This window comes from Chrysoperla carnea, chromosome 3, assembly GCF_905475395.1.
Source record: "Chrysoperla carnea chromosome 3, inChrCarn1.1, whole genome shotgun sequence".
NCBI lineage: Eukaryota > Metazoa > Arthropoda > Insecta > Neuroptera > Chrysopidae > Chrysoperla > Chrysoperla carnea.
Genome location: NC_058339.1, coordinates 2,868,702 through 3,011,619, shown reverse-complemented (window position 1 = coordinate 3,011,619; position 142,918 = coordinate 2,868,702). Strand labels below are relative to the sequence as shown.

Genomic DNA, 142,918 nt, shown 5'->3' with positions numbered 1-142,918 from the left:
TATCTTTTCTAATATTTTGTTTAAACAATAAAATGCTAAAGGAGTTATTTTTTCTAAAAATAGGGTTATTATCACGTACTGAATGTAATACACAAAGTTCTTACTTTGGAAAGTGAAGTGCCGCCATTTTGAGGTAAAACGTTATAGCCTATAACCCCGTAACCGTGCACTTTAAGCTAAAAATGATAATCATCTTTTTTGTAGACAATTAAATTTCCTATCATTTTAGTCAATTTTTTTTATCTTAAAAAAATTTCAAGAGGTGGGGGCTGCTTTTGCACGTAAGAAGGCAAATTATTTATTGCTAATTATGTCACTATCATTCACACTTTTCATATATTTATTGAATTTTTATCATTAAACTATGTATACTTCTTTTATATTAGTCTTGCACCCGGTAGTTGCAAGATTAAACGCGTTATAACTTCATAAATATTAATTTGAGAAAAAAAAGTTAAAGTAAAATTTTTAGGAAATTTGTAGCTTTAAAAGTTAAGTTATTATCATTTTCTTGTTTAAACAAATATTAGGGGAAATATCGGATAATCAATAAGTAAATCGTCATAGTCGTATAAGTCATAAACGGTTAGTGATACAAAAAGGTAGGTTAATTGTCTACAAAAAAAGGTTATCATTTTTGTTCTAAAGTGCATGGTTATGGAGATATAGCTTAAAATGGGGACACTTCCCCGTCTATTTTTGTAAGTATTTTGTACATTTACATTCAGTACGTGATACTGAACTTATTTTAATACAAAAATTAATCCTAGCTTCTATAAAACCTGTATTAATATACGTAGATTTTTTTTGCACTCGTAAAATCGATTATGAATTTGGATGGATCTTTTCGTTTTAAGGTGCCGGCCTTCATTTCCAAAATACTTAGCTAACATTAAATGGCTCTCAAACGAAAAAAGCTAGACCATATAAATTTTACACTTAAGTCAAACTTAATAGGCTGTAGGATGTCCCATTTAACTTGTGAAAAGGTTGTAGTTCGTAAAAAAGGCTTTGTAAAAGTAAGTGTTAAACAAAAATAAAATTTAAAAAAATAAAAAAAGAATAAAAACAAGAATAAAAACAAGCTCTTTTAAAAATTTATCGCCCATTAATGATAAGAGTTAGCGCCATAGTTTAAATTGAAACAATTTTCGTTTTAACACGTTCGAATACGTTAATCCTTATTAAAATTACTAACTCTAAACGATCTTAAAAATTGGCTTTTAATAAAAAAAAGCTAGTATCATGATAGTGAATATTTTCTGATTATCATTGGCTACTGGTTATCGAATGATAGTCTGTGAATAATCAAATTTATCAATTTTTGTCATAACTGTAGCTCCTAAATTAGGGCTCAGATCCAAATGTGGAGTTTTTTTGTTGCTCTTGATTAGCTTATTTTGGGAAGTTAGGTTTTGCAGTTAATAACAGAACACGTTGTATATTATTATATATATTATTATATTAGTATATATGATAAATAATAAATGCGATTTGTTCACATTCTATGTAAAGTGAATCACTTTATGTAATTTGAAATCGTTATATTATGTGTGATTTACAATATATACGCTTACACATCATAAAAGTCTTACCTATTGCATATATTGTAAGATGAGTATAATTTTTGCATATTAATTTATACTGAATTTTATGTAAATTATAACTTTTTAAGGAGTTAATTTTTCTGTTTAAGTGACGGGTACGCATATTTTTAAACGTTTCTCACTAATAACTCAAAAAGTGTTCATTTTATCATAAAAATCATTGAAACAAAAATTTAACTAATAAAAAACCAAAGAGATTCGATTTTAAATTACCTCTGTATACCCAATAATGAGTTATTTCTCCTTGATGGATATGTGTCTTAAATAACTTGAAAATGTTAAAATGAGTACTGATTGATTGAATTGTGTACAAAATACTTTTTTTTGAAGTGTATGGCTTCAAAAATGTGAGGGAGTTATCGTCAACAAAAAAAAAAAAAATATCACTAAAAAGAAAAGCTGTTAAATTTTCATCTTTTGTGCCAACAGTTGGTGCTTTAAATGAGCACATAAAGAGAGTCTATTTGCAAACCCAAATATTAATACTCTTGGTTGGGGGCTGGATTAAAATTGAAGAAATTATGCATCCAAACAAAAAACCAAAGGCGTTTTTTGCAATGCAACGTGCAGAACCTGCGGTGAAGTAACTAGTCTAAATAGGGCACCAATTGTGGACCAATAATTTATATTGAGTGTAAATAAACTTGTATCATTTTCTCTCATTATTACTGTTAGTAAAAATTATAACCGCTATTTTTCTATTTTTGGTCCTAAGGCTGACTTTCATAACGGTTGAAGTATTTAACAAACAAAACTTTATATTGTATTGACATGTATGTATATGTATATGTGTAATGTTATAGAATAATCAACACTGTCTATACGTTGTATTTCAACAATTAACTCAGACAATTGTTTGTTTTCACTTGTTTTTCCATAATTTATATTCTCAGGGGATGTTTTATGATAGTTGAAACGTCTCGGTAAATAATAATTTCATTGAAATAAAGTATAATATTAAAATTTTTCGAACTTGCGTTCATTCTCAAGAGATTCAATCTAATTTATACAAAATTATATTGTTTATGTAAAATTTTGTATTTTTAATTGAAAATATTTAATTAAATATTAATTATATAACTGGAGCAACTTGGGAATCTGAAAGAGTATTTACGGAGCAATTTTTTGATATTTTCCGCTAATACATATGATTGTTTATTTTCTTTTAATATTTAATTAAATAAAACAAATACCATAACCATAGATAATAACTACAATCTATTGTTATATATTTTCATGCCCCCCCCCCCAACCCCTTTGTGTATGTAAAATTTTGTATTTTTAATTGAAAATATTTAATTAATTGTTAATTTAATAATTGGAGCAATTGTGGAATCTGATGGAGCATTTAGAGAGCAATTTTTTTATATGTGATTTAATAAATTTTACTAATATTCCACGCTAACTATATTGTGGTGACATATATATACATTGTAATAAATAAAAAATACTGTTGTTTTTTATTATTTATTATTTATAAAATTTTTTCTAAAAATAATGATTGATAACATATCTAGACATATATATGGAACTAAAACATTTCATTTCATTTCGAAATCTTTTGTATTTTTTTTGTAAAGTTTACCACCAACAAATAACAAATGTAAAAACGACTATTTTCGCTCAAGTTTTCTCAGCGCCTACGCATCCAAATCGGACTTACCATTACGTCACATGATAGGTTTTTTTGAGATCTAGAACTTTCCAAAATAATTTTTTTGCATTGAACGTCACCTTTTTTTAACCCCAGAAAACCGTTTTTTTCACTTTTGCGAATTTTTCCGCTTAACTTAGCGATAGATGAGCCGTAAACAAAAAACATTATGCTTCTTGGTTTGTTTCCTTCTATAACAACGTATTTTTTGTTTTCTGATACCAATTTTGTCATCCGTTTCATAGATTATTTGGATTAATTATGAAATATTACAGGGTGTTCGCTTATTACTTAAAATATGTTACTTCCTTACTTTTTGCAGGGTGCAATTTCCCATACTGTGTATGAAACAAACATATTAAGATGATTTGAAAACAGTAAATATAAAATCTACGCAGACACATGCACCTAATAATAGTTTGTAATGGAAAATTCTATTTTTAAACATTCATCGAAATGTAGCCAAGAATTATAATAACGATAAACGATAATGAATTTAAAAAAGATAGAAGCGTTTTAAGTTCAAAATTAAGTAGGTAGATATAGACCAAGAGCCAGTGACCAATTTAAGGTTGTCATTTCAAAAGTCACGAAACTTTTCATAAAAAAACCTCAATACCTACAGATACTGAAAATCCACTTCTGGCAGCTCAGTGTGGCCGGGTTGAAATACCCTAATTTTTTAAACAGGGTAAGAAATAAGGCTCATTTTTGTTAAAGTATAAGTCATAAAATTTTAGGAAATTACTTTCGACAATATTTTTACTTCATACAGTTTTTGCCAGAACATTTACATCCCTCCTAATTGTTCCCAGAACGCTATAAATATTTATTTAAAATAAAATCCAATGTTGTCATTTCATCAGTCTTGAAATTTTAACAGAATAAAGAAAATATATTAATAATTTAAAATATTTAATGCCAAAACGAAATTCCATCACTAACAGTCTGCCAGAGCGAAAAACGTATCCGTGCGAGTGAGAGCAATGTATATGGAAACCTATGAGTTAGAGTGAGAGCGCATATTTATTCATTGTTGTATACGATTCAACATTTCAGTAGTTGTTTACGTTGTTTTTCAGTATATTTGGAACATTTTTGGAGTGCAGTTCAGTTTTACTCGTGCATTGTTTTTTGATATCAGAATAAATATTTTATACGGAAGTATTGCAAATAAATTTTTTTTTTGTTAAAGATATTCGTGTAATGATAATTTTTAAGTATCGTGAGGTATATTTCTATGTGTATAGATTTGCCTGCTCCATTATAAAATACAGACTAAGTTTGCTACAGACTTTTTTTTACTCTATTTTACAGTTGCAATTTTAAAAAATGATTTGTGCAATAAGCAAAAAAACTCGTGATAAAATTTTACTGTTTGACTCAATAGAAAAATTGAATAAATGTAGGAGAATCTTAATCGCTCGTAAGAAACATCGAATGAGATTTTGTGATGTATTGTAAACAACTACTGAAATGTTGAATCATATACAACAATGAATAAATATACGCTCTCACTCTAACTCATAGGTTTCCATATACATTGCTCTCACTCGCACGGATACGTTTTTCGCTCTGACAGACTGTTGGTGATGGAATTTCGTTCTGGCATTAAATATTATGAATTATTAATATATTTTCTTTATTCTGTTAAAATTTCAAGACTGATGAAATGACAACATTGGATTTTATTTTAAATAAATATTTATAGCGTTCTGGCAACAATTAGGAGGGATGTAAATGTTCTGGCAAAAACTGTATGAAGTAAAAATATTGTCGAAAGTAATTTCCTAAAATTTTATGACTTATACTTTAACAAAAATGAGCCTTATTTCTTACTCGGTTTAAAAAATTAGGGTATTTCAACCCGGCCACACTGAGCTGCCAGAAGTGGCTTTTCAGTATCTGTAGGTATTGAGGTTTTTTTATGAAAAGTTTTTTTCATAAACTTTCGTGACTTTCGTGACTGAAATAAATGACAACCTTAAATTGGTCACTGGCTCTCCGTATAATAGATACATAAATAAATAGTTTAATGCAAAAAAATTTAATCAGCGGAAACATCATAAGTCACTAGTAGGTAATTTAACTTTTTTTTCGGTTCTAGTAAGTAGATTGGTAGTATATATTACAGTAATTTTATACATTACAGTCTGCATCAAATCCGCTAGCTCTGATTTTTCGAAGACTTGTTTATGATGTTGGTCAAATGCATAATCCAAGTTTGTGACCCCGAGCGCCGAACGCAACTTTAGACTAAATTTGCTACAATATGAGACTAAAATGGTCTAAGTAGACATAATATTTTCCGAGATTAAGCCTTTCAAATCTTATCCTTTTTTCTACCTTCGAATTTTGAACCTGAGATCTGAAATATTGAAAAAATTGCCTTCGAAAAAAATGATAAACTTTGAAAAGCTTTATCTCGAAAACTATTAGGTCGATAGAAATCGTTCTAGTCTCCTATTGTAGCAAATTTACTCTACTTTTAAAACGTTTTTAATAAGTACTCAAAAAACTACCCCTTTAGGGTTATTATTGCCAAAATGTAAATTCTCACGAGTCTTTTTGATTTTTGACAAAGTTGCGTTCGGCGCTCGAGGTCACAAACTTGGATTGTTCATTGGGCCAACATCATAGACAAGTCTAATTTAACGCTAGCTCTAATGTATAAAGTTATGCCGAAAAAATTTGAAAGGCTTTATCTCGTAAAGCATTGTGTCTACACAGTCCATTCTTGTCTCAAATATTGTAGCAAATTTATTCTAATTGAAAAACGTTCTGAAAAGGTTCTATCAAAAAACTAGTCCTTTAGGGTTATAATCTAAAATTTTTACGGATTTTTCGATTTTTGACAAAGTTCGTTCGGCGCTATAAACTAATATTTGTCATTGATACAGGTATTTAATTCTTGTGAAATATGATCATTGGCACTTATTAAGAAGCTAAAAAAAATGTTCGAAAGCGATAGAAGATTGATGAAAATTTATATAAAAACGTCATTCTTTATAAAAAAACATACAACTTTTGTTCCAAACATTTTTTCGAATGGTTAAAGTAGATATTTAAGTACATTTGATTTACGCCGAATTTAATAAATAAATGTTTTACAAGGAAAAACATTGTAATATAAATTTTTTCTGCATATTTTACAAATTATAGGAATTGAAAATTAATACCAATCATCACCTTAATTTGTACTAATTAAGTGCCTGGCAGACAGAGATTAGTATGTAAGGCAATTCAAAATCTGTAAAAAAAATTATTTTATTTTACCGTATATATTCCGCTTGTGGTGAATTGCCTAATTTGCTTGCGATTTCTTCTTGTTGTGTCTCCAGGTGACTTTGCAAATATCCAGGGGCAAATATATTTATCAAAATGTTAAATTAGTCTGTTTAATAACAAAAAATTTTCTGATAATTTCCACACGTTAAATTCATTTTGTGGCGGAAAATAGTTTGTTTTATACTCATAAGATTTGTTGAGGGAAAACAACACCATTTTTTCAATATAACTAGAACTATGGCTCCGCGTAGAACCAGTTACTTTATTCTTAACTTCCGATGAAAAAAGGCGCGCTATAAGTTTAACGTACCTTTCTGTGGCACCCTAGCTCCTACATGGTTGAACTCATTTTTTATTTTATTCCTTTTCTTTTAACTCGTAGTGTCTGATTGCCGAAAAAATTTTGGATCCATTTTAACCCTTTTCCTGTGATCCAATCGAGCTTAAACTTTGCAGGTAGACTCGTGACGACGATCAAGAAAAGAACAAAAAATTCGTTTAAATAAATTTAATTCTAGTATAATTTTGGATTTTTAGAAATTTTACCGAAAGATAGTATATTAAAATCTATGGGTTAGTTTTTAGAGAGTTGATGGAGAGTGCTTTTAACAATTTTTTAAGAATATCGGAGAAGAGGAAGGGGAATCGAAATTTTTTTTAATTTTTTAAATTTTACTTGTTATAACATTTCGTTTAATCCTTTATACACAAATTTAAATTTTTCAAGAACACATTACCTATATTTTTTATCAAGCATATTTTTAAATGTATCCTGAAATATGTTTATGGGAGTTAAATCCCTTTCCGCTAAAATTTTTTGTTTTTTCAAAATGGTTAAAAAATGTACTCCAGACCTCCGAATGAGTCTTGAAAATATCGACCAAGCCCTTCAACTGAATAACCATAATCGACTAACACGTCAGTCCAGTTTAAAAGAAGTTAAATATTTTAATACTTACACTTTCAATGTCATTCTGTTTCATATTTTATGTTTCTGAGTGTGCATTCACACAGACACAGCAACGAAATGAGAAACTTCATACGAAATACATATAAATCAAAAGAAATGGGGACATTCTCATGACCTTCCGTAATAGACCCGGTAAAATCCGTCATGGAGCATGAATAATTCTCGGATAGAAAATTTTTGCGGGATTCCGTTTAAAAAAATGCTTCTGAACGTAAAAGTGCAGGTTGTGGGTGGATAACCCGGTAGGATATTGTTTAAACTAGTTTTTTTAACAATATATAATATTGGCCGAATCGGTTCGGAAAAATTTCTATCATATAATTGACTATACTGATGCAGATTTTGGTTGAGATGAAACCACTAGGAGGTCTACTAGTGGAGTGTTAGTTATGCACAATGGTGCAGCTTGGACTAGCACAATTGCTTGGACTAGCAATTGTGCTAGTCCAAGGTAGTGAACAATCATACAAAAGTCGGTATGATTGTCCACTACCGAAGCTGAGTTTGTGGCTGCTAGTGAGGGTGCTAAACAGTTAATCTGGAATTGTAAATTGATAGAAGAGCTTGGTGTCAATCTGGACAAGCCTACTCTGTATGTTGATAACGCTAGTGCAGTTCAATTAACTAAGAATCCACAATTTCAGTTAACATATTTTTTTTCAATCAGAAATTTTATAATTTTAAAATAAAACAAAATTGTTTAGCAAAATCCACTTATCAATTTATTGTTAAAAATATGTTAACAGCTGTTTCGGCTTATTCAACCATTATCAAAACAGTAAACAATATTACGTTGTACACCTTTATTTATACTAAACTTATTGTGACGCAATATCAGGTGATATTAATTTAAAAACAAAACAATATAAACATAAATATAAATAAATCTAAAATGGGTTAAAAAGAATTTAATTTAAAACTTATAATAATTAAAACTAATGACTAGAAGATTGTAATTGTTAAGTCAGCGCAGAAAACAATGATGAATAATAAGCATCCTTTTGGTCATTAAGTAATGTATTAGGCCTTTTGGAACATTTATAAATTTCCAATCCCTCCAATACATTCATCCTACAACCCTTTTCAGTTATGTGTAGAATGTCCATTTTTGCATTGGGGTGATGTCCTGTCTCCAGCAAATGTGTGGCGAAAGTAGATGCATCTTTGTTGTTTCTGAAACAACGCAGGTGTTCACGTTCTCGAATATGGAAACTTCTTCCCGTTTGCCCGACATAAACCCCTTCACACCCCAAACAGGATAATTGGTATATGCCCGACTGCTTCTCTTTATCAATTTTGGATTTGTTATCTTATATATATAGGAGACTTTCTATAGATATAGATAGATAGTCACTCATCACGATATCTCTGGAACTATAAGACCTAGAGACTTGAAATTTGGCAGGAATATTCCTTTTGCCAAGTAGAGGTCAGCTAAGAACGGATTTTACGAAATTCCACCCACAAGGGGGGTTGCGGGGGTGTTCATGAATAAAAAATTCATATTTTGCAATTATGGCTTTTAATAGTTCAAAACTTGGTCAGAATGTTTTAAATTACATTTAGAAGATTTTTTTAACCTTCGGAGGGTAGAAAGGTGTAGCGAGAAAGTGGGAAGGAATTATCGAATATTTACAAATATACTTAAGTGGGATATCAAATAAAAGAGCATGACGTGTACATTACAAAACTGTTATCCAACGCAAGGAAATGTGGAGGGAGGGGTGCAAGTGGGGATGTTGCCCAGCAAAGCGGGCGGGTAACAGCTAGTTTATTATAATATTGCCCAATTTCACCGGTGGTTTGAAAGCAGGTTTTATGTTGTATGAGCTCAAAATATTACCGATTTTTACCGATATTTTTCCATAATATGTAATGGAATTGTATCTAATGGATTCCTTATCCTTTGTGGAATAAATGGCCCTTTTTGCGATATTATTCGTCCTTCTTTTTAGTATTTGATGAATAAGTTGTCGATCAAACCCGTTGTTAGTAGCTATTTGAGTGATGGTTTCTATCTCCTTTTTTAGGTTGGCTTGAGATAGCGGCAGGCTAAGGGCTCGATGTATCATGGAATTGAAGGCGGCCATTTTTTGAGCAGGATGGTGAACTGAATCTGCCGGGATAGTTGTATCAGTAAAAGTGGGTTTTCTATATACATCAAAAACCAATCTATTACCCATTTTTTTAATTTTTAGGTCAAGAAAGCATAGGGTATCTTCCAACTCGTTCTCAGTTGAGAATTGTATTTTGGGGTTCAATGAATTTATGTGTTCGACGAAATTATCCAACTGTCTGTTTGAGCCATCGAAACAAACAAAGACATCATCTACATACCGGTACCAACATATGATGTGCTGCTTGGCTAATGGAATATTGATTACTCTATTTGCTTCGAAATTCGCCATGAATATCTCTGCCAACAGCGGACTTAACGGAGAACCCATACTTAGACCAAAAGTTTGTTTGAAAAATCTATTGTTGAACTCGAAGTAGTTTTGATTAAGAACAAACTCCAAACATTTTAGTAGCTCATCTTTAATAATTGGGTTAATGGATTTTTGATCTAATAGCTCTGATATAATGTGTGAGCCTTCTGTACCGGAAATATTACCAAACATATTGGTTATGTCAAGTGACGCTAATTTATATCCCGTTTTTATGTCCAAGTGTGATAAGTGGTTTGAAAGCTCCAAGGAATTTTTAATTCTGAATTTGCTTTCAAAACCTGTCAAGTTGACTATAATTTCACAAAGTTTTTTTGCTAACTTATGAGCTGGACAACCAATGTGGGAAACAACTGGGCGTATTGGAGCATTGTCCTTATGGATTTTTAAAAGTCCATAAAGTCTTGGTGGTCTAGGATTCATTTCCGTTAGGTAATACTTCTCGAGATCCGTAAATAAAGCATTGGTGGATTTTAAGAGCTCTTTTATTTTTACTTGAAATTTGTTGGTAGGATCTGTTTTCAACCTTTGAATCTTCTCTTTGTGGATAAAATCAGAAATCTTGTTTGTGTATTCTTGTTTTTTCATAATAATAATGGAATTCCCTTTGTCTGCTTTCGTTAATATAAGATTATTGTCTATGATTTTTTGATTAATGGATTTTATTATTTTTGGAACAGTAGACACACCTGGGTCTATTTGTTTAGTTATTAAAGTATCTCTAATCAATTCTTTGGCCAGGTTGTTTTTGATATTTTTCAATGCAATTTCTGAATCCACAATTAAATTTTCTTTGGCATTATTGAATTTTAATTAGCTATTAGATCAAAAATCCATTAACCCAATTATTAAAGATGAGCTACTAAAATGTTTGGAGTTTGTTCTTAATCAAAACTACTTCGAGTTCAACAATAGATTTTTCAAACAAACTTTTGGTCTAAGTATGGGTTCTCCGTTAAGTCCGCTGTTGGCAGAGATATTCATGGCGAATTTCGAAGCAAATAGAGTAATCAATATTCCATTAGCCAAGCAGCACATCATATGTTGGTACCGGTATGTAGATGATGTCTTTGTTTGTTTCGATGGCTCAAACAGACAGTTGGATAATTTCGTCGAACACATAAATTCATTGAACCCCAAAATACAATTCTCAACTGAGAACGAGTTGTAAGATACCCTATGCTTTCTTGACCTAAAAATTAAAAAAATGGGTAATAGATTGGTTTTTGATGTATATAGAAAACCCACTTTTACTGATACAACTATCCCGGCAGATTCAGTTCACCATCCTGCTCAAAAAATGGCCGCCTTCAATTCCATGATACATCGAGCCCTTAGCCTGCCGCTATCTCAAGCCAACCTAAAAAAGGAGATAGAAACCATCACTCAAATAGCTACTAACAACGGGTTTGATCGACAACTTATTCATCAAATACTAAAAAGAAGGACGAATAATATCGCAAAAAGGGCCATTTATTCCACAAAGGATAAGGAATCCATTAGATACAATTCCATTACATATTATGGAAAAATATCGGTAAAAATCGGTAATATTTTGAGCTCATACAACATAAAACCTGCTTTCAAACCACCGGTGAAATTGGGCAATATTATAATAAATAACAAATCCAAAATTGATAAAGAGAAGCAGTCGGGCATATACCAATTATCCTGTTTGGGGTGTGAAGGGGTTTATGTCGGGCAAACGGGAAGAAGTTTCCATATTCGAGAACGTGAACACCTGCGTTGTTTCAGAAACAACAAAGATGCATCTACTTTCGCCACACATTTGCTGGAGACAGGACATCACCCCAATGCAAAAATGGACATTCTACACATAACTGAAAAGGGTTGTAGGATGAATGTATTGGAGGGATTGGAAATTTATAAATGTTCCAAAAGGCCTAATACATTACTTAATGACCAAAAGGATGCTTATTATTCATCATTGTTTTCTGCGCTGACTTAACAATTACAATCTTCTAGTCATTAGTTTTAATTATTATAAGTTTTAAATTAAATTCTTTTTAACCCATTTTAGATTTATTTATATTTATGTTTATATTGTTTTGTTTTTAAATTAATATCACCTGATATTGCGTCACAATAAGTTTAGTATAAATAAAGGTGTACAACGTAATATTGTTTACTGTTTTGATAATGGTTGAATAAGCCGAAACAGCTGTTAACATATTTTTAACAATAAATTGATAAGTGGATTTTGCTAAACAATTTTGTTTTATTTTAAAATTAAAAATGTACTTCCACAAATTAACGCTCTCAACAATTAAAGAAATTTTATATTTTATATTTTATATTTTATATTTTAGATTTTGTAAAATAAATCTTAGTAAAAGAGAGATTGATATAAGATAAGATGAGAAAAGAGAGATGAGAATTAAAATTATGATGATAACATAATAAAAATGTATTATTATTATGTATCATCATAATAATAATGTATTATTATTATGATGATACATAATAATAATACATTTTTATTATGTTATCATCATAATAAAAATGTATTATTATTATGATGATACATAATAATAAATCAGTTAATTTTATTTGAATTAGATTAAAAAAAATGATTGAATTAAAATTATGTACATAATGGAAATAGATAATTAAAATTATGTACATAATAAAAATGATTGAATTAAAATTATGTACATAATGGAAATAGAGAATTAAAATTATGTACATAATAAAAATGATTGAATTAAAATTATGTTCATAATGGAAATATATGGCACGCCGTTTTACTATTTAATATGAATTAAAATTATGTACATAATAAAAATGATTGAATTAAAATTATGTACATAATAAAAATGATTGAATTAAAATTATGTACATAATGAAAATGATTATTATTATGATGATAACATAATAATAATGTATTATTATTACGATCATTTTTTTTCGGACATTAAATAGTAAAATGGCGTGCCATACATTTTTGTGTTTTAATTGCATAAAGAATTACAAGAATATCCATATCTTTCATTTTAAACAACAAAACTACAAAACAAAGTTTCGAAGGTAGAATATTTTGCTGAAAAAAGTTAAATTTTATTATTTTTCGAGTTATTTCACGATAGAGACATTTTTTTTTTTGTATTTAAAAAAAAAAAAATTTTACATTTAAATTGCAATATTTCAAAAAATAAGAATACGAAACTGCAAGAAATTTTAAGCACGTTGCTAGTGCCTCAATAAAGTTAATTGTAAAGCAGCAAACATTTATTTTAGTTCCCGCGGTAAGTTCATGAATTTTTATGCTGGATAAAACATAAAAAGAACGGTCCGAGAAGCTTTGTTTTCATTATAACTCTGTCAATTTTTATGCAAATTATTTGAAACTTTTTTAGTTCAGTGTACGATATACTTGTTTAAAAAAGCACAAATTTTTTCAGTTATTTGACGTTAAATACTGAGTTATTTGAATTTCAATCGCCAATTGGCGATTTCGAGCTATTAATAGCTCGGAAAGTATTGACTTTTCGAAATATGTTGCAATCACACTTTTTGCTTATCATTTTTCCTTTTGTCATTTTTGCATACATTTTTCCACCCCCGAGAAGGGGTGGCTCAAACCCCCTGGGCAAGATCGCTCAAATTATAGTTTTTAACTTCTTTAAGTAAGCTTTAAACAATGCAGTCGAACTGTTTTTATAAAGATTCATTGACTGTTCCTGGATTCCGAGATATAAATCTAACGGATCTTCAATATTTCTACAAGATTATCTATTTATGTGTTTAAATTTATTATTTGGTAAAATGTTATTTAATTCTAAGTTGTAATAATCACTGTATGAATTTTGAATATTTAGCTTGCCTTTAAATATAAAACATTTAGGTTAAAATATAAAATATTGTGACGTAAATTTTAAACATTAATTTTTGCTGACCAGCTAAATAAATCAAACCATGTCATTATTACAATTTAGGCTATAACATTATAATATATATATTTCTTGTGTGTGTCTGTATGTGACTGAACTCCTCCTAGACGGCTGGACCGATTTCGATGAAATTTTTTGTGTGAGTTCAAGGGGATTGGAGAATGGTTTAGATTTACCATTCGGTCCACTACAACTGTTTTTGAGGGCTCCGTACCAAAAAAATGAAATTTCATTAAATGGTGGGAGCGCATATAAATCATATCACATTATATTACAACTTACTATGTGTACTATGTATTTTTTATTGTCAATAGGCATTTATTAGAGCCATATTGTTACGACGTAAATGCGTCTATCGTGTGTAACTGCTTTTAGATCGATCGCTCCTACAGTATTAACCTACATTTATATATATATTACTGTATTCGTTAGTTACTAAACTGTCAAAGTTTCAACACTAGTGACTTTCACGCTATCAGTTTGTTTGGAACCAGACATGCTTTCATGTTCAGAAATGGTAGACAGTGAAATGGATATTCGGAGGGTATCACTCATGTGTTGAAGGGGAGATCAACTTGGTCTTTTTACCGAACGTACGTTACCCAAGATGGAGCAAGCGTAATTAGTTTTTTTTTTAAAATGTGGAAACATCATCTTTAAACATCTGATTCAAGGTCTGATTATATTTTTTAATTTCGTTATGGTTGTGACCGCCTGGTTCGCGTCTTGTTAAAACGCGAAGCATTTCTTCTTTTTTTAACCTAAAATAATTTAGCCACGTTTTGTAAAACAGAACATGCTGTATCCAGGGAAATCTCACATTTCCTTGAACAAAATGCGATAATCATGCTCGAGGTTCATATTAAAAATTATCGCGTTTAAATATATGAATATAGGAATTTGATAGGCTACATGAATAAATTTAATGTATTAATATTTTGTTCGATGTTTTGTAGTTGCGTAGGGTAAACTTATTCATAATGTACGAGCGCTATCGTATTTAAATAAATTTTATTAGTTGTTCATATTTTAATGTGAAAAGTTCTTTGGCTTTTCGGTTATTTTTTTTAGTTAATATAAATATCGTAACATTTAAAAATTTCAATTGTTTAATTTTAGTGCTAAGTTTAGTATTTCGTTAAAAAAAATTTCTTTGACTAGTTTTAGTTCATACAAATATTGTAGCAGTAAAAATTCCAATTCTTATTTTTAGTGCTGATTTAATAGCTCTTTGATAGTTTGTTTTAGCTTAATGTTTTTGTTAATATAAATATCGTAACATTTAAGATTTTCAATTGTTTAATTTTAGTGCTAAGTTTAGTAGTTCGTTAAAAAATTGCTTTGACTAGTTTTTAGTTCATATAAATATTGTAGCAGTAAAAATTCCAATTCTTATTTTTAATGCTAATTTAATAGCTCGTTGATAGTTTGTTTTAGCCTAATGTTTTTGTTAATATAAATATCGTAACGTTGAAAAGGTTACAATTGTTAACCGTTAGCTCCGATTGTAAAAGTTAGTGGTTAAATTTTAGATTAATTAACTGCCAAGGTAAATATCGTGACAGTTAGGTCAAGTTTTGATAACAAAAAAAAAAATGTTTCACTAAAAAAGCAAAAATATAATATTTGGATGTATGTATTGATACTGTTAAAAATTGCTATCAGTTGTTAAATTTGTTATTCTTGTACGTGGTAACTAACTTATATTGATTGTATAATAAATGTCAAATTTGTTACATTTAGTTATTTCTTTGGACTGACCTTCGTTTACGTTGCAGGTATTTTGAAATACTAAAACCATAGTAATGCCCAGGGATTCCTGAACGGGAATTAGGTTGGCGGGTAATTCCTCTGGAAAAGGGTTGTTATCAACCCCTACTAGGGCCCATTTAAAGACCTATGCCCGTACGCTAAAGCTGCGCTAACTCTGCGAACCGTTTAACATGGTAATACCCGGTCTTAGAGTTCAAACGCTCTTCGTAATTTCGAATCAATAAATATCAATCAGATAACCCAATTTCTGTCTAAAATTCTTTTTGTTACATTTGATACCAGAGCCAAATGGGCATTACTCTATTAATGTTATTAATTTTAGCAACGTTGTCTTAGAGTAGGCATAATACTTATTTTTTTCAAAGAATTTTTCTAAACATCCTTTCATTTATTTTCCGAGGTACATGGTTGATTATATTTTGCGGTCCAATAGTTAGATTTTTTAATGAAATACGGTTAAGGAGTTCCAAGCCAAGATGCCTGAAACAGCGAACGACAGCATATCCAGCGATTCCCGAAGATCTGCAACAGCATCTACTCTTTTAGTACTAACACAGAAGATGGACACCCTAGTGGATTGCGTCAATCAACTTACAGCTAACGTTTTACAACAAACCAACAATGTCTCAAAGATGAGTATTAAAAATAATTCTGACTCTCTTATCTTAATACGAGAATTGTCGACGCGTATACCTACGTTGAACATACTTATTTCTAGTTCGGTTGTAGATTTTTGTATCGAGGTCGAGGATGTAGTTAATTTGAATATACTTAAGCAAGATGTACTCCTTAAATTTTTAATGTCAAAAATGTCGCCTGACTCTAGGCAGTTATGGTCCTCATTTATTGTTCAGGATTTGTCGTGGGGTGTCATTAGACAGAGACTCTTGTCATTATTATCCTCGTCTGAACTTCATCAGGTAGTCGACAAAAATATCCGTAGAAAACAAAATCCTAACGAAAAATTTTTTACATTTGCATCGGATATTCGTAGATACGCAAGAATACTCTGCCCTAAATTTAGTCCTGTAGAAGTCATTGAAATTATATTTTCACATCTTAATCATTCTACATTTGATCTATTAAAATTACATTCTCAACCAAATAGCTATGATGAATTGGATAAGCTCTGCGTCAAGGTTGAAGAAATTCAATCTCGCGTTAGAGATTTTTATCAAGGTTCTGAGCTTGCAACTTCATGTCCGTCTGTCAGTAATTCGTCAGGTCATACGCTGTCTGTAGCTAATAGTATGCCTAAGGTCGACACACCTTCACCGTCGACTACAGATTCGTCTGCTTTACCAGCCCATTCGGCTATATGCAACGCTAATGCGTGCACTACTTCGGATCAAAGTCCATGTTCCTCCATGACCAATAATGTTGTTTCTCATGAAAATGCCCCTCAGGCTACGTGTAGCTCTTTATGTTACACTTTAACGGGACATAATTGCCCAAATAGGGTTTCGAATATAATTTCGGCCCAAACGTCGAACGCAAATTCGGTCTGTGGATCCGGCAATAGTTATTCTTGTACTCGAGATAACTCTCAATGTTTAGTTTCGAACATCAAGAATTGTAATTGTGCTAATGCTACGAGTAACTCTCATCCTAATAATTATCGTTCTGTTACCTGTGCCTACTGTAAAGTTAGAGGTCACCATATTTCGGAATGTCGTAGAAGACGATATAACAATTCCCGTTACTCGTATTCCAATAATAATCATAGCTCCTCAAATGCAAACGTAAACGCTCAATCTTCGAATAACAAGCCCTCTATTGCCAGATCCAATACACCGAACCCAAAAAACTAGTTACTGAACCTCGATATCCTCGCGAAAACAATACATCCATAGCAAAACTTCCGTTAGTATATGTAGATTTTTATAATGCTCCATTTTTAACCCTACTCGATTCAGGGAGTACCTTAAATTTAATCTCTTCAAGATGTTTTTATAAAATTTTCGATCCGCGTTATACTAAAGTTAATGTATCTAAGATCGAAGCATATTTACCTGGAGCTCTGTCTTTAAAACTGAACAAATATTCGCTCTTACATTTTAAATTAAATTCGTATTCCTGGACTGCTAAATTTTTCATTACTGAGTTTTTACCATACGATGTTATCATTGGGTCCAATACTATGTCTAAATGCGGTATGTTATTAGATTTCTCAATTTCACGCGTAAAGTTTTCATTTAATCTTGCTGCATCCATTCCTTTTGAAAAACAAGGATTTATTCAAAACTCTATTGCGCTTATTACGGAATTTCAGGCGGATTTAAACGATTGTCAAACTAAACGTCTCAACAATATCATTAATAGTTATCCTATGGTTCTCACCAAAACACCGGGTCGCGCTAGGAATTATGAGTACAAAATCATTTTAAAAGATTTCGAACCAGTACGAAAGGGTCCTTATTATTTGCCTCCAGACAAGTTACCTTTACTTGAAGAACATATTAATGAGTTAGTTGATTCTGGGATACTATTCCCATGTCAAAGTCCATACGCCTCACCAGTATTCTTCGTAGCTAAAAGTTCGGGTGGTGTTAGGCTATGTGCCGATTATCGGTTCTTAAATCCAAAAATTCAGTTCGATCCCTTTAGTTCTTGTAAAATGAATACTATTTTTAACAGTTTAGGCTCCGCAAAATACTTCACTATATTGGATCTTAATCAGTCATTTTATCAGATTCCGTTGACCCAGGACTCGCAGCACATTACCGCAATCATTACTCAAATTGGACAATACGCGTTTTCCGTTTTACCCTTCGGTTTGGTAAATTCAGCACAAGGTTTAAATAGATATCTAGTCAGAGAGTTCGCTCAATTTAGACGAGAGCAATTTTTCTTACAATATTACGATGACTTAATCATCTATAGTTCGTCCCTGGATCAGCATATATCTCAAATTGAAAGAGTTTTATCAAAATTTAAAGAATTAAACCTAACAGTGAATCCGGATAAGGTTAAATTTTGCATGACACGTTTAAAACTTCTAGGTCATATCGTTTCGAATCTAGGTCGAATTCCTGATCCGGATAAATGTTCAGCTATTATAAATTTAGCATTTCCTAGAAAACTTAAAGACCTACAAAAATTCATTGGTATGTGTGCCTTCTACTCAAAATTTATTCCAAATTTTAGCTCAATAGTCGCTCCTTTGAACGCTTTAAAAAAGAAAAACGCAAAATTTGTTATAGAGTCAGCTCATTACGAATCTTTTGAAACGTTAAAAAAAGCGTTAATTTCACCACCGCTATTAAGGTTTCCTGATTTCAATAAAAAATTTATATTAACCACGGATGCTAGTTCCAAAGGTATAGCCGGCACCTTGAGTCAGGATTTTGATGATGGCAGGCATCCAATAGAATTTTTTTCAAGAAGACTCCAAGGCGCAGAAGTTCGATATTGCGCTCATGAACTTGAACTATTGGCAGTCGTAAAATCATTAGCACATTTTAAAGATTATCTGTTGGAGAGGGAATTCGTCCTTGAAACGGACGCTAGATCATTAATTTGGATATTCAAACAACCACAAGCCTTCAATAAACTTTCGCGCTGGATACTCCAGATGTCACGGTTTAACTTTACCCCGATTCATGTTCGTGGTCAAGACAATTTTGTAAGTGACGCTCTGTCACGCTTATTTGATGATTGTTATAAAAATGTAAAAGATGAAGATGCTTCAGAATCCGACCCAGTCGCTTTATTAAATACGTTAGTTCATTCGAACCCTCAAGGGTATTTGTCTGTTCGCGAAGCACAAAAGCTTTCGGAATATTGTAAGTCCGTTTATGCTGACATTAAGTCAGGCAAAAATGTCAAAAACTTCTTTATTCGTGACGGTTTACTTTGTCGCTTCGTCGGAAAAAATCGTAACAAAAGAATCGTATTACCAAATACTATGTTGGGTTTTATTCTGGAGTATTTTCATTCTACCATACACCACGGTACTTTAAAAACTTACAGGGACATTGCCAAGCGATTTTGGGCTCCCGAATTATTTAAAACTGTTAAGAACTTTGTGAGTGAGTGTAAAATATGTGCTTCTTCAAAACCATCGAACTTACCTGGTGCTCCAAATCTGGCCTTAATTCCCCCAGATGAAGTGTGGTCCCACCTCTATATAGACTATATTGGTCCCCTTATAACATCTACTGATTCTTCACGTTTTATTCTAGTTGTTGTGGACGCTTTTTCGAAGTATGTAATCGCAAGAGCTACTCGCAGATGTACAGCTGAAGTTACTACGAAAGTTTTAAGAGACATTTTTCTGCAATATGGATTTCCCAAATTGTTAACGTCAGATAACGGATCGGCTTTCAAGTCACAAAAGCTTGCAGATTTTTTAATGCAACATGGTATTAAATCTGTTTTTACATCAAATTATAACCCGAAGAGTAACATGTGTGAAAGGTACAATAAAAACCTTAAAACAAATTTAACCGCTATCATGAAGCAATGTAAACTTCAACATAAAATGTGGAGCGATATGCTTCCATATGTGATCTACAACTGTAACAGATCGTATCATCAAACTACAAAATGTACTCCAGCGGTTGTGTTTTTTGGAAGAGAACTATATACCTCTCTGGATCTGTCTCTTAACATCGATTTGGGCGAAGAAAAGCCAGATTTATCCGTAGTTTTCAACAATTTAAAAAAATACTTCGTTAAAGCATCAAAACCCACGTTAAACTATGCTTCAAAGTTTCACGTTAACCAATCAGTCATGGTCAAGAATCACTCTTTAGTTTCTACAACAGAACTTGACAAAAAGTTTATGGACAAATATAGTGGCCCTTATAAAATTTTAAAGTTTACTACGCCAGTGTCTGTGGATCTTCAAGAGATCGGCTCCAGTTCCATCAGAAAGGCACATATCAAAGACATTAAACCGTATGGAAGTGTTACATAATTTAATCTTGTTTAAGCTCCTTCAGAGATCATTTTAATTTAACTTGCCGTGGATGTATTATACTTTCTTGAAAACAAGTTAATTTATGTTGGGTATTTTCTTACGAGTTCGCGAGGCAGGTGATGACAACCAATTTCTTTATTCTTGTGTACGTATGTACATATATATATATATAAAAAAAAAAAAAAAAAAAAAAAAAAAAAAAAAATTTTTTATATAAAAAAAAAAAAATTTTTTTTTTCCCTTAACCCGCTTGGGATGTTACGACGTAAATGCGTCTATCGTGTGTAACTGCTTTTAGATCGATCGCTCCTACAGTATTAACCTACATTTATATATATATTACTGTATTCGTTAGTTACTAAACTGTCAAAGTTTCAACACTAGTGACTTTCACGCTATCAGTTTGTTTGGAACCAGACATGCTTTCATGTTCAGAAATGGTAGACAGTGAAATGGATATTCGGAGGGTATCACTCATGTGTTGAAGGGGAGATCAACTTGGTCTTTTTACCGAACGTACGTTACCCAAGATGGAGCAAGCGTAATTAGTTTTTTTTTTAAAATGTGGAAACATCATCTTTAAACATCTGATTCAAGGTCTGATTATATTTTTTAATTTCGTTATGGTTGTGACCGCCTGGTTCGCGTCTTGTTAAAACGCGAAGCATTTCTTCTTTTTTTAACCTAAAATAATTTAGCCACGTTTTGTAAAACAGAACATGCTGTATCCAGGGAAATCTCACATTTCCTTGAACAAAATGCGATAATCATGCTCGAGGTTCATATTAAAAATTATCGCGTTTAAATATATGAATATAGGAATTTGATAGGCTACATGAATAAATTTAATGTATTAATATTTTGTTCGATGTTTTGTAGTTGCGTAGGGTAAACTTATTCATAATGTACGAGCGCTATCGTATTTAAATAAATTTTATTAGTTGTTCATATTTTAATGTGAAAAGTTCTTTGGCTTTTCGGTTATTTTTTTTAGTTAATATAAATATCGTAACATTTAAAAATTTCAATTGTTTAATTTTAGTGCTAAGTTTAGTATTTCGTTAAAAAAAATTTCTTTGACTAGTTTTAGTTCATACAAATATTGTAGCAGTAAAAATTCCAATTCTTATTTTTAGTGCTGATTTAATAGCTCTTTGATAGTTTGTTTTAGCTTAATGTTTTTGTTAATATAAATATCGTAACATTTAAGATTTTCAATTGTTTAATTTTAGTGCTAAGTTTAGTAGTTCGTTAAAAAATTGCTTTGACTAGTTTTTAGTTCATATAAATATTGTAGCAGTAAAAATTCCAATTCTTATTTTTAATGCTAATTTAATAGCTCGTTGATAGTTTGTTTTAGCCTAATGTTTTTGTTAATATAAATATCGTAACGTTGAAAAGGTTACAATTGTTAACCGTTAGCTCCGATTGTAAAAGTTAGTGGTTAAATTTTAGATTAATTAACTGCCAAGGTAAATATCGTGACAGTTAGGTCAAGTTTTGATAACAAAAAAAAAAAATGTTTCACTAAAAAAGCAAAAATATAATATTTGGATGTATGTATTGATACTGTTAAAAATTGCTATCAGTTGTTAAATTTGTTATTCTTGTACGTGGTAACTAACTTATATTGATTGTATAATAAATGTCAAATTTGTTACATTTAGTTATTTCTTTGGACTGACCTTCGTTTACGTTGCAGGTATTTTGAAATACTAAAACCATAGTAATGCCCAGGGATTCCTGAACGGGAATTAGGTTGGCGGGTAATTCCTCTGGAAAAGGGTTGTTATCAACCCCTACTAGGGCCCATTTAAAGACCTATGCCCGTACGCTAAAGCTGCGCTAACTCTGCGAACCGTTTAACATGGTAATACCCGGTCTTAGAGTTCAAACGCTCTTCGTAATTTCGAATCAATAAATATCAATCAGATAACCCAATTTCTGTCTAAAATTCTTTTTGTTACAATATGCGAGCGCAGCGAGCTCCACTGCCGAAGGCCAGGCCAAAGGTCGAAGCTCAGGCCGGTCCAATAAATGGGAGTTACATTGGGGTTTAGCGGGATGAGTGTAGCAGACAGGCTAAACGTAGTATAGGTATTAATGAATTGTAGTTACGTTTCCACAGGACAACGTCTGTTGGGTCCGCTAGTAACATTATAAAAATATAATTACTTAATAATACTAATTTTTGATTGACTTAATTGTGTTAGAAACCACGTTTTTAAGGATAACGCCGTCCAGGGCCTAACAATATTTACAACTTTTCTTATTAATCTTTTATTTTCAGGCTTAATCCCTAAGTTTGTTTTGATATATTCATAACGATAATCCTATCTTAAGATTTAAACTTAATATTTTATTGTGTTTTAGGTGAAAGCAGGCAGTTATATTGTTTTAGAGGGTGTAACATAAAGACTTATTATTCTAATCTGGTAAATAATTTAATTTAATTTTAAGGGTAATATGTTATTATTATTTGTTTCAGGTTGATGCGGCCTTTTTTCGGAATTTTCTAATTTATTTTTTATTTTTGAATTTTAAGATTTTTGAATTTTAAGAGGTTTAATGCTACAGAAGAGGATTGCCAAAGCAATCGAAACCGGTCCAGCTAATTAATAATAATTTTATAATCTAGCTAAATATTTTTATTGTGGGTCCTTAAGGGGGTATATTTTAACAAAATGCATAATACAGCCCACAGAAATTGTGATGGGGCTTTTATCAGGAACTTGGACAATGAATAAAAACAAATGTTAAATTGTCAAATTTGCAACGTTTCGTTATTTACAACTTCATAAGGCAATCTGTTTACAAAAATTAGTTTAAACAATATCCTACCGGGTTAACCACCGTCAACCTGCACTTTTACGCCCAGGAGAATTTTTTAAACGGGATCCTACAAAAAGTTTTTATGTGAAAATCATTCAAAATGCATAATACAGCCCACAGAAATTGTGATGGGGCTTTTATCAGGAACTTGGACAATGAATAAAAACAAATGTTAAATTGTCAAGTTTGCAACGTTTCGTTATTTACAACTTCATAAGGCAATCTGTTTACAAAAATTAGTTTAAACAATATCCTACCGGGTTAACCACCGTCAACCTGCACTTTTACGCCCAGGAGAATTTTTTAAACGGGATCCTACAAAAAGTTTTTATGTGAAAATCATTCAAGCTCATTGACAGATTTTACCCGATCTATATAACACATCGTTATGAATAGTTTTATTTGTGTCATCCGTAAATGTGTGTTAGCTAGCTTATTTCGTTCATATTATTATTATTATTATTTTAAAATTTTATAAATAAATAAACTAAAAATCGATATTGTTTTTGTAATTCTTTATAATTTTATTAAATTAAATTATTTTGTTAATTTTTATGTGTGAAATAAATTCAAAGTAAGTAATAACTCCATTAAATTTTGTTTTGTAATAAAAAAAGATTATTTTGTTTAGATTTTATATTGATAGTTAATTTTAATTTTTAGTCGACTTCCCAAAATCAAAGAAAATAGATTTTTAATTCACTCGTATATTTTCCATTCATTAGATTTGATTTACCATGTAAAGGAAAAGAACGATTAAGACGATTTCTGAAGCGAAAACATATTTTTTTCATCCATTGTTAATTTTTCGTATCAAATTTTATAAAATAATAAAAACTCTCGACTAGTATTGGGAAAACTGGAACTCCAAAAGGGTATTTATGAAGTGCTTATGTTAAAAGGAAAAGGAACTGAAAAAATGTTATCACTTTCCAGTGTAGTATAGTTTTTGATAAAGAAAACCTAACCTTTAACTCCCTAAAAATGTAAATAACTTTACGTTTTTTAAGTTGATTTAGACATTCAAAAAAATAAAAATTAGTTTATTAAACAGAAGAATGATATTTAATTAGACAATTAATACGCCAGTCATACTTTTTTTTAATCATTTTTTTAAGTATGTTATTAATTTAATTTTTGTAAACAAGTTTTTATAACAATGTATTTTATTTTATATTTGTTAATAGTAGAGTGAAATTACGCCTTGTGTATGGATTAAAAGTTCGGGCAGCGAAACTTTGGGGTTTTTATTTTCACATCAAAATCAGTGACAGATTTAGGCCTGCTGCCGCCCTAGTCCCCGTTCGATGCGCCGCCCTTTTTTATAGAATGAATTTCAATTATTTTGATCCAGTTTTTTATTTTAAAGTAACTTAATTTATTGAAATATAATTTATATATATATATAGATATATTATATATATATATATGTATATATATATATATATATATATATATCTATAAATATATAGGAGACTTTCTATAGATATAGATAGTCACTCATCACGATATCTCTGGAACTATAAGACCTAGAGACTTGAAATTTGGCAGGAATATTCCTTTTGCCAAGTAGAGGTCAGCTAAGAACGGATTTTACGAAATTCCACCCACAAGGGGGGTTACGGGGGTGTTCATGAATAAAAAATTCATATTTTTCAATTATGGCTTTTAATAGTTCAAAACTTGGTCAGAATGTTTTAAATTACATTTAGAAATTTTTTTAACCTTCGGAGGGTAGAAAGGTGTAGCGAGAAAGTGGGAAGGAAATATCGAATATTTACAAATATACCTAAGTGGGGTATCAAATAAAAGAGCATGACGTGTACATTACAAAACTGTTATCCAACGCAAGGAAATGTGGAGGGAGGGGTGAAGTGGGGATGTTGCCCAGCAAAGCGGGTAGTTCCCAGCTAGTATATATATATATATTGTATATGTATATGTATATATATATATACATATACATATATACTCTTGGACTAGTAGGGCTTCAATAGACAGTAAGGCAAGTGCATTAAGTCTATCTTGGCCCATGGTTGCGCGTAAATAAGTTTTTACCCTTTTAAGAGTAGAAAAAGATCTCCTGAACAACTTGTAGCCGGAATACTCAAAAAAATACGGAGAGCAATGTCCACATTCGGATAAACATCTCAAAGCGTACATCTTCCATATTTGCCAAGGAATTTTTGAGTTGACAATGTAAATGAATGCATTCATTGCCTAACGTCTCTTCCAAATCATCAGGATACTTATTGATTAGTTTATTGGCAAGATTTTTTAATTTATTCGTGTCTATTTCAGATAAATTATCAAAAAAATTATTGATAAATTTTCTAAAAAATTATTAATAAAAGGAAATATTGAGACAAAGAAAAAAGTATTAGATTGATTAGAAAACCAATACTTTTCTCTTTGTCTCCTTACTTTTTTTGTATTTTTATTTCACACTAAAAACAAATTGAGAAGTCATTTGGATTAAATAATTTCAAAATGATACACGTGAGATTAATCTCACTAAAGGAACAGAAAGTAAAGAACATTACTCGATAAAGAATATCATTGATCGATTAAAAAATTAACATCTTACCCACACAGATTGAGAAGTAGATTAATGAATTGGATTATAATATTTTCTATCGAAAATTTTTTATAAAAACTATTCTGAACCAATTTTTATAATTGATTGTCTTTACTTTTTTGTGACTCTAAAACTTTGGCATTTTATAAATTTTGCCGCCCTTCAAATTCTGCCGCCCTAGGCCCGGGTCTCACGGGCCTAGGCCTAAATCCATCACTGATCAAAATAAGTATTTTTTGAAATTTTCTACTTCCCCGAGTGGTGCAACATGTCTAACCAACAAAATGGCGTCAAAAATGGAATTTTTTTCAGAAATTTTATCATTTTTATTTTATATTCGCAAGAGGAGGAGACATCGGTGCATTTTTAGGTGGGTTTCGTCCCTTCCCCTCCCAGTTATATATATATATGTATACATACATATGGTAAAACAGTTCATTTGACTATAACTTCAAAAATATTTGATTGATTAAAATATTTGAAACTAATATCAATAGTAGGTTTTATTACTTACAACTTTCGGTTAAAATTTTAGCGAAATTCGTTAAATAGTTCGGCCAAAATTTCCAATTTAGTGAATTGTTTAAAATGGCTGCCACTTTATGCCATTTTGTGCTAGGAGGTTAAATTTTTTTTAAATTGTAGCATTTTTTATTATCTTTCGATTTTATAATAAGTGGCTTACTCGAAAAATGACTCCTTGATCGATATTTTTGCGAAAAACGGAAAATTTAACACTTTCTGGAAATAATTGTTTGGGGGGTGTATGGACTGGCTTTGGGGTTTTTTTTTGGCTTTGGCTTCAGAAAACTATTTTTAAAAGAGGTCCATATGGTTTAAAGCAAAATTATTAAGTTTTAACCCCCGCACTATTAGGGGAAAGGGGTGTATGGAATACATGTATTTTAAATGATTTTAAAAAGAGGTCTAAATAGTTTTAAATGCTAAAGTAACCCAAAACTTTAGATGTTTGTATTAATATAGCCCTTGGATGCGCCTCTGTTCAACATTCCGATTAATGTTATTTTTATACCATGCATATATGAAATATACATAGTATATTAAGTTTAGTCCCAAGTTTGTAACGCTTAAAAATAATGATGTAAGGAAAAAAAATTTTGTCATAGCTGTTCATAAAAACACCTAATTAGTCCATTTTCGGTTGTCCGTCCGTCCGTCCGTCTGTGGTCACGATAACTCAAAAACGAAAAAAGATATCGAGCTGAAATTTTTACAGCGTACTCAGGACGTAAAAAGTGAGGTTAAGTTCGTAAATGAGCATCATAGGCCAATTGGGTCTTGGGTCCGTACGACCCATCTTGTAAACCGTTAGAGATAGAACAAAAGTTTAAATATAAAAAATGTTCCTTATAAAAAAATAAAAAACTTTTGTTTAAAACATTTTTTTGTAAACATCACTGTTTACCCACGAGGGCGTTAATTATTTGCAAATTTTATAGTATTTGTATGTTGTATGTGTGTTTATTTAAAAGTGAATATCTTTTGTTATTTACGTGACGTCAAAAAAACAAATGATTGCGCATCAACACTGTCTATACATTTTATACATACTGTCTATACATGTGTTATGTGATAAAGAAATCAACACTGACTGTGCATGGTATTTCAACAATTAACTCAGTCAATTGTTTGTTTTCACTTGTTTTATTTTAATCTTTTTGTTTGTCGCCAAAATTATATAACTAGCCTTTGCGTTTATTAGAAAAATAATTTTTATTTTTTTTGTTAGTTTTCAAATTTAGTCCAAGTTTAGTTTAGATCGAGTATAAATTTTAGTAGATCGATTAAAAATTGAGTTCTAGTTCTATATAGATTTCAACCGCTTTAGTATTAAAATATAGTTTCAACCGCTTAAGGTAGTACCTACACGAAAGTGATATTCCAAGAATTTCTCAAAACTCAGAATATAAAATATTTAATTCATAATACACTTGCTGTTAAAATTAGAAGATGATTTACCATGCCATACATGAGATATTAGCAATTAAAAGTGACGCAATTTGTACGTGTACATGGGAGAAGTGTATAAAAATACACAAATTTACAAATATTATATTTATTTACCAATGAATGACGTCCACCATCTCTATGAAAAACTAATATAATGTAGAATACTATATTTAGAAAATATATAAATAAAAATAAAAATTATTTACCATATAGTTTCGATAAAAAACTTAAATAAATAACTCGTTTTAGCGATGATTTTTGTGGAAAAGATATGAAGACTAATGTTAAAGGCATATGTCATAGTGTGTGTGTTTATATTTATACTAGAAACAGTAGTGAGGAACTACAGTCTTATGAAAATAATATATGGTATATGTATAATAGTCATAGCACAGTTAATGCACTGAATGATAGTATTAGTCCAAAACTTTTTGACTGGACGGTCGCGGAGGAACTACCTTAATAGTGAAATTAAATTAAGATATTGTAATAGATCTCCCTTTTTTATCCCTATATCCATCCTTGAACCTATATATAACCAAAATGCAGTGCAAATACATGCAGTACGCGGAAAACCAAGGTGAGTGGGATTTATTTAAAGTATATTTATTTGATTTCACTATTGGACTAGTAGTAGAAAGATTACAGTCCACATCGAACGCAACATATGGTCAGCTTCGAACCGGATCTATAGGAAAATTCGCATAGATTCATTTAGCATTCATATTTAGATTCATTTAGCAATATATCTCTTTAAATTTCTATTATTCGAAAATAGTTATTATTTAAAAGACAACGTTTAGTAAAATTACATAATACAATTAGAAAAACAAAACACAAACATAAACAACTCGCATTTTTTAATTTGTACTTGTTTATAATTATTATTATCGATAGTTTATGTATTTATAAAATATTTTGATACTTTTTTATTTACAATCATTTTATGCCAAATTTAAGAATTTATTAAATAATAACAATGCCAGAACAACTTAGTAGGAAACTCCGTATTTTTTAAGCGAAAAAACAAACTTTTTTCCAGCGCATACAGAGACTGTACGATATTAGTAAGGATTTATCCGATCCCAATGTTTTGAATAATTTTCAAATTTCATATATGTCTTTGGATGAAACTCGAAGTCAACTCTTGGAGATTGTTGAAAAAAATAATACCATATCCCTGGAGTTAGATAACGAAAGTATTCCGAATTTTCAAATTTTAGATTCAATTGAGGAATTATGTGGTCATATTAAAATGGTGAAGTACTCAATATCAAAAGAAAAATCGGAGATCAAAACTAATAATACAGAAATTATAGAATCAGTAAAAACAGAAAAGGTTTTACCTAAATTACCTAAAATCGATATAATTAAATTTTCGGGTGATCCCCAAAAATGGCCTGTGTTTTATCAAACCTTTAAAACGCTAATTCAAGATAATCCCGATATTGATGAATCTTGTAAAATTCATGATCTTTTAAGCAAATTGGATGGAAAAGCTGCAACAATTTGTTCTGGTATACAACCATTGGCGGAAAACTATTCAATTATTTGGAAGATTTTAGTTGATAAATATCAGGATAAGAGATTTTTAGCAAATAATTATTTTAAAAAAATATTAGATTTTAAATCAATTCAAGTAGAATCTATATCTGCTTTAAACAATTTTATAGAACGATTCGATACATCTGTTAGTGCATTAAAACAATTAAATATTGCTGATTTAATTTTAGTTTCCATAGCGTTATCGAAATTAGATAATTCAACACGAAAATTATATGAAATGTCAATCAAGGAGGTTGAATTACCAACCTACCAACAATTGTCTGAATTTATTCGTATACAAGCGAAAGTATTGTCTCGAGTTTCCAATACCGGGGGCCATAAGACGAAGTTTTCTAACCCTAGTTTTAGTAGCTCCAAAAGCACGCATGCTTTTACAAGTGTAAACGCAACAAATTCTAATTGTCCTGTTTGTCAAAATCAATCGCATTTAGTATATTCATGTCCAAAGTTTATTAGCCTTACCCCATCTAAAAGATATAATTTATCTAAAGAAAAATCATTTTGTCTTAACTGTTTGAGTAATAAACATCATATAGCAAAGTGTAAATCTACAAATTCTTGTTCAAAATGTAAAGTACGTCATCATACTCTTTTACATTTCGAAAAATCACTCACAAGTGGTGAAAACACTGCGCCTTCTTTATCTTGTAGCTCTCAACAGGATGAATCATCTTTTGTTAATAAAGAAACTACTAAAGAATGTTTTACGGTTCAAACTCCAGTTTTGAAACAAAATTATACAACGCTTCTTTCGACTGCCGTAGTAAAAGTTTGTCTACCTAATGGGAAAAGTAATTCCATTCGCATTTTATTGGATTCTGGAAGTCAAGGAGATTTTTTAACTGAAAATTGTTGTAGAAGATTAGGTTTAGTTATTAATAGAATACACGCATCAGTTGTTGGAATAGCAGTTGTTGGAATAGGAGCTAACCTACATTACGTTAGGGGTGAAGTTCAAAATATCGCAATTTCTTCTAGGTTTAATTCGCAAATTCAGTGTGTTATAAATGCGTGGGTTGTAAAATTACGGATAAACTATACCTACCGCTCATGTAAATACTAAACACCTTGATTATTTGAGGGAATTACCTTTAGCAGATAGTGAGTTTGATAAATGTCGTGAGGTTGATGGAATCTTAGGGGCACAATGGTTTCCAAAATTGATTGGAATTGGAAAGGTTTCGGCTGCTCCTGCTACAAACTAGTTTAGGATATGTAATAATGGGTAAAACGCCCATTTTAGATGACTTGAACCTATGTCAAAGTTTCTGTACTTTGATTGATCCGCCAATTGAACAAATAGTAGAAAAATTCTTCGAAATCGAATCCTTCGAATTTAGGGGACTCTTATAGTAGTGCCTTAAAAAGATTTATCTCGTTAGAACGAAAGTTAGATGCATCACCACAACTTCGAAAACAATACAATGATGCATTTAATGATTATTTGATTCAAGGACACATGCGAAAATTGGTCGATATTCGCATATCTGATAGAAGTGGTTATTATCTACCCCATCACCCTGTATTTAAAGTCGATAGTACTACTACTCCATTGAGAATAGTGTTTGACGCAAGTTGCAAAACAAATTCATCTTTATCATTAAATGACGTATTACATACAGGGCCTAAATTACAGACAGATGTTCTTGGAATGTTTCTAAATTTTAGATTAAATCAGATAGCATTCACCGCGGATATACGGCAAATGTATCGACAAATTAATTTATTAACAAAACAAATTAATTTAGGAACACACACGGTTTCAACGTGTGTTATATAGATTTGAATCCTCTGAAAATATCGAAACTTATGAGTTGACAACTTTAGCCTTCGGGGTCAAACCGTCGCCATTTTTAGCCTTACGTGTAGTTCGTCAGTTAGCCATGGACGAGGCTTTCAAATATCCTCAAGCTACTGAAATTGTTTTACGAGATACGTATATTGACGATTTAGTTTCAAGTACAGTTAACCTTGAAATAGCTAAAGATTTGTGTGCACAATTAGTAAAGGTCTTTGAAGCGGGTGGTTTTAGCTTAGTTAAATGGTCCAGTAATTCAAAAGAATTACTTGCTCAACTACCTAAGACCCGAAGCGCAACGAATTTAATAGATTTCGATTCAAATTATTCAAAGATATTAGGTATGAAATGGTCGACTAGTTCAGACCATTTACTATTTTCCGTAACGGTTTTAAATAAAAATTGTACGAAACGCAATATATTGTCTACCATAGCTCGCATATTAGACCCACTAGGTTTGTTAGGTCCAGTTACCTTATATGCAAAATTATTTCTAAGGAAATTGTGGTCCATTAAAATAGGTTGGAATGAAACCCCTCTTGATTATTTATTAAATCAATGGATGACATTTCAAATAGAACTTCCACTTTTAGAACGATTGGCGACTCCGCGACATTTAGGTAGATTTGAAAATTCTATATTAACGCTTATTGGTTTCGCGGACGCTTGTGAAACATCGTACGCGTGTACTGTTTATTTGCGTTCTGTATCGAATCAAAATAAATCAATTAAAACTGTATTAATTTGTGCTAAGTCGAAAGTTTCACCGCTGAAAGTTGAAACTCTAGCGCGATTAGAATTTTGTGCTTGTGTTATGTTAGCAAAATTAATAAGTTTTGTTTTGAATACTTTCTTCGATCGTTGTCGCATAACTAAAATATTCGCATTTACGGATTCGATGGTAGCTTTACATTGGATTAATGCATCTCCTCATAGATGGAAAACTTTTATCGCGAATCGTGTTGTTAAAATCCAAGATTATTTACCTACCAACGTTTGGTATCATGTTGAAGGGTTAAATAACGCAGCTGACAGAATATCACGGGGCATGACTCCAGAAAAATTTCTTGAAGTTCAAACGGACTGGATATTCGGTCCATCGTGGTTGCAATTAGATGAAGAGTATTGGCCAATTAAATCGTTCGTAGATATAGAGAATGTGTCAAACGTTCCTGAAGAAAAAACAGTTTTCTGTCCAGGAACAGTACAAACCCCTGATCATCCTCTATATACCCTAATACAAAAGCATTCTTCATGGTCGAAATTATTATGCTCCACCGTTATAGTTTTTCGGTTTATCAAAAAATTACCAATTACAAAAGATTTTAGTTTAAAAGATTTAGAATTTGCAGAACAAGCTCTAATTCGTGTCGTACAAAATATTCATTTCAAAGACGATATACTAGCTTCAAAAAATAATCGTATTTGTTCGAATAGATTAAAAAATCTATCACCTTTTTTAGAAAATGATATACTACGCGTTGGTGGTAGATTGAAACACGCTTCTATACCTTATGCACATCAGCATCCTGTACTTCTACCGAAAAAGGATCATTTTGTAAATATTTTAATAGATTATTATCATAGGAATAATTTGCATACAGGTCCGCATTTATTATTGTCTCTCATACGACAAAAATATTGGATACTTTGTGGTAGAGGAGTTATACGTCATTGGGTACAAAAATGTAATTTTTGTTTTCGGACAAATCCAAAACCCACTTATCCATATATGGCTAACTTACCCGATTTATAGTACTTCCACAAATTAAACCTTTTATTATGACAGGGACGGATTACGCTGGACCTTTTAATATAACTATTAGTCGAAATCGTGGGGTCAAAAGCCAAAAGGCATATATTTGTCTATTCGTTTGTAGGACGACTAAGGCCTTACACTTGGAATTGGCTTCCGATTTATCCACACCTACTTTTCTTTCCGAGTTTAAAAGATTTTTGGCACGTAGGGGCCCTATCTCAACGATGTTTTTGGATCAAGGAACGAATTATAAAGGTGCCGAATCGAAATTAGACGAAATTTATAGATTTTTAGAATCTCCAGGAATTCTAGGAATTCTAGGAATTCTCCACCATACTAGCGCAAATTGAGAGCTTACTTAATTCACGACCTCTTTTTGGTTGAGTAATGACCCATCTGATCCAGAAATATTAACACCCGCCCATTTTCTAACTTTGACTCCGCTAAAATCGCTGCCTGCGATTGATTTTTCGAATGAATCTCTTAGTCATTTGGATCGTAAACAATTATGGGATGGTATTGTTCAGTCATTCTGGAATCGTTGGAAGGAGGAATGTCTCAGTACACTTCAGGTACCTCAGAAATGGAACACTCCTGCATGCTCAGTTCAAATTGGACAATTAGTGATATTGAAGCAAGATAACTTGCCACCTTTACATTGGCCTATGGGCGTAATAGAGGAAGTGTATCCTGGTACTGATGGTATTATTCGTATAGCATCAGTTTGCACAAAATCGGGATGCTATAAACGTCCTGTAGTTAAATTATGCCCTTTACCCACTCAATAATTAAGTGTTTTCAAAATGTTTGTGTTTTGTTTATTCAAATTGTTTGGGGTAATCAAATATAGTTCTTTACGCTAATTTTTGTTATTAGTATTTAGGATTTTAGAATCATATTTTTTTCATTTACGTGTCAGGGGGTATGGATGCGCCTCTGTTGAACATTCCGCTTAATGTTATTTTTTTATTTTAATCTTTTTGTTTGTCGCCAAAATTATATAAGCCTTTGCGTTTATTAGAAAAATAATTTTTATTTTTTTTGTTAGTTGTCAAATTTAGTCCAAGTTTAGTTTAGATCGAGTTTAAATTTTAGTAGATCGATTAAAAATTGAGTTCTAGTTGAATTAAATTCAAGCGCAAACAGTATATCAACCGCTCTGATAAAATATAGATTTCAACCGCTTTAGTATTAAAATATAGTTTCAACCGCTTAATAGTGAAATTAAATTAAGATATTGTAATAGATCTCCCTTTTTTATCCCTATATCCATCCTTGAACCTATATACATATAACCAAAATGCAGTGCAAATACATGCAGTACGCGGAACACCAAGGTGAGTGGGATTTATTTAAAGTATATTTATTTGATTTCACTATTGGACTAGTAGTAGAAAGATTACATCGAACGCAACAGCCCTTTTTACAATATCTACCCCCTCCCCCTCACGCTTTCATTTGTATGACGTATAAAGGGGTTTTTGGGGTAGCTGATCGCGAATTTTTGGCCCAAATAAGTACACCTCCTAAAAATATTATCATTTTTTTAATAATCCTTTGCAAAATTCGAGATCAGCGACCCTAAAAACCCCTTAATACGTCATAAAAATTTTTAATTTGCAAAAAGTATGAAAGGGAGGGGGTGGATGTTGTAAAAAGGGCTATATTAATACAAACATGTAAATTTTTGGGTTACTTTTGCATTTAAAACTATTTTGACCTCTTTTTAAAATCTTTTAAAATACATTTATTCCATATACCCCTTTCCCCTAATAGCGCGGGGATTAAAATTTAAAAATTTTGCTTTAAACCATATAGACCTCTTTCAAAAATAGTTTTCTGAAGCCAAAGCAAAAAAAAAAAAACCCAAAGCCAGTCCATACACCCCCCAAACAATTATTTCCAGAAAGTGTTAAATTTTCCGTTTTTCGCAAAAATATCGATCAAGGAGTCATTTTTCGAGTAAGCCACTTATTATAAAATCGAAAGATAATAAAAAATGATACAATTTAAAAAAAATTTAACCTCGTAGGACAAAATGGCATAAAATGGCAGCCATTTTAAACAATTCACTAAATTGGAAATTTTGGCCGAACTATTTAACGAATTTCGCTACAATTTAACCGAAAGTTGTAAGTAATAAAACCTACTATTGATATTAGTTTCATTAAAATCAATCAAATATTTTTCAAGTTATAGTCAAATGAACTGTTTTACCATATGTATGTATACATATATATATAACTGGGAGGGGAAGGGACGAAACCCACCCAAAAAATATGAGGAGTAATTCTTAACATTGACTACAAACCTACCAAATTTGGATATGCACCGATGTCTCCTCCTCTTGCGAATATAAAATAAAAATGATAAAATTTCTGAAAAAAATTCCATTTTTGACGCCATTTTGTTGGTTGGACATGTTGCACCACTCCGGGAAAGTAAAAAATTTCAAAAAATACTTATTTTGATGTGAAAAGAAAAACCCCAAAGTTTCGCTGTCCGAACTTTTAATCCATATAACAGTCTTTTTATACCATGTATATGTGAAATATACATATTATACCATGTATATATGAAATATACATAGTATACTAAGTTTAGTCCCAAGTTGTAACGCTTAAAAATAATGATGCTAGGAAAAAAATTTTGTCATAGGTATTCATAAAATCACCTAATTAGTCCATTTCCGGTTGTCCGTCCGTCCGCCCGTCGGTGGACACGATAACTCAAAAACGAAAAAAGATATCGAGCTGAAATTTACAGCGTACTCAGGACGTAAAAAGTGAGATCAAGTTCGTAAGTGAGCATCATAGGTCAATTGGGTCTTGGGTCCGTAGGACCCATCATGTAAACCATTAGAGATAGAACAAAAGTTTAAATGTAAAAAATGTTCCTTATCAAAAATTAAACAACTTTTGTTTGAAACATTTTTTCATAAACATCACTGTTTACCCGTGAGGGGCAAATTAGGGCAAAACTTTGGTGTCGATTTTCTCCAAAAATATAAAAGATGGAGGGATGAAAATTTGTAGGCAGCTATCCTTGTAAAAATTATTGACAAAAATCCAAAAAGTATTCTTGCAAATTCAAAAATTTTTAAACTTTTGACACCTGACACCGATAAAAATGCAGTATCATTTTTGTTTATAATTTAAATCATACCTGCGTAATATTTGTCTTTTCATGTAAAATAAAATATTACATAATTGTTACTAAAATTTTCAATAGTTTAGGAGCTATGGCTGTATAAACAATTAATTTGTTTTAAAAAAATTTCCCCCACTTTGAACGATGAGCAAGTTGAAAATTCGAATTCAGCGGGTCAAAATAGGTCGAAATACACTCCTTGTTCGGTTGGACCTGTAAATGTATACGAAACCTACTCAGTGTCTACACTATAGACGGAAAAATGGTTTTCGATATTCGTTTCGATTTCATCTCGCTCGAATTTTGAATCTTCAACAATAGGCATGTTGACTAATTTTTTTTTTTTCACTTCAGGTGAAGAAAACTGCTCATTGCACGGACAGAAAAGTGAAGTTGGTTTTTGAAAATCAAAAGTACGCAAAATATGAACGTTTAAAATTCCTAATTAAACAAAGAGTAAGATATAGATAAGTGACGTCATTGCTCGATATCACCATAGATATTAAATATAAAATACAAAATACTTGGTTTTGCTAAAAGAATGTATGATGATTTTGCTATATGAATGTATTTGAATGAAGGCAACAATCTTTGAATGCTTATAACTTCCTCGTTTTTTTATCACTCTTAATTTCTCTTTCGAATTTTGTCATGGTATCAAGTCTAGTTTAACATTTTTATGCGTATAACATTTTTATGCGTATTGAACATTTTTATCAGGCAACTATCGTATTGCCTTATAACATCTCGTATTAGTTAATCAGAAAGTGAAAATGCATTATTTAAATAGAAATATGTTTAAAAAAAAGTTTTGGTCTAAAATTTTGTTTTCTTTTCTAGGTCGGAAAAATTTTCTAATGCATTTTTCAACAAATTTTATCGTAAAATGCAGAGTTAATTAATAATGGTTAAAATGAAGAGCTTGTGTATTAAATTTATGTGTTTAGTTTTATGTATATATAATTATCCAATTGCGTATGGATACAAAAAAGATGAAATTCGTATCGGTGCGTATTACAAAATGCGTCACTCTATGAAGCCATTTCCTTTGATTTTTTTAAATTTTAATAAATAAATACTTAAAATTATCTGGTTTGGCTTTTGAGAGAAGCAAATCTTATTTTCAAATCTACATTTTTCCATTATTTCATCTTTTACTAAAATTTTATTCTAATCAAAAGCTGGATTATTTGATCAAATGTCCGAAGATCAGAATAAGATATTTCAATTAGCTGCTGAAGCAATTAATGAGCAACGAGCTGGCACTTTATCGCGAAATGAGGAAGAGCCTTCTGCTGTATTACCATGGCATGAACTAGTTGCAGATTCTTCAGTTATAGCTGATGATAACTTGTTTATGATTTCTCGAACAGGTAGGTTAATACTTATTCTTAATAATATTTTCTGTCAGTTCGCATTTATCGGGGAAGTTTTTGAATGAAATTTTTTGCACATCCACGATGGGTAACTGTCATTGAATAAAGCTTCATGTTTTCAAGATTTAAAAAAAAATGTTGCGAAATTACAGATTATTTCTTAAGTCTTGTTTTTAATATAATGCTTCAAAATAGATAACTTTTGGTGGGCTTAACTTAGACATATTCCGAACGTGAATGAAAGAATTACCAAGGAGTGCGAGCTTATCCGAACGCACCTATTTATAAAAAAATAAGTATACATATAAGTGTAAAACATTTGGAAAAGCACTTAGTTGTAGACATTTTAGTGAAGAATCACTTACAGCATTTGTTGGGTAATTATCAACTTATAAGAATAAGTGAGTGAAGCATCTCTCTCAAAAGGGTTGTTTTTGCAAATATATATATGGTCGTCATTAATTTAGTATTGCTAATTATTTTCAAGATAATAATAAATCAATTCCTTTTGATTCTTGATATTTTTTTAAGCAAATTAATTTTAATCAAAATCCTTTCATGGTCCGATGAAGTGGATTCTCTTGTATGGTGGAGTCTTTTTTCTCTTATATGTTGGCGTATGTTGGTGTTTTTTTAATAAAATAGACAAAATTTAGAAATAAAACTACTAGAATAGCCATAAAATTCATATTTCTTTTGTACAAAAGTTATTTTCCCCCCTATTTCGACCCTGCTCTGTCCGAATATGCCGGTTGCCCAAGCGAAATCTCGACCGGAAATGAGATATTCAAGATGGCTGCCAAGATGGTGCTGAAACTCGAAATCGGCGCTGTTAAGCCCCGTTTTGACTGAGGAATGCGCTCAAAATGTACAATTACACGTTTAAGAGCATGGGAAACTCAAAAATATACTTAAAAAAATTATAGGTTAGAATTTTTCAAGATGGCGATCAAGATTTAAAATTTGCGCTCTAACAACATTTAACTTAACTTTTAGTTCATGTTCAAAATATATGACAACACTTGGTGACACAAAAACGAAAGCTTACAGGAGCTTGCAGAAAAAATTGCTGTTGTGTCTACTCAGAATTGAGACTGGTGCGTTTACAGGGAGTATACACTTTTGCACACAGTTTTGCACACGGCACATTTGCTTTCCTACAGCTGCTGTTCTTCGTGTTACAAAGGCTCTCACAGTGATAAATAAGAGCTTCAAGGCACAACTTAGGCATAGAATCTAACGTCATGAGTTGACACACAAGTTGAACGCCAACAACGACCAGCCGCAGTCTTTAGGGGGGGGGGGGGGGGGTGTCCGCAGAGATGGCGTGGGAAGATGGGAATTCTTCTATATACAAACCTGAAATTATAAATAAATATATTAGATACCGTTGTTACCATTTTTTATGTAAATATCCAGGACGACTCAAAAAATGTTTGAAAAATTGTTTCATAAGACAGAGGAAACAAACTTACAACCACTTTTGACGTATCTAATACAATTTGACGACAAACGTCTCTACGTACTTTGTCGTCAAATTGTATTAGCGTCACTACGTAGGATGCAAAATACTTTCCAGTGCATGACAGTTACAAGCAACTTTCACCTGAAAAAATCAATCATCTAGAATGTTTTTGTGATTCAACGTCCAAACTTGCATCTGTTACAAAGATAAGCGCCTGGAAGTTTTTCTTCGAAAATTATAAACTACTGATCGGATTTGAATGCTCGCCACTGGATGAGAACAATGCCAAAAACGTAGAGACGTTTGTCGTCAAATTGTATCCGGTACGTCAAAAATGGTTTTAATGAACAATTTTATTTTTAGCTGTAAGAAAACCAGATCAGATGTGCTTCAGCTGCACTTCAAAATGTCATTGCCCAGTAAGTTGCCCTGAATATTTTCATGAAAGACGGTAAAAACGGTATTAAATGGTATCTAATATATTTATTTATAATTTCAGGTTTGTATATGGAAGAATTCCCATATTCCCAGGCCTTCTCTGCCCCCCCCCGAAAGACTGCTGTTGGGCGTTAATGATTCCATACCTAGTCCAGCCCAGCAGTTGTTATTTATCACTGTAAGAGCCTTTGTAGAAAAGCAAATGTGCGTAGAAAAGCAAATGTGCCGTATGTAAAAATGTGTACTCCCTAAAAACGCAGCTGTCTCAATTCTGGAGAGATACACCAGCAATTTGTCTGTAAGCTCCTATAAGGTTTCGTTTTTGTTTCACCAAGTATTATCTTATATTTTGTACTTAAATTAAAAGTTAATATGTATTTTCAAAAACGTATAATTACACATTTCGGACGCATTCCTAAGTTAAAGGGGGGCTTTACTGCCCCGATTTCGGCTTTCGGCACCATCTGGACGCCATCTTGAATATATCACTTCTGGTCGAGATTTCGGTTGGGCAACCGGCATATTCTGATTCAACAGGGTCGAAATAGGGGGTAGAGACCTTTTACAAAAAAGTAATGTGAAATGCTTCTAAAAGTTCGATTTTCTGAAATTATTACTAGTCTATAAAACATAGAAACGCATAGTTTACATATGAAGGATGATTTCAATATTGTAAAACTATAAATACACCAAATGACCCCGGTGATCTTCGTTTCATCTACAATTTATTTGATTATAGCTTTTGATCAGCGATTATTAAACTTCATTAGCTGCAGCTCCAATTCATTAATAGCTATACTATGTCTAGCCCGCTCGCTTAGCCTGCCCATTCATCACAAACCTTACTCCTATTTCTAAAACAATTAGACCTACCTCTTTCGACCGGGGAGGTCACTACCCTCGCATGCAGCTACATTTTATAAGTACTTATAATATGCTTGACTTCACTAAACAAAAAATTGGGTTCCTTTTTTTTACTTAAAAATAAAAGTAAGCCCATGTTAAAAAAACAAAGACTACCGCTCTATAGTCTTCACTTCCATTACCCTTACTTGTCCCCACTTTTGTTCAGCAGTTAACTACCCGCAATAGTAGTCAATAGCAGTTAACTACCCGCAATAGTAATTAATAGACGTCCGTTGGTCCGTCTGTCTTCCGAGTCGGGGGTACGTAAGTCTGTCTAATGTCCTGGTCAAGCTGGCTCCGTCCCTGCACCGCAGTGATGTGGAACCTCCTAAAAGAAAGAAAAAAAATAGGAAAAGAAAAAGAAACTTCAAGGGCTGTTACTTGAAGACAGTCTGATGCGATCTCAATGTACGAAGGGTGCCTATAATGACAGCCTTCTGCATAGAAGAGAGAAGGTGACGAAGATGAGACCTGCAGACCGGAACTTGAGATAGATTCGTCTCGAGAGTGGGACGAATTCCGCCTAGGCAACCGATAATGAGGACAACTATTTTGACTGAGTAGCCAGGGTGTAGTTGTCATAGTTCTTGTAAGAGATCAAGATATTTAGTACGTTTTTGCTCCTCCTTCGTGTCTATGTTCGTTTCTGCAGGCGCAGAAAACTCGATGACGTACATAGTCTTAGATGAGATATCCTGGAGCACTATATCAGGCTTAGTAGCAGAGAGCTGGCTGGTAGTTGGGAACGAGAAATTCCAGAAGATAATAAATTTCTCGTTCTTGACAAGAATGCTCCTTTACCCTGTAACTCATGATCACGCACGAGTACCATAAGAGGGTCAGAACTATTTATGACCTGACAAGCTATTCCTAAAACTACCCTATCATGTAGACATTCAACGGATAGGAGACCTCTACCTCTTTGCTGGCGTGGGAGGTAATTACGAGGTACAGAAGCACGTGGGTGCAAACTACGATTGGCGTTCATGAGTTTGCGAGTGCCTCTATCAAGTTCCTTAAGCTCCTCTATTGTCCATTTGATGGAACCAAAAGAATAGAGAAGGATGGGTATTGCAAGCATATTAGTAGCACGGATCTTATGGATCCCAGACAATTCTGATTGCCAGATTTGTCGAAGACGGTGCCTATACCTGCCACGAAGAGCTTCCTTGACAGTAGACACACCTTTAATGTGGTTTTTACCGACACCCAAATATGTGTAGAGCTCTTCTTCATCGAGATGTTTCACGATGCTTCCATCTGTGAGCTGCACGTCTGCATCGTAATCAGGGACACGACCCCGCTTACAATGAATGACGGCACATTTATCGAGTCCGAATTCCATGCCAATAGCCTTCGTGTACTGATGGGCAGCTTTGAGAGCTTGAGATAGACTGCTCTCAGAAGAAGCATAAAGTTTCAGGTCATCCATATAGAATAGATGAGTTACCTGATGCTTCCTATCTATCGGGATACCACAACGGCAACCAGTTTCTTCTCACAAGCGCAATGAAAGGGGCATAAGGGAGATGCAGAATAGATGCGGGCTAAGGCTGTCGCCTTGATAGACATCACGCTTATACGTTACCAGATCTGTTGAGACAGTACGTTTAACACATCTAATGGTAAACTTGGTCTTCCACAAAGGTAGCAGCTCTCCGATGCATCTGATGATTTCGGGGTGAATTTCCAAACATTTGAGCAGCACCAATAGAGGTTGGTGAGAGGTAGTGTCAAATGTTTTCCTATAATCCACTCAGGCCATACTCAGGTCGCGTTGATTTTGACGGGCGTCTTGACAGATACATCTATCAACAAGAAGATTATCTTTGCAACCTGATATACCTCGTTTTGAGCCGCGTTGCTCGTATATCATCTACCAAACCGGTTCTATGGTTATGAAGTTGGACACAGCATCCATGCCAGGCGCCGAATGATTCTTCTTGCCTTTGAAAGCAAGGGATACTATCAGCGGTAACAGATGTTAGGACCGCTTGTTCTGCTAGGCGCGCGTTTCAGAACCCTTTGAACAGTTTGATTGGTCTTATATTTTATCTACACTAGTCGACTTTTCATATAAATCTCGCCAGTAGCCATCGATTTGCTCTATTGAAGGTGGATTCTCGACGAGAGAAGGGGGTTTCGCAAATAAACGGGAAGAATTCGAAACAAAGATATGATTATTGTTTTGAAAACACGTCGATTTAGATTTCGAGGGGGTAGTTCAAAAATGGTATGTGATACATCATTTGAAAGGTCAAATTCTCTATTCAACCATGATAAAAAAGGAAATACTTCCTTTGATTCTTAATATTGACTACACAGAAGATGAAAGGTATGAAATCAATTATTATTACGGAACTTAAACTGTTGACTTAATTTACAGTCATCTTAAATTATTTTATGGCACATTCGAATTGGCCATCATTATTTGCTAGACCAAAATACATTTTGTTTTGGAACTTTGACGAATGTTGCATTATCGTGTTTTAGGGCAGCCATTGAAAAACAAATGCAACATTTTTTGGCATCACTACGGCTTTCTTCACTTATTTTGGCGAGTTTTTTTTTCTGGTTAAAAATAGTATTTGTTGCGGAAAAGACTTTCGAATAAGGAAGAATAACGTTTCTAAAAATTCTTATAAGAGGAAAAAATCGCTTAACAAATTGAACTAATTTTCGCTTACGGAGCTCAAAATGGTTGTTCTTGGAGACTGTGAAAAATGATATTTTTTGTATTCGACGCTAAATAGCTACAAATTACGCCACCCGCAAAAAAAAAAAATTAGACCCCTAGTCATTTTTAATGTCTATTCATGCTCGAAAGATGAGATTTTTGTAATTGCTGGGGAATTTTTCGAACCTAATAAGGTTATATGATAAACTTTTTTTTTCATCGCCAACTCCTTGAAAATGAAAAAAAAAAACACCCCCAACGACCACCCATTTACTTCTTTACAAGCTAAAAAGATGCGGTTTATTGCGTTCAACGTAGAATAACTGCAAATTCAGAGCTTAATCTGTACTCTACCCTCCGAAAATGATAATGTGGGACTTATCTATGCGAAGTTGAAATATTTAGGATCAATCTTTGCGCAGTACTATTATATGAGATCAAACTATGCGCACAACCAATATAAGATCTTAATGTGCGCAGTTGCAAAATATAAGGTTCTGAACATTATAGCATTTTAATTTTTTTTTTTAAATGAGCACTAGTAAATACAACAAACGCAAGCGCTCTCAGATACTGACGATACTGACGTACTCTCAGTGAAATTTCATAAAAGCATTAAGCATGAAATGTTTCGTTTTCATCCCCAATTATTCACTCAATACCTATACTCAGAAAATGTTAGTCTGTAAACTTATTTGTATTGATGCATTCAAAATTTGTAATTGAAGTTAATAAGCGTACGTGGAAAACATTTGATTCAGGTCAAATTTATTTTACATTTTATGATACATTTCAATCAAAACAAGAATCCGTCTGAACCTCTTTTTTTACAATCGGTTGAGAATCTTTTCTTGCAACTCATCCGTATTAAGACAAACTTTCTATCTATTTAAAAACAAAAGTTGTTATTTCGATTTTATTTTATTTCAGTTTGTGAATTACTGGAGAAAGGTATTGTTGGTTTATTTGGGCCAACTGCTGGTCTGTCATCTGGCTATGTACAATCAATGTGTGATTTAATGGAAATACCACATATAGAAACACGACGTGATCATTTACCGAATCGTGGTACATGTATGATAAATTTACATCCATATCCGCCAACGTTAGCTCGTGTATATTCCGATTTGGTACATGTAATGAAATGGACATCGTTTACAATTTTATATGACACGGATGAGAGTTTACCGCGTATTAATGCATTATTAAAATTATATGATCCAAAAGGTTACAGTGTTGTTGTACGAAAATTAGACATTTATAATGGTGATGGAAATATTAGGTAAAGTTATTCTTTAAAGACAGTCTATTGTCTGCTGTTTATATTAATCAAAAATCATTTATAGCATAATTAGTAGAAGCAAAGGGCAGAATCTTTACAACTATCGAAAGAATTTAACTTTCAACATCTTCGACAGGTGCAAACATGTTGCCCTTGCTTTCTTCGTATTACCCTGGTGAAATATTTTCTACTGATAGTCTAATTTAGTCTTGCAGTGTTCTAAAAAACCATTCCAGAAGAATTCCTTGTGGAAAAACGAAACTGTTAATAAGTCTGAATAGCAGTTCTGAAAGTTTCACTTTCTCATAAAAACTCTGAAAAAGTGTTATAAACTCTGAATAACTTTTAATAATACGTAATAAGTCGGAATAATTCCGAGATTTCGGACTCTGCCAGAAGAGTTATTCAAAGTTAATAAAACTTACTAAAAAGTTTTATAATAAGAGTTAGTAAGACTTGTTAAAAATTTAAAAGTTTTTTTTTTTAATTTTTGTGACTGTATAAAGAGTTAGTAAGACTTCTTAGTACTTTTAAAGAATTTCCTTTAAAAATATTTATTTGCGGTTGTATAAAGAGTTAATTTGAGTTTTTTAACTTTAAAACTTCCTGTTGGAATATTGTGCAGCTGAGAACAGAGATGACTGAAATTCTGATCTTTGGTAATATTTGTATTGCGAATAACATTCCTGTGTGCAAAAATTAATTTAATGCTGGATACTTAATTCTCTAGGGACAATTTTAAAATGTCTACGATGAGTAATGGATAGATCTCTTCCTCTTAGATAATTTAAAAAATTAATAAATTGAATCAGAAGGGCGCATTCAACATTTTGGGTTTGATCTTAGCTGTATATCCTAGAAGTCATGATAATTGATAATACCTAAGAAACAATATAATATACCTTAAATTTCATAAAACTAACTCCGCGAATAATACACAAAGATCTAACATAGTAGAAGGAAATAGTGATATTCTAGTTGAGATAGGCAAATATATACATATACAAGAGTTATGTAGCACATATTCGCTCCGTGCGTGAGTTTCATTTCCATGGTAACGATACACTACTTTAATTATAGAATTGTATGGATGCTCACAAATTTAAATAATTAATTATGATAATTTACATTTGAAAAATAATATTTGTGCAATTTCATTTCTTATTTTCACAATTTTTAATGCATTAAGTTTAATTAATTCGTGTTTTACAATAATTTTAATTTGACATTTCTATAACATTAACATGTAAAGAACTGCAAAATAGTAATAACAGCCCCCTTTAACGCCAAAATTTTTCACTGGAAGCGCTGGCATTGATTTTATTGTCCCTACCATGACTACGCACACTACGAATAAAAAAACGCTTAAATATAACGTGTAAACCATCGTTAGAAAAAAATAGTTTAATATAATAAAAAAAGTTAAAACGAGACACTTTTTGCTCCGAATAAGGTTATCCAATTTCCATAAAATCAAAATATTAATTCTAGTGTAGAAATTATCAGTTTAAAAAATAACTTTTAAAGTTTTAACAAGTCTTACTAACTCTTATTAACTTTTTAGTAAGTTTTATTAACTCTGAATAACTCTTCTGACAGAGTCCGAAATCTTGGAATTATTCCGACTTATTACGTCTTATTAAAAGTTATTAAGAGTTTATAATTTTTTAAAGAGTTTTTAACAGAAAGTAAAACTTTAAGAACTGTTATTCAGACTTATTTACAGTTTTGTTTTTCCACAAGGGATGAGTAAGATAAAAAAAATTTCCGAAAAGTATAAAGTGATGTAAAATATACTAAACAGCTTAAAGACTGCATTCTTACAAGTTTAGAGTCATTTCTATAATAGTTTTTCAGAATTACTGTAGGTTTTGTCATATTTAATATTTCTCGTAAGAAATATAAAAACTTGTTGGTAATTATTAAGAGTTTTTCTGACTTCTTTATTCGCTGTTAAATATTAGTTCTTTAATATAACTAATTAGTAAATATCAAAGTAAAAGGGAAAAAATAAATTCACCTTTGAAATTTTCCACAGTTCTTTATAAAATACCCACTTTTGAGGGGTAGCTGGAGCTTTTAATCAGTTTTTTACAAATTACAAAAAAAGTATGCATTTAATAAAAAAAAAATTGAAATAAAATTTCTAGCTAAAGTTCATTTTCGACTTTCTAGCTTCAAAATTGACCGAGATAAATAATTTTAAAATAGAATTTTTTTGCTCATTCAATCAAATGAAAGAAAGAATAAGAAATTCTGAAAAAGTCTTAGGAACTTTGAATTTCTCAACGTTTTCGGACTAGTCTAATTCAAAATTATTCAGAGTTCTAAATAATTTTTTAAAGTTTCTAAGACTTTTTCAGAGTTTCCTAAGAATTATTAAGACTTATTCTTTTTTCAAATATTTTTTCCGCAAGGGCATCTTGTAAACCGATAGAGATAGAACAAAAATTTAAAAATAAAAGTTATTTCTTATAAAAAAATTAAAAACTTTTATTTGAATCATTCTTTCGTGAACATCAATGTTTACGCGTGAGGGCGCAACTTAGGAAAAAATATTGGTGTCAATTTTCTCCAAAATTATTAAAAAAAGTGTGAAAATTTCAGGTCAACTTCAACTAGCGGTTTTGTGAATCATTCTAAAAAAAAATCCAGAAAATACTTGCGAAAATTTTGGAATTTTCGAAAATATTTTCCAGAATTTTTTGCCTATTCAATGAAATGAAAAAAAATTTATAAACCGTTAGAAATAGAACAAAACTTTAAATGTAAAAGTTATTTCTTATAAAAAGATAAACAATTTATGTTTGGAAAATTTTTTTCTAAACATCCCCTTTTACCCGTAAGGTCGTCTCAAAATTACTTTCAAAATTTTGAAATTTTCTGGAATATTTTTTTTCTAGAATTTTTCACATAGCCACTAAATGAATTTTTTTTATAAGGAATAACTTATATATTTAAACTTTTGTTCTATCTCTAACGGCTTACAAGATGGATACTTTTTCATATGATTGAATGAGCCAAAAAATTCTATTTTAAAATAGGCATATCTCGGTCAAATTTGTAGCTAGAAAGACTAAGAAAAAACAAAAATGTACAGAAATACTTCAGCTATAACTTTATTTGTACTTTCTTTTACTTACTGCATAGTTTCTTTTGTAATTTGTAAAAAACTAATTAAAACCACCTCAACTATCCCTCTATGACGGGGGTTAGGCAAGCCCCTGAAAGGTCGAATTTACGATCGAAGTTTTTATAAAATAATAAATAAACAACTGTGGAAAATTTCAAAGATGCATTAATTTTTTCCTTTTAAATATTTAGTTTAAAGGTACTAAATATTGAATACATTAAGGACCATAATTTCGAAAATGTAATTACGCTAAAATTCGTTCTACGTTAATTGGCAAACTAATCCCTGCCCTGGTGGAAAAAATATTTGAAGAAAGAATAAGAAATTCTGAAAAAGTCTTAGGAACTTTGAATTTCTCAACGTTTTCGGACTAGTCTAATTCAGAATTATTCAGAGTTCTTAATACTTTTTTAAAGTTTCTAAGACTTTTTCAGAGTTTCCTAAGAATTATTAAGACTTATTCTTTTTTAAGTCTAAGGAAGTCTTAGGAAACTCTGAAAAAGTCTTAGAAACTTTAAAAAAGTATTAAGAACTCTGAATTAGACTAGTCCGAAAACGTTGAGAAATTCAAAGTTCCTAAGACTTTTTCAGAATTTCTTAATCTTTCTTCAAATATTTTTTCCACCAGTGATATTTTCAATCATTTCAATCCTAAATGAACTCTAATCGATTTTTAGTGACTTCAAAGTTTACTTACAGTTTACTATAAATTTTCTCTTTGTGTGGATGTGACGAATCCAACATTGAATAGTCTGACTATTTAAAAAAACTTTGTGTTTGATGTATATTGGTGGAATACGAGGTTGAGTGATTAGCGGAATGTTCCCACGCCGAATAATAATAGTCGGATAAAGGAATACATAAAATAGGCATTCTTAGGGACTCCTAAATAACAACTTGCATCTCCTATTTCACCCTTTTAGGGGATGAATTTCGAAAAATTTTCTTATGTAGCATCTACAGTATAAAATCAACATCGTCTCGAAATTTGAAACTTCTATCAATAGCGATTTAGGCTGGGCGTCGATATATATCAGTCGCAACATTGCCTATTCTCTTCCAAATTATTCCCTCCCCCCCTCTGGAATGTTTCTGATTTTAAATACAAAAATAATCATTTTGAAAAAAAAAATCATAAAAATCGGAGCTTATTGAGGACTCCCGAATAAAAACAATCATTGATGCGACTATAACTTTAATTTCCAGATCTATTTTAAAAGAAGTCAAAGAAAATGGTGAGCGTTATTTTATCGTAGAAAGTGCGGGATATGATCTATTCAAAATATTAACACAAGCACAACAAGTGGGAATGATATCAGACCATTATCATTACATTATTACAACTTTGGATATGCATACCATCGATTTAGAACCATTTCAATATGGTGGTGCAAATATTACTGGGGTACGAATGATTGATCCAGAGGATGATGATGTTGAACAAGCTACAATGTTGTGGCGTGAATTTGAACAAAGACGTGGTGAGACACTAATAGAATCATTGGAAAAAGAGAAACTAACATTAGATAGCGCATTAATGTATGATGCGGTATTTATATTTGCCGAGGCTTTGCATCAATTAAATCAATCGAATAGCATAAGAACACGACCACTAGATTGTGATGAATTCGATAATTGGGAGCATGGATATAGTTTAATTAATTATATGAGAATGGTAAGTTCAGGGAATGGCTTAAGGCCGCATATAGCACAATTCAAATAAATACCTAAAAGAAAAAATTAAATGCATCTTTGAAATTTTACACAATTGTTTATTAGGTTGTAAAAACTTCATAAAAACAAGTAAAAACAAACCATTGACTAAGTTAATTGTATAAATACCATGTATGGACAGTGTTGAGGGCGCAATCGTTTAATTTTTGTCGTCACTTACTTAAGTAAAGAAAGATTTACACTCTTAGATAGCTACACATTCATAGTTGATATTCCCATATAATATATACTATAAAATTTGAACGTAATTTGCACTCTCGTGTGGAAACAGTGAAGTTGACCAAAAAATTTTTCAAACAAAAGTTGTTTATTTTTGTATAAGGAACATTTTTTAAATGTTAACTTTTGTTCTATCTCTAACGGTTTAAAAGATGGCTCTTACTTAGAACTCAATTTTTAAGTCTTAAGTTCGCTATAAAAATTTCAGCTTGATATATTTTTTCGTTTTTGAGCTATCGTGTTGACAGGCAGACGGACAGACAACCGGAAATGGACTAATTAGACTAATTAGGTAATTTTATGAACACCTATACCAAAATTTTCTTCAATATTTTTAAGCGTTACAAATTTGGGACTAAACTTAAGATACTATGATATATTTCATATGTATATAGTATAAAATGACGACCTCTCCGGGGCGAACCTAATCCCCTTTTTTGGGGGTAGTTGGGGGGTTTTAATCAGTTTTTTACAAATTACAAAAAAACTATGCATCAATTAAAAAAAAGTTCTGCATATGAAGCATCTGAAACTGAAGTATTTCTGCACATTTTTTTTTCGACTTTCTAGCTTCAAAGTCGACCGAGACGAGAAAATTTTAAAATGGAATATTTTTGCCCATTCAATCAAATTAAAAAGTATCAATCTTGTAAACCGCTAGAGATAGAACAAAAGTTTAAATGTAAAAGTTATTCCTTATAAAAAAATTAACAACTTTTAATTGAATCATTTTTCGTAAAAATCACTGTTTACCCGTGAGGGTGCAACTTAGGAAAAAAGGAAAAAAACTTTGGTGTCCAATTTCACCAAAACTATATAAAAAAAACTTTAAACAAAAAGAAAACCGACTTCAAAAGAAAAACTTTTCCAAAACAAATTAATACCCCTGGTGGAAAAAAATATTTGAAGAAAGAATAAGAAATTCTGAAAAAGTCTTAGGAACTTTGAATTTCTCAACGTTTTCGGACTAATCTAATTCAGAGTTATTCAGAGTTCTTAATACTTTTTTAAAGTTTCTAAGACTTTTTCAGAGTTTCCTGAGACTTGTTATTTTTTCAAATATTTTTTCCACCAGGGACGCACTAAAAAGTAAAAAAATAAAGATAATATAATGTAGTTCAAATTATTGTTATTTTTGGAGTCGGTGTCAGCCAAGGACACAATTCTGACAGAACAATTTGCTACATTACTTGGCTAACACCGACTCAAAAAAAAAAAAAAAAAAAAAAAAAAACAATAATTTTAACTAGGTACATTATATTATCGTTATATTTTTACTTTTTAGTGCATTTTAATTTATTTTGGAAAAATTTTTTGTCGGTTTTCTTTTTGTGAAAAGTTATTTTTTTTATATAGTTTTGGTGAAATTAGACACCAAAGTCAAAATTTTCGAAATTTTTGAAAGTATTTTAAAGAAATAACTTTTATATTGAAACTTTTGCTCTATCTCTAACGGTTTACAAGATGGTTTTTTTCATTTGATTGAATGAACAAAAAATTCTAGAAAATACTTTAAAAAATTTTCGAAAATTTCTAAATTTTTGCGAAAAGTATTTTTTTTTTGCGAAACACCCTTTTTTTATAAGAGAAAATGGACACCAAATTGCGTTTCCTAAGTTGCGCCCTCACGGATAAACAGTGATCTTGACGAAAAAATGATTCAAATAAAAGTTGTTAATTTTTTTATACGGAATAACTTTTACATTTAAACTTTTGTTCTATCTCTAACGGTTTACAAGATAGATACTTTTTAATTTGATTGAATGAGCAAAAATATTTTAAAATTGGCATATCTCGATCAATATTGAAGCTAGCAAGTCGAAAAAAAACGAAAATATGCAGAAATATTTCAACTGGAACTTTTACTTAAATTTTTTTTTATTTGATGCACTTTAATTTTTGATGGTGTTTTGAACAATTCTACCAACTTTGAGCTAGGTGCGAATTACGTATGAATTTCAGTATAATCTTGCGAATAAATATGAGGGACATTTGGGTCAAGTTCAAGTGTTTTGGGTAATAAAGTATCTTAACCGATATTAATACTCAACATATTGTAGGTAAACTGGAAAGGCCTATCCGGTATTCTCAAATTTGATCACCAAGGATTTCGTACCGACTTTATGTTACAAATTGTAGAATTAACATCCAACGGATTACAAAAAATTGGTACATGGAATTCAACAGAGGGGTTAAACATCACTCGCACACAAGTGGCTCATCATGAAAGCGAACAAGTAGCAAATTTTAAAAACAAAACTTTTCTTGTATTAACAGCGTTGGTTGGTATCGACCAATTGTGAAAAAATTCACCTAAAACTAAACCCGCTAATGTCCGAATGTATTTGTAGAGTAAACCTTATGGAATGTTAAAAGATTCAGCAGACAAATTAACTGGAAACGATCGATATGAAGGTTTTGGAATTGATTTAATTCATGAATTATCTTTAATGTTAGGATTTAATTACATATATGCTATACAAGAAGATAATAATTATGGATCGATAAATAAGAAGACCGGCGAATGGGAAGGAATGTTAAGAGAAGTTATGGATGGGGTTGGTATTCACTTAGGTTTGGGGGATATGATTTTCTATCCATGTTCAATTTTCATATTTGAATGCGTTGAAGACATTATTTTAAACTTAATTTCTTTGAAAAGAATTTTAAAAAGTAAAGTAAAGTGAGGAACAAACTCATAAAAAACCGAAATATTTTTTATTTTGAAACAAAACGAATTTGTTTTTTTTTTACATATAAGAACACATTTTTACGTATAGTACACTCGCTGAGAGGGTTTTCGTGTCCAGTTGAGGTCCACAAAAACTACCTTTGTTTTTCGACGTATTTTTATCTGCTAAATACGAAAATCAATGCCGTTTTCAGATGTTTATAACGACATTATACAATTTAATTATTTATAACGCAACCATTCATGTTAGGCAACGATTTTCGCAGTTTTAACTGTGAAAACAGATAATGTTACTCTCTAAAAGTAGCCCCTCGAAAGAATTTTTCAAAAATATTTATGAAAATAAATGTCATCCAAAAATTTCGAGATAATAGTTTTTATACATTTTCGCTTATATCTCGAGTTCTAATGAAAATAGGAAACTCTACGATGCCTTATTTTCAAAAGGTGTAAACATATTACTTAAGTATCACCCAAACCCTTGCGGAAATAAATCTGTTCTGGAAGTCATAATATTTACTTTCAAATTCAGAGAAAGAATATGTGAAGTAAAACTATCTCTGAATAAGTCAGAAAAAGTCTGGAAATATCAAATATATTATTAATCAATCATTTAATGACAGAAAATGGTAATAGATTAAGAATCTTTCGGAAGAAATATTCTGAGTTCTCCTATGAGACTTTTTCAGAGTTAATCAGAGATTTTATGAAATTTTAGTTAGCAAAATAAAGTAAGAGTAAGACTTTTTCTGAGTTTTTCAGAATTAATCAGTAAAATTAAAAACATTCCACATTTTCGAAAAATTAATTATTGAAGGTTTTACTTTCATCATTATTGAATACTAATAAAAAAAAGGAAAATAAAAATTTTCCAGGAAATTATTTGGAGTGTTCTGGCTTATTTATAACCACTCGCGAGAAACCATATTTACTGTACGTATATTCAATAAACATACAGTCAATACACATGATGTCGACATTTCTCTTGTGCGAATGACCATATATTTAATATAAAAATAAATTATTAAGTACATATGTAATAGGTAGAATAAATGTAAAGTGTAACATACTATGTATAATTAATTTTTATAAATATATTTTTCTTTTGCACAATAATATTGGTTTCTCTGCAGAGGTAATAAATAAATAAAAACAACTCTAAATAATTTCCTGGAAAATTTTTATTTTCCTTTTTTTTCTTTTGTTAGTATTCAATAATGATTAAAGTAAAACCTACAATAATTGATTTTTCGAAAATGTGGAATGTTTTTAATTTTACTGATTAATTCTGAAAAAGTCTTATTCTTATTTTATTTTTCTAAAAATATATAATAACTAAATTTTCATAAAATATCTGATTAACTCTGAAAGTCTTTTAGAAGAATAGGAATTTTTCTTCCGAAAGAGTCTCAATTTATTACCAATTTCTGTCACTAAATGATAAATAATTTATTTGATATTTTCAGACTTTATTATCCACAATAAATATTGTTTAAAAGAAAATTACACTGGTTAAAATCATGAAATTTTACGAAAAAATTTCAAGTAATTTGTTTAAACGTTTTTTACGTATAGTTTAAAATAAAATATGCGATATTATTGTCCTATAAAAGACAAATATTTTTCACTTTACTAGACACCCTAACTTGATTTTTCTCGGAGATATGATAATTTAAAGTTGCCGGTGCTCTATATTTAAAAAAAAAAATAATAATTGTTTACAATTTAATTGTCTGAGAGTTAGTTTAATCTCTCTTCCCCAAGATAAGGGCATATCGAGATTTTTTAAACCACTCCCCCTAGGGACCCTTACGTAAATCGTAATATTTCCAAGACGATAAAACTGTAGAAAAATTTTTTTTCTTAATATTGAAGTAGTCATAGTCCAACTAATATACAGAGGTCCGATGTTAAATTTGAAAAAATTGCTATCAGAAAACAAAAAATACGTTGTACCCCAATAGCCAAAATATGCATCATTCAACAAGTGTAGAAGATATAAAACGCGAACTAAAAACACTCGGACATGAAGTATTAAACATCATGAATGTCATAAATAGGGAAACTAGGGTAAAAAAATCTCTTCTTCATCAATATTAAACGGAAAGAAAATAACAACGAAATCTTCAAGATCAAATTATTTTTAACTTCTGTTGTTATTTTCGAAGAACCACACAAATAAGACAACTACCACAATGCAAACGTTGTCAATGCTATGGGCATACTAGAAATCAATGTACACGTCCATATCGATGTGTAAAGTGTGTAGGAAATCACGACTTTAGAAGTTGCTTAAAAGATAAAGCTGATGGAAAACCGGCAAAGTTTTTTTTTTGCAAAGGAGATCATCCTGCGAACTACAGAGGATGTTCAGTTTATCAGGAAATTTTAAATCGAAGAATGCCAATTAAAAGTGGTGCTGGCCTTCAGAGCAACTTAAAACAGCAAAACCCGTCAAATCACACACAAAATATCTCAAGCAAAAAATCAATGCATCTCCTAGCAAGTACGTCAAAAGTAACAAGTGTACAAATTGACCCCAGTACACAGAGGCAACAGTCAAAAAATCCACAAAATACCAAACCATCATATGCTCAAGTACTAGGTAGTAGTCAATTATTATTATTTTAACCATACAAAGCATAAATTTCGATTTTTGCCCCAATTTCCTAGATCAGTTTTTTGTATTTTTAAAATACGTATTTTCGACTACCAAGTAGTCATCATCAGTTAGAATTAGCTAGTGAATGTTACTCTTTGCTAATTTGGTGGCGGACTGCACAATGTTACTTTCGTGTATTTACAATTTATAATGTTCACAGTATCTGTCAAATTGTAGTATCAGTGGCGCTAGCCAATCAACTTCCATCAGTTGACTAGAGCTGGCCAATGAGCGTGATACTTGTGCGCAAGCCTATTCGAGTATTTTTTGACGTTTAAAATAATAAATTACAAATCAAACCTAAATTAAAAAACTATAAAAAAAATCATAAAAATAAATAATCCTTTATTTTTATAACGTATTAACAATTTTTAGAAATTCAGCCTTGATTTTGCAATTTTTATTAGATCCGAATTTGGAATAGGTCCTTTGTCCAAGTTCATTGCTTCATTACCCATCTTTTGAATGAGGATGCTTTCATAAGCGTCTAATTCGCAAGGTTTGGGTACTGATTTCAGGAGCTTAAGGTTTGATTTGTCAATTTTGTGGTCGTTTTCGATAACGTGAGTGGCTACACACGATTTTTCAATTCTTCCATATTTTAAATGGCACATATATTCTTTGAATCTTGTGTTAATTTGTCTTCTACTTTGACCTACATACTTCTTCGAACAATTTTGACATCCAATGCAATATATTCCCGATTGTTGTTCCATGTTGATTTTATCTTTGGGATTTCCAAGTAATTGTTTTAATTTTGTTCTACTAATGGGTGCTATTTTGCTGTTTGAATCTGTTGTGATGTACCTTTCAGTGTGTGTTGGTTGAATCACAGCAGATTTAAACAGCCCCCCACAACACAAACTAGCCATTTTCAACTTCCTAGTGAACCGATTAATAAAAATACCATTATCCACCCGAAACTATTTCAAAGAATTAAAACACATCCACCAAGTTGCAATATACAACGAATTTGATCCACAAATAATCAAGAATATGATCCGAAAAACAAAATATAAATACAAAGAAACAATTCAACAACTTTGAAACCAGAACAAAACAGCATCGATAAAAAGAAATGGTGCAAACTTACATATTTTCAACCATACGTCAACAAATTAACAAAAGAACTTGGAGAACATAACCTAAAAATAGCACCCATTAGTTGAACAAAATTAAAACAATTACTTGGAAATCTCAAAGATAAAATCAACATGGAACAACAATCGGGAATATATTGCATTGGATGTCAAAATTGTTCGAAGAAGTATGTAGGTCAAAGTAGAAGACAAATTATCACAAGATTCAAAGAACATATGGGCCATTTAAAATGTGGAAGAATTGAAAAATCGTGTGTAGCCGCTCACGTTATCGAAAACGACCACAAAATTGATAAATCAAACCTTAAGCTCCTGAAATCAGTACCCAATCCTTGCGAATTAGACGCTTGTGAAAGCAGCCTCATTCAAAAGATGGGTAATGAAGCAATGAACTTGGACAAAGGACCTATTCCAAATTCGGATCTAATAAAAATTGCAAAATCAAGGCTGAATTTCTAAAAATTGTTAATACGTTATAAAAATAAAGGATTATTTATTTTTATGATTTTTTTTATAGTTTTTTAATTTAGGTTTGATTTGTAATTTATTATTTTAAACGTCAAAAAATACTCGAATAGGCTTGCGCACAAGTATCACGCTCATTGGCCAGCACTAGTCAACTGATGGAAGTTGATTGGCTAGCGCCACTGATACTACAATTTGACAGATACTGTGAACATTATAAATTGTAAATACACGAAAATAACATTGTGCAGTCCGCCACCAAATTAGCAAAGAGTAACATTCACTAGCTAATTCTTACTGATGATGACTACTTGGTAGTCGAAAATACGTATTTTAAAAATACAAAAAACTGATCTAGGAAATTAGGGCAAAAATCGAAATTTATTTCGATAAATCCTAGAGTTCTCATTTATTATCTTCGATAATATTTACATATAAAGCATGAATCAAAGTCAACAAGAAACCATAGCCAAACTTACATCAGAAATAAGCCTTCTCAGAGAACAGCTTACTCAAGTCCTCCAAAATAAAAATGGCGGAGCTCTTTAGAATAGCGTTATGGGATGCAAACGGCCTGACTGATCATAAACTTGAACTCGAAACATTCCTTATGCAACACAAGATTGATGTAATGCTAGTATCAGAAACACATTTCTCAAATAAAATAAATTTTCATATTTCGAATTATTACGTGTACAACACAAATCATCCTGATGCCGATAGAAGAGCGAGGGGTAGAGTTGCGGTGCTCATTAAACAACATATTAAACATCATACTTTACCTGAATATAAAGAAGGCTTCTTGCAAGCCACAAGCGTGATGATCGAGGACTGTAGAGGGCCTCTGGCAATTTCTGCAGTTTATTTTCCACCTAACTACCGACCAAATATAGCCGGGTTCATACAATATTTCCAAACTTTGGGTAATAGATTCCTATCAGGAGGCAATTTCAACGCAAAACACGTACATTGGGGTTCTAGAATTACTCCTCCTGGAAGGGGTAAAATTCTATTTCAAGTTATGAAAGAATATCATCTGGGGCATTTTTCGACCTTCGAACCAACGTATTGGCCGACAGACAGAACAAAGATTCCAGACCTATTAGACTTTTTTGTAACCAAAGGAATCAGCTAAATCATGCCTAGACTTACACTCGGATCATACACCCATAATTGCTATAATAAATGTTACAGTGAATAAAGTAACATAGCCGCAAAAACTCTTCAATAACAAAACAGATTGGGTGGAGTTCAAACATATAGTAAACTCAAACTTGGATTCAAAAATACCGCTTAAATCCAACAATGATTTAGAAAATGGCATCAATACTTACACTCAAGTCATCCAAGACGCAGCATGGGCAAGTTCACCTAAACTATCTTCAAGTAGACAACCTCCAAACTGCCCAATAAATGTAAAACAGAAAATCGCAAAAAAACGTCGATTGCGGAGAATATGGCAACATAGAAGATATCCATCAGACAAATACCGCTATGATGATGCAGCTAGAAAACTAAAAAATTAATAAAAGCTCTTAAAAATGAAGCTTTTAATAGTTATCTAGAAGGACTGGGTGCGAACAAAGAACAGGACTACTCACTATGGAAGGCAACCAGAGATTAAATCACCCACGCGACCCAATTCCACCTATTCGTAAGGCTGATGGAGAATGGGCACGCACTGATCAAGAGAAGGCCACAATCTTTGCAGAACATCTACAACAGATATTTACGCCATTCTCATCTGAATGTACAGAGGACGAGGAATCCGAAATTAAAAATTTTCTTAGTGCACCGTATCAAATGTCAGAAATTTCTTAACTGTTTACAGTAAAAGAAGTCAAAAAATTCATAAAAAAAACCAGCTGGATGCAAATAAGTCACCAGGATATGACCTAATTACGGGGAAAATCATTAAAGAGTTGCCCAGAAAGGGCATAGTTATGCTGACAATGATTTATAACGCTGTGCTTAGATTCTCAAGTTATAATGATACCAAAACCAGGGAAACCTCCACATGATGTAACGTCCTATAAACCCATATGTCACATCCCTACACTTGGAAAGCTTCTGGAAAAACTTCTTCTTACACGTATAAATACAGTTATCAGCAGAGATCTCTTGATACCTGAACATCAATTTGGTTTTCGCAAACAGCATGGAACTATCGAACAAGTCCATAGACTAGTGAAAATCATAAATCAAACATTCGAAGAGAAGAGCTACTGTTCTGCGGCATTTCTCGATGTTGGTCAAGCGTTCGATAAAGTATGGGATGAAGGCTTACTATTTAAAATAAAAAGTCTACTTCCGCATACGCTGTATTGCATCATCAAATCGTATATTCAAGAAAGAAACTTCCAGATTAGGTTTGGTAGCGAATTAAGCGACCTACATGAAATCAAATCAGGTGTACCTCAAGGAAGCGTTCTTGGGCCAACTTTATACTTGTTATACACAGCCGAACACAGCCGACTTGCCGACCAATGAGCATACGACACTTGCCACATTTGCTGATGATAAAGCTATATTAGCTAAACATTCCAATCCTACTATAGCCACTAACTATTTACAGCAACATCGAAATGAAATTAATAAATGGACAAAAAAATGACGGGTGGGTATAAATGACACAAAATCAGCTAACATCGTATTTACCAAATGTAGAGGTATTTCACCATAACTGCACATAAATAATAAAATAATATCAAGAGCAGATTGTGTTAAATACCTCGGAATGCATTTGGATAAATCTCTAACTTGGCGTACGCACATATGGAAAAAACGCAAACAGCTAGGTCTCAAGCTTATTAAATATTATTGGTTTATAGGCAGAAAATCACATCAATTATAAATAAGTTGATAGTGTATGAAAGCTGCCTTCAAGCCAATTTGAACCTATAGAATTCAGCTTTGGGGTACTGCATCAAACTCAAATATTGAAATTCTGGAAAGATTTCAATCAAAAATACTTCGAGCAATGGCAGATGCTCCATACTTTATTCCAAATAGTGAAATTTGTGAAGACCTACAAGTGAATACAGTGAAAAGTGAGATAGCAAAAATAAGTGCAGTGTATTTGGAGAAATTGGATAATCATACGAACTCACTAGTAGTAAATCTGTTGGACAATAGTGAAGAAACTCATAGACTAAAACAATTTCAACCTCTTCAGTTACCGTTTAGATTTTAGTATAAACTCAAGAGAGTGACACCCGGTGTGTGTGCCGTTCTGTGTTAATTTAAGTTTTTGACCTTTAAAAAAAATAGCATTTTAGTATATAATTTCAAAACTCTGTGTGTAACTTACGAAGGAATAAGATGTCGCCGTGTGTGAGGGTGTGTGTGTATGAGTCTGTGTGAATATGCTGTGTGTTATATGAGTATTATATACGGTTAGTCATCATATAAGTGCTTTAAATTTACTTTGCTCCAAAAAACTTAAATTTTTTTTTTTCGATAACTTTCGTAATTTTTTATCGATTTTGATTTTTCAAAAGCATTTTGAAGGTAATTCTAATAATCTTTTTATAACTCTTAGTTTTGAAAAGGTGAAGGGTCAAACGGCTCAAAACATGGGGTGTTCACGCGGTTATGCAGACTTAGAACGTTTTTATCTCCGTTAAATTTCATCTTAGAAAAAAAAAAAAAAAAACAAATGAAATTGTTTGTTAAAAACAGGCCTACATTTTTGATGCAGAGTATGTTTTTCGTATCTGCAGTAGTTTTTTAGGTATTTCGAAAAAAAAAAACAAATTTTTTTTGTTATTCGAAAAACTTTAAAAAAGTTGATTGTGCCTATTTCTAAAAATGAGCCTTCAAACCCAGTGTAACTTCTTGATCACACATACGAGACTCAAATGAAGTGAACTGTGCAAGGAAATTGATTTATCACTCAATTTTTGAAGTGATCGACTTTTAATTTAGCTCATTTTGAAGGTCTTTTCAAGCACTACAAAAAACTTTTGGCTTATAAAGCAATAAAATTTCATTTTTTCCCCGTTTTTAAACGTCAAACACGTCAATAACGTCAATAAATAAGTGTATATGACATTTTTTGCTCAAAATTGGTAATAATAAAAACCTATGCATTATATAGAAAAAAATTTCCAATAAAAGCCATAAAAGATGTTATTCTCCATGAAAATGATCCCTACCTTTTTTTTGTTCGGAGCCCGGTTCACAATGACATTTGATAAAACGTATTTTCCAAGATGGCGGCTGAAGCTCACACCCCTCCGTACCACCAATTTGAATTTACACTCGGAGTATACCCCTAAACATATTCCAACATGAAAAAAATTTCTGCAATAAAAAATACCCGGTTATTGGCCTATTGTTATAGAAGAAAAAAAATTACAAAAGTCAAAAAAACGGTTTAAGTCCAATACAAAAAAGTTAAATGAGAAAGTTTTACATCTTAAAAAAACCTTATAATTGTTCTTGTGGAAAAACGAAACTGTTAATACGTCTGAATAACAGTTGTTATAGTATTACTTTCTCTTAAAAACTCTGAAAAAGTCTTATACACTCTGAATAACTTTTAATAAGACGTAAAAAGTCGGAACAATTTCATTTATTTGGACTCTGCCAGAAGAGTTAATAACACTTACTAAAAGAGTTAGTAAGAGTTAGTAAGACTTGTTAAAAGTATTTTTTTTTAAATTTTTGTGACTGTATAAAGAGTTAGTAAGACTTATTAATACATTTAAAAGAGTTTCTTTTAAAAATTGTATAAAGAGTTATTTAGAGTTTTTTTAACTTATTAAAACTTCCTGTTGAAAACTTGTGCAGCTGAGAAAAGATATAATTTGGAATTCTAATCTATAATATTTATTGCGGATTACATTCCCCGCGTGTATAATTAATTTAATGCTGGATACTTAATTAGTTAATTCTCAACGGACGATTTTAAAAATGTCGATGATATGTAATGGATAGATCTCTTCAATTAATTTTAGGTAATTTTTAAATTAATATGTTTGTTGAATCAGAATGGAGCATTCTACATTTTACAAATAAAAAATTTCATATGTATACATATACAAGTTAAGTAGCATATATAAAAAACACTCAAATATAACGCATAAAACATCGTTAGAAAAAAATAGTTTAATATAATAAAAAAAGCTAAAACGAGACACTCTCTGCATAGTTACCCAATGCCATAGAATCAAAAAATTAATTATAGTGTTGAAATGATCATTTATTTAAAAAATGTTTGTAAAAATAAACTTAAAATTTTAGAAATAGTCTTATTTAAATAAGTTTAACGTATATTTTTAATAATTGTCGATTCAATTAGATTAAGATTATGGTAGAGCGGTTCAGGGCTTAATCTCTTGTTCTAGACTTTTTTATTTTGATATTTTAGCAGTAACTGAAATTTTTTAATTTTTGATGCCGAATTCTGGCTTTGAAAAAAGTGCAATTTTATGGGATGCAGAAACACTCGATTTGAACGGGATCATATGTCGTTACACGAAAGATAACCATTGCAAATATTTTTTTAAATGTAAAGTAAGTATTTATTAGTAACTTTTGCAAATTTCAGAGCTCTACGAGTTTTAGTTTCTATCGTGGAAAAACCCATCCCAAACAAAAAGCACTTTTTCGTTGCCTGATTTCGGCATCAAAATTAAAAAATTTCATTTGCTGCTAAAAAATCATGATCAAAGAAGTCTAGGCGAATAGATTAAGCCCCGAAAAACGCAATACAATAATCCCTGGACCATAAGAGGAAATTTCTTACAAACGGTGTCTATTTTCGAAAAAATGTGTATTTCGAAAAATTTTCAAAATTTTACCTGGTGGAAAAAATATTTGAAGAAATAATAAGAAATTCTGAAAAAGTCTTAGGAACTTTGAATTTCTCAACGTTTTTGGACTAGTCTAATTCAGAATTATTCAGAGTTCTTAATACTTTTTTAAAGTTTCTAAGACTTTTTCAGAGTTTCCTAAGAATTATTAAGACTTATTCTTTTTTAAAATATTTTTTCCGCCAAGGTTAACAAAGATTTTTGAATCTGTTACTCGTAACTTCACTAAATATCAACTTTAAAATTGCAAAAAAAAAGTAATAAACAAATGTAAAAACGACTATTTTCGCTCATTTTTTCAAGTTTTATCGGCATCTTCGCATTTAAATCGGACTTACCATACATCAACCGATAGGTTTTTTTAAATCTAAAACTTTCCCATTTAATTTTTTTTTTTTGCATTGGACGTCAACTTTTTTCAACAATCACAAGGAAACTGTTTTTTTTTTATTTTTGCGATTTTTTTCGGTTAATTTAGCCATTGATTAGCCGTACAAAAAACGCTGTATTTCATGGCTTGTTTTCTTCTATAACAATGTATTTTTTGTTTTCTGATTTTTTCATCCATTTAGTAGATAATTGAAGAAGTGCGATTTATTCCCGAAATTTTTTAATAACCCTGGTGGAAATATTGCTCTGCCCATTGTCTAGGTAAGTCTTGCAGTGTTCTGAAAAACGATTCTAGAAGAATGCGTAAGTCTGAAAAAAACTGAAAAAATTAATTACTGAAGCTTTTATCATATTTAATACTTCTTGTAAGGAATATAAAACCTTATCGGAGGAGGATTATGAGTAAAAAAAATATTTATATCTATATGTTTCATGATAAAATTGTCTTGTAAAATGTAGATTAAAAGGTATGCCTTTATATTTCAATTATTTTTTATTGTAATCTTATGTTATATATTCTTTCTGATGAAGAATAAATTATATATTGTGTAAATAAAATATAAAAATAAAATTGAAATATTTTTTGACTCATAACCCTCCTCCGATAAGATTTAATAGTCCTTACGAGAAATATTAAATATGATAAAACCCCTACTTCAGTAATTAATTTTTGGAAAAAATGAAATTTTTTTAAATTTTACTCTTACTTTAGCTAAATTTTCATAAAAATCTTATTAATTCTGAAAAAGTCTTCTCGTGGACTTCAAAAACTTGTAATAACGCAGTATTAATAAGTTTTACATAGACCTTTTCAGTGTTTTTCAGAATTTTTCAGACTTACTCATTCTTCTAGAATTGTTTTTCAGAACACTGCAAAACTAAATTTGACTATTGGCAGAGAAATATATCCACTAGGGATGTAACCAGGCGTTGCATTTCAAAAGATTAACGCATATTTCGTTTTTAATTTAAATAAATATAAATACTAAATATCTAAGTCACGAAATTTTTTTCTTAAATATTTCTATTTAATTATAGTCTACAGTACAGAGGGGGTATGGTTTTGTGAATAACACTTTTACGAAACTTCGTGAGCGGCTTCGTTTCAGTATAGCCCACAACGTTTTCCTTTATGAAATGTTTAAGTCATAGGTATGAGAAAACGGGAATGAAATTTGTAGGCCAGTATGAGCATTTTATTTTACTAATATTTATTAAACATTTCTGTAAAAATTAGCGGTTGTTGAAAAAATTTCATACCCTCGTTCTTCCGACATGTTGGGGGTGGAGGTCACGCCAAACGGCCCTATTCTTCTCTCTTATTATATTCATTTATCTTGCAATCAAGAAAAGAACAAATGGTTGTTCATATTTTTTTCAATACGAAGTTTCGTACGAGTGTTAGTCACGAAGCCATACCCCCTCTGTACTGTAGACTATTAAATTAAAAACGAAATATGCATTAATCGATTAACTTTTTAACATAAGTTTTTCGCTTTTGCCTACTAATATATTATAAATATAAAGGCATGTTTATTTACATACTGCATTTTTTTTTCAGCGAGCTGATTTAGCTATTACAGACTTAACAATCACATCGGCCCGAGAATCAGTTGTAGATTTTACTTCACCATTCATGAATTTAGGTATTAGTATATTATATACAAAAGCAAAAAAAATGCCACCAGAACTCTTCTCTTTCATGTCACCATTTTCAAAGGAATTATGGTATTATATGGGTGCAGCATACTTCAGTATTTCGTTTTTGTTTTTCTTGATGGGACGATTGAGTCCGGATGAATGGATGAATCCTTACCCTTGTGTAGAAGAGCCTGAAGTTCTGTCAAATCAATTTAGTTTAACGAATTCATTTTGGTTTACTATTGGTAGTATATTACAACAAGGATCAGAAATAGCACCAGTGTAAGTATAAAAACTTCTCATTTTTCTGAATCTATCAAAAATCTTATCTTCTTCTTATTTGTTTAATTGAGATTTTGAAAAAAAATTTTTGTTTTTCTCGACAAAAATGGAAAATTAGTTTTATGACAAAACTATTTTTACTCTTTATTTTTCCATGGTAATGTTCATGTTATAAGTATTTTGAGAAGAACTCTTTAAAAGAGAAAAAAATCGCCCGATAAAAAAATATTCGTAAAAGATCGTATAACGTCACCCTTGTGGAAATAGTCCTAATATTTAGTTTCAAAGTCAGAAAAAGAATATGTGAAGTAAAACTATCTCTGAAAAAGTCAGAAAATGTAATAATATAGTAATAGCTGGTCAAAGTGAGCTCATAAATTTTTTGTTTTAAAATAAAATATCTAATGAATTTTGAATAATCAATAAATAAATTTCGAATACATAATTCAATAATATAAAGTTCGTGTATTAATTAACTGTTAGTTTGTGTTAATTTTATGTTGTGAGGTTTTAAGGAAGGAAAAAAAAAATTTGGATTTTTTGGTTAGAATACAAAAAAAAAAAAAATTTGTGTGCTGTGAACTTTTTATTTCTTCTCATTTAATTTAATCTCAAGTGTTTCTTATTCAGTTGTGTGTGATGTTCCGATAGTTTTGATATAAAAGCAACCCTTAATATATGGAAAATAGATTTGATTAATCATAAATATTCATGTGTTTTTGTGTGACGTTGTTGTGATATCCCGGTGTGAGTCTAGTTTGCATAACAAAATCTGTAATTGTGAATCATTGATATAGAGAGATAGTAGCGCAATCGGTTTAGGCGCTGATTATAAATACATTAATTGGAGACTTGAAAGAACCTTCACTGGTTCAAATCTCGGTATAGCCGTATCTCCATATAACAAATATATAAACTTTTTTTTTCTGCTGCCACCATTTTTAATGTGAAAAAGAATCATAATAACAATTAATTAAATTTATAAATAAATTATTAATCTTTAATTTTAATAAACAATAAATAAAAATTTTTTATTTGAATTTTACTTTTTATAATTAATAAAAATAAATTAAAATAAAAATGTCGAACGCCGAGATATTGGAGGCCATACTGACCATAAAGAGCGATATCAATAACATTAAAACCGATATTAATAATATTAATGAAAATATAGCTAAAAAAATGGACGAAATAACACAAAAACAAAATAATCTATCAAATAAAGTGGAAGACTTAGAGCAACGTTTAGAAGCAATTGAAAACACTGTTAGAAGAAATAATATAATGATACATGGAATTGAAGAAAATCATGAAACTGCCCAAATGCTCGAAGAAAGAGTTGTAAGAGTGCTTCAGGAAAATTTAAAAGTAGAGTGTTCAGTTAAAGATATTGATTTTGCTTTTAGAATCGGAGCAAAAAATAATAAAAGGCCTATATTAGTAGGTTTAATCTCTGGGCGAATAAAAAGGGGTATTTGGGAAAATAAGAAACAACTAAAAGGAACAGACATATTTATATCAGAAGATCTGCCCTTAAAAATCCGGGATGAGAGGAAAAAATTAATACCGGCAATGTTAAAATTTAGAACCCAAGGTCATCATGCAATTTTGAAGCGTAACAAACTTTTCGTGGATGGCAAACTTGTTGAAAGCGTAGGGGTAAATACAACTAATAAGAGCTCTGACAATAACAAAAAAAGAAGTCATTCAGATGAAATCATTAATGTAAACGAAGTTAACAACCAAAAAAAACAATCTTTCGAAATCCTTAAACCAGCTGTTGAAAAAGTAAATTTGAAACCGTCAACTTTAGACCACTTCTTAAGACCAAGAGCCAATTCTATGGACACAGGTTCAGGAACTTTAGTGACTCAACGATCAAAAAACGGAATATAATAGCCAATGGAGAAAGGATGAACGTAACTGATGACGAAAATTTAAGGCATGAAAACGGTATCGATTTAACGGAAACGGGAGAGGAATTAAAATTTGTTTTCTGGAATATTGAAGGTTTGAGAAATAAAATTGGGATTTATGATCTGAAAATGTATTTAAAACAATTTGATATTTTGGGTCTGACGGAGACATGGACAGAAGAAAACGCAAAATACGAAATAGAGGGATTTCAGGGTATTTTAAAAAGTGAGGTTAGAGAGGCAAGGAAAGGAAGACATCCTGGTGGCATAGCAATCTTTTACAAGAACTATTTAAAAAAATACATACAAAAAATTGAAGGCAGTTTAAAAGAGGTACTATGGATTGTTTTAAAGAAAGGAAAGTTGAATTTATTAATTGGCACTGTATATTTACAACCCGAACAATCCACTTTTACGAACCCTAACTTCTTCAATAAGCTTAGCGAAGAGATGTGTCGTTTAACCGAGAAATATCCAAATTCAGATGTAATTATGGGAGGTGACTGGAATGCAAGGATAGGGAGGAATCAGGATACTATTTTGTTTGGAATCGACAAAAATGATCATATTAGTTTTAAATTGGACAACTTTCCACAAAGGCGTAGCAAAAATACTATTACAAATAAGTATGGAGAGAAACTTCTTGAGTTCATCAAAGGGCAGAATGTGGTAGTGTTAAATGGTAGGGCTAAAAGTGATAATAAAGGTGAATTTACATTTGTATCACAAAACGGTGCAAGTGTGGTAGACTACTGTGTCGTGTCTAATAGTCTGTGGGGTAGTGTAGACATGAGGGTAGGGGATATATCCGAGTCCCAGCATTTTCCACTAGAACTTAAGATGAAAAATGTATTCGAAAAATGTATAAAAAATCCTCCAAAAGGTATGCCGCTAAAAATATTTAAATGGGATAAGAATAGAGCCGATACCTTTGTAAATGAGATGAATACTTTAGAAACAGATTTATATCTTAGAGGAATGAAAGGAAGGTTGGAAGCTGGAGACATTAATAATGCAATAAATATCATGCAGAAATGGTTGGAATATTTGGGATCCGAAATGGAGATTACTGAGAAGAAAAGGAAAGCTGCTATTAGTAAAGGCCGACCGGTTTGGTTCGATTGTGAATGTAAAAATAAAAGAAATTGAAATGAAGCAAAAGTTGAGAGACATGAGAAGAAATCGGGAACAGATATTTGTAGATGCTTATTTATCGAGTAGGAAGGAATATAAAAACTTTGTAATACAAAGAAGGCAGATAATGATTTGTTGTTTATAGAAAAAGTAAACGAAGCAGTAAATGAAGGAAATGACAAAAGGATATGGGAATTAATAAGAACCAAGAAGAGAGTAATGGATAATAACGACATAGATCCGGACGCTTGGGTTAAGCATTATCAAAATCTCTATGGCGAAGAGCAAGAAGGTTTCATGGACGTAAGTGATGTAGCAGTGAATGAAAGTAATGTAATCCTCGATCGTGAAATAAGCGTATCTGATGTGATGCTTGTCTTAACCATACTAAAGAATGGAAAGGCGAGGGGACTAGATGGAATTATAAATGAATTTGTGAGCGCAGCAGCAAAATATTCATTTGTTTTCATAGAATTTTTGACAAATTTATTTAATCAATTGCAGACAAATAAAATATTTCCTCAAAAGTGGGTTACTGGTGTAATCTGCAATATATATAAAGGAAAAGGAGAAATACATAACCCTGATAATTACAGAGGTATAACCTTAACACCTAGTTTAAGTAAAATTTATACAAAAATTCTATCGATAAGAATAAAGGAATGGGCTGAAAACGAAAACATCATTAGTAAATTCCAAGCTGGTTTCAGAGGTGGGTTTGAGGCTATGGATAATTTACTTGTCATCAAAACACTGATCAATAAAACACTAAAGACTAAAAGAAATAAGCTATATTGCGCCTTCATTGATTTCGAAAAAGCGTTTGATAAAATTGACAGAAACATTTTATGGAACAAGCTATCAAAACTAAAAATGTCAACGCATATGATAAGCATATTGAAATCAATTTATAAGGAAACTACATGTTGTGTGCGCATAGATAGATTTTTTGCTACAGAAACCTTTAAAACATATAAAGGTCTCCGGCAAGGATGTGAGCTTTCTGCCATCTTATTTATTTTGTTTATAAACGATTTACCAGATTGCCTTGACAACTTTGAAACCTTTTCTCCATGCATAAAAGGCCAAGAAGTGAAGATATTACTGTATGCCGATGATGTAGCTTTATTCTCACAATCTATTGGGGGAATGAAGAGGTCCTTAGCAGCAATAGAAAACTACTGCGTTACTTGGGAAATGACCATCAACGTAAAAAAAAACAAAAGTGCTTAGAGTTTGTCAGGGAAGGAAGTATAATCGGAACGAAGTTTTTAGGATCAATGGCAATTTAATAGAGAATGTCTCAAGCTTCCAATATTTAGGAGTAATGATAGCATACAATGGCAGTTGGAAATTACACCAAAACGAGATGATAACAAAAGCCAGTAGAGCACTCATGATTTTAAGAAAGTTTATATACAAATATGAACAGTTTCCAGTAAGCTTGATATTAAAAATGTTCAACTCTATTATCACACCGACCCTGACATATGGAAGAGAGGTTTGGGGAATTGAAGGTTGTTCAAAAGAGTTGGTTTCTTTTACCTACAACTTCTACAAAGAGCTTCTCGGAGTATCTAAATCAACCCCTAATTGCGCAATAGATTTAGAATTAGGGGTAATGCCCATTGAAGGATTTGTGCTGCAACATGCAATCAACTTTTACTTTAGAGTAGCATTTTCAAATAAAGCATTACAAAAAAGTTGCATGCAGGGGGAATGGGACAGCATAATTAAGGCTAAACTTTGTGAACTGGGCCTTAATTTAAATGAAATGCAAGAAGGGAGCTACAAAAGAGTTCAAAAATTAATTAAAAGTAAAGTAAGAGATTTATGCCTAGTGAACACCTTAGCAGAAGCCAAAACAAAAAATTCTTTGGAATTTTTCATGATGTTAAACCATTATGATAGAGGCGCAATGTACATCGACATAGCAAATAGAAGCGAAAGAAGAATGCTCGCAAACTTCAGAATGTATAGGTTCGGTTGGGAAAACAGAAGAATAAACACTAACGGAGAAAAAATTTGCGTTTTATGTGGATGGGGCATTGAATCCATAAGGCACATGATTGAGCACTGCCAAGGAACTGAGGGAAAAGAGAGGGAGGGAATCAGTCAAAGAGGATACGAAAATGCGATGGCTATGCTGGAGGTTAACAGTAAAGAGGATATAAGGGCGATATGCGATTACTTGGATTTAATCATCAAAAAGCGTAAAGCAAATTTATGAGCTAATCAAGGAGAAAAGTAGTAGTAAACACAGTATCTTTTTATTTTCTGTCTTTTTGTTAAATTTCTGTGCTATTGAAGCAATAATATGTTGTTATTTTGAATTTTGTAAAAGCACTTATGTTTATTATAATGTAAAGAGTGATAAGCCATTTATTGGCAAACCAAATAAATAAATAAATAAATAAAAGTAATAGCTTGAGACTCTTTCGGAAGAAATATTTTGAGTTCTCCTAGAAGACTTTTTCAGAATTCATCACAAATTTTATGAAAATTTAGTTAGCAAAATAAAGAAAAAGTCTTACTAAATTCAGAAAAAGAATATGTGAAGTAAAACTATCTCTGAAAAAAACAGAAAATATAATAATATAGTAATAGCTTGAGAATCTTTCGGAAGAAATATTTTGAGTTCTCCTAGAAGACTTTTTCAGAATTCATCAAAGATTTTATGAAAATTTAGTTAGCAAAATAAAGAAAAAGTCTTACTATTACTCGAACAAGAGAATTGTCGACATCATGTGTATAAATATATATTAATTATTCAATGCTAGTAAATAAATCAGAAAAATTCCTGAAAAATTTCCTGGCAAATTTTTTAATTTTCCATTTTTTTTGTTAGTATTCGATATGACAAAATTAAAACCTACAATAATTAATTTTTCGAAAATGTGAAATATTTTAAATATTATTTATTAAGTCTGATAAACTCAGACAAAGTCTTACTCTTACTTTATTTAGCTAACTAAATTTTCATAAAATCTCTGGTTAATTCTGAAAAGTCTTCTAGGAGAACTCTACTCTCTTCTAGGAGAATACTTCTTCCAAAAGAGTCTCAATCTATTACCATTTTCTGTCATTAAATGATTTAATCATATATAATGATAATGGGGTTCAACATCATTTTTAGTTAATCTTTATATATGTAGCTACATACATAAATTACAATTACATTTATGATGTGGGTTGAATCTGTTACTTCGTTCTTATCCAAGCGACAACAATGTGATAAATTCTACCTCCAACATTAATTATAATTGTTCACACTGCCCCTGTCTTAATTCGAACACGCAATCTAAGTCTAAGTAGTCAAACGGTTAAAGTCTAAGGCCATAGACCGCTCGGCCATTTAGGCTCTTACTTTCTCTTAAAAACTCTTAAAAAAGTCTTAGTATCTCTGAATAGTTTTTAATAAGACGTAATGAGTCCGAATAATTCCAAGATTTCGTACTCTGCCAGAAGACTTATTCAGAGTTAATAAAACTTACTAAAAGAGTTGGCAAGACTTTTTCATACTTTTTAATGCTTAAAAAAAGGTTTAATAATTTATTTGCGGCGGTAAAAAGAGTTATTCCGACTCATTAAGACTTTCAATAGTAAATTTATAGGGCTATCAAAAGAATAAGTAAGACTTTTAATACTTAAGAAAAAGTATTTTATAAAAATTTCAAAAGAATTATTCAGAGTTTTTCTTACTTATTAAAATTCTGTTGAAAAATTGTGCAGCGGTGAAAAGAGTTATTTGGAATTTTTTATATTTATTAAAATTTTTTGCGGATTACATTCCCGTGTGCAAAACAATTTGTTACTGGATATTTAAGTTTCACAGGACGAATTTATAATGCCGACCGACGATAGCTGACATATTTTCAAATATAAATATAATTGAAGTTCAAACGTTTAAGGATGTATGAGCAGGACAACAATGTTTGATTTAAAGGCTCGAAATTTGTTTGTAGGTAGTCTTTTACTCAAAGAATATGTGGTTAAAATTTTAGCTTAGGTATCCGTGCAAATTTTTAAGAAAAAAGTCATTAAAAATCGATATAAAATACATTAGCTCTTATGGAGGAATCTCAAAAGACGACATATTTTGGAAATTTTTGATAATTTTCATTTGGAATGATTGAAAACAAATTTAAAAAAAACTTTTTAATTGAAAGTAAACATATTAGCAATGAATTAGAAAAGAAAAAAACTAAGTGTCACCGTCCATATAAGGGATGTAAGAGCAGGGTAGATTAAGGGTTGAAATTATTTTTATCTTATTTTCAACTTTGATGATGAATTTTGTTATAACTTCATGAATGTAGACGAAAAATAAGAATAAAATTTTTCGATATGTGTCATGGTTTTCGAAATATCGAAAGCTAAATAATTAAACAAAATTTTCAATTTTCGATATTTTGAAAATTAAGCCAGATTATTCTTACTTTTCGTCGTATATCGTCAAGTAATAATATAAATTTATCATCAAAATTGAAAATATCTATTTTTAAATTTGTGCCCCCACTACCATGCTCATACATCCTTAAGATAATAAATGTGAAGAAATAATTAAAAACAAATTTTTGTTTTTTCTATCTAATTTACAAAGTTTTTTTTTACATTTTTTAAATTATTTAATCGTAAATAATCTATAATTAAAAATTAATAACAATAATATAATAATAACATTAATAATTTTTTAGGAGCGCTTATTGCGCGCTTTTTTTTGAATATTACTTTTTTTTGTTTGATAATTACAAACTTTTGAAGCTTATATTAATATTTTTTAAATCTATTTACTATCGTTTTAATTTTATTCATTCTTAATTATCATAAATAAATAAATTATTAAATATTAACATAAAAGTATAAATAATCTTTTACGAGCAATTATTGCACGCTGTTCAATGGGCGATATTACTTTTTTGTTTGATTATGACAAAAACTTGAAACTTATATTAACTTTTTAAAAAACAATAAATTATTAATAATTTACTTAAATAATAATTAAAAACATAAATAATATCTTAAGAGCAGTAATTGCACTCTCTGCTTTGGGCAACTACACTTTTTCGTTAAGTGTTCTTCTCAGACAGTGTCCCCCCACCACTTTTTAAAAGTATGGAAAGACTTTCAACTGTCATAACCATAATCAAATTTTATTAATTTATTAAAAAAAACGTTTAGAAAAAAAATTAAAAAATTAGAAAAATTGTTAAATAAATTTTAGCCAACAAAATTTTAAAAATCGATTTTTACAATTGACTTATTTTACTGCAATTTTGTTTAACTCTAATTTTATATCCCTTATAAGTTTCTTTTTTTTTTTTAATTTATCAATTGAGAAAATTTTGATACGTTTGTAACAATTGTAAGTGATTAAAAAATTTTAAAAAGTGAGGGCAATTTTTTTCCACTAGTATGGATTCAAAAAATAGTTGATTATTCCCACCACCCGAACGTTTTCATACCATGTATATATGAAATATACATAGTATATTAAGTTTAATCCCAAGTTTGTAACGCTTAAAAATAATGATGCTAGGAAAAAAATTTTGTCATAGGTGTTCATAAAATCACCTAATTAGTCCATTTCCGGTTGTCCGTCCGTGGACACGATAACTCAAAAACGAAAAAAGATATCGAGCTGAAATTATTACAGCGTACTCAGGACGTAAAAAGTGAGGTCAAGTTCGTAGATGAGCAACATAGGTCAATTGGGTCTTGGGTCCGTAGGACCCATCTTGTAAACCGTTAGAGATAGAACAAAAGTTTAAATGTAAAAAATGTTCCTTATCAAAAATTAAACACCTTTTGTCTGAAACATTTTTTCGTAAACATCACTGTTTACCCGTGAGGGCGCCACTTAGGCGGAAATTTTACAATATGTACTATACTTGATTAACAGTTATGTGTCACATGTTTGTATGCGTAATGTGATAAAGAAATCAACACTGACTATGCATGGTATTTCAACAATTTACTCAGTCAATTGTTTGTTTTCACTTTTTTTTGTTTAATAAATGACCCACGTAGGATATAATCTAATAATGTATTTTTTTTATCAAGATTTTTTTTGTCCAAGTTTCCAAGATAAATTATAAATTTTATTATTTTTCACATTTAAATGTATGTGCAAGAAAAAAAATGTTTTTCCTTAGCTGATATTTTGAAAACTAAGTATAAAAAATGATTAAATTTTAAATTTAAATTTTAAATTGAAACGTCAATATTAGAGCAATCTGGAATATTTAATCTATAAGATTTTTTTTAAGTTCAACTTCTATTTGAACTTAAGGTATGTTCAACTTTTTCAGTTCAACTTTCTCAAAAAAGAACAACGCAGTTACAATTCCTCCGAGGTATAGATTTTTTTTAAATTTACAGTTTGTTCGATTAAGAATTAAACGAAATTTGGACAATAAATTTCAGTGAAATCTTCTTGTCACCATAATGATTCGGAATGTCAAAGTTTTTCAAAGATTTCACTGAAATTTACTGTCTAAATTTCGCTTAACTCTTAATTGATACTAGCTGTAAATAAGTTTTTTTTAAATCTATATCTCGACGAAATTGTAACTGCATTGCCCTTTTTTCAATTATTGCTTTAAGTATTTTTTTTTAAAATTAATTTTCTACCTAAATTATAATACAGTCATTACAAATGAAAGTCATTGAATATTTTTTAAAAGTAGGGGGCCACTGCACGTGTCATAGAATATCCTTAAATGTCTACCTTTTTTATTTTGTGGTTATTGCACAACCCAAATATGTATTTATTTTTTTCAATTCCATAACATTCTTACTTGCGAATAATTTCGATATTCAAAAAAAATTTTGAAAATAAAACCTCAGTAACTCAATTTTTTAGGTGTAAGAGAATATCGTTCACCAGTATTACGCTGCTTTATCATGACTTTAATTGTTAGTATTACTAAATTTTCATTCCTATCTTCACGAAATGCAGTGCTTAAAATATAAAGCTGATTTTTGAACAAAAACCGGCATTCTCTAGATGGTATAATTATTGATGTTGGCGTTACTCTACAAAAAAAAAAACGGGTTGCACTCCGGGAGTGCCGGCAGAAGTGAAAACTTGAATATTAACGTTGTGCATTTTTGATATTTTGGAATGGTTAGGTAATAATTTTGCATGAGTTGCTTTAATTATCAGTATAAAAGTACTATTATTTTTGTGGTAGAATACAATATTTATTTATTGCGCTGTCGTACACAAACAGGACAATTTCATGAACAAACATTTTTTACCCATTACAAAAAAGTGTACAACGCCGCTAAAGAAGTTTTCAATTCAAAAAAAATATTTATTTATTGGGCTATCGTACACAAACATGACAATTTCATGAACGAACATTTTTTATCCATTACAAAAAAGTGTACAATGCCGTTAAAGAATTTTTCACTTAAAAATAACATTTGTGCATTTTTGATATTTTGGAATGGTTAGGTAATAATTTTGCATGAGTTGCTTTAATTATCAGTATAAAAGTATGTACTATCATTTATGTGGTAGAATAAAATATTTATTTATTGGGCTATCGTACACAAACATGACAATTTCATGAACGAACATTTTTTATCCATTACAAAAAAGTGTACAATGCCGTTAAAGAAATTTTCACTTAAAAATAAAAACAAAATTATATTTTTAATAAAAAAGCGGTCACCCATCCAAGTACTGACTGTGATCAATGTTGCTTAACTTCGGTGATCGGACGCGAACCTGTGTACTGACTGTGACAAGATCTTACGAATTTTCAATCAGGCCACGTGTCCTGACGCCCTGACGCGAGTTTAACATTTTTTACCCATTACAAAAAAAGTGTACAACGCCGCTAAAGAAGTTTTCACTTCAAAAAATACAATATATTTTTAGATAATTTTATATCAGCTAATGATACTGGTAAAATAAATATTGCTATAGTGAATTATTAGAAAACGTGGCATCATGAGGTCTTTTTCCTATCTTTAAATTTAATTTAAGCAGAAAAAAACAGAAAAATTAATGAAAGTGATAATAACTTAATTCTTATATTCGAAACTCAAAACTTACATTTTCGAAAATTCCGCTCCTTAAGATTTTTCTGAAAATATCTTCCAAATAAATACTCTATTGTTACGATGTAACCGTTCGTAGTGTGAAACAGTCTTTATATCGATCACCTTGTTGTAAGGGTCTGCCTTCATATAGTTACTTGGTAACTTTTTTTTAGTTTATTGTCAAAAGAATTCTAGGTTTTTTTTGTTTTTAAATGAATATGGTGGGAGATAATTTGATTAGATGTAAAAAAAATATAGGACTTACTTCTTCTCGTTTTGGTCGCCTTGGGGAGCAGGTCTGAAATTTTATCTGGAAGGTTGAATATGGTTGAATAGGCTGCACGCCGTGGTTGAATACCGGCGGTCACAATGGATAACTTGCAATATAATATAATGTAACGTACGGTAAATAGAATAAACCGTTTTAAAGGTAATGTGCATTTTTTTTTTATTTGTTTGGTTTTGCTTGTGTATGCTAGTTTGATAACTCATTCAACGTAGAGGTAATATTTGTTAAATAATTTTAAAGACAACACATAACCTAAGGTCCAAGGATGACATAAACGCATTTTTGTATGGATATAGTCGAAAAACGACGTCCATGTTATGTATGTAATTTCATTGAACCTAATGCGTTTATCCTCTAATTAATACATTTTGGTACATTATATTGGGTGTTATTTGTCGCGATAATTATTCGTGAGATGCTGAAACAATCGTCGATGTCGGTTTGAGATAGTGTTATCCGTGGAGATTCTATTTCTTTTAGTATTGCAGTAGTTAAGTATCGTTTTAACTTATATTTTTGTCAAGGTCCCTTTAATCGAATACGCGTGTAAAGTGTAATTTATAGTACGTTGTTACCGAGCGTGGATATTGCTATTTAGTGTAATTCATTTCGAGTACGTCCATGTAGTAGTTGAAATTTCAAGTAGATTTAAACGTGTTAAGTTTTTATGATTTATTTGGGGGACATGCCCCATGTTGTAATTTAAATCAGCGTAGGCTTAAACATGTTAAGTTTTGATTGGTAGTTTTTCAGATAGTTGTCTAAGTTTGTTAGTATTTTTTTCAAGTTCACACTAACGTTATTAAAAAGATGGTCTGTAGATTTAAAGATAGTTGTCAAAGTTCGTTAATATTTTGTTCAAGTTCACACTATCGTTATTAAAAAAATGGTTTGTAGATTTAAAGATAGTTGTCTAAGTTTGTTAAATATTTGTTAAAATTCACGCTATCTCTGTTAAATAAATTGTTTATAGATTTAGGCGTAGTTGTTTAAGTTTGTTAATATTTTGTTCGAGTACACGTTACCGTCACTAAAAATAAATTGTTTATATATATCCGAGTACAGCGTTATCAATTGTATTTCCCTTTCAGACGTTGCCTTAGTTAATCATTTTTTCACTCTGGTGCATAGGGGTTCCTCTGATAGGAATTAGATCTGGGATAAATCCTCTGGAAATGAATTGGGTTTGGTTACTCAATTCCCACTTGGGCCCAATTTAACATCTGGCACCCGCTTCGAATGCCAATCCAACTCTTGAAGTTATAAATTATTAGTTATTTTTAAGTGTCGTTATTTTATTCAAGTAAATACTTACTTTTTCAACTTTAAATTTTGTAACACTATATTTTGCGTTATTTTAGCCATTCAAAATGAAGTGATCATAATTTCTCAATTTCTTAGATCAAGTGTGATCATACACGATAAAATTAAGCTTTTAAACTAATTTAATACATTTTATAAACAAGAAAGAACTTTGTATTGTAATTTTTAAGCATAATTCAGTTAAAAATACAATTTTATAGAAAAATAGATAAAAAATATTTAACTGGATAATTTTTAAAATTCAATAAAAATTGAAAATATTATATATATAATCTAGTTATATAGATTACAATTTTGTAGCAAATTTTCAAACAAATCAATTATACAATTTATATGATTATCAATAATTTTTAAATATCAATTGTTAATAAAATCTTTTTTAGCTGAAAATTTTTTAAATCAATGATTCAAAAACGGATTGAAATCAACAGCTAAAATTTTCTCTTCAATTTAAATTATAGATTCATATATTATACTAGCTTTTTCCCACGGCTTCGCTCGTGATAATGATTCAATTCAATGTATTCCATAAATGATCCTTTTAACGAATCGTTGCTTCATTTAGAGAACCAAAATTTGAAAACCAACATGCTATCCTTCAATCCTCTTTCCGTCGCTTAGCCCATCTTTTAAACATCAACTTTACTTAAATCCCGTTGGAAAATAAGGCGGCATTCGGTGATGGAGTTCGGTGTGCTTCTTTAAAGAATGAGCGCATATATTAATTTTTTCATTCCTACGTTAAAAAATGACAGTTTCGGATAAACTTTTACCCCCTATTTTAGCTCCTTGAAGAATGAACTTTTTGAAAGTAAGTAATACAGTAAAATTTTGTTTTGAATCATGGCTCATATTAGTCGCATCAATGATTTTGATGTTTTTTTAAATGATTCTTTTTGTATATTCGTTAAAATCAGAAACATTTCACCTTTTTAAGGGATTCATTTCGAAAAATCCTGTCTGAAATGAGAGTTACAGTATAAAATCAATATCCTCTCTAAATATCAAACTTCTATCATTATTCTGGGCGGTGATTTACCAGTCCCTTCAGGTAATTTCCGCCCTTAAGTTTCTGATTTTAAACAATATATAAAAATAAAAATTAAAAAAAAAATCATCAAAATCGGAGTTGTTATTGAGGATTTCCTAAAAATGGCTATTTTATGTATTCTTTTATGGACTATATATCATTTATACTATATACCAATACCATTATTTTCGTAATTATATTATCTTTCTTCTGATTCCAAATTCGATTGGTTAACAGATCGGTGTAGATTTGTTGATAGCATATGAACAGGTGTAGGCCAATAGAGGTAACTACATCGATCTGTTAACACATCGAAATTGATATTAGAAAAAATAATTTAATTACGAAAGTAATGGTGTAGGCTTCCCTTCATGGAAAAAATTGGTTAAAATTAATTTAATTTAAAATAACCATGAACACTTTTCGATATAAAAAAATAGAAGTGTTCAAAAATCAATAAAATTTCGAAAAAAATATGTCTCATCGGGCTATGAGATGGGGTCGACCTGATACTGTCTCTTACACAACTTATGTCAGTGCACACTTATGTCATTTAAGAAAGGTTTGTCTAAAAATTTCATGCTTCTAGATCCAACGATTTCAGTCAAGCGTTGATCGATCAATCCTGTCTGTCAGTTCAGTTTTTTATTTTATAGATTATGATATTTCATGATAAAAAACTGGAGTGATTAATTTCTCCTTTTTGATTAGTGTATAATATTTATTTTTATGAACAGAAATTGGATAAAAAATTTCATTCCAAAAATTCTAATAGGAACATAGTGTTCATACGAGGAAAGAAATTTTTGTAGATATTTTATTGTAACTCTATTTAGTAGTTCTGTATTAAATATTCTTTCTAATACTTTCTAAGATATTTGATTTTGTACGAAAACCTATAATACTGTTTTTCTGAACTCTTTAAAAATATTTCAAATTTTATATCTTACCTTTCAGTATATAGCTGTACATAGTTTCAAATATTTCATACAACGATAAAATATAGTTTCATACTTTCAATTATTAAGTGAGCCTTTCTACAAACCGCTTGTGAGAACACTCATTAAAGTTCTCTGTAAAATACTATAAACCTTGGTAGATGCAAACAAGGTATGCTCTTTGCGCAGGCAGGCGTAGGGTGGGGGAATGCTCTCACTGTCGATAATCTCTCTCACACGGTACCCAGTTACCGCCATATTGATTGTTTGCTTACATTCGAGCTGTCAAGTTGATTTATTTGTTGAATATTTTTTTTACATATTTACTGTCAACAAATATGACATAAGCAATATGGCGGTGACTGTGTACCGTGTGAGAGAGATGTCCCCATCCTACTCCTGCCTTCATAAGAGCATACCTTGTATGATTCTACCAAGCTATAAACCACATGAATTAAAAAAAAAAAATTATAGCAACATGACAAACATGCATACGTTGATATATATTTGTTTATAAAATTATTAACATGGATTTTCCATGTACAAAGAACACACTTGCCAAGTTTCAGATTTCTAGGATCTGCGGTTTAGGCTGTTGATTCAGTCAATCTAGACGAAAAAAGGCCGGACCTGGAAAAAATTTCAATGATGGATCTGAGGTTATAGATCGTTAAGGGGGCATGTAAATAACTTTAAAAAAAATTAAGAGAATTTTTCGTTCCGCTGTTTTTGAGAAAATCCAAAAAAATTTTGGAATGCGTTTTCCTCAGAATCTATGGGTTTAAAGGAAAAGTTTTTCAAATATGTCATGTTATGTCATTGAAGCAACGTCATACGAGTTAAATTACAAATAGTAGGTGGCGCTAAAGTTTCAAAAAAAGTGTTTTTCATTATTTTCATTAAGAAAAAATGATTTTTTTGCAAAAGTGTATATGAGAAAGTTGTTTGACTCAAAATTAGCTTCAACTTTTATTCAAACAATTTTTATTAAAAACTTACCGTTTCTGAGCTATAGGCCAAAAATGGAACGCACCGTAGAGTTAACGGTTCTTTTTTCACTTTCGCCGGGCGAGTCGGCATAGTACGAACAAAGGACCGGTTTCTAACATCTGCCTAACTGTCTATGAATAGTACATTTTTCAGTTCCTATGTGAGTTTTGGAGAATAAAGGTCTGAAAATTTTTCTCTCCAAAAATGAATACCTATCTGTTTCGTGTGTAATAGAACTGTTGAAGTGGGTGAAAAAAGAACTGTGGATTCAAAAAGTCGGGAAAAATTAATAAGAGCTAGCATAATCAGAGATGATTTAACAATCGAAAAATTACTCAAGGATGAAAGCAAAACAATCGTTGTTCACATCAAGTGCCACGAGACGTTTTTTGATATCAAGTTCATTTTGTTAATTTTGATATCAAGTTCATTTTGTCAATTTTGATATCAAGTTCATTTTGTCAATTTTGATATCAAGTTCATTTTCTATTCTTTAATTTTATGAAAATTGCAAAATTAAAATATTATGAAATAAAAAAACTTTGAATTGCAATATTAGTTAATGTAAACAATTTTTCACTTCTATGTTTTGCTAAATTTATGTTTACAAAAAGTTTACAATAATTGATAATACATTGGTAACGTTGTTAACTGTTTATTTCAATATTTGTCCAAAAAATTTACTGCAGTTGAAAGTATTTCGAACAATCAATTCAATTTTAAATTCTACAACAATCTCAAACACAGCACGGCATAAAATGTCCGATGTGTACTCTTCAGCAAGTTGTATTTCAAAAACGGTAAGTTTTACGAAAAAATTGTTGAAATAAAAGTTGAAGTTAATTTTGAGTCAAACACCTTTCTTATTTACACTTTTACAAAAAAAACATTTTTTCTTAATGAAAATCATGAAAAACACTTTTTTTGATACTTTAGCGCCACCTACTTTTTGTAATTTAACTCGCATGACGTTGCTTTAATGACATAAAATGTAGCTGGCAATATCCTCTACATTTTTTATTTGAAAAACTTTTCCCGTAAACCCATAGATTCCGAGAAAAACACATTCCAAAACTTTTTTGGATTTTCTCAAAAACAGCGGAACGAAAAATTCTCTTAATTTTTTACATGCCCCCTTAACGATCTATAGCCTCAGATCCACCATTGAAATTTTTTTCAGTCAAAATGCCAGGTTTACTGTACCATGTACAATGATCCGTCATTTTATAGATATAGATATATTTCAAAATGACAAACAATGTAAATTTAAGAGAATTCGTACCTTTCGGGTTTGTTGGTTTCTTTTAGTAAATTTACATTTCGTTCTGATTGTAGTGTAGGTATCTCTCCCTCTCAATTTTCGTAAACTGTTTCATCGAATAAATTTTTCTAAAATTTTTAAAGTATGTTACCAATTGCAAATTTTACAAAAAAAATTTTCGGGTTTTTTTATATAAAAATACTACGACTATTATGCATGCTATATATTCATAGCTTGACATTTGTTTAGATATGTTTTTTATTTTTTTGGTAAAAGTTCAGTTTTAAATTATGCTATAACCTTCTAATCTTCTTTTCAATAACCTATTGCAAAATAAAGTATGTTCAGCATGGATTAATCATTAAATAAGATAATATCTACAAATAGGAATAGACTTAGCAATTTTTTTTATGTAAGTGACCATTTTTACATGTTAAGTTTTATAAAAATTGCCCACAGCCTCTTCAGACATAAACTTAAATAAAACAAGTGAAAACAAACAATTGACTGAGTTAATTGTTGAAATATCATGTGTAGACAGTGTTGATAAAGCAATCGTTTGATTTTTTTACGTCATATTAGTAAAGAAAGGTTTCCACTCTTAGATAGCCACACATACATACACGCCACACACACATTACTGATATTCCAATATAATCTATAAATATATAGGAGACTTTCTATAGATATAATTACTCATCACGATATCTCTGGAACTATAAGACCTAGAGACTTGAAATTTGGCAGGAATATTCCTTTTGCCAAGTAGAGGTCAGCTAATAACGGATTTTACGAAATTCCACCCACAAGGGGGGTTGCGGGGGTGTTCATGAATAAAAAATTCATATTTTTCAATTTTGGCTTTGGCAATTATATTATAGCAATCTTTATCAATCTTTACTTTTAAACCCAGCGAAGCGGGTGGGTATCACTCTTGTACATACTATATAATTTGCGGCCTCAAGGGTAAACAGTGAAGTTTACGAAAAAATGTTTCAAACAAAAATTGTTAATTTTTATATAAGGAATATTTTTTACACAAAAACTTTTTTTTTGTTCAATCTATAACGGCTCATAATATCTCTGGATCCAAGACCCAATTTTTTCACCTCACTTTTAACGTCCTGAAAACAACATTATTGTCATTAGCAGCCTGTAACTGAAAAATTCTAGTAGTTATTAGAAATGTACAGTAAATACTTTTACAACATTTTTGCAAAATTATTTTTTTCGGACATTTTTATATTATATATCAATTTTATATTATATTGACAATTATATAAAAAAATTGGTAGGTATATTTGTATTTGTGGATATTATCTTATTCATAGCTAATTACTAATAATTTTATAATCTAGCTAAATATTTTTATTGTGTGTCCTGAAGGGAATATATTTTAACAAAATGCATCTTATTTAATGATTAATCCATGTTGAAAATACTTTATTTTGCAATAGGTTATAGGAAAGAACGTACTCTATTTATATTGTACAACAAGCACAACAACGAACAAGAGTGCCAGAAGAATGAATAGTGAGTCACATACATGCATATCATACAACAACACTTTTGTATGTATGTGTATGACCTGACCAGTTAATTAAGACGTATATTGAGTTGGGGAATGATTAAGTGTTATAATCATATAGCACAACAGTGCGTAAGCGTAAAATAGCCCTTTTTCACACCCTTATATCTCAGAAACTACTTGAGCTATAATGTTGCGCTTTTCAACTTAAGTAGATATATAACCTGAGACACCGTAAATCAAATTTTACCTTTTTTTTTAGTTTTTTTCAAAACGTTCACGGCTCTCATCGTTTCCGAGCAATAACGCGTCAAAAAACGGACACGCCCCGAAATTTTGTTACTCACTCATATAAATTCACAGCAAAACTGAGAAATGGTATAAAGATGCGGTTTTCGTTAAAATAAATTAGAGAAAAATCATACCCCAGAAAAACTTCCAAATACCAAAATTTTTAACGGGAAATGGGAAATTTCGCTAATTAAAGGTGCATTTTTACCCCATTTAAAAATCAATGTTAATATATGAACCAATCAGATGGCTAGTTTTTTTTCCTATACACTTTGTATGGGAAAACTAAAATACGCTTAAAAATTTGTTATTTATATAATTTTTATTAAATTTTGATTAAATTTGAATAAATATTAAATAAATAATTAAAAATTAATTGTGTATTTAAATATTTTAAGTACCATGTAGAAAACAGATTAAAATGATTTTGTCACATTAATTAGGAAAATTTTAATTTGCCTTCATAGCAAAAACCGTAAGAGATAGACCAAAAGTTTAAATGTAAGAAATGTTCCTTGCATAAGATTAAACAATTCTGTATGAAAAATTTTTTGTAAAGGTAATGGTTTTCCCGTGAAGAGCAAATAAAGTAAAAAATTAAATTGCAATTTTCGAAAAAACGGTAAGAGATAGAACAAAAGTTTAACTGTAAAAAATATTCCTTACATAAAAATAAACAACTTTTGTTTGAAAAATTTTTTCGAAAAAACAATCATTTTCCCTCGAGAAAGTAAATAACCAGTCCTGTTTTTTTCGTTAATGCAAAAGCAAACTATTTTTGTCCTTAAATTTAAAAAAAGTATAAATATATTCCCATAAGAAGTTTGAAACCATTTTGATCATATCTCTTGTAGCGTTCACAACTAACCGTTGCTATGGCAACGAATTTTATTTTCTTAAAAACAATGGTATTGTTATGTTCAACAATAAATAATCTTGCAACCCAATTTTGAAGCCGACACCCTCAACCGATTGCGTTGAAATTTTATAAGTACGCTGACTTTGAATGACATTGAATTTTTATGGTTGATTTGACCGAATTTTCCCGTCGCTTCCGCCATGTTTTGTTAAATGGGGGGAATCTTATAACTCAATTTTAAAGCAGATATCTTCAACCGATTGAGTTGAAATTGTGTATACACGTTTAGATTTGATAACAAAACATGGTAAGGTTATTGGCGTTATTATTTTTCCGTCACTTCCACTATAATTGATTTATCTATAAAGGGAATCATTCAGCTTTACCAATTCTAAGTTGCTTCGAAATTATAGAAAGATGCTATTTTGGACATTCGACAGAGACTTGCTTGAATTCACTGTCAACCAATGCGCAGTACTATTACATGTAATCCTCGTGTGCGCACTAGCAATATTTAAGGCCAACATGTGTGCAGTAACAAAATATAAATTCAGCGTATACGCAGTTGCAAGAATCAGGATAAATGCATGCGCAAAACTATAATTATTGATTAATCTGTGCGCACTTCCCGTATATAATACCCAAATATGCGCACTTACAAAATATAAAGTCCCTGTATGCGCAGTTGTAATATTCAAGATCAACCCAAGCGCAGTACTGTTACATGTAATCCAAATGTGCGCTCTAGCAATATATAAAGCCTACATATGGGCAGTAGCAAAATATAAAATAAGCTAATGTGCAGTTCTAGGATTCTGGATAAATGAATGCGCAGAACTAAAATTTGTGATTAATTTATGCGCACTTTCAATATTTAAGGAACAAATATGTCTATTTTTCAAAAATAAGGTCCCTGTATGCGCAGTTGTAATATTTAGGATCAACCCATGCGCTGTACTATTTCATGTAATCCACATGCGTGCACTAGCAATATATAAGGCCTACATATGCGCACTAACAAAATATATATTCAGCGTATGCGCAGTTGTAAGATTCAGGATAAATGCATGCGCAGAACTATAATTTGTGATTAATCTGTGCGCACTTCCAATATATGAAACCAAAATATGCACACTTACAAAATTGAAGGTCCATGTATGCGCAGTTGTTATATTCCGGATTATCCCATGTGCAGAAGTATTATATGAAATCAAATTGTGCGTATTACCCATGAATAAGGACTAAATATTTGCAGTTACATGATATCTGACTGTCCGTCTGCACGCCTGTCTGCCAACACGATAACATAAAACGAAAAGAGATATCAAGATGAAATTTTTATAGCGTACTCAGGACGTAAAAAATGAGGTCAAGTTCGTAAATGAGCAATATACGTCAATTGAGTCCTGGGTCTGTGGGACCCATCTTGTAAACCGTTAGAGATAGAACAAAAATTTTAATGTAAAAAATATTCCTTATAAAGAAATAACCATTTTTTGCATGAAACATTTTTCCAAAGCATGGCTGTTTACCCATGAGGACGCAAATAAGGCGTAAATTATAAAGAATGTATTATATAACAATTAATATCAGTTATATGAAAATGAAATTTTCATTACAATATTTATAAATAACACAATTTTGATGACATCTTGTCCGGCATCTCTCTTGACGTACGAGGCTCAGTATTCAACAGTAATTCAATGTATTCATAATGGTGAGTTAAAATTGTTACAAGCACTTTCAAACTAAATACTATTGCCTTGCAAAAAGAAGTGATATCCCACCAAAAACATAAATGTGTAAAAAGGCGTAGATGTCACAGAATCTGTAGAGAAAAAAATTCTTCGAAAAAATTTTATAATAATGGCATAAATTTATTGAGTAACTTTTCCGTAAAGAAGCATTAAAGTATTACATTAGCAACTTTTCGGTGACTTCATACCTACACGCACCTGTATAGGAGAACAAAAGATAATCGTTAACCCCCTACTATCTCCCTGCTCCCCTCTAATGTTATGACGTTATAATTTTTTCACAACTTTTATTAAACATCAAAATTTAAATTTAAACAATCAAAGTATTCTTAAGACTAAAGTCAAGCACCTACTTAACAAAGGCCTAATTTTTTTTACTAAAGTACGAAAATTATTGGTTTAAATTTCTTGTGTAAGTTTCTCCTTAGTAAGTATTTATTTAATATTTTACTTCGCAAGTTTTTTATTTTTAGATTCGTTTTTATATTCCGAAAACTTGCGAAGTAAAATATTAAATAAATACGTACTAAGGAGAAACTTACACAAGAAATTTAAACCAATAATTTTCGTACTTTATAAAAAAAAATATGACCAAAACCACGTTATGACCAAAAATTTGTGAATTAAATTGCAGTAAAATCAGTCAATTGCAAATTCGATTTTTAAAATTTTGTTGGCTAAAATTTATTTAACAAATTTTGCTTAACCCATAATTGATACTCGTAACTGCTGTAAATAATTTTAAAAAAATTGTATATCACGACGAATTTGCTATGTTGTATCCTTTTCTAAGTAACGTTTTTTTTTTTTTTTTTAATACATTAACAAAATTTGATTACGGTTATGACAGTTGAAAGTCTTTCCATTCTTTTAAAAAGTGGGGAGGGGGGAACTGTCTGAGAAAAACGAAAAAGTGTAGTTGTCCTGTTGTCCAAAGCTATTAGTGCAATTACTGCTCGTAAGATATTATTTACGTTTTTATGTTAATTATTAATAATTTATTGTTTTTTAAAAAGTTAATATAAGTTTCAAGTTTTCAGTCATAATCAAACAAAAAAGTAATATCGCCCATTGAACAGCGTACAATAATTGCTCGTAAAATATTATATACTTTTATGTTGATATTTAATAATTTATTTATTTATGATAATTAAGAATGAATAAAATTAAAACGAAAGAAATAGATTTAAAAAATATTAATATAAGCTTCAAAAGTTTGTAATTAGCAAACAAAAAAAGTAATATTCAAAAAACAGCGCGCAATAAGTGCTCCTAAAAAATTATTAATGTTGTTATTATATTATTGTTATTATTTTTTAATTATAGATTATTTACGATTTAATAATTTAAAAAATGTAAAAAAAAACTTTGTAAATTAGATATAACGATACATAAATTTCTCGAGCGTCTATATATAATTATATGTGAGTATATATAACTATATATAGTTATATATAATTAGATATAACGATACATTAATTTCTCGAGCGTCTATGTATAATTATATATGAGTATATCTAATTATATGTAATTTATATATAATTATATCTAAACTATATATAATTTTATATAATTATATATGATTATATATAATTTTTTTTTACCCGGGAGATTTGTTATTTTAATAGTTCAGAAATCATTAAAATCGGTCCAGCCGTTCTTGAGTTTTAAACGGCGTGTAACTAACTCGACTTTCTTTTATATACTAAGAAGAAGATATTTTTAATAAGATAACAAAATAATAATTTGAATCTTGAAGAAATCTTATCTAGGAATGTACAGATGTGGTACACATTCCATTTATCTAAAATTCAAAATTAGTACTTTAAGAATAAGACTCTGATAATTTGAAATAGTTTTAAGATTTAAATAGTTGTTGCACTTCAAAAATCTATAATTGTTTTATATTTAATTTCTAAAAAATACTTCATAATTTGCATTTATTTATAAACAAAAATAAATTCCTAATCAAAATGTTGATAAATATTAAACAACTTATTTTGTTATTCAAATCGATTAAAAAATTTCAAATATTTGTAAAGTATTGATAACACATTAATACTTACTTTATAATTTTTGTATTATAATCAAGTCTTCTGTAGTATAGTATCCCCGCCTGTCACACCGGAGACCAGGGTTCGATTCCCCGTCGGGGAGAATTTTTGTTTAATTCGTCACGCGGGAGACCGGGGTTCGATTCCCCGCCGGGGAGAAATTTTTTTTTAACTTAATTTATTTTTTTTTTTAAATTATATATACTGTTTTTCAATCCTTTTGTAAAAAAATTATATGGAAGTCGAATTTCCGTTCCATATAAAATCTCAGCAGATGAAAACCCGGGTAAAAAAAATTATATATAATATCATATATAATTATATATAATTTTTTTTACCCGGGATAGAACATCTCTTCATTAAAATACCTTTCAAACGAAACAAAAAAATCAAAATTGGTTTATCCGTTTAGGTGCTATGATGCCACAGACAGACAAACAGACATACACATAACGATCAAACTTATAACACTCAAATAAGTGCTCTAATTAAAGTGCGTAATCTCCAAAATTAAATTCTAAATGTACGTCTGACCGTTGTACAATTATTAAAATATAATGTTGAATTAAATCTACAGTAGTACAATTGATGATTTCAGATCAACGTCTACACGTGTAGCAGCTGGAACATGGTGGTTTTTTACAGTAATAATGGTATCATCTTATACAGCCAATTTGTCTGCTTGTCTAACAGTCGAACAATTATTTGAACCCATTAAAAGTGCAGAAGACCTTGCTGCACAAACAGCTATACAATATGGATCTAAAGAAAAAGGTTCGACCGAAGGATTTTTTAAGGTAATTTAAAATTTTAACACGTATGTTTCTTCATCAACATTTTCTTAAACTTCATTTAATTTTTTCTAAAAAACGTAAAAACCGCAGAGCTTCACAACGAACTTCACAATAATATTTGTTGAACCTATTACAGATTCGAGAAAATTCGAGTCCTAAGCCCTTGTGGAATAATTTCTCTGCCAAAACTGAAAATAAGTCCGAATAACAGTTCTTAAATTTTACTTTTTCTTAAACTCGGAATAACTTTTAATTTGTCGTATAAGTCAGAGTGATTCCAAGATTTCGAACTCTTCTAGAAGAGCTATTCACAGTTAATTAAACTTACTAAAAGAGTTACTAAGACTTTTTAATACTTTTAAAAGTTTTAAGAAAAATTTTTGCGGCTGTAAAAAGAATTATCAAGAGTTTTTCTTTATTCGCTCTGAAGAGAAACCAGAGTGATTGTACATTTGCTGCAATATATGTATATATAAACAAGACTTCGACATACCCCATATACGAAAGGATCATAATTTCGAAAACGTAATTGAACTAAACTTTTTTGATTTAATTTGAGCATAGTTTAGCGCAATTACATTTTCGAAATTATGGTTCGCAATTAACTCAATATTAGTTTATATTAAATATGTTGTTATCTCGCACATGAGGTATGTCGAAGTCATGTTTATATATACATTGCAACAAATGTATATACACCTTCGCAGCTTGCGAAAATGCAAACATTTGAAAATCGTTGTCTTCGGACGATTTCGAAAGTCCCCCAACGATATCCGGCTGAAGCTCTTCACAGAGAAACTGGGCACCCCACAATTAAAACCTTCATCCAAATAATTTCAAAATTCTATTTCCAACTATCCCGCAAAAATGTTTTCTCGGAAATCAATGAACCGAGCCAATTTTTGACCCGCGTAAATTGCTTTTCAGAAAACGATACCGCATGCCACATGAGGTCGATTACAACTAATTCGGTGTTATCAAAATTGTAAATATTTTTGTTTAAGGTCTAGTTTTAGGGACGGCTTATCCGTCCTACATAGGTTACTTTTAGATATCAATGGTTTTGTATATAAAATTTTTCCAATTTAGAAGCGATATAAAATGTTTATATATTTCGATTTATTTATTTAATAAGATGATGTAATATAGATAAAGCTTAGGCTAGGAACTATAGATTCTAAGACGTATTGTAATTTGACATTCTAAACTGACGATATTAATAAATAATTTTCAACTTCAATTTCAACAATGACTGTGGTGTCTCTTCAGAGCCAAAGAGTCTAGGATACAGGTGAAGCATATAAGAGCTAATGTAAAATCGTGGTATACGAGTTTCAGCGCCTCTACCGAGTAAGGCTTTCAAACTTAATAGTTAATAGTCGCCCCCGCTAAGGCCGACAAACTAAATTGTTGACCGTCACAGACTCCAGGTATCACTTAAATTATATTTCTGCTTCCCATCTTCCTTATACTCTTTTTTCAAAGCGAATAAATCATTCGCTCTCTGGTGTCTATTCCGAACTTTAAATAATTGTTTTTACAGCCGCACAAATTTTTATAAAAAAACATTTTTAAAGTATCAAGAAGTCTTAGTAACTCTTCAAATTAGTTTAATTAACTCTGAATAACTCTTCTGGAAGAGTCCGAAATTTTGGAATTACTTTGATATTATTCGTCTTTTTTAAAGTTATTCTGAGTTTATAAGACTTTTTCAAACTTTTTAAGAAAAAGCTAATTTAAGAACTGTTATTTGGACTTATTTTCAGTTTTGACAAGGAAATTTTTGTGAGGGCGTCTCCAAAATACTTTCAAAAATTTCAAAATATGTGTTGTGTTTTCTAGAATTTTTTTTTTCTAGAATGTTTCACAAAACCTCTAGTTGAAGTTGTTGAAAGATGAAAAAAATCAACCCTGGTGGAAAAAATATTTGAAAAAAGAATAAGTCTTAATAAGTCTCAGGAAACTCTGAAAAAGTCTTAGAAACTTTAAAAAAGTATTAAGAACTCTGAATTAGACTAGTCCGAAAACGTTGAGAAATTCAAAGTTCCTGAGACTTTTTCAGAATTTTTTTTTCTTTCTTCAAATATTTTTTCCACTAGGGAATACACTTTTTTTTTTATAGTTTTGGAGAAAATAGACACCAAAGTTTTTGCCTAAGTTCCGCGTCTTTACGGGTAAACAGTGATGTTTACGAAAGAATGATTCAAATAAAAGTTGTGAATTTTTTTATAAGGAATAACTTTTACATTTAAACTTTTGTTCTATCTCTAACGGTCTACAAGATGGATACTTTTTAATTTGATTGAATGAGCAAAACAATTCCATTTTAAAATTGGCATATCTCAGTCAATTTTGAAGCCAGAAAGTCGAAAAAAAAAACAAAACAAAATGTGCACAAATACTTCAGCTAGAATTTTTAATTGAATTTTTTTTTATTTGATGATTAGCTTTTTTGTATTTTGTAAAGAACTGATTAAAACTCTCAACTACCTCCTAAAAAGCAGGTTAGATACGACCCTGAGACGTCGACTTTTTTTTACAAAGTGGTTACGTTACAACCTAATAAATAACTGTGGAAAATTTCAAAGAAGCATTAATTTTTTTCTTTTAGATATTTAGTTTAATTGCACTAAACTTATCTTATATTTTTGATAATTTTTTTAAATAATATTTGTAACAGGAGGCAACTTACCCCCCATATAAAAAAATGTATGAATATATGCAGAATATACCAGGTGTAATGTTCGATGACAATGATAAGGGTGTTACACGAGTTAAGACCACAAATTATGCATATTTGATGGAATCCACTTCTATTGAGTACATTACACAGAGAGATTGTGATCTACAACAGGTTGGGGATTTATTAGATGATAAAGGATATGGAATTGCGATGCGTAAAAGTAAGTATACATTACGTAGTTTACACATTCTAGGAGCTAGTGTGTGCCAGATTTAGGATATTTTAACAAATCTTATATATTCTAGTTGAGGAAATAATTAAGGCATTTCAGATGGGAATATAATAATAATAGTTTTGTCAATGGTCAAGGTCATGGATTCAAACAGTGGTATTTAAATTTACACCCTGAACGCGGCAACAAAATTGTAAAAACCAATCGTGCTTAAAAATTAAGAAAATAGAGCAATAGCAATTAAGCCTCGTCGTTTTATGTAGATACTGTAGGAAATAAAGATTTGACCTTACTTCCGAACACCATATTCTCATTATTTCACATCTTAAAAAACTATTAGATTTTATTTTTTGTACACTTCTAAGCATTTTTTTCGAGATATTTGATTAAAAATTTGATAAAAATGGGGATTTTTGATGAAAATTTGTTATTGACAAAAATAAAAATTATTTTGTGGTTGTGGCCAAAAATTGGATATGAAAACCATATGACTTTATATTTTGATAACTTATTAACTCTTGGAATTTTTTACCTACCCTCACCGTTTTCGATATATAAGCGTTAGAAAAAATAAAATGTATAAAGTATATATTTTTAAATAAAAAAAAATATTTTTTTTTATGGATAGCTGAAATTGAGGGTTAAATACGGGTTTTTTTTTTCAAACGCTTATATATCGAAAACAGTGAGTTTAGGTTTAAAATGTTAAATGAGTCAAAACGTGTGTAGAACAAAGAGGTTATATAACATTCTATGGTCAAAGACTATATCAGTAAACAAGACCATTAACTTGAATAGGCAACTTTTATGCCACTTTTATTTCACCTGAACAATCATAGATGGCTTAATTATGAATAAAAACAAAAAAAAAACCCACAGATGTCACTAAAAATCAATATACTACTCAAAAAACCTCCATAGATGTCGCGATCATTCACATTTTATTTTCTTTTTATTCAGTATACTCAGTTATTTGAATCATGCATCAACTTGTTTTTATTTGATATCAAGTCTATATCATTATCAATAAGTTTTCGATATTTTCTTGAAATAATGAATTTTCAATATAATAATTGTGTAGTGTTTAAACTACGGAGAAAAATGGACGTACGTTTTATTTTCCAAGAAACGAAAACAGGCAAGTACAAACAAATTGCATTTCTAATATAACCTAATTGACAAAAGTAGTACAAAAAAATCGAAATTTTTATATTCCGACATCTAATAAATCTTTATTAAAAGATGTATTCCATCAGTTCTAAAGATGAAAATTTTCTAGATCGTTTCTTTGAATTTTCTTGATCAATATGCATTTGCTATTGGAGAAAGTAATAAAATTATAAATTAAATAGCGAATATAATCTTTCGCTTAAATGCCTCTGGACCAAGATCAATTCTATTCAACGGGCGATAAATCCCTATTGTTTGTTTTTAAATCATCAAATCCACCTGGAGTCGGTCTTCATGCTTCTCAATTTTAGTGAGTGTTTTAGTGGCTCAATTTAAGTGAGTGATTTAAAGCCAATTATTGTTATTGTATTTTATTTTTATATTTAGGAAAATATGTAAAATTGATTTTCAAAATTCTTCGTATTTTCATATCAATATTTTTGTTCTAGATATCAATTTTTAATATTTTTCATTCTTTTTGCTGTGTTCACGTTTCGTTTTCAATTATTTTCATTTTATTTTAATCCAAAGGATTGAAGTTTTTTACGTGATTTTCTTTTAAACACGAATAATCATTATTTCTTTTCTTAATGTTTCTTATAATTTAAATATTTTTTACATACTCTTAAAACAACATTCAATCAAAATTTTAGTTATTCTTGGTTGGTTACCACGATTTTTTTGTTTTAATTTATTATTTTCAGGTTTACCAAATGAAAAGTTGTTACTTAAAATACATTTTATACTTAATTATATATCTATCCAATTAAATTTTCTATTTTTAGACTTTTCCAATCCAATATTTTTCAAGTAGTCAAATGAACTGTTTTACCATATGTATATACATATATATAAATATATATATATATATATATATATATATATATATATATATATATATATATATATATATATATATATATATATAACTGGGAGGAGAAGGGGCGAAACCCACCCAAAAAAATATGAGAAGTAGTTCTTAACATTGACTACAAACCTACCAAATTTGGATATGCACCGATGTCTCCTCTTGCGAATATAAAATAAAAATGATAAAATTTCTGAAAAAAATTCCATTTTTGACGCCATTTTGTTGATTAGGCATGTTGCACCACTCCGGGAAAGTAAAAACTTTCAAAAAATACTTATTTTGATGTGAAAAGAAAAACCCCAAAGTTTCGCTGCCCGAACTTTTAATCCATACACAAGACATAATTTCACTCTACTATATGGTATATACAAACATGTGTAGTCAGGCCCGTGCGCAGGAAACCCAAGGGAGGGGTTCCAACTTATTCGCCATGTTAGGTCATAAAGTCAATAAAAACAATAAATTCTTTTTTCGGGTAAGAGAACATTTAATTAGTCAATTCTGCGAGGTATAGAAAAAAAATATTTTTTTAATACTTGTGTTTTAAGATGACACAAAGTTCATCTTCCAGAACGCGAAGCATTTGGTAGACATTAGGAAACGCATTTTTATTGAAAATATCGAGTGCTTCGAGTGAATTTTCCTTTCCAGCTATGCGTTTTCACTATAGTTGAATTTTGTCGACCCAGATGTTACGGGAAACATTGTTCAAAATTGAATATTCCAGTTCAAAAAGTTGAGCAAGAGTATTCATCAAAAATTTTCATTTTATTGAGAAAGAGACAAGCTAAATTTGATAAAATATTTTGATAATCCAAAAATCAATCAAAAATTTTCAACTAAGTCAGTCTGTAAATTCGAGCGTTGAGTCTGTAATGACGAGAACCTTGTCTTCTATGTCGTATTCATCGCAGATAGCGCTTATGGTTTTCAAAATTTATGGAATTGCTTTTCCCCTTCTTTCAAAATATGTTTCGCAGCATCAGTCAGTTAGATAGCCTCGAAAAGATTCAAAATTTCTATTTGAAGTACTCGACTCAAAGACAGAGCAAAGAATGTACCGAAATCAAAATATGCATGGATTTCTGATCCGTCAGTGGAAATCCGTCGCGTCTCATAAAGGAGTGCATATACAAGACTATGTTGTTAGTTCAAAATTTATGTGGTCAGATTTTTAATGGGAGGGGATTTTACCCCCAAAACCCCTTATGAAAAGATTTATTTTCAAATATATATATATATATATATATATATATATATATATATATATATATATATATATATATATATATATATATATATATATATATATACACTAGCTGACCCGGCCACGCGTTGCTGTGGCTAAAGTTTTTGTTATATTACATTATAGTAAACAATCTAAGAGGAACAATAAGAGAACATCAGTCACGGAGTCCACTATGCTTTTTCACACAGATCGTATTCGTAAAAAAATATGGTGATCTCCTTATTTGACTTTCTACTACTATAACCCTTTAGTACAATGAAATTATTTACGAACAAAGACGAAAATGTAGATGTTGGTATACTGGCCGAAAATTTGGAATTACTATTTTTATTTTTGATAAACCACCCTTCTTTTTTATAAATTGGCAAAATGTTACTAAAAGAAGTTGCTCGCAATTAACAAGTGTGACTCTATACAAAAAATCAAGAATATTCGTGTACTTTATTGAAAACATCTTTTTTTATTTGAACAAAAGTTGTAAAGTTGTAAATCACTAAAAGACTTAACAGAGAAGATAACATTAAATCAATTAACATGTTCTCCTCCTACCATAACACATTTTTCAATCAAAGCCCTAAATTTTTTATAAACTTTATGCAGTGTATGTACATTTATCTCATTTATAGCCTCTGTGATTTTTTGTTTTAAAAGATTTTCATCGTCATTCAGATCACAATTATAAACTTTGTGTTTGAGATAATCCCACTAGGTAAATAATAGATAAAAACAATCCTTGAAGCTGGTTGTATGTCTTGTCCAAATTTATGCTGAATCGATGCACAACTTTTTAAGATTTTGAAGCACACCCCTTGGAACCCCTATTTCAACCCCTTACAGCCCTTTTTCGCATTAAAAAATAGCCTATGTGTTAATTCAGGTTATAAATTGTCTGTGTTTCAAATTTCATCCAAATCCGTTCGATAGTTTTTCGTGAAAGACATCCAAGTAACAAACATCCATCCATCCAACCACCCATCCAAACTTTCACGATTATAATATATATCAGATGTATTATGGAAAATAAAAAAATATTGGAACAATATATTCCAAATATTTGAATATTATATTTTCTTTCAATTCGTTTCAATTTATTAAAAATGAAATATTACTCGATTTTTCTTTGCGTTCCACGGTTCCATCTTGCGTCTACAAGATTCGGAATGCAGAGGTTCTTGGGAAACTCTTAAAGAAGATAATCTTTTTTTTAAATTGCCGTCGGATGCTTCGTTAGCGTTTGCGCACAGCTTTTCGGAAGCTCATATTTTCGCCTTTTCATAGAATCACCTAATTAGTTCATTTCCGGTTGTCTGTCCGTCTGTCCGCCCGTATGTCTGCCAACACTGGAGGGAAGATCGGCTGGATTCAAAATGCCTGGTACATATCTGCAATTCGTTCAACATGTGTTATTTTTCTAATTTCTTGAACACGATTCCACACAAACGTGGCCCATTGGCTTTCTCTTTGTGTCCACGTCAATACGGTAGTTTAATCACTCCAGAAATAAACATGTTGTTCAGTATAATCCATAACTTCGAGAACAGATTTCATCCCTGGTGGAAAAAATATTTAAAAAAATAATAACTCTTAGGAAACTATGAAAAAGTCTTAGAAACTTTAAAAAAGTATTAAGAACTCTGAATAACTCTGAATTAGACTAGTCCGAAAACGTTGCGAAATTCAAAGTTCCTAAGACTTTTTCAGAATTTCTTATTCTTTCTTTAAATATTTTTTCCGCCAGGGATAGTCAAGTTCTAAACGAGGAATAGTCATTTTTTTACTTGGCGATACTTTTGATTTAGCAGCAATTAATTGTATTTTTGTATCCATTGAAGTCTCTGTTCTTATGTAAATTACTGCAGCATAAGCTACTAGACTAGCATCTACAAACCCTTATGGCAAAAGAAACTGTTAAAAAGTTTTAATAAGAGTTCGTAAAGTTTTACTTTCTCTTACAAACTCTGAAAAAGTCTTATAAATTCTAAATAAGATCTAACAAGACGTAAAAAGTCGGAATAATTCCATCTTTTTGGACTCTACCAGAAGAGTTATTCAGAGTTAATAAAACTTACTAAAAGAGTTAGTAAGAGTTTTTAATACCTAAAAAAAGTATTTTATAAAAATGTCAAAAGAATTAGTAAGAGTTTTTGATACTTAAAAAAGTATTTTATAAAAATGTCAAAAGAATTATTCAGAGTTTTTCTGACTTATTTTCTATAGTACAAGATCCGAATTAAGGTCGACCTTCACCCATCTGTTTACCGAATGAAAGTTATTTTTTATGAAATGTAAAATATTTACAAATATCCCTGTTGTGGGTTGCCCTAAAAAATATGGTCCAGACAACTTTTAATAAAAATATCAAAACCTGGAAAGCTTGTAAACTTTATTTTTTGACTGATATTTTGTGGACAATCATATAGCACCGTATTTGCAATAAAATTATCTTTATTTATATATGTGAGGCAATGAATTAACAGATGAACGTAATTACTATTCACAACTTGTATAAATGCGAAAATAGTGAACGAAAAGAGGCAGACAGCATAGCTGCTGCATATTCTTTATGGCTTTTACTTTCGAGTAGATCAATATTCGTTAGATATGTAAGTCAGTGAAAAATTTCAAAAAATTTTACTCTTGATATTTTCACTAAAAGTAGTCTTGACCACATTTTTTTAGGCAACCCATTGCAGGGATATTTGTTAACATTTTATATTTCATAAAAAATAACTTTCATTCGGTAAACAGATGGGTGAAGGTCGATCCTAATTGGGATCTTAGACTACTATATTTATTAAAATTTTTTGCGGATTACATTCCTATGTTGCAAAATAATTTGTTACTGGATATTTAAGTTTCACAGGACGAATTTATAATGACGATATATTTTCAAATATAAATATAATCGCAATTCAAACCTTTAAGGTAATAAATTTGAAGAAATAATTACACAAAATTACAAAGTTTTTTTTTTTTTTTTTTTACATTTTTTAAATTATATAATCTTTTTTTAGGAGCGCTTATTGTGCGCTGTTTTTGAATATTAATTTTTTTTTTGTTTTTACAAACTTTTGAAGCTTTTATTAATATTTTTTAAATCTATTTATTATCGCTTTACGAGCAATTATTGCACGCTGTTCAATGTACGATATTACTTTTTTGTTTGATTATGACAAAAACTTGCAACTTAAATTAACTTTTTTTAAAACAATAAATTATTAATTATTAACATAAAAACATAAATAATATCTTACGAGCAGTAATGGCATTCTTTATATCCCTTTTACCACATTGATAATTTTCAAACACTGCAACTGTGACAAAATGACCAATTTGGTACAAAACATATGTCACCAAAAAAAAAAAAAAAAATACATTTGTAAATTGTTAAAAATACAGTCATGTATTTTAATTGTTAAAAAAATATATATTTTAATAAATCGGTGGAATAATAAAATAAACAAATTATTATTTTATTGATTTAATTAAAACATGTTCCACAAATTAGAGCTGCAAAACATAATAATAATTTAATACATTTTATAATACAAGAAATAATTTTTATTGTAATTTGTAAACATAAATCAGTTAAATAAAATATTTTCTATAAAATACAATTTTATAGAAAAATAGATCAAAAATAATTGACTGGATAATTTTTAAAATTCAATAAAAATTGAAAAAAAAAAATTTCGAAAAAATCAATTATATAATTTTTATTTTTATTATTATCAATAATTATTAACTATCAATTGTTTTTGTCAATCTTTTTTAGATGAAAATTTTTTAAATCAATCATTCAAAAACAGATTGAAATCAACGTCTAAAATTTACTCTTCAATTTAGATACTACAAAATTACAAAAAAAAAAAGTAAATTTAAGAGAATTTGTACCTTTCGGATTTCAGACCCGGACTAATTTTCTATTGTTGGTTTATTTTTTTCAGTAGATTTCGTTTTGATAGAGACGATTTTCTTCTGTCGTGTATCTCTTCTTTTCGGCTTTCGTAAATTGTTTCAACGAATAAATTGTACTAAAATTTTTAAAATATGTTAGCAATGCAAATTTTACAGAAAAATTTTTCGAGTTTTTTATATAAAAATGCCACCAGGCTAGCTTGACATTTGTTTAGTTTTGTATTTTATTTTATTTAGAGCCAATATGTTATAACACTTAATGACCAGAATACATACGCACTGATATGGTCTCTGTACACAAATGTTTTTATTTTTACCAGAGAATATATTGGTAAAACAGAACCGAATGTTTATCGCATGCCATTGAATGCCATCTCTGAATGTACAGGCAAACTAAATTAGTATAATCGGCTATATAGATCTCTTTATTACCTTATATAATAAGATTCTCACCTTGAATAATAAGCTTATTGTCTTGCATAAAAATTGTATTTATCCCATACGCATCACATTAGAAAACTTATAATATTTAATTAACTTTGAAAACTTATTTATAAAATTCAATTATAATAATTAAGTTGTATGTCATTTTTAAAATTGAATTTTATAGATAATTTTTCAAAGTTAATTAAAGATTATAAGTTTTCTAATGTCATACAAATAGGATAAATACAATTTTCATACAAGTTCATATATTTTATACATTTTAAATTTTTACCTTTTATTTCGTGTGTTCAATTTTTAATAACTCAAATTATATAGTCGTTAGAGTCTCTGTTCAAAATTTTATAAATTAGGAATATAAAATTTATTATAGTGTGAACAGTTTAGTAATGAAATGTGAAAATATTCTGAGCTGCGTTTTGTCATTCACATCAAAATTAACATTAAATTGAAATACAAATTTTACGTAAAGAAAAAATTGCTCTCCAAATAGACAATTTATCAATAAATAAAAATTAAGCTCATGATATACCGATATTGCAAAATTATTTAGTTAATTTTGGTTGAAAGGTACATTTAAAAACATTTCCTTGCTTTATTGAAAAGATTTGAAGTGTAAAATTTTTTTTGTAAAATTGAACACACTAATTTTGTCTAAATATAGAAAATTTAATTGGATAGATATATATTTAAGTATAAAATGTATTTTAAGAAACAACTTTTCATTTTGTTTTGTGATGAATCTGAAAATAATAAATTGAAAGAAAAAGATTCTTTAAAAAAAATTTATTTCCGTATTAAGGAATATACTTCGCGGTCGAAGAAAAAATCGTGGAAACCAACCAAGAATAATTAAAATTTTGATTGAATGTTGTTTCTAGGGTATGTAAAAAATATTAAAATTATAAGAAACATAAAGAAAAGAAATAATGATTATTCGTGGTTAGAGGAAAACCATGTAAAAAAAAACTCAATCCTTTGGATTAAAATACAATGCAAATAATTAAAAAGGAAACGTGAACACAGCAAAAATAATGAAAAATATTAAAAATTGATATCTAGAAAAGAAATATTGTTATGAAAATATCAAGAATTTTGAAAATTAATTTTACATATTTTCCTAAATATAAAAATAAAATACAGCAATAAAAATAATTGGCTTTAAACCACTCACTTATATTGAGCCACTAAAACACTCACTAAAATTGAGAAGCATGAAGACCGACTCCAGGTGGATTTGATGATATTTAAAAACAAACAATAGGGATTTATCGCCCGTTGAATAGAATTGATCTTGGTCCAGAGGCATGTTGATATATCAACCTAAAAAATAATTTAGGTTAGTAATAGACTCTAAAAATATAGTCCATATTTAAGCGAAAGATTATATTCGCTATTTAATTTATAATCTTGTTACTTTCTCCAATAGCAAATGCATATTGGTCAAGAAAATTCAAAGAAACAAGTTCACGATCTAGAAAATTTTCATCTTTAGAACGGATGGAATACATCTTTTAATAAAGATTTATTAGATGTCTGAACATAAAAATTTCGATTTGAATCAAAAGAATGAAATTTATTAATTTTAAAGTCTAACCAACAGTTTTTTAAAAAAATTTGCGATATCGTTGTTCATTATTCTTCAATATTCTTAGTAAAAAAGATAATAGTTTAATGTACCTTTAATTTTTTACTGCAAAACGTTACTAAGCCCAAACTGAAAATCGAAATTGTATCATCAAGGTAAATTGATTTTTTTTTCTCAACAAACAACAGATTGGTTATTTTGAATGTAGCCCAATGGCACGTTCATACATCAACCTAAAAAATAATTCAGGCTAGTAATAGGTTCTCTAAAAATATTTAACTCAATATGCCGATTTTTAACCGACATATGTATAGAAAAATATATTCGGTATTTGATTTATAATCTTGTTAAAAGAAATATTATTTGAAAGTAATGACATTCAATTAGGTTAGAAATGCAATTTTTTTGTACTTGCCTGTTTTCGTTTCTTGGAAAATGAAACGTACGTACATTTTCCTCCGTAGCGTTACACACTACACAATTATATTGAAAATTCATTATTTCAAGAAAATATCTAAAACTTATTGATAATGATATAGACTTGATATTGAATAAAAACAAGTTGAAGCATGATTCAAATAACTGAGTATAATAAAAAGAAAATAAAATGTGAATGATCGCGACATCTATGGAGATTTTTTTGAGTAGTATATTGATTTTTAGTGACATCTGCGGGGATTTTTTGTTTTTATTCATAATTAAGCCATCTATGATTGTTCAGGTGAAATAAAAGTGGCATAAAAGTTGCCTATTAAAAGAATGGTCTTGTTTACTGATATAGTCTCTGGTTTTTACCGATATATTCTCTGCAAGTGTTGTGTCTTGGTACGACACTTCACCACCCTTCCCAATCTCTTGTACAGTTGCATATAAATTAAGTACGTTTCTTCCTATAACCTATTGTAAAATAAAGTATGTTCAGCATGGATTAATCATATCTACCAATTTTTTTTAAACAAGTGACTATTTTTATATGTTAAGTTTTATAAAATTGCCCACAACCTCTTAAGACCTAAACTTAAATAAAAAAAACAAGTGAAAACATACAAATGACTGAATCAATTTTTGAAATACCATGTACATACTATATAATTTGTGCTCTCAAGAGTAAACAGTGAAGTTTACGAAAAAATGTTTCAAACAAAAGTTGTTAATTTTTTTATAAGGAATATTTTTTACACTTTTGTTCAATCTATAACGGCCTACAATATTGATCTCTGGACCCAAGACCCAATTTTTACACCTCACTTTTTACGTCCTAAAAACAATATTGTTGTCATTCGCAGCCCGTAACTGAAAAATTCTAGGAGTTATTAGAAATGTACAGTAAATACTGTTATTTACAACATATTAACAAAATAATTTTTTTACTTTTGGGCAGTAAATTTATATTATATTGGCAATTGTTGGTGCTTAAGTGATAATTAGTTTCTCCTTATTTGTCGATTATACTGTTCTCGATTTTTTTTTTTTTTTTTTTTTTTTTAAATATATTTTTATACTATGTTTTTAACTACAATGGTCATTTACACAGTTATATGATATTTTAATTAAAATATGAATATGTATTTTTTTATGTTTTGTACGTCGTCTCCTAATATGTCTGCGATGTTTTGTGGAAGGTTTGCGTTTCTTCTTTGATCACGATATTTTGCGCATGTTGTCAGAATGTGGTTTATGGTGATCGGTGTTTGGCAAGCATTGCATACAGGTTGATTCTCTTTTTTTAATATGTGATTGTGTGTGAGTTTGCTGTGACCAATTCGCAGGCGAGTGAGGGCTATTTCGTCATGTCGGTAGGTTTGATATGATGAAATCCATGTTGTGGTTTCGAGTTTAATTTGTCTTAGTTTATTCGTTGCAGCTACCTCCAGCCAAGATTGAGTTTTCTTACGATTTATTTTGTCTTGGCATAATTTAATTAGATTGTCTTTGGTTGTGTTGGGGGTGAGGATTCCATCTGTGTGAACTGCTTTTGCGGCATTGTCTGCGAGTTCATTTCCTGTTATTCCTGAGTGGCCTGGTACCCACATGAAGATGACTTCCTGGTTTGCTTCACGTAGTCTATAAATATATAGGAGACTTTCTATAGATCTATATAGATAGATAGTCACTCATCACGATATCTCTGGAACTATAAGACCTAGAGACTTGAAATTTGGCAGGAATATTCCTTTTGCCAAGTAGAGGTCAGCTAATAACGGATTTTACGAAATTCCACCCACAAGGGGGGTTGCGGGGGTGTTCATGAATAAAAAATTCATATTTTTAAATTATGGCTTTTAATAGTTCAAAACTTGGTCAGAATGTTTTAAATTACATTTAGAAATTTTTTTAACCTTCGGAGGGTAGAAAGGTGTAGCGAGAAAGTGGGAAGGAAATATCGAATATTTACAAATATACCTAAGTGGGGTATCAAATAAAAGAGCATGACGTGTACATTACAACAATGTTATCCAACGCGAGGAAATGTGGAGGGAGGGGTGCAAGTGGGGATGTTGCCCAGCAAAGCGGGTATATTTTACGCCACGCAAAGCGGGCGGGTAACAGCTAGTTCTAGATATGTTTTTTGAATGTATTGAATAATTGAGCTGTTTGTGTTTAGATTTTTTATTGCTTTTAGAACACTAAGGGAGTCACTAACTATTAATGTTTTATGTGGTTGTGTGTTATTCGAGTTTTTTATTATTATTAGTGTGTTTAGGAGGGCTTCAGCCTCCGAGCTGAAGTTTGTGCACATGGGATTTAATTTAAATATGTATTGGTTATTATTGGTTATAATTGCGAATGCCGTGGAAGTGTCGATTTTTGAGCCATCGGTGTATATTATTTCAAACTCTTTATATTTGGTGTTGGTTATTTCACTAAAACTTTTTTTAAATTCTGTGGATGTGGTGTTATTTTTTTTTATTATTTTTGTTTAGAGAATAGTTTATTTCAAATTTAAATTCAATCCAAGGTGGTATACAGGGAAGTTTCTGAATCTGGTGTAGGTTAGCGATATCTTGTGGGTTAATTTGTAGCATTTCTAGAGTGGATTGTAGGGTGAGGGCTGTTGGTTTTGGGAGATTGTCATGTTTTCCAAAAATGGTTTTGTATGGGTTGTTTTTTATAATATTTTTCATATTGATATTCGATTTTTCATTTGTTTAAATAAAATATTTGAGCATGCTGAGTTGTCTTCTTTCAGAAAGGTTGTATTCGCCAGATTCGCAGATCAAACTGTTTACTGGAGATGTTCTATAGGCTCCTGTGACGATTCTGATTGAAGTGTTGTTGGTTGGATCTAAGATATTTAAGACAGTTTTTTTGGCTGACATGTATACGTGGCTGCCGTATTCTATTTTTGAGATTATTATCGATTGGTAGATTTTTTTTAGGGATCTTCTGTCGGCTCCTGCATTTTTATTCGAGAGTATTTTTAATATGTTTAGTTTCTTTTGCAGTACAGTTTTTAGCCATAATATATGGTTCTGCCATTTCAGACGTTCATCGAAGTGTAATCCTAGAAATTTCTAGACTGTAGAATGTTGTATTTTGGCTTGTCTAATGTATATGTCTAGGTCGTGTTTTTGTTTCCTGTTTTTGTTCATATGTAAGAGCAATCTCTTACAAATGATATATATTTTGTTTTGTTTTGTGATATGTTAAGGCCGTTCTTGTCACTCCATTCTAGAAGTCTGTTGACTGTGGTTTGTAATGATTTTTGAGCATAGGATTTATCTGAGGTGGCAATAAAGATGACTAAATCATCTGCGTATTGAATTGTTTGTATTGGGTAGGGAATGTTTTCTACAATATCGTTTACTGCAATATTGAAGAGTAGTGATGATAGGATAGATCCTTGGGGTATGCCATTATTTTGTTTAAATGTATCGGATAGAGTGTTGTGTATTTTTATTTGGAATGTACGATTTGTTAGGTAGTTTTGAATAAATCTGGGTAAATTCCCCTTTAACCCCCATTTTTTTAGAGTGATGAGGATTTTATGCCGCCATACGGTGTCGAAGGCTTTTTCTATATCTAAGAATATCGCATCTAAATTTTGCCGTTTGGCCATTGCGTTTTTTATGTTAGTGTCTAGAATAGTAAGACAGTCTTGAGTAGATTTTTGAGACCTGAATCCGAATTGGTGGTCGTTTATTAAGTTGTTTGATTCTATTATCCAATGCAATCGTCTATAGACCATTTTCTCTAGGATTTTTGGTATGTGATTTAATAGACTTATTGGTCTGTAGCTGGATGGATTTAATCTGCTTTTGTCGGCTTTGGGGATTTGTATGATGAGTGCATGTTTCCATTCTTTTGGTATTTTGCCTTTGATCCATATCATGTTGAAAATATTCAGAAGTGATTGTAATGCGGTTTTGTGTAGATTTTGTATAAGTTTGATGTTGATATTATCCGAACCTGGTGAGCAGTCTTTTATTTGACGCAAAGCGTCGCTGAATTCGTGTTCTGTAAATGGTTCATTGTAGCCTAGTTTTTCGTTCGAGTGAAAATCAATTATTTGTTTTTCCTCTTGATTTTTGTAGTGAAGGAATGTTTGATTATATTGTGTGTCATCGGAAACTTTTTCGTAATATTTTCCAAATTCATTTGCTATTTCGCTCTGATTGGTTGTTATGTAATTATTGGTTTCTATAGCTGTTATTTTTTCAGTATCGTTTATGCCTGTTGTTAATGTTCTAACATTTTGTCAGATGATTTTGTCTGGAGTTGTGGAGTTTATTGAGGAGATAAATTTATTCCAACTTTTTTGTTTTTCGGTTTTAATTTCCTTGCGGACTTTGGTCCTATAAATTTTATAATTTATTAAGTCATTTTCATTTCTGTGTTTTTTGAACTTCTTTAGATGTTTAGCTCGTTCTTTGATGAGGTTGTTAATCGTTGGGGTCCACCAGGGAACTCTTTTCTTTTTGCTGTTTATTACTTTTGTTGGAATGGTTGCTTTCATTGAATTTTCTATACATAAGTATAGTTTGTTTATTGCTGTTTGGATGAAACTGTTGTCTTTGATATATATTTCTGTGAGTTCAATGTATTTCTCCCAATTGGCCTTTTCAAAATTGTATTTTGTGTATGTTTCTTCGCAGTGAGTTGTGTTGAATTTCATTATGATTGGATAATGGTCTGATGAACATGGATCATCGTGTGTATCCCATGTTATCTTCATTGCCAATTCTGTTGTGGCTAGGGTTATGTCTATTGAGGAAAAGGTGTTTGTTGTGATGCTAAAATGTGTTGGTTTGTTGTTGTTGAGGATTAGTAGATCATCGTGCGTTATTAATAGTTTTTCAATTTGCTCTCCTCTTCTGTTTGTAAGGTGGTTTCCTGTGATTGTCATTTGTGCGTTTAAATCTCCAAGAAGAATGAATGGCCCTCTTATTTGGCGAATGACATTTTGAATGTCTTGGGTATTAAATTGTCTGTTTGGGGGAATATAAAAGTTACATATTGTTATTTTGTTAATTTTGTTCAGAAAAATTTCTGTGGCTATGACTTGTAGGTCCGAAGTAATTTGTATTTGTTTCGCAAATGTATCTTTATGGATTAAGGTTGCTACTCCACCACAGGCCTTGTTTCGTCCCAGATAGTCGCTTCTGAAAATTGAATAATTTGTGATTTTTGCGGTGTGGTTTGGACAGAGATGTGTTTCTTGAAGGCTTATAATTATCGGTTTATATTTGCTTATTAATAATTGCAATTCCGGTAATCGTTTGTAGAAACCGTTTACATTCCATTGAATGATTGACGGGTTCGTTTCTTGGTGATTTCTGTTGATCGCCATGAGGGTTTATGTTAATTTGCTTATGTTTAGTTGGTGTCTGCGTCAGAGGTTTCTTGGTTGGAGTTTTTTGCTATTTTTGTAATTAGTTTCTTTGTTAATTGCTTTGATAGGCTGTCATCAAAGAGGTAATATATGTTGTTGAACATATGTATTAAGTCGTCGGTTGATTCAGTGTATGTATTTATGATTGACGCGATATTTTTTTTTCCGAAGGTTTCTGTTATGAACTTCTTGATTTGTTCAAAGTTTAGTAGATATTTGTGGGGTTCGGCTATGATGGTTTCTTTAACATTTTCGATTAGTTGAATCAGGGTTTGTTTTTCTTTTATGATTTTTTTTATCGTTGTGTTTTTGAGTGAGATTAAGGGATGTAGGAGGGATTATATTTGTATCTTGTTGGTGAATTTGTACTATTGTGGTGTTGGGTTTTTTAGCCGAGTCATCAGTTTCGGATTCTTGTGAGCTGCTATTTCTGTTTCTTTGTCTTTTTTTTGAGGTTTGTGTTTTGTTTTATCGTTTACATTGTCATTGGATGTAGACGGTATTGTGTTTCATGATTGTATTTGTTGGAGTGTTCGATATAATTTTTTCAGAATTTTTAGTATCTGATGTTTAAAATTTATTATGCATTGATATGAAAATTCTTGAGAATTTGTATTTTAAGATTTCTCTAACATATTTTATTTTATCAACAATACAAAAAAGAGGTGTCGTGAGCACCCGGTAGGAACTATGCCACTTTCGTTTTAAATTACGCTATATTGAAAAACAAGCTAAATGAAGGGATGGTAATAAAATTGTATTTAATAATTTCTTTAATACAATTTTCATAGAAACACAGGAATGTAATCCGTAAAAAATTTTAATAAATATAGAAAATAAGTCAAAAAAACTCTGAATAATTCTTTTGACATTTTTATAAAATACTTTTTTTAAGTATTAAAAACTCTTACTAATTCTTTTGACATTTTTTTAAAATACTTTTTTTAAGTATTAAAAACTCTTACTAATTCTTTTTATAGCCTATAAATTTACTGTTGAAAGTTTTAAAAAGTCGGAATAATTCTTTTTACAGCCTCAAAAAAATTATTAAAAACTTTTTTTAAGTATTAAAAACTCTGAAAAACTCTTACTAACTCTTTATTAAGTTTTACTAACTCTGAATAACTCTTCTGGCAGAGTCCGAAAAGATGGAATTATTCCGACTTTAACGTCTTATTAAATCTTATTCAGAGTTTATAAGACTTTTTCAGAGTTTGTAAGAGAAAGTAAAACTTTAAGAATTCTTATTAAAACTTTTTAACAGTTTCTTTTTTCCATAAGGGAGTACACGAAAAGAAGTTGTTTTCTCTGTTTTATTGTTATAAGAAACCCAGCGTTGAATTTTTACTTCTTTCAATAGTTGTAATTGATGATACCACTTCCTAAAGCTTTCTTCAATTTCTTGACGAACTTGAACATCCCATTCTAAAATACTAATTGTCTGTAATAATAACTTGGGATACAACAGTACTGGACAAGCAAAACCGATGGGATCAAATATTTTATGACTGATAGCTAAAATAACTCTTTTAGTTATTTTTTCTTGTATTTTCACAGACAAATCTGAAAATTTTAACATTAACATATCATCTTTTTTATCCCACGAAATTCCCAAAACTGATGTCAACTGATTAGATTCTTCATCATGAGTGTACCCACGCTCTTAGATTAAAAGCACTTTCTGCCTTTAAAATCTTTGATTCCTCTTTAAATTGGTATTCGCTCCGTGCGTGAGTTTCGTTTCCATGGTAACGATACACTACTTTAATTATAGAATTGTATGGATGCATATACAATTGTATGGATTGTATTTAAAACTTACATTTAAAATTTAATATTCTTCTCTCACAAATTTAAATAAATAATTATGATAATTTACATTTGAAAAATAATATTTGTTCAATTTGATTTCTTATTTTCACAATTTTTAATGCATTAAGTTTAATTAATTCGTGTTTTTCAATAATTTTAATTTGACATTTCTATTACATTAACATGTAAAGAATTGCAAATTAGTCATAACAGCCCCCTTTAACTCCAAAATTTTTCACTTAAAGCGCTTTCATTGATTTTATTGTCCCTTCCATGACTACGCACACAACGAATAGTTCCTTCACAGTATCTACACTCGTTAGACAATTATCGACATAAAATGATGAAATTAATTTGGTTATAGTACTCAACATATATTTAAATTTGTCTTCTTTTGTTAGTCGATCTAAATGTAGTTTGATAATGGCAGCTAATATAAATGGACTACAAGTAACTCCAAATACTACTCTTTTATGACGATAAACCTCAAATAACATCCTTATTCTTCCACCACAAAAAACTTAATACATTTCGATTTTTTGGAGTAATACTAATCTGACGAAATGCTTTTTCAATATCGGAAATGACTCCAATTTTCTTTTCTCTGAAATGTAATAGTAACGAAGAAATTAATTATATTAAATTAGGACCAGTTTCTAAACATTGATTTAAAGATACTCCATCTTTAGATTTTGCTGAAGCATCAAATACAGGTCTTAATCTTGTCGTACTATTTTCTTTTAAAACATGTCGATGAGGATGATAATGACTTCACGTGTTTTCTTCTTTGACCAGAACTTTCTCTATTATGCCTTCGTCGATCCATTTTTTAAATACTTGATCATAATCTTCGTAAATTGTACCTTGTTTATTTAATTTTTCTGTCGTGATTAGTTGTCTATTCTGAGCGATTTCTTTATTTGTATTAATATGAATATGATTTTCTTTCCATGGAAGACATTTCATATCATTAATCTTCATTAACAATTACTGTTTCATAAAATCTTTCACAAAATTCTTCTTGAGCTTTGTTTTTCAATTTTGTTTCAACTGAATCAGTGATTCCCATGACATCCAAGCTCCATAATTTTGAAATATCAGCTTCTTGTACACACATTGATGTAACTGATAATGCAGCGTCTTTTTTACAACTTTCTGTATTGGCTTTTTTACCCATCAACGTCCACCCTAACCTCGTTTCAACGGCTGTCATTCCACATTCTAAATTATATAATTTTCCATTCATTAATTTGCCTAAAATATCTGCATCGATTAATATGTCAATAGGATCAGAATTTTGACCCACATCAGTTAATATGATATCCTCTTTTAATAACTCTTGAATCCATGGGCCATTATCAACGCTACAAATTCTATGACAGATAATTTTTTGATCAAACGCCATAAAATTACATGCATATTCGGAAACCAAACTCCTTAAATGTATTAAATAACCTTTATGTTCTTGTGGTTTTGTTTTCGTTCCGCCAAATAACAAATGTACAACTTTATTTTAACAATGAACTTGATATTTCATTTCTTCCGCTGCTCTTTTTGAAATGTTTGAGCGCTGTGAACCACTATCTATTATTGCTCTTACAACACGTTCTTTAATATCATTTTTTAATACTACGCGTATGGCTTGAAGGCAAACTTCTGGTATAAACTATATATTAGCTAAGTTAGCTTCTTTGTTGTATTTATTAGAACTTTCTACCGTAGTTTCTTTTAATGATTTTTCTTGGTTCAATATTTCTCTGCACAACAATATTGAGTGCTTCCTTCCGCACTATTGACAGCGTGAACTAAATTTACAAGCCTCTGCGTGTTGTGATTTGGTATTAAACAATTGAAGCAACAATTCTTTTCTTTAACGATTTTCAATTTCTCATCCAATGACATTTGTTTAACCATTTCACATTTTGAGCTGCGGTGTTCTTTACTACAAAATATGCAAAGGTAAATTTTATTGTTTTGTTTGACATTCTTACCTTATTCCGTTGCCAACAGCTCAGTAACCGATGGAATGTTAACATCCTTCATCGATCTTATTTTCTTGTTTCCAAATTTATTAAATTTATTATGAACATTACTTGACTGCTTGTTGTTATTTAAATTAAATCCAGTGACAGCCATGCGAAGTCTTTCTTCATTTTCAACTTTAGCTTGTAAAAATTCTGTCAATTGGGTTAACCTGTCCTCAATGTTGCGGCTTTTGATCGTTGTTGCTTGTACGTCTTTGCCACGTTCGAATCAACTCTACTGGTAACGAAGATTCAACAAACGGATATAACATGGCAGCACATTTATCTTTTGTAACACCAAGTGATTCTAAAGCGCGTAATTGTGATTCTAATTTATCGTAAATTTTTGATAATGGAATTTGCTCCTTTGATTCGTTAGCATTACTAATTACTAGCGTTAACAACTCTCTTACATATACTTTAACTAATAATTCATCTTTTCCAAAACGACTTTTCAAACTATTAATAACCTTTTCATAATTTTGACTTGTTGGGGGGGAGCTATTGACTAAATCTGCTGCTCTTGACTTCGGAGCCATAGCTTGAATTAAAAATTGCAACTTATCTTCTATGGTAATACTTTTATCCTCATGAATATTTTTGAATTGACTCCAAAACTGTAACCAGTCTTTTAAATTCCCACCGAATTTATTTAATTCAATTTTGGGTAACTTAAATCTTCTTTTAGAATTTACATTATTGACGCCTGTTACTGATAAATTTAGGTTGCCAAAACGATAAATTTTGTTATATTTATTTAATAAAAGATCGATTTCAATCATTAATATTTTATTGATTTACATTACATTAACACACACACATGTTATTATGGTATTCTTATACATGTGCCATCTATGTGTGTATGATTGTTTACTAATTATTAGAGGCTCGTATTCAATATTTAAATATTTAACACACCGCCTCAATTTAAATGTATTAATAAAAATAAAAACAAATAAAGTTATACATTTCAATTGTAAAATAAAGTTTAAGCACTCACTAAAAAGTTTCTAAATTTTGGAAATTTTTCTCTACCAAGAGCTTTTGTGAAAATATCAGTTTTCATTTGAACAGACGTATTTTAAAACAACCTGTTTTTTATTACACAAATCTTTTATAAAATGATACTTGATTTTTATGTGTTTGCTTCTTTTTGAGTTTTCAAAGTTTTTCACTAAAGAAATTGCACTCAGATTGTCAATTTTTAATATAATTGGAACTGATTCACCAAATTCAGATAAAACACCTTTCAAATTTACCAATTCTTGCGTTGCAATACCTGCTGACACATATTCTGCTTCCATAGATGACAGCGCGACTCAATTTTGTTTCCTTGAGTGCCACGCAATAATATTTCCAGCATGAAAACCAGCAAATCCGCTACTGCTTTTTTTTTTTCGCCCAGATTTTGTTCTTGTATTACTTGACACGACATCTTCTTCATTTTCTTCATAATTTTGATTTTCTTCGCATTCTTTACTTTCTTCATGATTTTGATTTCCTTCATTTTCTTCGTCTATTTCAACCTTCTGATTTTCTTCGATTTCTTCGTTTATTTCAATCTTCTTAGGATTTATTTCAGTTTCTTCTTGATTCATGTCTACATCGGCTGTTAAATATCTCTTTTCTTCTTTGTTTTTAAATTTATACTCCATTATACTTTCATCAAACCGTACATCTCTTGACTTGATCATCTTATTTTCATCTGGAAATCATAATCGATACTCCACCGCAATAACCAACCATAACTGCCTTCTTGGCCTTGAGTTCAAGTTTGCTTCCATTTGGCATTATTGTGAACCAACTTCTACATCCAAATATTATTTAATAAAAGATCGATTTCAATCATTAATATTTTATTGATTTACATTACATTAACACACACACATGTTATTATGGTATTCTTATACATGTGCCATCTATGTGTATAGTCTAGGAGGAATCGGCGCATGAGTACCGAAAACTATTCCACCTCAATTTTTTTATGCGATCCTCTTTAAATTGCCCTCCTAATAATAGCATGTTGCCAGGGCGCAACCCGGTGCCATCCATATTGTTAAAACCGAAATTGTTTAAACAATTGCAAGGAATTGTTATTTTTCAACCGGACAAATTTTTTTTATATTCTTTATTGAAATACCAATAAAAAAGGTCCTATGACTTTTCACGATAAAGTTAATATTTTTAAAGATATGAATTTTTAAAGGTTCGAAAAATCTCAAATTTGGGTACTTTCGACCCATGAAAAATATATTTAAAAAAACATAATGTCTAAGTAATATTTTTTTTTTTAATTCTCTATACAATTGTTAATAATATTGTTAAAAGAGATTTTTTTTTAACCGACAAAAACGGAGGAGGTTATCAATTCGACTGTATTTTTTTTAATTTTTTTTTTATGTTTGTTACCTCAGTACTTTTGACTGGGTGAACCGATTTTGATGATTCTTTATTTGTTTGAAAGCTGGTGCTTCCCGTTTGGTCCCATTTCATTTTTGTTCCAGTTCTGAGCACGGCATCCATGAGAAAACCATAAAAGTTTTAAATTTGTATTAAGTTTGCACGACAAGAGAACGGAATAACTCAATATCACTTGGATTATTCTTTTTTTAGTGACAAATTAGTTAGTGTACTTCAGATTCACTAAAAATCACAAAATAAAAAAAACTTTTAACAAAAAGAAAACCGACTTCAAAAGAAAAACTTTTCCAAAATAAAGTAAAATGCACTAAAAAGTAAAAAAATAACGATAATAGAATGTAGTTAAAATTATTATTATTTTTGGAGTCGGTGTCAGCCAAGGAAACAACTCTGACAGAACCGTTTGCTACATTAGCTTGGCTGACACAGACTCCAAAAATAACAATAATTTTAACTACATTGTATTATCGTTATTTTTTTACTTTTTAGTGCATTTTACTTTATTTTGGAAAAGTTTTTTTTTTAAAGTCGGTTTTCTTTTTGTTAAAAGTTTTTTTTATGTTCACTTCTTTTAAAAGGATATCTAGTGGCTTTTCCTTCTACACAAGATGAACAAATTGTATCTGACATTTTTAATCCAAATTTTGCAATAGCTTCTTTACTTGCATGTCCTAATCGTTTATGCCACAAATTTTCAACCATTACCTGGAAGTTTTCTATCTGCTTTCTTATTTCGTCTAATTTTAGAACGAATAAACCATTTTTCTTTTCACATTTTAAATTTAAATTTTCACTACTTATTACCGTTTTTTCTTTTTCGACTATTATTTTATGACCATTGTCTGTCATTTTTGACGCTGATACAAGATTATGTTTGATTCCTGGAACGATAAGGGCTTTTATATTTATTTTTTGACCTTAAGGTCGTCATTCCGCTTTCAATACCCCTTGTTTATTTGTTCTCATGACTTGACCATTCGCAATATAAATTTCGACGAAGTGTGTCAATTTTTCAGCGTTATGCATAACAGGTTCCAAATAATCTTGAGCAAAATGATTGCTTGCTCCGGAATCCAACACAAAAACAATTTTTTCCGTTTTTTCATTACAAACATTTGCTGCGTATAAATTAACTTCAGTATCTTCAGCTGTATTTGCTACTTGTTTACTTTCACGATAATTATCCCTCTTATTTTGATAGCCTTCATTTTAGTAATTTTTATAATTCGTATTCCGACCTCTATTACTTTGTTGAAAATTTTTATCACCTTCTCTATATGGTTGGATTTTCCTTTTTGGACAATATATTTGTATATGTAATGTACTACCACATGTGAAACATCCTTTACTTGTGCTAGCTTTAAACACCGTTTTATTTTCAATATTTTCTTTAGATATTTCAATATCTTCAATTCTTCATCCAGTAATCTTGATTTTACAAAATCCATTTTAACATCCTTAACAGTTTCTGTGGTTTGTAGTGACTTTGATTGCTGCAAGGGGGTTGCGGGAGTGAGAGAGGTTCGGTGATGTGTGTAGAAGGTGTTATGGGTTGGTTGCGAGGAGCAGTTGAACACTGACATTTGACGAGAGAACACGTGTTTGTGTTGTATTGATATTTTGTTGACTCACGGTGTTGAGTGTGCTGAGCGGTGAGGAGTGCGCAAATATTTTGAGAGTTCATATTATTTAGAAAGTTTTAACGGACTATTGTGTTATTTAAAGAGTTTGTTGCGCAGTATCAACTGCAACATTCATACATGTAATTTAAATCAATTAATTATAACTATTAGAATTAAATAGACTTTTGTTTTATTGGAAACTTCATAACTCAATATAATGGTGAAGGTGATTTCGTTGCGTGGGTTAGAAAACTAGAACTTGTGTGTTGGTTGTAAAAGGTGAAGGACGCGGCTTCGTTTCTCCCGTTGTTTTTGGCTGGCGGGGCATTCGCTGTATACGAGAGTTTAGCTGATTCAGTTAAAAGCGATTATGACGCTCTCACGTTGGCGTTAAGACAGGCGTTTTCGGCAAATCAATTTCCAGCATATGAAGGATTCGTCGAACGCCGGTTGCTGCCTGGTGAATCAGTTGATGTGTACGTATCGCATCTCAAAAGGTTCGCAAGACTGGTGGACCCAACAATTTCAGACGAATGGATCAAATGTGCTATGATTCAGGGTCTCCCGGAAAATGTTCGTCAGCAGTTGAAAGCTGCCTGCACCCTGGGTGGTATATCACTTGAGGTGGTTATAGAGAAAATGCGGAAAATCCTCGTTAGCGTGTCGCCTAGAAGTGTCGGCTTAGTAGCAGCTCCGGAATGCAAGAATTTAAGGCGAGTTGAAGAAAGAAAACCTAGACGCGCGTGTTTTGTGTGTGGAAAATTCGACCATTTGGCGAGAGCGTGGCCATTCGTTTTGTGTGTGGAAAATTCGACCATTTGGCGAGAGCGTGGCCATTCAAGAAGAGTGACAAGAGTAAGATTGTCTGTTATTCCTGTGGCCTGGAAGGGCACGTAGCAACTACGTGTCCTACAAAGGATTCAAAAAACGAATAAGGGATTCCGCCACATGTTGCGCAGGTGGTTTCCCAGTATGGATGGCGCAACTTCCGGTAGTGGAGATAATGGTGTTCGAGTTAAAGCTACGTGGACTGTTGGATACCGGATGTTCAAGATCAATACTGTCCCCAAGGGTTGCGAAACGTGGCACGTTAAGAAGATGTGAGCAGCGAATAAAAATGATGAATGGAACATGCGCCGTGAGTTCCGCAGTTTGCGAGGCGGAGTTTTTGCTTAACAGAAGAGCGGTAACGTTGAATTGTTTGGTCGCGGACATGCTGTCTGAGTATGAAGAGTTGTTGGGCATGGATTTCATTATGGCCATAGGTGGAGTTACTATCGGGAAAAATGGGCTGGTAACCTTGGAAGGTCGTATGAACGCAATGGCCGTCGTCTCGCTGCCGCAGGATGCGAGCATTGAGATTTGTGATAAGGATTTGTGGCCACGTTTTCGAATGGAGTTTGGTCGACCGAATGGAAATGGAAAGATTGCCCACTATTAAGTAATGGCATTTCGCAATATAAGGTGTCAAATGAAGTTCAGCCCGCCTTCGAAGAAGAAGTAACAGAGTGGATTGACCGAGGCTGGCTTCAACCCTATAACGGTGAAGTGGAGGGATTGATCCCATTGATGGCAGTGGTTCAATGTAATAAAGACAAAGTCCGGCCAGTATTGGATTATAGAGAATTAAATTAATTCGTATCGAGTCACACGGCGGCAAGTGAAGTGTGCGGTGAGAAGCTCAGAAGATGGAGAACAATGGGCGTGAATCTTAAACTGGTGGATCTGCGAAAAGCATTTACAAGTCCACGTGTCCCAGCATCTGTGGAAGTACCAGGTGGTGCGATTTCACGGGGAAACGTATTGTTTGACTCGATTGGGATTTGGTCTAAATGTGGCGCCTTTTTTTAAATTTTTTTTGAAACATTGTTGTTAACTTTTATCCTATCTCTAACGGTTTACAAAATGCAAAAATTGTTTACAAGGCCCAATTGACCTATTTTGCTAATTTACGAACTCAAACTTACTTTTTACGTTTTTGAGTTATCCTGTTGTCGGGTGGACAGACGGACTAAAAAATATTTTAAAGCTTTACAAACTTGGTACTAAATTCAGTATACCTTGATATATTTCATATATACATGGTATAAAAACTATAGATAAGTTGAAAAAATCAGATAAATTCATAATACGAAAAGAGATAAAATTATAAGATGGAATAAGTTTCAACCGCATATACCATTCAAAAAATTAAAGCTATTTATGTTTTAAATGGTGCGTGAGCAAAATGCATGCTCATAACGCGAATGTTGACGAGTTAAATCCCTACTTCACAAATCAACTTATTTAGTTCATTATTTTAATCCAGATAAATTGTAACTTGTGTCGCATGTGCAGTGATATTTATCGATTCAGTCGCGTTAGAAAGGTGTAAAACTCCGACCAAATTCAATAGTATGTACTTATGTAGAAACCGTCTCTTCAACATATGATTTACATCTATAGGACAATTTTAAATTTGCAGAATTTAGAGGAGAGGACTTAAGACTAGGTTAAATTTCATCGAATTATTTATTTAATTTTAGATTCATCTTATCGGAATGATTTAAGTACGGCAGTTTTAAAACTTCAAGAAGCTGGTCAATTACAAAAACTAAAAGATAAATGGTGGAAGGAAAAACGTGGTGGTGGTGCTTGTGAAGTATGCGAATAACAGGGCCCGATCTAGGGGGGGGGGGGCAAGCCGGGCAAACGTCTGGACCGGCCAAAATGTTTGGCGGTAAATCCTTAAAATATGATAAACAGTATTTTCGATAATCGGGATTCAATAAGACCGGGACTAATCCGAAAACTGGGATTGTATGGAAAAATTCATTATAATTTTTAAATAAAATAAAACAGTGAAAAAACACCATTGGAATCTATGTATTTAAAGAAAACTGTATTGTAATATATATTCTCCTCTATACAGGGTGTTAATATATATATATATATATATATATATATATATATATATATATATATATATATATATATATATATATATATATATATATATATATATATATATATATATAAAAATATATATATACGTCACCTAGGTTTGTAATCGATAGGTAGATTACCAGTCATGGTAAACTTTAATAATGTTGTTGATTAAAAAACTAACATTTTTTGTTCGATACATTTTTCCGCAAACCTTACAGTTTAGGCAAAAAAGAACTACTCAAAATTTTTTCGTATCAACATTGTTCTTTTGTATAATTGTTTCTACAAAATCGAGACAACCTAGAAAAAAAAAATTTCCAATAAAATCAATAAAAGTTGTCAGATTTTCTATAAAAACCACTTTTGTTCAAATCGAATGAACAAACGCACTAAAATCTAGATTTTTGGTATCAATTACTGTCTAAATTATTCGAATTACAAAAAAATGTTCCAAACAAAAAATGTTTGCGTATTTATAAAGAACAACTTTCTAATTTAAAGCGTTAAATTAACGTTTGTCAGTTATGAATCAGAGTAACGTTTTAATTGATCCTGATTTTGATTAGATTCGAAGCCGGTATAAGATATGTTCCTTTGAAAATAATATTTTTCGTTTGAAGCATTTTCCTCGATGAAATATATTTATCGTATTTCTTAAGCATATGTCAACTTAAAAAAGGCGCCTTGTATGTGGTATGAATGTAAAGGGCTGCGGATATTATTTTTGCCCGGATCTGCTGAATAACTAGATCGAGCCCTGGCGAATTTAATATAAAATTTTAATGGAAGACTAAAATATTAGCGAATTTTCTGAAAGACAAGCGATAATAGCAACAAACAGAGTAAATCTCTTAAATAGTCTTCAAACCATTCATAAAATATTTCGCACAAAATTTCGTCGTTTTGGATCCCTTCTTCACGATGCGTCTGATTTTCTGCAACTCTCATGCATAAATTGGTGCAGTTACAGCTTAATTTCAGAAAAACGCTAATAGTTATACAGGCTTTATGCGCATGTACATGACGCATTTTTGATTAATTTTATTTACTTATAGACTTCCGGGGCAGCAACTGCGGCAGCTGCATTAGATTTGCCAAATGTGGGTGGCGTATTTATTGTATTGGTAGCAGGTATGGCTTTTTCAACCGTTACTGCCTTTTTGGAAATGTGTTTCGGTGCTGTGATTCGTAGTTATAAATATAAAATTCCATTGCATGAAGAGTTAATCAATGAATTGAAATTCTTGATACGATGTTGGGGTTTAACGAAGCCAGTAAGGACATCTAGCGAAGAAGATAATGTAGACGGTGACGGTGGTAATCGAAAACCTGACGATGAAAACAATGGTTTTGATGACTTAGCAAATGATTTATATAATTATGAACCAGATCTTACTAGAAGTAATGAAATCAAGCATTCTATTTGAGTCTTGTAATTTTAATGGTCTTTAATAAAACATAATAATTTTCAATCCAAATAATATTTTATTTGGAGTATCTTAATTTTTATGGTTTCTGATAGCAATAGATGCCCATAGATTCTTTCTCATATGTAAGGCCCATGTACTGTTGAGGCCGCAGTTAGCCGTTATATAGAGTTTCCAAATTTATTATTTTATTTTATGGCGTCGCATCATGTTTTGTGTAGACAAACTATATTTTATTTTTTTGTACATAAATGTTATATACAAGCCGTAAACATTTATGTAATGATAAGATATTTTTTTGGTAGTGATTAGTAGTAGTTTTTTTTGAAAGCGTGACGACCAAGTCCCTTTTTTTTGCTAATATTTAATATCGTTCCGTAACGTTACCGCAAAAGCAAAGTTATTTAGATCTATAATAAAATCATTGTAAAAGTTGGTGTTTATTGAACTGTCTTATAATTCACTCGTTAAAACGGGTCCTTATTGCAAAGTTGTGAAGTGCGATTCCTTATCCTGGTATCCCAAAATTTTTCCTCCGGTCCAGGACTCGTACCACATGGGATCCAGTTTCAACGGGTAAGTTCCACTAACTTATTTAATGAATTTGTATTAACATTTAATTACATCAACAAAACCTATTTATTTATGTTGGACAATCGTCATCTATTTAAAATAGTAGTAGATTCAGTCCACTCAATTCCAGAAGTTGGCGGAAAATCCAACATATATTTGGTCCTTCGAGCCGGATGGAAAACCTTTTCAATTTTGTTTTGTTAGTTTAGTAGTAACCGCCATAAATTTTGTTATTGTAGTTTTGAAATCGTCATTGATATTATGTTTTTTTTTTTTTAGTTTATAAACCGCTTTAAATAGTTTTATTTACTTTTCTAATTAAATTCGAGATAATAATAAAAACCATTTTGCGAATCAAGATTATTTAATTAACTTATTAATTTCGAAAATAGAAAATAAAATTTAAAAATTATTTCGTACTTTATTATAGTTTGTCTCAAACAAAATTGCTGCTCCGCCATAGCAATCATTTATTGAAATAGTTTGAATTTAATTTAGCTTTCTAAACTCATTTGAATTTGCTTCGCTACATTTATTGAACATTCAATAAACATCTATTGAACATTCAAGAATTGTTTAAACAATACTTAAATTCATTTGTTGGGATTTTTTTGGAACATTTTAGAATTTTTTTTTTTTTTTTTTTTTGTATCTTTATTCATTGTTTGTTATTAAAAATTAATTGTTAACGGCTATCATAATGGTAACTGAACAACAGTTGAGAGTTTTAACGGCAAAAAAGGAGAATCTTTTTCGTCGAATTCAAGGTATCTACGATGCAAGTAATAATATTGCAACTTCAGAAAATCTTCGTATTTTCAAAATTAAATACGAGGGGTTCGAGCAAACCAGTTTATTATTTACGGAAACAATCGATTCCATAAACCTCCTTGAATTAAAACTAGACAAAACTTTTGTTCCTGATTACCAATCTTTAAACAGTTTCGAGGACCTACGTGATCATATTCGCTTTGTATCTAGGCAAGTAGCTGATAGAGAAAAGGCAGCCTCATCGACAATACAAAATTCACAACCCCATAGATCTTTACCGCGACTTCCTAAATTAGAATTGCCTACATTTTCAGGGGATATTTCTCAGTGGCCCATCTTTTACCAGTGTTTCAAAAGCATGATTCATGATAATTGTGAATTAAATGACACGGATAGAATACATTATCTAATTGGACAGCTAAAAGGAAACGCCTTAAATATTTGTTCTGGAATACCTCCAATTTCCGAAAATTATCCAATAATTTGGAAATCACTTACTGATAAATACCAGGATAAACGCGTACTAGCTAGCTCTTATCTGAAACAAATTTTTGAATTTAAATCATTAAACTCTGAGTCCCAGCTCAATTCATTCGTCGAAAAATTTGATACCGCTGTAGTTGCCCTACAAAAATTAGATATCCCTAATTTATCAAATTTCATTTTTTCTTATTTAGCTTTATCTAAACTTGATCCCGAAACATCACGTTTGTTCGAAAATTATAAAAGAAAAGATTCTATCCCAAATTACGAAGATATTATAGAGTTTGTGAAAGAACAAACTAAAATTTTATCGCGCTCACGTCCTCATGTTACTTATGCTAATAGCATTAAATCCAGCCAAATTAATAACGCTAGCCACAATAAGTCCAAAACCATGTCTTCATTTATGATTAAAAATGGCTCATCAAATAACAAATGCCCAATGTGCCATCAGACTGACCACAATATAGTTTACCGTTGTAGCCAATTTACAAGACTTTCCCCAAAGGAAAGATACACTTGCGCCATTCAAAAACATTTATGTTTGAATTGCTTAAGCGATCGTCACCTTATAGCAAATTGTCATTCAAAATCAACTTGTTCAACTTGCAACTTGAAACATCATTCATTATTGCATTTTGACCAAACTAGGGTTACAATACCGCAAACTGGACCTATTGCCGTTGAGTCAAAATCACCGCCGAAAGAAAACCATAGTTTAGAAAGTATTTCGCCCTCGCATAGTTTGTGCTCAACGACATCGTGTAATAGTCCTCAACAAAACTCAACAGTGCTCTTAGCTACCGCTATTGTTTATATTCAAGATTGTAATGGAGAAAAGCAACAAGCTCGTTTTATTTTGGATAGTGCATCTCAAGCTCATTTATTAACCGCAAATTGTCGCAAACGCCTTGGACTACCAATGTCCAAAGTTTACAACTCAATTAGTGGAATCGGATCAAATTCCAACCCAGCCCATGGACAATCAAACTTAACATTTTTCTCGCGATATGATCCCTTAAAATCATACAATATAAATGTCTTAGTAGTCAACAAAATAACGAATCAATTACCAACGTCACCAATAAACACGGAATCCATGTCCTGTTTTAAAAATTTACCCCTTGCAGATGAAAAATACCATCAACCGGGTCCTATAGACGGAATAATTGGTGCTCAATTATTCCCGCATTTGTTTTACACTGGTAGAGTAACCACCTCCAAATCATCACCTATTGCAGTTGAGAGTAGCTTAGGCTATGTGGTTATGGGTTGCGCACCTCTTTTGTCTTCAACCGATCAAACTCAGATCTTTTGCACTACAATGGATGAACCACCCATAGAAAATATTTTAAAACGTTTTTGGGAATTAGAAGAGGTCTCAGTATCTGTGGCAATGGACCCTGAAGATGAATATTGCGAAAATTTATTCGTTTCAACGGTTGATAGAGATCCTACTGGGAGATATATTGTATCATTGCCCTTTAAAAATCACCCTTCAAATTTAGGTGATTCATATTCATTTGCCTATAAACGATATCTTTCATTGGAACGGAGACTAAAGGCTTCTCCTGAGTTAAAACTTGAATACGAAAAAATTATTCAAGATTATCTAAATCAAGGTCACATGAGTATAGTCGAAGAAAACGATTCCGACTCAACGATCTATTATATACCTCATCATCCCATATTCAAAGCTAGTTCATCAACACCAGTTCGCGCAGTTTTCGATGCCAGTATGAAAAGTACTTCTTCATTATCTTTAAATGACATTTTATATGCGGGACCAAAATTGCAGATAGATATTCGCACTATATTATTGAATTTTCGCTTATTTTCCATTGCTATGTGTGCAGACATACGACAAATGTACAGACAAATTATTGTTGATGAATCGCATAGACGTTATCAAAGACTACTATGGCGTTTCTCACCTGAGAGACTAGTTACAAAACTTCAATTGAACACAGTTTCATTTGGAATCAAATCATCTCCTTATTTGGCTCTAAGAGTTGTCCAACAATTGGCTAAAGATGAATCCAAAACATATCCGAATGCTGCACAAGTTGTTTTAAGAGATCTATACATAGACGACCTTGTCTCTAGTGTCGATAGTATTGATGATGCCAAATTGTTGTATGAGGAATCGGTGGGTTTGTTTAAATCAGGAGGATTTGAATTGGTCAAGTGGTCCTCTAATAGTAAACAACTTCTCGACATTATTCCACCGGAAATTCATCTTGTTGACCTGCTACAATTTGAAAGTGATACATTGAAGGTGCTTGGCCTTCAATGGAACCCGCATGCAGATATTTTATCATTTCAGGTTAACTCAACTAGACAAACCTGTTCAAAACGCATAATTTTATCCACCATTGCACGCTGTTATGATCCTTTAGGTCTTTTATCTCCCGTTATTCTTTACGCTAAATTAATTATTAAAGATTTATGGAGTCTTGCACTTCAATGGGATGATACGCCACCGCCTAACATATTAAAAAAATGGTTATTATTCATTGATGAACTATCGTTGTTGAATAATTTTCAAGTTCCGCGTCTGTTTTCTTTGTGTCTGTTTTCAAAAATAGTCCCACAATTTTAGTAGCTTTCGCTGATGCCAGTGAAAAGGCCTATGGGGGAGTAGTTTACCTCCAAACCTTAACTCCAAACAAACAAATCAAAGTCACATTGCTGTGTTCTAAATCGAAAGTCTCGCCAACAAAAAAAATTTCTATTCCCAGACTAGAATTATGCGCCGCACATTTAAGTTGGCTAAATTCTTCTCCTTCAAGATGGGCGACATTTGTGGCAAATCGCGTTACAAAGGTCACGCAGTTGGTTTCCAAAGAAAATTGGTTCCATATTGACAGCCAATCTAACCCCGCTGATTGCATTTCACGTGGTTTAACTCCTTCCGAATTATTAGAACACCCGCTCTGGTTAACTGGGCCATCTTGGTTATCTAATTACAGAGATCAATGGCCTATTCAACCATTTGATAGTGGTGTAAGTTCGACCACTATAGAACAAAAGTTAATAGCGCTTCCGCTTGTTGATAAAGGAGCAAATTCACTATATCTATTAGTGACCCGAATTTCAACATGGTGGAAACTAATTCGGGCTACTATATACGTATTGCGATTTCTTCGTATTTTACCGCGACAAAATTATATACTCGCTGAACAATTGGAAAAGGCTGAGCTAACAATGATTAGAGTAGTACAAAGGGTACATTTCGTGGAAGATATGTCACTTTTAGCTTCTAATAAGGAATGTTCTCCTTATTTACGAAAACTCAGACCTTTTTTGAGGGATGGCCTTCTCAGGGTGGGGGGTCGTTTGTCAAACTCAGCTGAACTCACTTATGATCAGCAGCATCCCTTGCTTTTACCAAAGAAGGATCCGCTAGTAAACCTCTTAATAGATTACTATCATCGTAAGAATTTACATACTGGACCATACTTAGTTTCTGCACTTATCCGCCAAAAATATTGGATCATGGCGGGTCGTGGAGTGATTTGTAATCGTATCCAATCTTGCAACTATTGTTATAAATTTAAACCCAAACCTACATTTCCTTTGATGGCCGACCTGCCTGCTTATAGAATTCAGCAAGCTAAACCCTTTCTTCACACTGGAGTTGACTATTTAGGACCTGTAAGTATCACTCTTCACCGTAAACGTGGTACACTGTCGCAAAAGGCTTATATTTGCCTTTTCGTTTGCCTAAGCGTTAAAGCTGTGCATTTAGAGCTAGTAAGTTCATTGTCAACGCAACATTTTTTACAAGCCTTCAAAAGGTTTTTATCTCGCCGTGGTTTATGCGCCTGCCTTTATTCCGATCAAGGTACGAATTTCGTGGGAGCTAAATCGAATTTAGACGAGTTGTACAAACTTGTAATATCCAAAGAGTACAATGAACTTATTGGAGATGAGCTCGCCTCAAGGAAAATAGCTTGGAAATTCAACGTACCAAACGCTCCGCACTTCGGAGGTATTTGGGAGCGCAACGTGCGCTCCGTAAAAACCCATTTATATAAAGGTCTCAATTCCCAACTATTGTCTTATGAAGAATTAACAAAATTGTTAGCTCAAATTGAAGCATTACTTAACTCACGTCCGCTATGCGTTCTTAGTTCTGATCCAACCGCACCCACCGCGTTGACTCCGGCACATTTTTTGACGCTAACTCCGCTCCAAAATATTCCCGCACCAGATTTAAGTGCTGAACCAATCAATCGGCTGGATCGTTTTCAATTGATTGATAGAATGGTTCAAGACTATTGGCATCGCTGGAGATTGGAATATCTAACAACCTTGCAAGTCAGGGAAAAATGGAACACCCCCTCTGTTCCAATCGTACCTGGTATGATTGTCATTTTAAAACAAGATGGCATTCCGCCTTTAAGGTGGCCTCTTGGTGTTATCGAAGAAATCTTCCCTAGTAAAGACGGTGTAATTAGAGTTGTCTCCGTTCGAACCAAACAAGGGCTGTTCAAAAGGCCCACGGTTAAAGTTTGCCCGCTTCCCTCACAATAACCTTTATAGACCCTTTTTTTTTACGTATTTTAGTAGAGTAGCATTATTTTAGTTTAATATAATATTCACTTAATTAGAATTTGATTTTTTTGATTTTAGAACCTTATGGTTAAGCATTTTAGTTTCCTATATATGTCCCTTTATGTCCCCTTTACATTAAAATTTGGTAAACTTGGTTTGCTTGATTTCTGAAACAATATTTCAGGGTGGGGGGGATGTTGAGGCCGCAGTTAGCCGTTATATAGAGTTTCCAAATTTATTATTTTATTTTATGGCGTCGCATCATGTTTTGTGTAGACAAACTATATTTTATTTTTTGTACATAAATGTTATATACAAGCCGTAAACATTTATGTAATAATAAGATATTTTTTTGGTAGTGATTAGTAGTAGTTTTTTTTTGAAAGCGTGACGACCAAGTCCCTTTTTTTGCTAATATTTAATATCGTTCCGTAACGTTACCGCAAAAGCAAAGTTATTTAGATCTATAATAAAATCATTGTAAAAGTTGGTGTTTATTGAACTGTCTTATAATTCTCTCGTTAAAACGGGTCCTTATTGCAAAGTTGTGAAGTGCGATTCCTTATCCTGGTATCCCAAAATTTTTCCTCCGGTCCAGGACTCGTACCACATGGGATCCAGTTTCAACGGGTAAGTTCCACTAACTTATTTAATGAATTTGTATTAACATTTAATTACATCAACAAAACCTATTTATTTATGTTGGACAATCGTCATCTATTTAAAATAGTAGTAGATTCAGTCCACTCAATTCCAGAAGTTGGCGGAAAATCCAACATGTACCTTATTACGGGATGTTTAGCATAATGCACTTTGAAGCTGATTATTGAAATAAATAAAAATATTTCCAATATAAAAATTGGTTTGTCGTACAAAATGATTTATTGAGAATTAGTTTAGATAATTTTTCACGCCTAAGTTCTTAATTTATAGTATCAAATGTTAATTTTCTGGACTTCGAGTTTGTCTCTAATTCCGTGATAAAATTTGGCTTTGAACCTGATTCCGGGAATGGAAGTACGTAATTCCGGGATACAAACTTAACATAGGTACAATTAAAAAAAAAAATTTTTTAATGTAATTAAGATTATTGAGTATTTAATTAATTTTAATTAATATAAAATACTCAATAATCTTCAAAAAAAAAAATCATTACATTATATATCATCATCATTACATTATATATTATATTGAGGAACACCAATGGTAATCACTCGCAGGCATTATAAATATTTTCTGAAGTTAGTAGAAACTGTTTTTTTTTTATTCCTTTTTTTTTTATTCTTTTAATTATAGTAAAATTATTTTAACAATAACATAAATGGAAAATGGAAATGCATAAATAAGTAAAAACGCTGCACATTATTCCGGAAGTTAGAAACACATTCGATACTGATCATAAAAAGCAAGTATTTTAGAATTAATTAGACATGTTTAAAAAACACATATCCCTTAATTACCTCACAAAAACCTACGGTATCCACTGTTTCTATTGTTAAAAATTATTTTAAAATAATTTTATTATAATTGCTTCTTATTTTCCCTAATTACGACAGACTCCCGTAATATAGTTCACTATCACTAATTTAAGAATATAATTACGGGTATCATAATTTAAAGAAAATAATTAATTAAAACAATTTGAACAAGCTTTAAAACGATTTATTTTCATTCCAATCAATATTTTTACATATTGATGATAAACTTACCAGTAAACTAAAAAACCCTTAACAATGGCACACTATCACCTTGCCTAAACAGACAACACATATTTGTAGTAAAATCGGATGTTAACAGATTGTTCACTTTTTCGATCGGTGTGAGTATTTCATTGTGGTTAGGATTGTTCAAAAGTCGATTTTTGTTTGTTCATATTTTAGTTCTAGAGGCTCTGTTCGTACGTTATAATTCGAAAATGTTTTAGAAGCAAGACTCATCTCTATATTATATCCTGTATATACGAAATTTATGTCAAGGTATTCTAATTTTAGTCCCAAGTTTGTAACCCTTACTGTTGTGATTAATTATTTTTTATATATGTTACAGGAAAAGATGATCCTACAGTAAAAGTTGACTCTTCCTAGGTACTCCAGTAAACGAGGCTAAAACCTCTAAAATCTTTCCTATCGCTCCGATTGACCTGCAAATTTGGAATTAAGCTTTATTCTTCATCTAGATCAAAAGTTTAATGGTGCCTTTGTCTAGGGGGCGGTAACCACCCTTTCTGGGAGGTTAGAAAAATATATGTTGAAAATGGCAACAAGAAACGATGAACGATGAAATTTAAGCAAAAAGTGACACTTAAGTATATTTGGCAAAGTCAATACTTTCCGAATTATTGGTCATTGAAATTCGGGGTATTTAACGTTAAATAGATGAAAAATTTAACGTTTTTTTAAAAAAATGTATAGCATACACTTTTTAAAGTTCTATAAAAAACCTCGAAATTGAAAAAAGTTTCAACTCATTTGCACGTAAATTAACAGAATTATAAAGAAAATAAAGTTTTTCGTACCTATTTTTGTATGTTTTATTCAGCACAAAAACTGATGAATTTATCACGGGAACTAAAATTAATGCTTGTATCGTATTGCAATGTATTTTAGTTAGGCACTGGCAACATGCTCAAAAAGTCTTAAGAGTTTTATATATTATAGTTTTCTAAATATTGCAAGTTAAAAGCCAAATTTTTTTCTGAAAAACGAAAAACTTCTCTTTGTTGTTAAATAACTCGAAAAATAATAAAGTTGCAAAACAAGTTTAGAAGAAAACAATTTAGCTCCTTTTATATTTTACCTTCCAAACTTGTTTTTAAGTTAATTAATTAATTTTCGTGCAAATGATTTGAAATTTTTTTATATTCAAGGTTTTTTATAGTACTTTAAAAGTTTTTAAAAATACTTCTTCCAAAAAACGTCAAATTTTTCAGTTATAGGTATAACGTTAAACACTTTTTTTAGACGCCAATTAGTCGGAAAGCATTGACTTTTCGAAATATACTTATATGCCACTAAGATTTCATCGCTTTATCGAAATCCGTTGCCATTTACAACATTTATTTTTCTACCTCCTATAAGGGGTGGTTATCACCCGCTGCGATAAAGTACCACTAGGCACCATATAGCTTTTGATCTAGAGGATGAACAAAGCTTAAGTCGACTGGTACTGATCTTTTCAGTAAAAGTTGATTAAAAAAAGAGTTAACTAAGTTAACTAGAGCTGGGTAAAGTATACTCTCTCTGAATAGAGATAGTAAAAGTTGACTTTTTGCAAGGAAACGATCTGCCAACTAATAAAAAACAAATAATAATGGTACAAAAAACAATTTTTAATGAACGTTTATTAATAAGTTTAAATGAAAAAAACTAATAAAAATTACTATATAATAAAAAAATGGTGGGGTTATAGGTACGGATACTATCGAGTGTTGAACGTGAGTCTCGCGCTAACTTGATTTCGAGTAAATGATTAGCGTGAACATAATATTATCTAAGTTTTATGACATTTTCGCATATTTTAAAGCTAAACTGTAATTTTTGCTGAAAATGTTATATTTTCAGTAACATTTCAACTTTCAACAAATATCAATCAAAACAAACGCACAATCACAACACAAAATATGTTTCTGTCAAACTTCACAGTAAATCAATTTTTATTAATCCATAGCAGGTATAGTTAACTCTTCCTAAGAAAAGTGTTTTACTTATTTTGATTCAACAGTGTTTGATATTTTTAGTGAGAGTATACTCCGTCTAGGAAGAGTCAACTGTTACCATTAACCGACTTGTCCTGTAATATATACATTTATTTTGAATTGCCATTCTTTTTATTAACTTAAGAAATATCATAGAAGTAATAACATAGAACCCTAATGTGGCCATCCAAACGGTTGATCGTTATAGAGAGAGACCTAAAAAAAATTACGCGTATAGCTGTCTGTCTTATATTACCTCTATAAAATACATAGACATGCACGTGTTTATACAATAATTCAAAATATTAATACATGCGCTTTGTCAGGCTGGGAGAGAAAGAGGGAAGATGGTCCCTTTTTTCAGTCTCTTTTTTAGCGACCAATAATTCACTTATTGCGTTTACTATGCTCTTAAGACTCTATGTTATAAAACCCCTTTGAGAAATATCAGTTTTGTTATTATTTTTTTGTGATAGACATTATTCTAATTATGGAGAGAATATGTATGTGAAGCATGGACATAGAGTCTCCAAATCTATCGAGCGGCCAGTTGATCGCTCTATGTGTATCCTACAGGCTTACAGATAAAAGACGGGTATTGGCCACACTATCACTTTCTCTCTTTCAAGAGAGTGAACAATTTCTTGAGGATGCACATATATGTCACACATATGTAACTGATATTCCCATATAATACATACTATACAATTTGTAAAAACAGTGAAGTGTTTCAAACAATATTTTTTACATTTAAACTTTTGTTCTATTTATAACGGTTTACAAGAAGGGAAATACGGACCCAAGACCCAATGGACCTATGGTGCTCATTTACGAACTCGACCTCACTTTTTACGTCCTGAGTACGCTGTAAGCTTGATATCTTTGTTCGACTTTGAGTTATCGTGTTCACAGACGGACGGGCGGGCGGACAACCGGAAATGGACTAATTAGGTGATTTTATGAACACCTATACCAAAATTTTCTTGTTAGTATCAATATTTTTAAGCGTTACAAACTTGGGACTAAACTTAATATAACTTGAATATTTCATATACATGGTATAAAGATCTACATCAGAAAGAATAATGGAAACTTACAAATATTGATAATTTTGGTATAGGTTTTCATAAAATCCTAATTAGTCTATATCGGTTTATCCGTCTGTCTATATGTCAAATAAGTCTATCAACTTGATAACTCAAAAACAAAAAGATATATTGGGATGAAACTTTAATAGCATTCTCAGGGTCAAAAAAGTGAATTTGAATTCGAAAATAATTTGAGTATTGGTCAATTGAGTATTGAGTCCGTAGACCCATCTTGTAAACCTTAAAAGAGAAAAAAACTACGTGTAAAAAATGTACCTTTAGCCTCGATTGATTTGAAAATTAAAAATTGCTTATTCTACGTAAAATTGCTTATTCTACGGGGCTAAGCCATTATACTCGGGGCAATTGTCACCAAACCTCACCGTTTTCGATGTATAAGGGTTTGAAAAAAATACGGTTTTCTCAATTTTCTCCAAAATTAATCTAAATTTTAAAAGTTTAATTTATATTAAACTTCTGCTGATTTAAGGACCTTTGTCGACCGTAGTGGCTCAGTTGGCTAAAGCGTAACCAAGTCCTAGGGTATATGCATGAAGGAGGTGCACTAAGCCTCTCAAAATAATTGAGGAGCTGATAAAATTATTTTCGGAAAGGTGGTAAAACACATATATGGTATCACAAAGCGCTTTCTGGCTTAAATGTGCCCCTCATGGACAGCTAATATAACCTAACCTAACCTAAGGACCTTTCCATAAAAATTAATATAGTGTGACGTGATATAAGGGTAGGCAGACCTGCTACCCTTACATCACGTAACTATACACAACGAATGTACATACTACCGTACACTAAAAAAAATCCTTAATACCAACCGATATGAGGTTGTCTCAACCTAATCGCGAGATCAAATATGGCGAATGGTACCACAAACGTAATACAACTACTGTACGGGGTTGAGTCGTGAAGTTGACACAAACGCATGAGTTGTTTGTATGAAAGTAATATACTCTCTAAAAAATTTCAAATATTGTTGTTTTGAAATGTAAGATACTTTTGAGCAAAATATTTTTTTGATTGGTTCTACCACTTATAAATATTATAACAAAATAGTGATGTGATTGTCACAATTACAGCAGGTAAAAAAAAGAGGTTTAAACCTCCTAAAAGGTTTATTTAAAAAAAAAAGATTTCTTAGAGTCGGATTTGAACTAGCGACATATCGATTACTTTTGAGTGTCCTAAGTGTCCTAAGTCTACAGCTTAACCAACTGCACTATCGATGCTTGTTGCAAAAATACCAAAAATGGTATATATTATAAAAATGATCAATAAGTTAATTTCAAACTTTCTGTAAGTTAGTAACAACAATCTTCATGTAGTTGGCTCAATCACATATGGGCCAGACATGATATATATATGCGATCATCATAACCAAATGCTCTATTTAAAGCAAACGCAAAGAAATTGTCTTTTGATTCATCGGTTTGCTTTATTTACACGATTATATATTCCAACTAAGTACAATTTCATTTTGCATCAAATAAAATACATGACTTTAAACTAAAATCAATCTCTTTCATTGAAGTAATGACTTTGTTTACTTTACTTCAGTGATATTGTATCAATAGATTCATATTTTAGATTCAATACCATTCTATTGTAAATACTATATCTATACCTGTACTTGTTCCAATCGTTAGGCAATTGTTTGAAAGTATTTTTACTTTATTTCAATATGAAACGGACAACTTCGGGATGACTTTGTCATTATTTTATTTTAGTTTTTTTCAGTGTACATACATACTGAAAAGAATGAATACGAGCAGGTGGTACCACATTGATGTTTCATTTGTAAATTATGCATGAAAATACAAAAACGATTTTCTCTTTTAGTCAAACGTATGCATCATATCTTTTGCTAAGTATAAATGAAGTCAAGAAAGAAAAATAATAAAGAATGTTTATTCAAAGGACGTTTGTTTTATGTTGAACAAAATGATAATCATCTTCTCTTAATTTCTAGTTAGATTCTTTTATATCTCAATATTTATTCATCTTTCATCTGTCAATGGTTTGCATTTCGGTTTGCTTCAACAGAGAAATATTTATGTATAGAAAAAAAAAAATTTTGTACAGAGTAGTTAATTTCGTTCTATTTATGATAATGATTGCCTTATGTCCAAGAATCTATAAATTTTTCATTTAATGTTTCCAACGTGTTTTGCCTTAAAGAATTTGTTTCCATAAATATCATAATTTATCTTTAACTTTTTTATATATAGATAAAAAGTTAGAATATCGAAATCCGAAAATTTAATATTTTCTTTACTTCGAATTACCCTTCCATAAAATTTGGAGAAATTTACTGAAGTTTTGGAGACAGCAATACTACTTACGCCAAGTTTTACCTACAGACGATTTTTAAGGGATTTCCACAAGTTTTTGCAATTTGCTCGAAAACTTTGCATTTTGGAGGAAAATAAGTTAATAAAATTATCGATCGATATGTATACGTAAACTTTTCCTTATCTATCATATTTTCTAAAAAATTTACATCAATATATAACTTTTTTTTTGCTATTTTTGCTATTTTTTCCATTTTTATTTTCCTTAAAAATTGTTTATTTTACGGATAAAATACTTCTGATGAAAGTTATATATAAAATTTCTTACCAATTTGTATACTTTGATTGTTCCCAATATTTTGCATTTTCAGAAAAATCAATGGTTAAATAAAATTTTCTGTGTTTTTCCGCAGTTTTTTAGAATTTATTCAAAAACTATGCATTTTCAGAAAAATCTCTCCAACCCAAAGTTGTAGAGCGTAAAATTTTCAATCGATATGCATACAGGGTGTCTAGCTAAGTTGGCTCCATATATATAACTAAGTTAGCTCAGCTGTCTTTTGTCTTTCAATGGCCTTCAAAGCCAATCCTTCTAGCTAATCCTCTGCCATTTTACTTCTTAGATTGGTTTGTAGACGTCTGAGTGACGAAAATGACTTGCAAAGTGACGGATATACAATGGTATCTTAAGAGTTCCTCAAGTTAGTAATTACAAAGGCTCTATATGTTTTGTATCCATTTAATTTGTAGGAAGAACATGATTCATTTGAATGTGAATGCTATTTGTTTTTGTGGTGTTAGATATTTTAAGTTAAGAATTTTTTTGTCGTCCTATTAGCTCAATTAGTTAAGGCATAACCAATTCCGTCCTCGGTATGCTTAGGGTAGCGGGCTCGATTCCCGCCGTCGCAACAAAATTAATTTAATTAATAGTTGTGATAGGCTGGTGTAGTGCATGATATATGCATGAAGGGGGTGCACTCAGCCTCTGAAATTGAGGAGCTGATAAATGAAATTATCAGCGGAAAGGTGGTAAAACACATATATGCTATCACAATGGGCTCTATAGCCTAAGTGTGGCCTTCGTGGGCAGCCAATATAACCTAACCTAACCTATGATGTTAACGAATATGTAAAATTTCACATAATATTTCTTATTTATTATTTTTAATATTTTTCATGATTTTTTTTTTCAAAATGACTCTTTTTGTATATTATTTAAAATCAGAAACATTGCATAGGGGGGAAATAACCTGGAGGGGGTTAGGTAATGTCGCACCTAATATATCGACGTAGGTAATGTCCCAGCCTAAATCTCTTATGATAGAAGTTTGAAATTTCGAGAGGATATTGATTTTATACTGCAGGTGTCATTTAAGAAAGGATATTTTGAAATTCATCCCCTTAAAGGGAGAAATAGGGGATGAAAGTTTGTATGAAAATATATGCAAACCGTCATTTTTGAGTTCACTTCTTTACCGATTTTAAGAGTTATTTCACCTATAGAGTGCTTCAATATCATCAATTAGCATGGTATTTTATTTAAAAAAAGTTAGGGTTCCGCAACAAAAGTTAAAATTTGGAAAAAAATTATGCAAGAGTGATTTTCTTATACAATTTGCACATATATTATTTAAACAATATAAATAACTAGCATTTATCCAACGTTTTAGCCTTCAATTCTCTTCCCTTCCCTTTTGCTCACTATTTAATGGATTTTATTTTAAGTGCGAACCCCCAATTATTTTATAAAGAAAATACTGCACTGTTACTGCTGATAATTTAGCATTCTATAGATGAAAGAATTTTTAAAATCGGTTAAGTAGTGAACTTAAAAATGACGGTTTGTTTAATTTTATACAAACTTGCATCCCCTAAAAAAATTAAATAAAAAAAGTAAAATATTTAAATAATAAAAATATTTTGTTTTAAATATTTTATTTTAAAAAAAATTTTGTTTTTGATAATTTTTGATATTTTTTCCATACAAATACTTTGCGAATTATTCCTTCTACGGTAATTTTGTATAGTACCTTTTTTATGTAAAATTGACTGATAAACAAATTTTATAATAGCTAAAACTGCCATAAAAGCTAAAACTGCTAAAACTCATTTTCGTGCATAGAAATAAAGATAAATCCCGGTGAAAAAACCTCACTTCTTTTTTAAGAAGATCGGTTGTTTTTTTCTTTTATTCTCTCTATTGTGAAGGGAGTGTGCAAGCGCGGATCCGTCCTTCAAAAAAGGTGATGGGCACGACACAGTACCCGAAAATCGATCAAATGCGAATCGGAGTATGAATTCGCTCATGTTCGATGCAATGCATTCCTACAAAGAAGATGTTTACAAAATATATGACGCTCTGACCAAGATTTTGTACAGTGGATTTCTAAATTATTTAACCTTCAAAATATTAGTTTCTTCGCTCACAAAAATTGTAAAAGTAAATCCGTTTGTTTACACATCACAGTGTCTCATGTAGACTCTAAACTATTGAATCAATTTTGATGAAATTTTTACAAGTTCATATCAAATTAATCGACAGTATACATTTTACGTTAAAAATGTATTTTCTTTTCTGAATTCAAGCTTTCGTTTTTTTTTTCGCAAAGGCATTGATAATATCTTCGATTTCCAGATGTTTAGGAAGGCAAACTCGAACAATCTTTCCTGTCCTATTTAGGCACGCAATCAAGGTTTTACCCTGTGAAGTGGATAAAACGGTAGATACGCTGGACAGAAGAGTTACGCTACAAATCTTGGTTGTATGCTTCAATGAGATGAGCTACCGATTCTGGTGTGGCAGAATTATTATATTCTGTATTCCATTTGGCCATCCAGAGTCATTTTTATTCATTTATTATAATTGGTTCACTATTATTAATGAATTGCCGGTAAATCTGAACTACTGTTTTCATGCTTGGATATCGATATTTAAGTACTTGACAATATTTGGTTCATTCATAACGAAATCTAATATACGGGTATGTAAATTGGTTTCTGAAAGTACTCTTCTATTGATTTCGCTAGGATTTTTTTCGATTTTTGGAATATACAAGTTTTGAAACGAATTTTTAAACAAAAAAAAAAGTTCACCCTAAAAACTATCAGATGGGGGTTTAGTATGAAATTAGAGACAATATACTTAACTATTAAAAACGATATATTTTTTTAATTTGATTTTTATTTATTTTTTTAAAAAATTTTTTATGTCTATTTAGGTTGCCCTTGGGTATGCCCTTCATGCCGACACTGGAAGCATACGACCGCCACGTACTAACGCATACGCACTTGCTTACTTCAAACACCCTGCTAACATGCAAACTATTTATTATTAAAAAAGGGACACTTTTATGGATTTCAAAAAATTCTCGAAAATTGTTTGGGGTTGGTATAAAATTGTAATCAATAGATGCACTATATGATACTACTGACAAATTGCGCTCTTTCAAATGAAAATAATGATGTTCACGGAAAAAAATTTCTTGCAAAAGATTATAGGTATAAATATTAGCTAGAATTTTTCCTTAATGAAAATTGACGCGAATTATTTAAGACCTTAGTATAATGGACTTAAGGTAATATATAAAAGAAGGTATTCTAATCCTGCAATGAATGATGGGAAATGTGCCCAGCGTTTGACATATTAACTAGCAACTGAAGTACTTTCACGCTATCTCCCATAACTTCCCATCATAATAATAAATATTTTATAGGTATCTTAAGTATTCTGAATACTGGAAACAAGTAAATTAATCTTTTAGCGCAATAGAGTGTACAATATTCTTGGTTAGTCCCTCTTTAACCAACACAAACAAACTGGGTGGTTTTCCCACGCAATAACATGCCACATACAGTTGTCTGTGGGAAAATCATGATGTTTCCAAATCTAAGCCACATACAGACAATGTATGGCCTTGTAAAACCGATAGAAAATAGCCGAAAACTGTAAAGTGAGTAAGACAGAAGACCGGTTTCGTTCCCTACTCTTTGATGTTTGCTGGATGAGAGGTGGCAACGGCAGACATCTAGCGGGGATAACTGATCGAATGATAGTTGATCGGTTATCGACCGACGAAGGCGTAAGATCAAATTGAATTGAGAAAAAAATCATAATTGAAGGAAATTATTAAGAATAAAAATCGCGATGGAAAAATAGGCGTTGATCGTAGATGGTTGAAAATTCAGGGTTGTATATACAGTGTGTCCACGGATAGAGGTAACTGTACTTGGAAATTTTCTAATTTTGCATTTTAAGAAAAAAAGTCATTCTTTATAAGAAGTTTTGCTTATTATGAAAAGTATGTAGGAATATTTAAAACTTCTAAATAATGTATAGGGTAGCCAAAAATTTGGTATCACTATTTTTTTTTTTTTGTCCAATTTCATTAGAATGTATAAAATGTATCTGCTCGCCGCTAGATGGTATTGAATGCATCGATTACATTTCAGACAAAATACAAAACGACTTTGAGATTAATATCTAGCTAAATATTGCACTTAATCTAGCTTAATATAACACTTTATAAAAAACCAATTTGTTCAGTTTTTTACCTGCTACAATTTTGTTCATTATAAAATTTTCGTTAAAATGCATATTTTTGGAGATAGTTGCAAAAAACCGATGAAAAACGTGACAAAATTCCGAATTTTCAATTGCCAAAAACTTGAAAAGCATTGGATTTTTTGAAAAACTGTAGAGAACATTTTTTCTTAAAATTACGCCTTCTATCGATATCCGACGCTATTTTGAAAAAAAATTTACACTAACGAGAAGGAGTGGCAACCTCCCCCAGGGCGAGTGCAAAGTTCAGATCATTTTCACTTTTGAAGTTAAGGTAAAATGAGCCTAATTCCAAAATTTCATGCAAATTGGCTCACAGTAAAAAGAAAGGAGTGGCAACCTACCCCAGGGCGAGTGCGGAGTTCAGATCATTTTCACTTTTGAAGTTAAGGTAAAATGAGCCTAATTCCAAAATTTCATGCAAATCGGCTCACAGTAAGAAAATTCGGAGCAATAACGCTTCAATGACTGCACTAATTGAAAATTTAATATTCACTTATTTTTACAATTTTTAATGCATTAAGTTTAATTAATTAGTGTTTTTCAATAATTTTAATTTGACATTTTCTATAACTTTAACATGTAAAGAATTGCAAATTAGTCATAACAGCCTTCTTTAACGCCAAAATTTTTCACTGGTAGCGCTGGCATTGATTTTATTGTCCTTACCATGACTACGCACACAACGTGTAAATTTAGGAAAATATTAAGTGGTAATATTATATGAGATGCGGGTGTGTAAATTTGGTAAAAGTCATACATATTGATGCCAAGTCCCAAAATCTATAAAAAAAACCCATTTGAAAGTCTAGCAGAAAGAACCATACTGTATTTAAGTTTAAAGATAATTAAAATAAACGTGGAAGGTAATCGCTGGGCCCGACCGATTCGTTACAGAGGTTCGTAAATCTTTTTTGCTTAGCGCTTTTAAAGATACTTATTGGATCTGAAAAGATATATAAAAAATAAGACTAAAAATATGTTTGATTGTCACTAATACTGTAACAATAATAAATTATTTATATGAGAAAACTGTAACAACTTATTTTGGCTTGTATTATCTTTTAAACAAGTAAATATTAAATATAAAAACAGTTTTTTGAATTCAAAAATAAAATATAAATACATAAATAGCGTACATATAAATAATCTATAAATATTAAATATTTCATTTCGGTGGACTGAAGATAGTCCACACTAAATTTAGATATCAGTATACCAAATAACACATTAAACTAATGTCAGATCATGTTTAACCTCAAAATAATCTACATACATCAAAAACAACTATCCTATATGAAAAGTGAAAATACATTCACAATATTAAATAAATGTAAGTAAATAAGTAGAAAATTAATTAAATTATCTAAATACGAATGATGTACTTAGGATCAAATAAATGTTCATTTTAACATGCGTAAATCTCAAAAATCTTTGAATATTACAGGATTCGGTTATATATAAAAAACCATTCAGTAATTAACCCCAGATAAAATTCAATAATAATTGCTTTCGACAAAAGAACAATGTTAAAAGGATTACTAAATTAAATTACGACAAACCATAATTGGTTAGTTAAAATCTATATCGATAATTATTTAACCATACTAGAAAATATCTTTTGAATCAATAATTCAAACAAAATGTTTTGAATATTAACACGATTAAATTAAATTAAATAAAATCCCAGAAACTATTTGCATAGTAACTGAATATCATGAAAATGGTTTTATTTTACTAACCTTGATTAATTTCAGAAAATTATTAATGAAATCCAAAAATAAGTTAAATCGAATACGTACAATTTCAAAGATGGATGTAGTTGATAGGAATATCGAATGAATAATGATATAATTTAAATATCCTAAAAGGATACTTGATCGAATCAAAAACGTGATACGATTTACGAAAATATTTTTGGTGATGATATTAAAATTTACAATGAGGTAACCATCCGAAGCTGTTTTTACAATGATGATGATGTTACTAAATTTCGATGTTGACCCGATCAAGTTCCAGACTAAAGTCCGTTGGGTTTAGTGCGAGTAGCAAAATGTAATATAAAAATGGGGAAGTTACGCACTATATTTTCTATCTTTTACTAGATAGTGATTGATGTTAGTTTTTTAATTCCAAATTCCACCATAAACATAACGAATTGAACATTGTACATATTCAAACGAATAGGGATATGCTATGGCATGGTACTCTAAACGTACGCTTTTCAATAACGCTTTGCGTTTTATTATCCCAGCATGGCGTTCACAAACCTAATGTGTCCTACAGGCGAAGTGGCGCGCCGCGCTTATCAAGAACGCTTCATGGTACTTCATGAAACGTTCAATGGTTCGTAAAATGGTTCGCCCTTACATATAACTTCACGATATTTACCATCGACAAATAATGGATAGACAATCCGTATGTGTCCCATGCGCTATCAAAAACGCTTCCGTTAGTTGTATTATCTAAAAATAATGATAAGTCAAAATATATCCAAGAATGATAATAATAAAGCAGAGAAAGCGCATCTGGCGCACTATTCAATAACGTTTCGAGTTATATTCCTATAATTCTACGCGTCCTATAGGCGAAAAGGGCGCGTTGCACAGAATTATTATACTCCTAAAAAATAGTGGAGCAACGTGAGTGCTCCTTACAGCGGAGAGAGGCATGAGTTTTCTCGAAATAAGAAAGAGATTTGTATGTTTTTCATTCCTGTAAAGAATACTTACGAAGCCAAGGTTCATTGTACTTAGAATTTTGTCTCCGGAAAAGTAAACGGTTACTTTCGCGACACTAAATTGTCATGTCAGCACTTTATTTTGCTGACATGAAAATTTTCACACAGTTAGTAGGTGTAATGTAATGTAAGATGTATACGCGAGTTATTTGAGAGAGGCCATATAGCTCGTGTAGTACCAAGTTATATTGCGCAACTTACTTGATTCATTCTCTAGTTTCTTCTAGATATTTTTAATATAGCAATCATATGAAGACAAAGTTTATTACTAGGGATCATGTAACGCAGAGAATGAATATCCAAGTGTCTTTAGTATAAAGCACACTAGTAATAAAATGTTTTGGTTTTTCAAAGTTTTTTTACGTCTACTGATTCTTGATCTAAAATGTATAGATAAAATTTAACTCCACAAAAACTTGCCATGCAATGATCAAACAAGTGAAATTTACAAAATTTAAAAACCTCCGACAAATTTTTCGGACAAGGAAACCTAAACTCGCACTTGAGACATATATAAGAACACTCCATTAAATTAGCTTTTTCTTTAAAGCATTTTGAAGATCACCAATTTTTTTTCGGGTACGGAACCCTAAATTCGCACTTGAAACATAGCTAAGAACACTATCCCGTAAACTACTTTTCAAACGACACCAAAACAATAACAATCGGTTTCTCCGTTTAGGCGCTACGATGCCACAGACACACATAGCGGTCAAATTTATAACACCCCTTTTTTTTAGTTCGGGTGTTGAAACCAAGTAAATTGAATTTAGAGACATCTTAATGTTTCTTGCACCACTTTGTTTTATTTTTAATAAGTTTTAATTTAACTAACCTCCGATATTCACGATGAGATACAAAGCTTAAAATCGCAAGAGATGTATAAATCATTTTACATTATTATAACATAAAGAATAAAAGTAAATGTTTGCAGCGTTGAAAACTGAAGTTATTTTAAAACATGAATAGGAAATAATTTAGAACCGCCTAATAACCTAATTGATAATTTTTCGCATAAAAACATCGGCAGTAGCTCTGACACTATAACTATGTTTTCATATTAATAAATAAATAAAAATATTAACATTTATAAAAGAGTGGCAAAGGGATTGGGAAGTGCGAAAATTTTAAAAATAAAAGTGATTAATACTCATAGTAACATGATAATATAATCTTTGCCAAAGAAATTCGAAACAAAACAAAAACAAAAACAAACAAGTGAAAACAAACAATTGACTGAGTTAATTGTTGAAATACCATGCATAGTCAGTGTTGATTTCTTTATCACATTACACATACAAACATGTGACACATACATAACTGATAATCAAGTATAGTACATATTATAAAATTTCCGCCTAATTGGCGCCCTCACTGGTAAACAGTGATGTTTACGAAAAAATGTTTCAAACAAAAGTTGTTTAATTTTTGATAAGGAACATTTTTTACATTTAAACTTTTGTTCTATCTCTAACGGTTTACAAGATGGGTCCTACGGACTCAAGACCCAATTGACCTATGATGCTCATTTACGAACTTGAACGAACTGTAAAAATTGTAGCTCGATATCTTTTTTCGTTTTTGAGTTATCGTGTCCACAGACGGACGGACGGACAACCGGAAATGGACTAATTAGGTGATTTGAACACCTATGACAAAATTTTTTTTCCTAGCATCATTATTTTTAAGCGTTACAAACTTGGGACTGAACTTAATATACTATGCATATTTCATATATACATGGTATAAAAACACCAAAAAAAACAATCGTATGCGCAATTATTCATTCAGTAAAAAACTTATAGTTTTGAACATATTTCGGACATAATAGTAAATTTTGTTAATTTTGTTGATCGTTAGGTTTGTAAATAACACCATATGATAATTTTTCTCACTGCACAAGGGATCCAAATACTCGTCAAGAAAAGGTTACACAGTAGACGTTTGTTGTCGGTAAACCAATTGCATTTGTATCCTTTTGTACCGATATTAATATACTTTTGGCCCATTACTTTACTAATTGGCTAAGAACCCATATCTTGTGAATATTTATTATGAAATTTATGTAACCTTCGACACCTGTTAGTTCCTTTACTTCATGAAATCGTGGATTGTATGTTGTAATCAATATTTTTTGTTGGTCTTCATTAATTAATTTTGTTTTGTATTTGTCCACTATGCTAGTTATATTTTGTCTTAATAATACTATACTTTGGCCTTGCTACAGGTTCGTAAATCCTAGTTCTGATAATATATTTTTAAGCAGACTTGCCCAATTGAATTTAATTATATTATCTGGGTTTGAATCTAGAGAAACTAGTATATCGAATTAGAGCTTCGGGTATCTATTATTTGGCATCCGTAACAATTTAAGCCACCAATTTAATGCTAGTTTTAAAGAGAGCCAACTCAGATTAACGATCCCCGCTTCTTGTCTTGCAATATAACCCGGTATCGTTCTTGCCCAACAGAAAACGATTCTACAGAAGTTCAACTGAATTTTTTCAATATCTTGACTGTACCTCAAAGCCCATATTTCTCCCCCGTAAAGTAAAGTACTTAAAACGATTGAATGAAACAATTGAGTTCTAGCCTCCCACGAATTCATTTTACTGGTCGTCATAATCAACTGAACATTACTCAAAGCTATGTTTGCTTTCTTAATAGCATTGTCACATGCACTACGAAACAGCCCTGAACTAGAAAAGGGAACGCCTAAGTATGTGTAATTTTTAACCGTTTGAATTTCATTGCCGTTAAGCGTCAATGAATTACAGTTGTTTAGTTTACCACCTCTCCTCAATACGACTATTTTGGTCTTATCCGTATTAACTTCCATGCTTTTCTTTTGGCAGTATTCAGAAAGAGCAAATAGATTTTTTTGTGCATCTCCTTTTGTGGGCGAAAGAATCACTAGGTCGTCAGCATATAGTAATGGCATAATATCTGTATGCCCATCAATATTAAGCCTTTCAAATTTTAGACTTCTAAAATAAGCCTCTAAATCGTTCATGAATAATGATAACAACAGCGGCAAAAGCGATTCCCCTTGCAAAACGCCTTTGGTTATATTTATAAACTTCGTATTTTGTACGTTCAAACTCAAAGTCATAGCCGTATTGTCATAAATATGTTTTACAATTCGTATGAATTTACCACTTACACCATTGTTGAAAAGTTTATACCATA

At 30.9% G+C, this 142,918-nt stretch overlaps 1 protein-coding gene across 2 annotated transcripts; it reads left to right on the top strand.

The window, feature by feature from the left end:
• Positions 1 to 37,213: 37,213 nt before the first annotated feature.
• On the top strand, positions 37,214 to 119,076 carry LOC123294919 (glutamate receptor ionotropic, kainate 2-like). Of its 2 annotated transcripts, XM_044876114.1 has the most exons (11): positions 37,214 to 37,235; positions 37,410 to 37,601; positions 44,021 to 44,372; positions 48,712 to 49,180; positions 51,519 to 51,740; positions 51,810 to 52,016; positions 64,148 to 64,509; positions 88,533 to 88,731; positions 91,409 to 91,631; positions 117,121 to 117,236; positions 118,579 to 119,076. In XM_044876114.1, exons 2-11 carry the CDS (start codon positions 37,427 to 37,429, stop codon positions 118,948 to 118,950), a joined length of 2,697 nt encoding a protein of 898 aa, XP_044732049.1. In that variant the 5' UTR covers positions 37,214 to 37,235; positions 37,410 to 37,426; the 3' UTR covers positions 118,951 to 119,076. The 2 variants fall into 2 exon arrangements, with proteins under 2 accessions (XP_044732049.1, XP_044732050.1); XM_044876115.1 differs by lacking the exons at positions 117,121 to 117,236; positions 118,579 to 119,076 and adding an exon at positions 91,717 to 91,843.
• The last annotated feature ends 23,842 nt before the right edge of the window (positions 119,077 to 142,918 follow it).

What these genes read in the sequence shown, in the direction of transcription:
- LOC123294919 (XM_044876114.1), top strand. Translation starts at nt 37,427, where the DNA reads ATGTCCGAAGATCAGAATAAGATATTTCAATTAGCTGCTGAAGCAATT. An exon ending in TAATTAATTATATGAGAATG is followed by an intron (nt 49,181 to 51,518) that starts GTAAGTTCAGGG and finishes AACATATTGTAG; the next exon opens with GTAAACTGGAAAGGCCTATC. An exon ending in TTCTTGTATTAACAGCGTTG is followed by an intron (nt 51,741 to 51,809) that starts GTTGGTATCGAC and finishes ATGTATTTGTAG; the next exon opens with AGTAAACCTTATGGAATGTT.